Source organism: Rattus rattus, chromosome 14, assembly GCF_011064425.1.
Source record: "Rattus rattus isolate New Zealand chromosome 14, Rrattus_CSIRO_v1, whole genome shotgun sequence".
Taxonomy (NCBI): Eukaryota; Metazoa; Chordata; class Mammalia; order Rodentia; family Muridae; genus Rattus; species Rattus rattus.
The window spans coordinates 20,479,831-20,624,009 of NC_046167.1; the positions used below are offsets into that span (position 1 = coordinate 20,479,831).

The following is a 144,179-nucleotide window of genomic DNA, read 5'->3' on the forward strand; positions in this document are numbered from 1 at the left end:
AATTAAGGCTGATGGTCTGATAGTCTTAAAATTAGCCTTGATGTGTTGGGTCTTCAACTAGAACAAGCTACAGTGATCTGCAGAGGCAGAGCCAGGAGAATGCATGGGGTTTGCTGGCCATCTTTTAGTGTAGCCAAAACAGTGATCTTAAGGTTCAGTGAGAGACTCTGTCTCCAAAAAAACAAAGTGGATAACAGGTGAGGAAGACACACAGGATCAACCTCTAGCCTCCACAAACAAGTACACATACAGACATGCAAAGACAAATACACACACACACACACACACACACACACACACACACACAAACTATACATAAAGAGTAAGTATCACAGAACATATTTAGAAGCAGAAAAAAAACTAACCAACCAAACTAATTTGAATTTATCTTCATTTTCTTCCCTTTATTTAGAAAGACTCTCATTAAATGTCTCGAGAAGACTTCAAACTCACAATATTCTGCTGGTCTTACCTAAGAGTATGTGCATAACTGAACCAAGTTCAAATTAATTTTAGTTGGTCGTAGGTTGAGCATCTGGGTCTCATGTAGCCCAGGATGGCCTCAAATTCACCATGTAGTTGAGGCTATCCTTAAATTCTGACCTTCCATCTTCCCCCTCTCAAGTTCTAAGACAATAGGTATGTGCCACCATGTTGGGCTGCTCCCAATTTAGGTTTCTTCATGGAGGATATTCAAGGGACAGAAAATAAGACTGGAAATCGAAGTCAATGTTGTAATCAACATTACAAATTTCTTTGCTGAGTCATTCAGTTTCATGGTTTTATAAAAGTACCAGTAAGCATGGAGGGATGTGTCAAAAATATGTGAACATTTTTGGTAAAGAATATTTTTAAAAAAGCATATTTCAGATTAGATATAATTTTATGTAATAAAATAAGATTTAATCAGAGATAAAATAGCTGGTGAAGTGATTTGAACATGCTTGGCCCAGGGAGTCGCACTATTATGAGGTGTGGCCTTTTGGAGGAGGTGTGGCCTTGTTAGAGGTGTGGCCTTGGTGAAGGGGTGTGGCCTTGTTGGAGGAGGTGGGGCCTTGTTGGAGGTGGGGCCTTGTTGAGGGAAGCACATCACTTAGGGGATGGAATTTGGGACCCTCCTCCTATCTGCTTGAAGACAGTCTGCTCCTGGCTTCCTCTCAGTTCCTCCATGCTTCTTTTTGTTTGTTTGTTTGTTTGTTTGTTTTTTGTTTTTTTTTTTGTTTTTTTTCCCGGAGCTGGGGACCGAACCCAGGGCCTTGCGCTCGCTAGGCAAGCACTCTACCGCTGAGCTAAATCCCAACCCCCTCTTCCATGCTTCTTGTATGGATGATAATAGACTGAACCTCCGAACCTGTAAGGCAGCCCCAATTAAATGTTGTCCTTATAAGGGTTGCCTTGGTCATGATGTCTGTTCACAGAAGTAAAACCCTAAATAATACAGCTGGATTGTTGTTTGTTTTTTTTAAAAAAAAAAAAAGAAAAGAAAAGAAAAAAGAAAGAAAGAAAGAGAAAAAGGAATGCAAAAGTAGGAAGCTTAAGTACACCATAAAAGGTCACAAAAGGTCTGTAAAAGATAAAACTCAAAGATTCTCCCTGTATCATGAGTAAACATTGTTAAAATTCCTAAGGTCAAAATCCAGGTCACTGACGTAAGTTTGGCATCTGCTTTTTGTTGAAAGCAGTAAGGTTTTCCTAATGTATTTATCTGTTCATGGTACTATTTACAAGAACAGACCTAAAGGACAAAGGTTTTAGGGTTTTTGTAAATATAATTATATATGTTTTGTTCTAGGCTTGTTACGTTTTTATCTATTTGAAAAGTCATACCTTACTAAAAATCAAGATTTGAAAAAATCAAAATCAGATTTGAAAAAATCTGTTAGCTTTTATTTAAACTTTGCTTAAATGCTACCTCCAAAAAGTTAAACTAACATCCTTTGGTTCTTCTGTAAAACTGACAAAACTTCTGAGTGTTCACCAACAAAAGCTTACAAGCCAAGTCCACCGGCAGTGGGAAGGACTCTAAAAAGACTGTCAATTTACTCTCCAAGGTCAGGTCAGACCCAGAGAGAGATGAGACCCTTGTACAATGATCTCATCCTGAGTGAGGTAACACAATCACAAAAGAACATGCATGATATGTACTCACTGATAAGTGGTAATTAGCCCAAAAGCTGAAAATACTCAAGATACAATTATAGACCGCATGAAGCTCAAGAAGAAGGAAGACCAAAGTGAGGATGCTTCGGTCCTTCTTAGAAAGGGAAACAAAATACTCATAGGAGGAGACAAAGTTTGGAGCAGAGACTGAAGGAAAGACCATCCAGAGGCAGCCACACCTGGGGATCCATCCCATATGTAGTCACCAAACCCAGACACTATTGCAGATGCCAAGAAGTGCATACTGACAGGAGCCTGGTATAGCTATCTCCTGAGAGGCTCTGCCAGAGCCTGACAAATATAGAGGTGGATGCTCACAGCCATTGGACTGAGAATAGGGTCCCCAATGGAGGAGTTAGAAAAAGGACTGAAGTAGCTGAAGGGGTTTGCAACCCCACAGGAAGAACAACAATATCAACCAACCAGATACCCTAGAGCTGCCAGGCACTAAACCACCAACCGAAGAGTACACATGGAGGACCTATAGCTCCAGCCGCATATGTAGCAGAGGATGGCCTTGTCAGGCATCAATGAGAGGAGAGGCCCTTGGTCCTGTGAAGGTTCGATGTCCCAGTGCAGGGGAATGCCAAGGCAGGAAGGCAGAAGGGAGTGGGTTGGTGGGTAGAAGCAGGGGGGAGGGGTGATGGGATGGGGGTTTCCGGAGGGGAAATCAGGAATGGGGATAACATTTGAAATATAAATAAGGAAAATATCCAATAAAAAAAAATGATCCCATACCTCCAGCAAGCCATAGTCCCTTCATCTGAGAGGCTAAGGATGCCCTAGATGCTCTCAAACCACCAAAAGCCCTGCAAAGGATAAGGCTGAAGCCAAGGTGCCTGCCACAGATTATCTCTGAGGCTATGCCAGAATTCCTGTGTCTGTGCTAGCTTCTGGTGGCTTGCGGGAAATTCGGAACATCCCTTGGCTTATAGAAGCATTATTCTAATTGTTGTCTTTATCTTATCTTTACACTGGGTTTTCTTGTGTCTGCCTTTGTGCAATCTGAGAGAAAGACAGACAGAGAGACAGAGACACACAGACAGACAGACACACCACAGAGGAATAGATCCCACGTCTAATGCCTTTTTTGAGGGGTTTGATTACCTTAAGAGCCTTTTCTCAAGGTGATGTATTTGGGGTCAGGACTCCCATGCCATCTTGGAGCATCATAAGTAAACCTGTAGAACCCCAATACTTACTTAATTATCCCCATGCCTTACAACTTACAATGCTAAAAATAACTTACTGGCTAGTTTTACTAAAATAATGATCTGTACTGTGATACAGAACCTGCCTTTTGTAATACAAAAAAAAATTGCAGTCCATGGTATTCATTTCAACATTGCAACTGTTGTTATTAGTACTAGTTTAGCTTACACACAAGTCTTAATATTAGGTCAAATGCTACTTGGAATAAATATTTATAAATTCTGGCCGTGTGTGTGTGTGTGTGTGTGTGTGTGTGTGTGTTTGTGTGTGTATCTAGGCTATCCACAGGGAGGTTGTGTCCTGTGGGAACATACTAGTAACTAGTAATTACTAGATTTATATAGTATCTATTCCTTATAGAGAGAGGTAAACACTGTAATACCCAGAGCCTCTGATTCCTAAGCATTGAAAACAGGGTTAATAATACCCAGCTGTCTCCCTCAAGATCACAGAGTCCATGTGAAGCCTCATTAAGATGCATCACTCCACTCCTCCATAGAAGAAAGGAATACGGTGTGTTTGGTGTGTTTGTAGGCACCCATGGCTTCCTATCCTCACCTTTGTCGAAGTTCATTTGAGTTCATCAACAAGTAGATACTTCAGCTGCAGCCAGGGCTGCAGTATAGTGCGTTTTGGGTAGGTATCCTATGAATTTTGAACACAGTATATCACCTTCCATGTTTACGCTGGAGCCTTTACAAGTTTAAACATATTCCGCCTGTCCATTAGCATTTTATCTTTATAAATGTAGATTAAGGAAAGGGGAGATGCGTGTCCGTTTACATGGATGGGACAATGGCCAAGAAGAAGGGGAATGAAGGCCAAAAGTAAAGTTTGAGAAACTGAAGTCTGAAGTGTCCTGAAAATTTCCTAGTCCCACCCAAACACTCCCTAAGTGTAGTGAATCCCACATGTCCCTTCCAATTCCAGGAGTAGGCTTAGCCTCACTCGGGCATTGACCTCCTCAGTTCTCCTGGTTTCTAAGAGCCTGTTGGTGCTTTGCACACTCTTAAGACATGCCCGTGTCTTTCTAAACTCAAAACGAGCTGAGGAACAACAGACACAGTGAACTACAAGTCCTTGCTGGAGCTCTGAGCTAGCTGTGGTGTGCTGGGGGATGTAATGGGAACATTGCTAATGGTGACACCTTGGAGTGGGGGACTTGGGTTCCAGCTAGTGTAATGTCCTTAAAGCACCACCCCAAGAGGCTGAGGCACTGGATGGGTACCAGCCGGACCTTTTCCACCTGTCACTCTCGTACTACAACTTGACGAAGAAGCAGGTTCACAGTTTCATTTGAATTGCCAAAGAGTATTCAGGGTTCACACCACTTCGCTCTAGACAGTCCTGTACCATGCTCCGCTCCCTCATCTGCCAAAGCTCCGTGCTTGCCCAAGACTGCTCGCCAGCATACGCCCCACAAAAGCTAGGTCCTTCACTCACGATATCCTACCACTCACCTGAGCCTGACCCGCCTCTTACTGCCTCGGACTGGGTCCCTTATTAGCAAAACTCTACCCACCTCCAGAACAACTTCCTCCGCTTCCCAATACCTCCTCTCACCTAGTTCTCACCCGCCCGAGTATTCATCCCCAGCACACGCTCCGCCCCTTATTTGCTTTCGCTTGTGTTCTTCACCCTGACCCTCATTGTCCTTCATCAGCAAACGCCCCGGGACTGGTCCGTTCTAGCAATGCCCCATATCACTTGCCACCCCACGCTCTCCCTCCCGGCTGCCCCACACTCAGACTCCCACTCGTTCTCCCGCTCGTTCTCCAGGCCCGCCCATCTCTTATAACCAGTCCACCACCCTCCCTTCACCTCGCTCCTCCCGACGGCGGAGGACCCTCCCTCCAGCCTATTAGACTCGTCGCCTCCATTCCACTTGTCCAATGAGAGTCTCGAGACCGCTCCCCGCCCCGCGCCGTGCGTCAGGTTAAAGGCAGTCTGACCCCAGCCCCACGCTGGTCACATGCCATGTGGCGCTTCAGCGGTCGGCGGGGACTGTGCGCTGTACAGCGACTGAGCTGCGGGTGAGCCACTCCTGGTGACTACAGCGAACAGGCAGGGGCGGGCCGGTAGGAGAGACTTCAGAGTCTCTGCCATCTCTGGGCGTGCGTAACAACCTCTCTGGGCCTCCTTTACCCCCAAACTTCTTGCTGGTGCCTCCAGGATCCCCAAACTTTCTTCTGGGCTCCCCAAACCAAGTATTCCTATGCCCTACTTCTATCACAGGCCCCCTGTAGGGCCTGTAAATAGGTCCTTCTCTCTGTGGCTTGGTACAGCACACTTCCCAAGAAACTGCTGTCCCAGCTACCAGAGTTGGGGGTGACATCAGTACTCCAAAGGGGGGAGCCAGGACCAGGGCATTGAGCTGACCCACTTTCCCTTCTGGATGATGACCCCAGAGAGAGTCCTGAGTGTGGGTTACCAAGGCTGTTTGAAGTAAAGATAGGCTTTGATGCGGATTTTAGCTGTGTAATTAAAAGGCAATTTATGGCTCGTTAAGATTTGCACCGACTCCTTTCTGTTACAAGGCATCGTTTAGGGCTCCATGCTGTTGTGGTAAATTTATGCCTCCTGGACTCGAACATTGTGTGGGGACTCGATTTATGGAAAAAAGAAATAAGGTGCTTTTAAAGAGTGTTTGGCTTTCATGTTCATCCAAGTCCTTATTTCAGAGTGTAGCCGAGCCCCTGTTAGTCTAGATGAAGAAACCTGGGGGTACAGGTTTCTGTGAGATTGTTGGGTAGGAAGTGTTTGAACTTTGTAAACAGCAGTAGTTGTGTATGTAGCGACCCATGAGTGAACTCCTAGCGTTTTGTCATTCAGCCTTATCATGCCTTTCCTCTCAACAATTCAACATCTACATCTAGGATTTTCTGTCTGTGAGGAAAACCAGTTGATTTTAGCATATCTCCCTGATGCTGCCAGTGACCAAATTGGTGGATTTTTTCCCCCTTCTGCCCCTACAACTTTTAAAAGAAATATTTCTGAGATATAAAAAAATTAGAAAAAATTCATAAAACATACAGTTTGAGAAAATAATTATTTTAAGTGAGTTCATTAATGCTAGGCCAGATGGCCCTGACAAGATAACTCTTTATGTGTTTTGCATAGTCATTACCACCCCCCCTTAAATTATCCATTTGCTTTTTTCTTTTTAATATCTGTGTGCAGTCCTACAGTAAGTTTACCTGCTGACTTGATACCCTGGTGAAGGTTAAAAGCTGGACTGGAAACTAGTCTTCTGAAATGTCCAAGATTTTGGAAGATGCAGGGTACAAGTTGTTTTTACTTAGTTGTCGTTATCCTACGGGGTTACCTACATATATCGCAAAGATATGCAGCCAAACAACTTTCCGGGAGACTTGCTAACTTGAGAACTTTCTTTAAACCCAGCAGGGTCCACCACAAAGTGTGGAGAGAGAAGAGTGACCAAGCCTGTGATCGTGCTCTGCAGTATAAAGTGGGGGAAAAAATCCACGGGTTCACCGTCAACCAGGTACCTGCCCTTCTATCCCGCCATGTTCAAGGTTGATAACACATCATTTTTCCTGGCAGGTGAGATCTGTCAGAGTAGAGACTCCAGTTTTGTCCTTGTATTCCCAGGACCTGGTTAGCCTCCTGACACATGGTGGGTACTCCAGACGGGTTATAATGAAATGATACCCAAGCCTTAATTGTACCCTTCAAAGCTTCCATCATTTCAGATATTAGAAAACGACACCCCCACTCTAGTAGGGCCTCAGTAAATATGCTGATGTTTGTACAACTGAGCTTGATCATTGAATGAGATCTATGCAGATGCTATTTGCTGTTCCCTAGGTCTGCTCATTCACACTCTGTGGTCAAGTATGGTTGCCTTAGATGTACATGCGATCTTTTTCTACCTATTTTATCTTGGAGTTGTAAAGAAGCAATCGTAGACCAGTATGTACTTGATTTACATTAAAGATGGGTTTTGTTGGTTCTTTTGATTGTCTTTTTTTTTTTTTAACTTTTAGATTAAAACCTTTACATTACTTTTTATTTAATGTAACTATTGAAAAAAAAAGCAGTATATGTCCGTGAATTCAGGGTTATTTTTTAAATATTTAGCAAGTTCATGGCCAGCCTGTCTTGAACACACACACACACACACACACACACACACACACACACACACACAGAGAGAGAGAGAGAGAGAGAGAGAAAAAATCAACATTTCAAATTTTTTGGTTACAGCCTTGTGTTATGCTTAAGGATTTAACAAATACGTGAGGGAAGGCAGGGCCTTTAAGCTAGCGTCCTTGTGCAGCTGTAGCAGATGACAGACTCTGAGAAGCTTGTAGCAGTAAGCAAGGTCAGAGACCCGGAGCATCAGTTCCGGAGAGATGAGTCACAAAAGCGGGTGAGAGCGTCATGCACGCTCTGAAAGGCTATACGGAGGAATTTAAGTTTATAATATAAGTCGCTGGTACTGAAGACCTTGTTCCGAATGGTACGCTCTTTTCCTGATATTTCAAACTAAAGAGAAGCTTGAAAGAAATGGTAAATCTTGTTTACCCAGATAACCATTGTTAGGTGGGTGTCACATTATCTCCTGGTTTTATGGACATTGATCATCTAAGTAAATCCAGAAACATTAAACCAGCTATACTTACTCAAGTATGAAGCCCCCCTTTTTCAGTCATTTTTGTGTCTAGGTCCCCAAGACTTAGGAGACTTGATTCTAATGGTGCCTCTGCCAGGAACTTCCTGTAGAGATGTGAACAGGTTATGTTCATGGTCTCTAAGAAAAGAGAATGATAACAGTATAGTTATAATATTGTGGATGCCCCGTGAATGAAAGAAAGAGGACTGGCTGACATGAATGCGTGGCAGGACATTGTGTGTGTGTGTCCATCTATGTGTGTCCCTGTAGGTGCCAGAGGTCTTCCTTAGGGGTGTGTCATCCTCAATCACACTACTGTATGTATGTATGTATTTATTTATTTATTTGAAACAGGTTTTCATGTAGTCCTGACTGGACCCCAATGTTCCTTGTAACCAAGTTGAAGGACACCCTTCAACTTCTCTTATCTTCCCACCTCCATCTCCCAGGAGCTGGAATTACCCATGTGCGCTCCCACACTCTGTTTCTTAGGTTGCTGAGATGGGAACTCAGGGCCTCATGCACTGCCCTCTGCCAACTGAGTTGCATCCACAGCCTTGAGATGGGTCTCTCACTAAACCTGGAGTTTACCGAGTCTGTTAGGTTGACTGCTGGCCAGGGAACTGCAGGAGTCTTCCGGTCTCTGCCTCCTTGGTGCTGTGAATATAGACACACCCTATTGTGTCTGGATTTCTGTTGGTCCTGGGGATCCAACTTAGGTCTTCTTATGTGTGCAGCAAACATTTTACTGACTTATCTATCTCCCTAGCCCCCCCCCCCCAGAACCCTTAGTTTATATTAAGGACTCTAGAGACTTCCTCAAGTATAAGGTCATTTCTCCATCTGTCCTTCCTCTGTTCCCTCCCTGGAGAGTAGGGATCATTCTTTTATTTTTTTTTAATGTTATTATTCTTGCATATTTTATGTATTTACATTTCAAATGTTATCCCCTCCCATACCTCTCCCCCCTCCTGCTGCTTCTATGAGGATGCTCCTGCTCCCACCCACCCACTCCCCACCCTGGCATTCCCCTACATTGGGGAAACGAGTCTTCACAAGACCAAGGGCTTTTCCTCCTATTGATGCTGGACAATGCCATTCTCTGCTACATTTGTGGCTGGAGTCATGAATCTCTCCATGTGTACTCATGGATCATTCATTTTTATTGCAGGCATTTATGTCATAGTTCAGTGGAAAGAACATCGACACCAGGTGGATCTTAAGAACATCGACACCAGGTGGATCTTAAGAACGTAGACACCAGGTGGATCTTAAGAACACAGACACCAGGTGGATCTTAAGAACACAGACACCAGGTGGATTTTAAGAACACAGACACCAGGTGGATCTTGGCTCAGTGGTCATTAACTTTGAGGCTTAGCTTTTCTCATGTATAAATGCGGGGCTGGTTGTCAATGCGTTCCTTGCAGTTTGTATGTAACATGCTTGGAAAGTGACTGGTAAACAATTAGTAATTAGACAGGGTATAGCAGTGCACACTTTTAACCCCAGCACTTGGGAGGCAGAGGCAGGTGTAACTCTGTGAGTTTGAAGCCAGCCTCGTCTGCAAAGCAGGTTCCAGGACAGCCAGGGCTAATATACACAAAAATCCTGTCTCAAACAAAATAGTAATTAAGACCCAAATAGCACATACTCTCATTAGCCATTAATTGGGCCTTAATTTCCTTGTCTGTGAGATCAGGAATTTGGATCAGGTGGTCTGTCCCTGTGGGGTTTTCTGGCATCTAGTTTAACACCAAATGGCCAGGTCTTTGTCAGAAAAAATAACTTGGTCAAATACTTGAAAGAGGCCCTAAATTGGATCACCAGAACCCATGTTAGAATAAAACAAAACAAAGAAACAAAAAAATGCCCCTTTCCCCCCAAAACCCAAAGATGATATCATATACTTGTAATCCCCTAAGAGAAGAGGTAGGGACAGGAATTGGTGGGTCCGTGATGCTCACTGCCCTGTCAGCCTGGCTCACTCGGCAAGTCCGAGAGTAGTGAACATGCACACACACAAGAACAGAAGCTGGCACTGCTGGTATGTTGACTGAGGCATGCTGTGTAAGTCCGCTCACACTCTCCTCCTCCCCTCAGGTCACTCCTGTCCCGGAACTGTTCCTGACAGCGGTGAAACTCAGCCATGACAACACAGGAGCCAGATACCTGCACCTGGCAAGGGAAGATAACAATAACTTATTCAGGTGTGTGCTCCTTTTAGGACCTGCATGTTCTTCAGTGTCTCCATCTAACACACCTACCATGCATCCTAAAATGAGAAGGAAAAAAACGTGCCTTGCCAGGCATGGCAGCTCACCAGGAAACCTAGTACTAGAGAGGCTGGAACAGGAGGATTGCTGCAAGTTCCAGGCGGTGTGAGTTCCAGGCCAGAGTAGGCTATAGTGTTAGAATATTTCCACTTCTCCCTTTCTACCCAAAGAGGAAGATTATACGAATTTATCTGAAGTTTCTGTCACATGGATATATTACAATTTTGCGAGAGGACTCAGTGGTTCATACATGGTAGTCAGAACGCATTTTATCAAAAGATTGTGATGCGAGAATGATTGTTTTTAATGGTGCATGGTGACCATGGGTTCAGGGATTCTGTTACAGGAGAGTAGGCTAACCCCTCGTCTCTCATTCATCATCTTTCCTGTCCCTCAGTGTACAGTTCCGCACAACCCCGATGGATAGCACCGGAGTCCCCCATGTTCTCGAGCATACCGTGCTCTGCGGCTCTCAGAAGTACCCATGCAGAGATCCTTTCTTCAAAATGCTCAACAGGTCCCTGTCCACATTTATGAATGCCTTCACAGGTAAGAAGGACGTCCTGAATCAGAACAATGTTTAGGGCGCTGGAGAGATGGTTTAGGGGTTATGAGCACTGACTGCTCTTCTAGGGGTTCTGAGTTCAGTTCCCAGCAACCACATGGTGGCTCACAACCATCTGCAATGGGTTCTGATGTGTCTGAAGACAGTGACAGTGTACTCATATACATAAATCTTTCTTTTAGATCCAATTGATAAGATATAATTGCCCACCTAAACATACAAAGCCCAGTACCATCCATCCCTTAAGAACATTAATAACAACCTTTAAATACATAGAGCAGACTCTTAACATCACCTGCCATGGCTTCTCCCCCTCTCCCTCCTGTCTCTTCATATACATAAATCTTAAACAAGAAAGAAAGAAACAAACATGTTTGGTCCATCAGGCTCCAGTAGATAAATTATTTTATAGGAATAAGAGTGGACTTAATGTTGTAGAGTAGTTTCTTTTAAATTTTATTTATTTTTACATCCCAACTGCAATTTTCCCCTCCTTTTCCCCACTACTCTCCCCTTAACTTTCTCAACCCTCAGCATCTCCTCCTCTGTTTCCCTCCAGAACAAGGCTGGCCTCCATGGATGTCAATCAGCCATGGTATATCATATCACGTAGCAGAGGACTAGGCACCTCCTCTTCTAGTAAGGTTAGAAGAGGCAACCTGGTAGCAGGAGAGGGTCCCAAAAGCAGGCCACAGAGTCAGAGACAGCTCCTGCTCCCACTGTCAGGAGTCCCACAGTAAGACCCAAGCCGCACAACTATATTCTATGCTCGGAAGACCTAGGTCAGTTATCAGTCCTGTACTAGGTGTAAAACATTAGAAGCTGAATTATTTTAGGAAAACCATATCTTGATTAGATTATTAAAATGTAAGTACTAGGGGCTGTCAGGATGGCTCCGTTGACAAAGTGCCTGCCCCACAAGCGTGAGGACTCACATTTGGAATGCTAGCACCCATATGAAAGCCAGGTATACTGGTGTGTATTTATAATCTCAATTCAGGAGAGGTGGAGGCACAAGGATCTTTTGACTTTTCTAGCTAGTCCAAGTCACGGGGCGAGCTCCAGTGTAACAGCCTGTGTCAAAGTAAGGAGAGTAATGGGCAAGAGTATCAGCGTGAACCTGTGGCCTCCATGTTCACACAAGCTCCTGCGGACACGCATCTAAGCATGCAAACACGCACACACTCATACATGTGCACACACATTTAACAAGTAGATAAATGAAACCCAGAGTCTTAGAACGGTGGTGTGGGAGTTTTTTCCCAATAAAGTTCAGAACAATTTTGGGGCTGTCCCTACAGGTTCTACAGTGTCATGGTTGATGTATGTATTGCTTAAATTAAATCAGTCGCTCAACCTTATCAATTAAACAAGTCAAGCAGTCAATCAAATGAAAGCGTAGGGAAGGTGACTGACTAGTTGGCGCTGATGTCTCTTCAGAGAAGACTTTGGGATTTGGGGGAGGCCAAGGCTCAGGGTGCCGAGCAGAGTGGAAATAACGCAAGCATGGCTTCCGCTTCCTGTTTTCATGGGAGGGAAATACTGAAGGATGTCGACCGGTGAGACTTCGATGTAATGAGTTTCCCCGGGCATGACACATTTCAAGATCTCACGCTTCATTTCTCCCCAGCCAGCGATTACACGATGTATCCGTTTTCCACACAAAATCCCAAAGACTTTCAGAACCTCCTCTCGGTGTATTTGGATGCCACTTTCTTCCCGTGCTTGAGGGAACTGGACTTCTGGTATGTAATGATGAGTTATAGGATTGGTGCTTTGGTCGTCTGCTCAGCACCGTGACTTATTTATCCCGTTATCATTTATTCAGGCAGGAAGGATGGCGACTAGAGCATGAGGACCCGAGCGACCCTCAGACGCCCTTGATCTTTAAGGGGGTCGTCTTCAACGAGATGAAAGGGGCATTTGTAAGTGTTCCTCCCCGCTTCTGCTGCACTAAGGTTGTCTTTTAAAGAAATCTGTGTATTTGTATGTCACATGCTCGTTCATGAGTACGGGCTCTAATGTGCCACATGCATAACATGTCACACGCATGTGGCGGTCATGACAAGCTGAGGTGCTGGTGCTTGCCTTCCACTTGGTTTGGAGTGGGTTCTCCTATTTTTCACATGAGGCATTCTGGCCCATGAACCTCTAGAGCATGTCCTTTTTTTCTACCTCCCATCTTGCTATGGGAGCGCTGAGCTTAGGGTGGGTTGCTAACACATCCACCTTTATGTGTGTACTGGAGATTTGAACTCAAATCATCATGCTAATGCTTTAACTACTGAGCCATCCAACTTTGTTAAGTTTTGAAAAGTATGGGTGCTTGCGATATAGGAGACCTGTTGTTAGTTAGTCTCCTGATCTCGCTCCTTAAACTATCTGGAGTCTATACTGTGAGCAGAACCCTTCAACGGTAGAAGGGCCTGGTGTCATTATACATGATCTGGAGTGTGAAGGCCTTCCCTGGTCTTCCCTACTCTACCAGAAGTACATAGATGGTTCGCGTATTTCAGGGCACTCAGATTCTTGTGGTCCCTTTAAATAGCAAGCTTGTTATCCTTTATCCTCCATTTGTATCATTTTGTTCGTGAGACCCCATGATAGTACCATCCTTTGGTCTGTATAGTTAATGGACCAAGGAATTCTTGCTCATCTGTCCTCCTCCCACCATGACGTTCTCTCTGACTTAGCTGGGCAGTAGATGAAAGACAAACTTCTCAGTCAAGAGAGCCAGTCCCCAGCTCCCGTGCACAGATTACGAGTAACTTGGCTGCCAACTTAAACTGCACCTGTGTAGCTGTTGGGTGGCGTTTGATTGACGAGAATTTTCATGAACTTATCTATTTTCAATTTCAAGACAGACAACGAGAGGATATTCTCCCAGCACCTCCAGAACAAGCTTCTTCCTGACCACACATACTCCGTGGTTTCTGGAGGAGACCCACTGTGCATCCCAGAGCTCACGTGGGAGCAGCTGAAACAGTTCCACACTACTCACTATCACCCAAGCAATGCCAGGTAGTGTTGGGTGTAGAGGTTTGGTGGTAGATCGATCAATAGTGGACTTGCTTGCGTTCTTACGTTGAGTGATATGGCGTCTCATTTAGTGAAGAAACATTTGCCGAACAGATCCGTTGCTCTGGGTACAGTTGCATTGTTTTAGTTCATCTACAGATCCTACAGGAGGAATCGCTGTAAATATCAATAGTCATAACTCTCAGTTGGCAGTGTTTAGTGGTTACAGCCTTTAGAGTCACCTCTGCTGGAGTCCCAGGTCCCCATCCTGCTCCGTGTCAAGGCCGTCTTATATATAGATCTTATATATGGTAGTGTCCACTCTGGGACTAATGTTCACCATACTCACGAAGCCTTCTGTTGTCTGTGGCGGAATTGAACTTTATTTTTTGTCGTTAGTTTTTTTTGCTGTGTGTGGGGGCGGGGGCAGGTGTGCGCTCACACACATGCGTGCATATGCGTGTGTTTCTGTTGCTTTGCTTGGTATTGTTTTATTTTTTGAGGCAGGGTCTCACTGCTTAGCTCTGGCTAGTCTCAAGTCTACTATGTAGATCAGGTGGCCTCAAACTCAGAGAAATCCACCTGCTTCTGACTTCTTTAAGTGCTGGGATAAAAGCATGTGCCACCATCCCAGACTAATAATTGGATATCACATGGTAGCTCTGATGGAAAAGGAAGATGGTCTCTGGGATGTGTAGTCTTTTTGTTCTGGATGGTGACTTAAGTGTAGTGTATTAAAAACATGTAATTGTAATTGTAGCCTGAAGTTAAGTTTTACGAAGTTCCTTATTTTGGGCTGTCAATCTTAGTTATATTCTTGCATACATTACGTATCATAGGAACTCATTTGGCTTCTGCAGTGCCAAAATATTAATTTATGTTATATTTAACGATTTAACCAAATCCTCCTGTTCGCCGTGTGTAGTTAAACTGCCTTAAAACACAGAAGTAGTCCTATATGCAGTTCAGGGGAAGATTAGCTTGGCACACCCTGGTACCCTCTGTTATGCAAAAGCTTTGGATGTTATTTGTCCCCATCTCATGCAAATAAAGTGCTGTGTTTCCTGGACTTTGTAGGTTCTTCACTTATGGAAATTTTCCACTGGAAGATCACCTGAAGCAAATTCATGAGGAAGCCCTGAGTAAATTTCAGAAAATGGAGGAGAGCACAGCGGTGCCTGCCCAGAAGTACTGGGACAAGCCTGTGAGTACCCACTCCACCTTTGTCGGCGTTTCAGTCACACCTGTTAAATGTACCACAGACTGGATCATGCAATGATGCTTTGAGAAGTTGCCCTGGGCTGCACAGTAAGCTTTTCAAGACTGAGAGAATGGTTATTGGTGACAGCCAAGTGTTTGACATGTCCAGATAATCTGTGGTTAAGACCTTTACTACTACGTGCTTGCCTGAGGTATCACGTCATTTTGCAGAGGGAATTCCATATAACGTGTGGCCCAGACTCACTAGCTACGGATGCTACCAAGCAAACGACTGTCAGCGTTAGCTTCCTCTTGCCAGAGTAAGTACGTGTTGTAAAATTTATGCTTGTCAGCAGTAAGAAAACATACAGATTAGAAGGCTAGATAATTCTCCAGGGCTTATGTAATGGGCAGGTGGGAGGATTAAAAGAATCAACCGAGTTTTAAGATAAAGAACAAATGCCAAGGTTTTAATAACATCAAAATGGAATAGGGAAATCAATTTTGCCAGCCAATCAGAGAAAAATATTTTTCTATTTTTTTTTATTTTTTTTTAAAATTAATTTATTTATTATATATGAGTACACTGTAGCTGTCTTCAGACACACCAGAAGAGGGCATTGGATCCCATTACAGATAGTTGTGAGCCACCATGTGGTTGCTGGGACTTGAACTCAGGACCTCTGGAAGAACAGTCAGTGTTCTTAACCGCTGAGCCATCTCTCCAGCCCAAAAAGTATTTTTCTTACTGTACACACACACACACACACACACACACGCACACATTCACAGGTGGTCTCTACAGTTCAGTCTGGCTTGGAATTGGCTGTGTAGCCAAGAGTGACCTTGCACCCTGCCTCTACCTCTCAAATGCTGTGATAATAAGTATGTGTCACTACTCCTGGTTTTTAATGCAGTGCTGGGAAATGAACCCAAGCTTTCAAGGCTAAGGCAAGGACCCTACCAACTGACCCACACTCCCTTTCCTACTTAGTATATATTCCTGTTAATTAATTAGTATTAAATGCTTCCAGAAAAGAGACTGGTTTTAATTGTTTAACTTGGGGGTGCCGGGGGCGGCAAGGATCACTGATCCACTTCAGAAATAAACATCCTGTGAATGCTGTTCTCTGGAGAATATGCCACAAACAAGATTCAGGCCCTGAAGAGCATGTAAGAAAGGAAAGACAGGCTCTTCCACCCTGCCCGAGCTCTGGCTGCTACCCATAACTCCACCTTCCTCTATGGTGCGGACATGGTCCTTTTGCAGAACCTACAGTATATCAAATACATGGTAGACCTTGTGATAGCATTTGATGCATAGCTAAATTAATTCTCTGGTTCTGAGCCACCCCACCCCCATCCCATATAGTTAGTAAAATAAAGTACAAATTTAAGAATTTCTGGGAGAAATTAGGTTTGATTGGAGATGCAGGTATTAATTAAAGAGTGGCAGCTGATGCTATGAGCTCTTAGGGCTGTTGAGATGGCTCGTTAGTAAAGGTTGTACAATCTAAGCCTGAGAGCCGTGCTCAGTCCCAGAACGCCGGGTGTGGAGACACAAACTCCCAATATCAGTGCTTGGGTGGAGTGCAAAGATAGACAGATCTTTGGGGCTCTCTTTCCAACCAGCCAAGCAGAATAAGAAACTTCTAGTAAAAAAACAGAGAGCCTGTCTGAGAAGGTAAGGTAGATGTCATCTAAGGACCAATGGATGGGGTAGACTTCTGTTATGTATGCACGTGCACAGCTACAAACGCACATGTTTACACACACGCACACACACACACACACACACACAGTTTTAAAGAAGAAAATACGCCACAACTACTGGGGATGAATCTGGGGGAGATGGGGGTTGGGGAGAGACTGAGAGGTGTGGAGGGAGGAGAAACTGCAGTCAGGATGTAATGTATGAGAAAAGAATAAAAAATTAAAATGTATCTGTATATATGTACTACATATGTGTGTATAACCACCAGGAGGTGTTTTAATGTATCTGTCTTACTGACCATCACTTATGTCTGCTCCCTCAATGCAGTATCACCAACACCTTTGAAGCCTTCACCTTGAACCTTCTGTCTTCCCTCCTGATTTCCGGCCCTAACTCCCCTTTCTACAAAGCTTTGATTGAGTCTGGACTTGGCACAGACTTCTCTCCCGACGTTGGGTAGGTTGGTTGTACTCCTTTGGTTGGATTTGACTGACTTGAACAGTTTGACTTACTGATATGAGTAGGATCCCACATAGGTGATTGACTGGTGAACTGACTGGTTGGGTTTCAATTGACATGATTGATTTAGTTAATTTGATTAATTGAATGATTTTCCCTGGTTGGCCTTGGCATTTTTTTGTCCTCCTGCCTCAGCCTCTTGGATAAGTAGGATTAGAGGCCTGTGTTCTAAGGCCTGGATTTATTGGTCTTTTATATCAATACCACTTACTTTGTGTTTTAAAATTATTAGTTCATGTTCCTTAAAATATTAAGGTGTTCTAAAACAGCGGTTCATTGTTTCCAGAATTATTTTATCATAATGTTAAAGGTTAAGTAGTACTGACTTTTAGAATTATTTAAAAGGGTATGGTTGTACATTTGACTACATTTTGGGAGCAAGCGGTTGAGATTGCTTTAATGTGTTCTCTAGTGGGACGTGATGTAAAAGTCTCCAGTCCTGATGTCAGTAAAGTACATCCCAAATGACAGTGCTTGGCTTCTGATGGTTTGCCCATTTCTGCTTTTTAGATATAACGGCTACACACGGGAGGCTTACTTCAGCGTCGGGCTCCAAGGGATTGCAGAGAAAGATGTCAAGATGGTCAGAGAGCTTGTAGACAGGACAATTGAAGAAGTTATAGAGTACGTGTGTGTGTGTGTGTGTGTGTGTGTGTGTGTGTGTGTGTGCATGCACGCACGCGCATGCGCACATGCACACGTGTCAGAACACCCACTTCCATCCTTCCTCCATGAGCGTTCTGTGGGAAGGAGACTGAGCTATCTCGACTCCTGGTAGCCTCCTCTCGACATCATGGGACGTGTGTTGGTTCAGTTGAGTTCACATGTCCTTGAGCTTTACTCTGGATTTCTTTCTGACACATAGGAATGCAGTGGTATGACATCTCCATGCATTTCCATGATTTGTTCTTATTTTTCTTCCTCATGCTGTCTCCTTCCTCCCCCACGTGCATGAATATGTATATTATATCTCACTTGTTTAATTATCTCATTACTGCCCCTGCAGCTGTGTGCCTCCGAGACCTCTCTCTCTTCCCAGCGTCTCATTTGTTAATTCGTGTGTCTTCTCTTCTTTTAGGAAAGGCTTTGAAGATGATCAGATTGAAGCTCTGCTTCATAAAATCGAAATCCAAATGAAGCATCAGTCGGCCAGTTTTGGCATGGCCCTGACGTCAGTACGTGATCTTGTTGCCACCACGGCTTTCCCTTCTGTTTGATCTTGGTTTTATAACTACTGGTTCTCTATGGTTTTTGTTTGTTTTTTTATTGATGGTGTGTATTGTTCCTTTTTTCTTTTTCTTTCTTTATTTTTTTAGCTTTATTTTAGACAGGGTCCAGCCACGTAGCTGTGGCTGGCTCCAAGCTTAGCTCTCCCTTAGCCTCCTGGACGCCAGGGTTACAGACATGCACCATGATGCTCCCTGTGGTTCTTGACAGCACTAAAGTTATTGGTTAATACTAATAATTGGTTTTCATCTGAGTCTTGAACTTCTACTATCCTGAATCAAATACAAACATACTTCTGGTTGAATTTCATTTTTCTATCATTTTATTTTTTAAAAATATATGTGTATGAGTGAATGCCTTTGAGAATTTATGCTCATTGTGTGCATTCGGAAAGCCCTGGGCCCCAGAAGAGGGTACTGGATACCCTAGGAACCTAGCATGGGTCCTCTGCAAGAGCAGTAGCTCTCCTCACCACTGAGCCGTCTTGTCAGCCCTTTTTGTTGTCGTCTGATTAGCTTGCTTAATTGTCTGACAGTTTTGTTTTCTTTTATTTGCTTGGATGTATATATGTAAGTTGCAGACATATATACACACACACACACATATATATGTGTGTATGTGTATATATATATATATATATATATATATATATATATATATGAAGGTGTGTATGTTTCTGGTGTGTTATCTGGAGACTAGAGGGCACACATATTGCACTTTAGCTGCTGTCCACTATTTATTATTTATTTATTTATTTATTTATTTATTTATTTATTTATTTATTTATTTTTACTTAAGACTGGGTGGCTCACTGGCTTCTCACTTCATAGGCAAGGCTGACTGGACAGTGAGCCACAGGAACCCACCTGTCTCTTGCCTTCCCAGCATGCATCACCATGCTTGGCTTTTTTTCTTCTTTAGGTGGGTTCTGAAGATCAAAGGAAGATGGATGTGTTTGTTTGCAGAGCAAGCATTTCCCCAGCTTAGCTATCTAACCAGCCCTTAACTTGGCTATTTAGGCATATTATGTTTTTATACCGCTAATACACTATATATCATAAACAAAACAGAGTTAGTAGGCCTTTCTCCAAACAAGTAATGACTTAAATTTTGTTGTAAATGGTTACATCTTGGGGCAGGGCAATAATAGGGATTAATTAAACCAGGGGCCTTGATCACACCAGAAAATTGCTGTACAAGCTAAACTATATCTCGAGCCCTTGACCATGAGATTTTAATTAGACATGATAGACTGGCATGCCTTTTATGTGTAGGGTGGGGCAGCCTAGTTTTTCTGAGGTAATAACAGTGCGTTGTGTATTTAAAATTCTTTGTTCTAGTATATAGCTTCTTGCTGGAATCATGATGGGGACCCCGTGGAGCTCCTGCAAATGGGAAGTCAGCTGACTAAGTTTAGGAAGTGCCTTAAGGAAAATCCAAAATTTTTACAAGAAAAAGTAGAGCAGTATTTTAAGGTAAGAAATTTAGAGAATCTGTTGTCTATAACTTAGTAGGTAGATTTCAAAATATTCAACTGTGACATTGAGAATTGTGAAGGCAGTGATCACAATATAAGTAAGTAGGTTCTGTTTATAGATTTTTATATATACATATGTCCGTGTCTTTATAATAAATACAGGTGTTGCACAGCTTAAATCCTTCTTTTGAGATTGCAGTGCAGATTCAGTCCTTAGTTAGAGTAATATGCATCTATAGACTGAATTATGGATGCTTAATTCCCTGCTTTCTAGCAAGCCGTGCTTAGCTGTCAGTTTTCTGGTATACTCTACTTAATTACCCAGTGTCACAGAGACCTATTTTGAAAGCTTTCTTGTAATGATTGCCATTGTTTGGGACAAGGAATATAATAATTTGACCTGTGATTTCTGTGTTCTATATATCCACCCCCTCACATACTTTGATTGATTTAAGTCCAAGCTAGCTTTGAGCTTTCAACCTTCCTGCCTCTGCCTCCTAAGTGTTGGGATTACAGACAAGCACCATCACTTCTAGCTGTTACGTGAGTTCTTACTGGAATCTAATCCACTCCCCTCTCCTTGTAGACTTCCAGTTGAACATTGTGTGCATATGCTGAACTGTTGAAGGAAATAACAGAAGCATTCTAAGAGCACATTCTTTTATATTTGGTCAGTGTCTGTTTTGTCCACGTAACTCATAAACTGATGAATCATTAATTTTGTTCCAGAGGTGGGTGTGGTGGCACATGCCTCTGATCCCAGAGCTAGGGGAGCAGAAGCAGGAAGATCAGGAATCAAAGGTACCCCTGTCTCCATAGTTAGGTTTGAGGCCATCCTGGGCTACCTGAAACCCTGTCTCGAAACAAACAAAATATCATATTGTAGTTCTAGACTTTCAGGAATTCTTAGTGCTAGATAAACATTAATTTTAAGTTTTTGGATCTTTAATGTAATTCAAGATATTAGGTAGTGCAGGTTTTCTTTACAACCAAGATGTGCATTTTGGGAAACACAGGGGTTGCAATAGGCCTGATTGGTTCACATACCAACCAGAGAACAGGTTTGCTTATGAGGGTTTCATATGACCTGTGCGGCCACAGTGGCCAAACAGGCCTAATGAAGTTCTCATCATTAACAGAACGCTAAGCCCAAGTCATGCTGCTCTCGAATGTTTTAATTCGTTCAAATTTAGTGTCACCCAGTCGTGTTTTAATCCGGGTTGTTGTTGCCCTGGTTCCCACAGAACAATCCGCACAGGCTGACTTTATCCATGAAACCAGATGACAGGTATTACGAAAAGCAAACTCAGATGGAGACGGAAAAGCTGGAGCAGAAGGTGAATTCTCTCTCCCAGGCGGACAAAAAGCAGATCTACGAGAAAGGTCAGACCGATTTGGGGTGATGTGACTTTCTAGATTCATGTGTGTGACAGATCCGATCTGTGTGATTGACTTGATGTTCCTTGGGCGTAAACTTGGGACGCTGTGCGAGCTAGGCAAGCGCTGCCCCTCACTCAGCTCTGTCTCCAGCCTGGCACTGCCTTGTGTGCCACCATAGGAGGGAGGCTAAGGTGGCAGGCATGAGAAAGGCTATCGCAGCCCATCCAGAGTCAAGGTCACTTGCCTGTGCTTGGCTAGCTTTCTTCATTTTTACACAGTTCAGAGCCCAGCTCAGGAATGGTGGCACCTACATTCAGGGTAGGTCTTCCTACCTCAGTTAGCTCAATCCGGACAGACAGTCCCCTCACAGACATACCCAAGTCAGCCTGGTCCAAGTATCTCTAGGTTGCATCAAGTTGAGGATTGAAATAGAGCAGTAGCAAAGACGTTAACGACGATGCTCGTCTTATAGAAGGTGTTTTTCCTGTACGCATGCGTGACAGAGCCCCTTTAAAGTAGGTAAGCACAGTGCCGGTACCACAGTGGTTGTTTTAACCACTCTGGGTTTTAAATCGTGTAATTCAGTAGTTGGAAATTCTGTGGGTGAAATAAAGTGCAAACAGAAAATGCCTGGATGTGGGAAAAGGTTTATTAAGGCTAGTCATCAGTGTCTTTAGTGACTGACTTGCATAAAAGACGAAGGTCCTCACCACAAGGGACCTTTTGATTTGAGAAAAGGAAAAAGTAAGATAGCCGAGTGTTTCAGATAATGACTGAATGATAATGACAAGCGAGGAGCAATTGGAGTGCCCAGGAAGCTGCAGAATCTCGCAGTGACATCGGTTTGCGTAGACATGGAGCGGCAGTCCCTTGTCCACCGTGGGGATCAGATCCTCTCAGCTTGTGGCCTCAGTGGCTCCTGGTGCATCTTGGATAATGAAGAATAGCACATTCAGACCCTAAAACCTCCAAACTCCAAACCTGACAGGCAGGTTCCTTTGGGTTTTTTCACTTTCTGTTTCCTTGTCTCTTCTTTTTCTCCACTTCAGGCTTAGAATTGCAGAAGCAGCAAAGTAAGCATCAAGACGCCTCCTGTCTCCCGGCACTAAAAGTCTCTGACATCGAGCCCACCATGCCTTTCACCAAGTTTGACATCGCCCTCTCAGGTCATCATCAAGCCATTCCCACGGGTGCCTGGGTTCTTTGACTGTGTTGAATCGCAATTTGCAAACAGGCAGGGGCAGGTTTTAGATGTTTTCCAGAAAACATCTCAATGAACAGCCTGTTTATATGGCTCTGCTGTTCGTATGCCTTGCAAATTGTTATTGTTTGGTTTGTATGTGCACATATGTATGCATGTGTGTGCCCAGTGCGTGTGCGTGTGTGTGTGTGTGTGTGTGTGTGTGTGTGTGTGTGTGTGTGTGTGTGCCTAGGCCAAAGGCCAATCTTGGTTTAATTCCTCAGGTGCTTTCTACCTGTCCTCACTGGTACTAGGATTTTGCAGTTCAGCCAAGCCGCAGATCCGAGAGAACTACCCTCCTCCATCTCCCAGCTCAGGGATTACCGGCGTGTACCTCCACCACCGGCTCTTTTTTTAAAAAGGAGATTGTAAGGATCCAACTCAGGCCTTTGTTTGCACCAACTGAGCTTTCTCCCGGCCCTTGAGAATTATTTTGAAGAAGAGGATGTGGTAGGGTAAACCTCTGGAGGAGTTAGGCAGTGATGGCAGGGAAAGGGCCTGGGGTGCTGTTGGACTCCTATCTCACTGCTTACAAGACCCCAGGCTAGCTTGTGGCTGGTGGCATGGGAGACAGTTATCTCTAGAATAGCGTGTTCCTGAAAGATGATAGCAGGTGAATGAACTCCTGAGTGGCCATGGATAGTTTTTGATTCAGACCAGTGTTGAGCTTTAATGCGCACTGTGGAGGACGGGATTTGATTCGATATGATTTGATCTTGGAACAACTGAGAGTCTCCTGTGTGCTAGGCAAGCACTTGATGACAACCCCAGCTTAGGTACACTGTTTCCAGTGAGTTATCTCCAATCTGCCTTGCATATTTTAACAGTGAATATCTCACTTGTAATAGGTGTGTAATAGGTTTGTGTAGGCACGTGGGGGGTGTTTCTAGATATTGGGGTTAATGTTTTAATCTATAGATTTTTATTTTTCCATTTTCATATGTTGGCATGGATGTTGTGTATATACATGTATGTGGTTGTGGGAACGTGTGGGAGCATGTGCATGTGGAGGTTGATATTGGGGATCATTCTCCATTGACCTTGTACATTATTTATTAAGGCAGTGTCTTCCAACCTAGAGTTGACTATTAGGGCTACTCTTTCTAGACAGCCTTTTCTGGGGAGTTCCATCTCCAACCTTTATGGCTAAAACTACAGGTGGCTGCTATGCCCATGTGATATTTTACATGGATGTCTCTCCAGAGATCCAAGCTGTGGTCCTCATGCGTGTAAGGCAGGAACCTTACCTACCTAGCAATCACCCCAACCCCTCTTATAATTTATTTAGATGTAAATCTCATTAATTTTCTCTAATTTTCTGTCTCTTTCATAGGGACAATAAATCGATCATCAACAAAAGTTTTCATTCCTCTTTCAGCGTAGGGCACTGTGCTAGGTGGAGAAATGTAAAATAGAACCCCAAAAGCCTACCCCAGAGATGGGGGGACACCCTAAGGTCATGAGGTCCTAGGGACATTGAGGGCTTGTGGAGGACAGGGCATTACACACTACTCAGTGCGGGAGACTACCAGTGTGTAGATTAGATGCTATGATGCAGTCAGATGTTGTGAGCCTGACCATGTTGTGGACCTAACTGTGTTGATGAAGGGAAGCACTCGGTAGAGGGCTCAGTTATGGGTGAAACGGACACTGAGATGCTGCAGAAATCAGCTGGAAGTTCAGAAAAATAGGATCCTTCTCCATCTCAGTGCCTCAGCAAGCAGGGATGACCTAACACTGCAAAGGGTTTCAGTGTCAGACCTGTAGGAAAGTGCAGTGGGAAACCTGTATCTGCTGTAGGAAATAAACAGGGCATTTCTGTGTTCTTCCAAGTCTTAAGCCTTCATCCTTGAAAAGCAGTAGTGTGATTCCTTAAGAATGATTAGGGGCCAGAGGTGTAGTTCAGAAGGGAGAGAACTTGCCTACCATGCACAGAATCTTGAGCCCCCCAGCATCATATTAAAAACCAAGTGAGAGGGCCCCTACCTGTAATCCCAGCAAGGGAGGTCAAGAGTCCAAGGTGATCCTTCACCAAAGCATCTAGTGTGAGAACAGCCTTGGATACATGAAACCCCAGTTTCAAAGACAACAGCAACAAAACCACTGAAATGTGATCAGTTAAAGCAAGAGCACTGCTTTTGTTTTCCAGCCGGAGACGTCCCTGTGCAGTACTGCCCGCAGCCCACCAACGGCATTGTGTATTTCCGAGCCTTTTCCAGTTTAAACACGCTGCCGGAGGAGTTGAGGCCCTTCGTGCCTCTCTTCTGCAGTGTGCTGACCAAGTGAGTGAGTTGTGGAACACAGTAGGTGCACATCCATGCTTGTCATCGTGTGTGTGTGTGTGTGTGTGTGTGTGTGTGTGTGTGTGTGTGTGTGTGTCTGTGTCCTTTGTGTATTTGTGTTATGCCCTGTTACGCCCTTGTGATGGTAGTCATCTCCCAGGGAGTCATTTTGTTTCATAAACTTAGCGTCACAGTATGTACAAGCTATTTGCTCTCTTACAGTCATATTTTCTTATATAAATAATGTTACAATATTAATCTGTGGATGGATTATACTTATGAAGGCATCTGAACAGATAGATTGCCAAAGATCTTGAAGAAAGGGGAATATACCTAGTCAGGAAGTAGGAACAACTCAGTGTAAGGAGTAGCTACAATTTGAGGGATGTCTTTGCAGAGTTTGGTGGACTCCTCTGCTTCTCTCCCGAGCTAACTCTGCAGCGGCTGCTTTCCCCACAGCCCAGGGTGGGTACGGATAGTTTTGGAATCGTGCTTGGAGTTTTCCTTGACAGTGGTAAGCTGAGAGGAAGCAGCTGCCGAGTTCCCCTCCTCTTCTAGTACAATAAAGGGAACCAAGGCTGGGACATGGCCCAGCAGCCCTTGCTGCCACTGCTGAGGACTGGATTGCCGTGGAAAATGTCCCTGATCCTTGGGACATTCTGTCCCCAATCTCAACCTTTTTAGTAACTCCCACTTTTTGCACTTTTAAACCAGTTTTCAGGGCCCCTCTCAGTAGTCCTCTGGGCTCAGATTGATAATGCTTCTTCTAGACACATCAACACGCAGAATTTCTCAGATCCCTCCCACCCCGTTGCCAGATATTGGAGCAAATGAAGTCTGTGTGAACGTGTGTAGGAGGAAGAGAGTACTCAGGAAAGACGTACGAGCTAAAGGCTGGAAAAGCATGCTCAGCCTGTTGTCTTTACTAAGAGACAGTAGCTACTAAAGCGTTTGGCTAGGGTCCTGAGCACTGGACATGAGCTCCAAATGGAGAAACGGATTCGTACTTCTGTGAGAGGGCACGTGAGCTGTGTAGAGGGTTAATGCCAACAAATTCAAAGCTGCGCAGTGTACAGCAGGTACAGAGAGCTGTGGTTATGACTTAGCACACATACGTAACCTGTTGGAGGGTGTGGAAATGGTAGGCACAGCTGGTAGCTCGGGCATTACCTGGGTGGGCTCCCGTAACTCGGCTATCTTCTTGCTCTTCAGGCTGGGTTGTGGCATCCTCAACTACAGAGAGCAAGCTCAACAGATCGAGCTGAATACGGGAGGCATGACCGTCACCCCCCGTGTGCTCCCTGATGACTCGCAGCTGGACACCTACGAGCAGGTAGGCAGCCCATCATGCCCCATCATACTGTAGACAAAGGCTGGTTTCCAGGGTGTCCTCGTTCGTCATGGTACCCTAATTAATTTTTGTCTCGTGTCTTTCTTTGGGGATACAGGGTGTGTTATTTTCATCCCTCTGCCTGGAGCGGAACCTGCCAGACATGATGCATCTGTGGAGCGAAATATTTAACAAGTAACTTTACTCACACCATATATTAATAAATGGGGGTGTGGCATATCTAACTCTGAAATGCTCTGCCAAGTGATTTGTCTCACTTGTCAGATTCTAGTCTCGTTTTACTCGCAATTAATTCCAAAGCACATGGGATCATTTGAAAGATGCTGAGTTCCTCTGTGATAACTCCCCTGGGTGTCGGAGTGGAGCTGGGTCACTCTCTAAGCCTTCCCTCTCCTTTTGTAGCCCATGCTTTGAAGAAGAAGAGCACTTCAAAGTGTTGGTGAGGATGAGCGCTCAGGAGCTCTCCAACGGGATCCCAGACTCCGGGCATCTCTACGCAGCCCTCAGAGCAGGCAAGACACTCACGCCTGCAGGGGACTTGCAGGAGACCTTCAGTGGGATGGATCAGGTGGGCACCAGCAAGGCCACGTGCTGGTCCTAGATGAGCAAGGGTTCCGGGAGTTGGTAATGTTCTCCAGTCATACGTGATTTCACCTCAGAAAGCTAACCTTCTAGAAGCTGCCTTTGGTGGTTTGTGCTTAGATCCTAGTGCCAAAGAGGCCGAGACAGGCAGATCCCTGAGCATTGCTGGCTGGCCAGCCTAACCTGTTTGGGGAGTGCCAGGCCAGTGAGAGACAGTGTCTCTTTAAAAAGGTGGGCGGTTCCTGAGAAATGGAAGCTGAAGATGTCCTCTGGCCTACACACACACACACACACACACACACAGCCTTCATGGAGGAAAGTGTGTTTCCTTTCTTCCTTGTACTTCACAATCCTTCAGCTTCACCCAAGCTGGCAGTTAGCACACATGTACACACAAATCCAAGACACATCCAGTGGCCAGTCACGACCTGTGTTAGGGATGTCTGCTCTTCAGACCTGTCCAGAGAGGGGACAGACAACTGGAAACTATGAAATTACTGCTGACATGAAAATTACAAGGCGCCAAAACGATGTGCCGTGGAGACACACTTTTCTACAACTCTGCCAAACTCCAGAGCATCACAAATCGCACTCTGGCATTAGTTATTCTCCTGCTAGTCTGATAAATGTCGTAACCAAAGGCAATGTAAGGAAGAAGAGACCTTTAGCTCGTTCCCAAGGGATGGAGTCTATCCTGGAGGGAAAGGCATGGCATCATGAGGCAGAAGCAGAGACCGGTGTGTACAAGCTATTGGCTTTCTTATAGTCATATCTGCTTATTGTGACCCCTCTACTTCCTAGGAGCTCCATAGCCTCCCCAGACATCACCCTGACCTTCCGGGGATCAAGTGTTTAAATGAGTCTTAGGGGTGCTTTTCTCATCACAAGCGCCACAGCTGTCCTGTGAAGTCTCTGAACTGTGCAGTGTCTTGACTGTCGGTGTGGTCTGACTATGTCTGCCTCCTATGGTTCAGGTGAAGGTGATGAAGAGAATTGCGGAAATGACAGACATCAAGCCCATCCTGAGAAAACTACCCCGGATCAAGAAGTATCTACTAAACTGTGACAACATGAGGTGGGTGTCCCACCTGTCCCCAAACAGCTGTTAGGAGTCACACCATTTTGTCAAGTGTTATTTTGAGGTATTTTTCATTTGAAGATGAAATTACCTGAATTTATCTTTAAGAGAGAAAGTGTGTATCATTTGGGCGTTAGGTTACAGGATTCACTCTAGACTTTAGTGTGCCGAGAGAATGAAAAGAATTGCATTTTAACTTAGTAAACGTTGTATGAAGTGGAGAAGAAAGCAACTAATTAAGTTCTAGAACTGTGGGCTGGAGAGATGGCTCAGCGGTTAAGAGCACTGACTGCTTGGTTCAAATCCCAGCAACCACATAGTGGCTCACAACCATCTGTAATGGGATCTGATGCCCTCTTCTGGTGTGTCTGAAGACAGCAGTAGTGTAGTTTACTTCCTCCTGGAGGCAGGAGAAAGGGCCACAGGTGGGTACCCTCCTGGCTTGCTCAGCCTGCTGCTTCCTTATGGAACTCAGGACCACCAGCCCAGGATGGCACCACCCACAGTGGGCTGGGCCCTCCCCCATCAGTCACTGATTAAGGGAATGCCCTACAGCAGGATCTTACAACGCATTCTTCTCAGTTGAGGTTCCCTCTCAGAGAACTCTAGCGTGTTCGAGGTGATAGAAAACTAGCCAGGACAACGGAGGTCTTGAAACAGTTTGCACACATTACATTAGCTCTCTGCCCTCAGGCTCAGGCACACATGGAGATGAATTATCAGTAATTTACATGCAGTGCCTTGCTACCGCTAATACTGATTATTAGTGGATTGTGATTAGACAGTGCATAATCAAAGCTTCTGTTTTGCATAGATTACTGGTGCCTTTCTGTGGCAGTAAATAATAAAAAATGGTTTCTTTTATCCTGCACTAGTGCTGGCACTGTAGGGCCACTTGGCATCTGTGGGATATTTTCATCTCAATCAGCAAAGGGTCTCACCCACTAAGCTCCACCCCATCTCACACTGCCGACGGCTACTCTCTGAGCCCGGCAACAATCTCTCTACCCATCTAGTTCCCAAGGTGGGTCGCTGCCAGGCCAGTTTCAGACAGAGACTGCCTATTTCCCAGCTCTCTTAGTGCGGACTCAATTAAGTCGCCACAGGAAGGAACACACCACAACAGTAACCTCTGATCCAATTGATAAGATATAATTTGCCCATCTAGACAGCACAAAATCCTATACACACCCATCCCTTAAAAATAGTCATAACATCCTGTATCTTTGTGCAGAAAAAAACTTAACATCTGCCACCATGTTCTCCCAACTCCTTCTCTCGCTTTGGCTCTTTCTCTCCTTTCTAAAACTTTTCTCCACCCATCCTTCCTTCTTGTCCTATGATAGGCCTCCTTCTATCCTATACCTGCCTTCCTGCATAAAGACATCAACCTACACCTTTCTCCACTAACAGATGCCACAGGGCTGCTAGCTGGCAGGAATGGGGTCAGTGCTCCAGCCCTGGGTTTATGTGGGCCTGACTTGTACTTCCTTCCCCCTCTACCTAGGCCAGCTGAATTCAGTGCTTGCCCTTCTGCCCCAGGCTTCACCATAATTCCCCAGGCCAGCTTGGCCCAGCACTCACTCTCACATCCCAGGCTAACCTTTCCCAGTGTTCATTTTACACTACAGCACTTAACCTGTGCCCTGGGCTTGCTTCCTCCTGTGTTCGACTTCACATCCCAGACTAGCTTAGCCAGCACTCACTATAAAACCAAGACCAGCCTGGGCTACTTCATACCATAGACTGTCCTCTTCCTTCTCCATAAAACTCTTTTTGCAAGTTTCTCACAGGCAGTGAATTGATAATAAACACAAAGAGTAAGTATAGAGCTCATAGACAGTTAGCATGAGTTCAATAGTCACGGCTGTGAATTCAGTGCCCAAATCGGGAAATGTGCACACCATAAAACACTGCAGGATTCTCTGATGGCTGATCTTTGTGATTCTCTCCAGTTTGGAGGAATTTTGTAAAAGGATGTTTTAAAATATTTTCGGTACCTTAAGTTTCTGCTGTATGGGACTGGAGAGATGGCTCAGCAGTTAAGAGCATTTGCTGGCTCCTACAGAGGACTAGAGTTCAGTTCCCAGCACCCACATTGAACATCTCACAACTGCCTGTAACTCCAGCTTCAGAGAATCCACTGTCTTCTCCTGGCCTCCTGGGCAGGTACCTCCACATGTGGCCCACATGTAGACTCGTACACACACACACACACACACACACACACATTGTTTGTAATTCTCTACTTTAGCAGCAAGTATGTAGTTTCAGATTGTTGAATCTTTTAGGGATATTCATGTTTCTTTGTTTTAAATTTTCCACCCTTTATCATAAATCTGAAGGCATTTGTCGACGCTGTTAGCATTCTCTCTCTTCTTTCTTGCCCTTCTGGAAATCGCTGTGTTAACCGCTGTGTCGCAGTGATGTGTGGGTACAGAATGAGAGGGGCTGCACAATTGCCACATCTGCATCCCGTTTCATTTAACGGCTCTTCTGTATTTTATGACAAAGCAATGCTAATGACGTCACATCTTTGTGTCCTTCATACTCGGGTGTGATAAGTTCATAAAATGTAGGGGAGGGGATGGCTAGATGGTTTTACATGCACACGATTCTTCTCCGCAGATGCTCAGTGAATGCCACCCCTCAGCAGATGCCTCAGGCAGAGAAAGAGGTGGAAAACTTCCTTAGAAACGTCGGCCGAAGCAAAAAGGAACGGAAGCCTGTCCGCCCCCATATTGTCGAGGTAATGGAACCCAGGCATACCTCTCACTCTGACACGCGTCCTGATTCTCAGGCAGGCGGTAGATTAGAGGATTGAGTGACTTGCCCAGCATCACCGTACTTCAGTGAGTTCAGACCCTTGCTTTGGTCCCCCATCACACACTCTATGTTTTTGCTCACACGCAGTAGTAAGCTTTTTCCAATAGGGAAGAACAGAGTTTGGCGTGGGACTCGGTACCATTAACAAAGAGCCGGAAGCCTTGGTCTGATGACCTTGTCTCCTGCAGTTTGCTAGGGCCCCGAGTCCCACACAAGTTGGTGAAAGCCTTTCTCTGCGTCTCCTTTGTAGGATTTTATCCTAGCATCCAATGCCTATCAGCAGTGAGGTCACAGCTCCTTTGATCTGCAGACGTTTGTTTAGCTTTTGTTTTTTGAGTCTGAGTCCCTGGGAGCCCCTCTTGTCACAGCAGAAAGCTGTCACTTTGGAGCTCTTGTAGGAATTACTTTAGTGTCATCTGTGCCATGGTTTACACGTCCCTTCTCATTGGCCTTTTCACCACCCTAAGGACGGGAGAGCATACAGAGGTGACCTGCCGCTCTGTAGGACCCTCTGTCTAGAGCCTGTCTTGTCACCCCAACCTCATGCTTTGGAGGACACAGAGAGATGTATCTAGGTCATTGTTTTGTTATTGCTGGTACATTTATTTCTCTCTGTGTTCATATGTGTGTATATGTGTGTATATATGTGTATATGTGTATATATGTGTATGTGAAGGTCAGAGGACAACTTGTGGAATCAGTTATCTGTTTCCACCTTGTGGGTCCAGCCCTATTGAGTGCTGTCACACTGGGCCCGAAAGACACAGTTTTATGACTAGAAAGTACCACGGGGTGGGGGTGGGAGGATGAGGAGAGTGGTTAAAATACCTTAAGTTTGTACACAGGCTGTCTTCATTAACTATTTGAAAAACATGCTTAAGCTTCCATTACAATATGCAGCCAGTCTGCCTTGGCTAACCCGTGTAACTGTAACTTTATAATGTCTGTGTCTTAATAAATATTACAAGGAAGTGTCTCTTCACGCTTGGTTCCTTTTTTATTTTCAGAAACCCACACCCAGTGGCCCCAGTGGAGGTGCCCATGCCGATGGGTCCCAGATCATCAGAAAGTTGATAACAGTAAGTGACCTAGGCTGGGAGGCTTGCCATACACTCAAGCATTCTTCTAGTGGGACCATTCCAGGGCTGAACCACAGCCTTAGACCAGGGGGTGTGCTGTCCCTTGTCATTACCACCCTAAGCCTTCTTTTCTTGAGACAGCCCAGAATGGGGGCCCCATCCTTTCATAAGCCTCTGCTTATTAGGTCAAATGGTCTCATCACCGCTCGGTTTACACAATGTCGCATCTGATGATTACATGGCAGCGGCTGCCTCCAGTCAAACCATCATGTAACATCCCATAACATCCATGCCTCTCTACTCACAGGTTTCCACAGTTGTGATGCTTGACCTGGTCCTTCGCATGGTAGTTTCATGTGTTCATGGAAACTGGTGCACCATCTGAAACGCCTTTAATGTAATAGTAATTTCATTCTATTGCACCTTGCCAAATGGTGGAGTGTTTCTCATTAAAGCTTCCTAGTTTGTGAGGTTCTGCTCTTAGCAGTGGCCTCACTAGTGACTCCCATAGAGAAGTTGATGCCGGGATGCTGCCGCCTGCGTTTACGACCTGAGGGCTACATTGGGTTGAGCGTCCTGGTCTGACCTGTAGCCCTCTCTGCCCCTTAGGACCCCACCTTCAAGCCGTGCCAGATGAAGACACATTTCGTGCTGCCCTTCCCTGTGAATTACGTTGGCGAGTGTGTCAGAACCGTCCCCTATGCCGATCCAGATCATGCCAGGTAGGTGGAGGGCGGGGGGGGTGGGGGGGAGGGTGGGGGAGGAATGCATCCCCCTGTCACAGCTGGACTTGAGTGAAACGGTTGGTCCAGTTTGCTAGAAGGTAGAAAAGGGACAGGTTGGGGAGATGGCTCTGTAAAAATTAAGGATCTTCTGTCTAAAGAATGGCCATGGTAGCTGAACTTTCACTCCAAATGACTGAGCTTACTACTAGCATACACCAATTAAAAGGAAAAGAGTGGAGAGCAATCAGTTGACCACAGAATATCCAATCCTGCACTTACAATATCCAGCCGAAGTGACTGGGTGTGCTACTGCAGAAGCTGTCAGCTAGAGTCCAGGTTCAAAGTCTCAGCCATGTTTCCCCCTTGAGTGAGGGGCTTCTGGCTTCTGGAAATGGCTTGTCTTCCACTGTTCTCAGGGCACAGTGTTTGTCATCACCCTTGGGCCCTTCTCTTTTCTCCTTGTCATGGCACCACGGGGCCAGCCTGCCCCAGAACATAAAGTCTTCAAGGACACTCAAGATAAATACGCTCGAGTCTGAAACAAGGGAGCTCACCCTGTACACAGTCAGCGCTCAGAAAGCACACACAGTACATGACCTGATTCGATTTATAATACAGAGACTAAGAGGGGAAGATACCATTGATTTCTGAAGCGCGTGCACACACACGCACACACACGCACACACACGCACACACACGCACACACACACACACACACACACACACCTACCTTTGTCCCTGCTGTGACAAGACAGTAACAACTTCGGAAGAGAGGTTTATTCTTGTTCACACTTGGAAGCTACATTTTTGCAGGATGAGGAAACCTTGGCAGGAGGATCATGAAACCACACATAGTGAGTCCACAGCCAGGAAGTGGGGAGCAATTGCTGCTGGTGCTCAACTCGCACTCCACTCTGTACACAGTCTGGGACCCAAGTTCATGGGATGGTGCAGCCCACATTCAGTCCTTCCCGTGAGGTTGGCAGTCGCTGTTAGCCACTCAGGACGGATGGTGTGCAGTGTGCGAGAGCTGCAGGGACATTTTGAAAGTGGCAGATAAGAGGCACATAGACAGTGTACCTCAGGGGTCCTGCGGAGAGACAGACCCACAAGGGAGGAGGACAGGCTGTCCTGAAGCCCTGAGGCAGCAGCCGGCTTCATGGATGCATCTCTGAAAGCAAGGTCTGCAAATTAGGGTCCGTTCCAGATGCCTCTGAGGAGTGGTCGGACTCCATGCTCCGCTGCCACCTCAGAAGCTTAGAAAGGCCCTGGGTGATGGAGCGGAAGTCAGTGCTTAGAATAGGGCAACTGTACACGGCCTTACACCTTAGCTGGACTTTCTTTTCCTTTCCAGCTCTGTACCCCACCCCTAGGCTTTGGTTTTCATAGTAGGCTTCCTGTGCGCCATGCTCTTTCTAACTTGGTTTCTCTCTCTTCAGCCTTAAGATCCTTGCCCGTTTAATGACAGCTAAATTCTTGCATACGGAAATTCGAGAAAAGGGGGGTGCTTATGGTGGAGGTGCTAAAGTCACCCACACCGGGATCTTCACGCTCTACTCTTACAGGTGAGTTTCTGAGTTAACATGTGTCCCATGTGAGAGCGCCCACATTCCAGCTGCTGGCTCTGTTCTCTCAGAATGTCAGCACGCTCTGCCAATGTTAGCACAGCAAAGGGTACAGCTGCTCTTTATTTGGCCCCCATCTAGAGCAACTAGCCATAGCCAGCTGTATCTTTCCTGTCTTGCTGCAAGGAACAGACACAGTTGTGTTGTAGTCTTGTCTATATTAGACAAAATTCTAACCTGATAATCAGCCTGCTTTGCTGGAATGCAGTCAGAATGGTTTCTGAACTTACTTCTATGGTGGGAACGAAATTGAGATACAGTTCTGTTGGATTTCATAGAGGGAGACTGTTGCCCTTTTCTGTAAATGGTTAGTTCCTGAGCCACTATTGAATTCTTGTACACCGATGTGTTAAGAGCACCACCTGCCACCAATCTTTCTCCTTGTCCTGACTGTACCATAGAACTGCGCTTTAAACAGGGAGGGTCCCATGGACACATCTTCAGTTCCTTGATCATGAGCCTAAAGAACGAAGAGGAGCTTTGTCTTAGACACAAGAAAGTACTCCAAGCTCCCTGCACCCCCCCACCTCATCCCACCTCCAGCTAACTTCTAGATTATCCTGGGTCCATCTAAGGAAGTAAGGGACTAATTTAATGTGTGTCTTCTCCATGGCCCTTCTTTACTGTCTTAGGGGGTCCTGACACCCCCTCCATCCACTAGACTTCCTTTACAGATGAAGTCACAGTCTAGCAGTGAGGTGAATTGCAGTATTAAATAAATACAGAGAGCGTGTTGTGGGGCTTCCTGAGTCAGATTTAAATTGCTCCAGAGAGCGAGCTCTGTCATTGGGTTATGTAGAGTATAGACTATCAGAGGGGAAAAAAAATAACTGTTAAATCTACATGATTACCATAGATTGTTTCCCCTTATGATATAATGCTTCTGTATTGATTCTATTGGGTTTCCCAGGGATCCAAACTCCATAGAAACACTACAGTCTTTTGGGAAGGCTATAGACTGGGCTAAATCTGGAAAGTTCACACAGCAGGACATTGATGAAGCCAAGCTTTCCGTTTTCTCCGCTGTGGATTCTCCTGTTGCTCCATCGGATAAAGGTACGTTGAGTTCTGGAAACCTGGGTGCATAGTTTCCCCAGGCAGAATTCCATACAGTATTCTAAGTCACCCGTCTCTGTGCTCACATGCATGAAACATGGTAGCCACTATGTTGTTCTGTTTCCTCCCATCTCTCTGTCCTATGTAACGTGATATCTACACCTGAAGGCTGGAACATTGACGTTGCAGCTTCTTGTGGACTGGAGAGATAGCTCCATTACTAAAATTCTTGTTAAGCAAAAGGTCCAACCTTGGTTGAATCCATGTAAAAAGCCAGGCACAGTGGTAGGTGCTTTTTAATCCCAGCCCTGGGATGGTGAGAACAGGCAGAACCTTGAGCTCTGCAGTAGCCAGATGACCCAGCTTGGTGAGCTCCAGGCCAGTGAGGGAGACCTTGTCTCAAAAAACAAGATGGGTGGAGCTAGGTATGTACATGGCTCATCAACTAAGAGTGGCTGTTGCTCTTGTAAATCTGAGTTCGGATCTCAGCACCTGAATCTGGCAGCTAACACCCACTTGTGACTCTAGCTCCAAAGGGATCTGATAGCTAGTTTGGGTGAAGGAACGTATTTTGACACAGCACAAGCCTGGCCACATCCTTAGTCAGTGCTGCTTCAGTTTGATATGGTAACCTCCACACGTGACCTATACTGAGTCTCCATCTGTGCTCTGAAAAAGGGAGCTATAATGAATGGGTCAGGTCCTGTTTTGCAGAGGAGGATGTCAGGTTTGATCTGTCTTGCCCGTGCAGACCTCTAGGTTGAAGAGCATACCCTAAAGTGACAGGAGTGTCCCTGCTGTCCTTTGAGCAGAGGCTCCTATGCAGCCTGCTCCCCAGTCATACCTGTGCTTTAACTTTTAGGAATGGACCACTTCCTGTACGGCCTCTCCGATGAGATGAAGCAGGCATACCGGGAACAGCTCTTTGCTGTCACCCATGACAAGCTGACCTCTGTGAGCCATAAGTGAGTGTGTGCTCTGGCTTCCTGTGTGGGCTGGGGGTAGGGTAACTCAGGATGATGAAGGCTTCCTGTTGACCACTAATGCTTCAAATAGAAAACAGTCCAACGTGCCTTCTCCTTTGCAGATACCTCGGCATCGGGAAGAGCACGCACGGCCTGGCTATTCTGGGACCAGAGAACTCAAAAATCGCCAAAGACCCATCATGGATCATAAGATGAATATCTTTTTTTTTTTTTTTTTTTTTTTTTTTTTTTTTTTTTTTTTTCGAGCTGGGGACCGAACCTAGGGCCTTGGGCTTGCTAGGCAAGCGCTCTACCACTGAGCTAAATCCCCAACCCCTGATGAATATCTTTGAATATATGTAAGAAGTCAGATGCTCTTAAAAACTGAGCCTCTGAGCTAGATTTAATGTAGATGGATCCCAAGAGTTACTGGTTTCTTTGATCCAAAAGCCATTTTCATATGAAAATCCAACCAAAGGTATTTACTGACTGGCAAGTTGGGCAAAAACGCTTAAGGACATACTGTTACCATGAAGAAATTCATTAATCATGCATTAAATGACAACAGTGAGCAAATTAAGCTTCTGAAACATTCTGAAACATTACTAATAAAAATATTTATTTTAAAAATAAAAGCCAACTCCAACCTACCTGGGCTTTAGTCATTATTCCAAACAGTAATTTACTACATTAGAATTAATGTCTAGGCCTTTAAGAAACATGACTTAGCAGCTAAAAAGCACTTGCCGCTCTTGCAGGAGACCAGGTCTGGGTTATTATCTTCCAAATAGCAGCTCACAGCCCTCTGAAACCACAGTTTCCAGGGATCCTATGGGCACTGCCTGCATCTGGCAAACATGCATGGAGGCCAGACATGTGTGTGTGTGGTGTCACACTGCAGGCCTGAAGGAAGCAGGGTGTGAACGCTGAGTCACGCGGAGCTGCCCAGAGAGCCTCCACGAGGGCTTGTTAAGTTAATGTTACCTCAAGCTTTTGCCCTCTGTCTCTACTGAGACAGGAAGAAAACTGAGTGTCTGTTTTATTTATCCTCAAACACAACTGACATTTAGTCATCCCTTTTCTCTGTAAACATTTCCTCGTGTCTGCTGCAAGGATGTTCCAGAGGATGCCTTTAGGCGGAAGTGAGAAGACACTAGTGACAAGAGGCAGGGATGCTTTGACCTACAGACAACTCATCAGGCTGGAGCGTTGTGGGGTGGAGTGGATAGGCTTTTGCCAAGGACCCCATCATTTACCCTAAACAGTGAGTTGAAAAATCTTCCAGAGGGTGAAAAACCCAGCACCCTGGCTGCTTTTGAAGAGGCTGAAACCGGATTGTCCTTCGAAACCTTGGCAGCTTTGTCGTACAACTAAGGCTGAAATTGAGAATCACTAGCTCAGAGCTGTGCTTTTAAAATCCTGTATGTGATCTGATTGGAAAAAAAATCATAAACCTAGCACGGAGTAGAGAAGTAGAGGCGGAAGGATCCCTGTGAGCTCAAGGTTGTCTGGTCTACCAAAACAATGCTAGGCTACCCCTGTAGTAACTAAAATCATAGACTGGGAGTTAATAATCTTCTCTCAGGTATGATCATCGGTGTTAAGGCCAAGTAAGCACCATACTTCGGTCTCAGGCCAGTGTTTGTGTGCGAGATGGTGGTTGGAGGTGCAGATGAGACAGAAAAGATAATCTGCATATATATGCATGTGGAGGCTAGAAGACTCCATCAGACATCACCCACCATGTTTTGTTTTTCCGAAACAGGTTCCCTCACTGGCCTGGAGTCACTAAGCAGACTAGGATGGCTGCCCACACTCGAGAGATCTGCCTGTCTCTGCTAGTGCATGTCCATGAGGTTCCAACTCAGGTTCCCTGACCCATCCCCCTTCCATAGATTTTCAGTATAGCCACATAGGAGTTCCATGCTGACTAAATGACACATAGCTGGTGGCTAACACTGTGCCATCTTTCTCCTCCTCTTATGACTTTGCATTTGCAGGGTCCCTATCTACACCTGTCCCTGGAGCATCTAAGGAGACTTTGCTAACCCCTGTCCACAAAACTGCTGAGGAAACCTTTGGTGGCATGGGAAAAAAATCATCTTGAGGTTTCAGACGCCTAACTTAAAACAATAAACGAGTACCATGGGAGTTGTAACCAAATGTTTAATCCCACAAGATACACACATGGTAAAGCACAAGACAGTAGTACCCGGTACAGTAGAAAACTGACACGTGATCAATCGCGCGAGGCTGGGTTTCATGTCTTAGGGTCTGTTGCGTCAATGGTTATAGCAAGTGATGCTCTCTGATTATTACCGCTGACAATACTCGGCCAACAATTCTTGCATAGAGTGCTGATAAATAACTATGTTACAAAGAGGGGTGGTCCCTGGAGAACATTACAGGCTTCCCTAGGTAAGTGTGCAGGTCAGAGGATGGCATATTTAATCAGATGGCTGATAGTTCTTCGTGGTTTTGCACTGGCTCCAGCTTGCCTGCGTCGGACATGTCATAGCTTGCCTCATACTTTGCCAAGATCTTCATGATCGGCCGCAGTTTCAGCCACCACTGTTGCTTGGGGATACGGTGCCTGTCAGGAAGAAAAGTCAGCTGTCAAATATGTCTGCTGGAAAACAACTGACTACTACAGACCGCCGAGCACTGAATAGTCTCGCCAGAAAACTGGCTTTTGTGGTGCAGTCACCTAAATGTATCTGGTATAAGGTGCCTCTTTTTCATTTCAAGACAAAGTAGCCTAGGGTGGCCTTAAATCGGAAAGAAAATTTTCAGCTGGTGAAGCAACTGCTGGGATGACAGGTATGCACCACCATATCAAGTGTAGTGTATGTGTGTGTGTGTGTGTGTGTGTGTGTGTGTGTGTGTGTGTGTGTGTGTGTGTGTGTGTGTGTGTGTGTGTTTAGCTTCAGAAAAGCTCATGTTACCTAAAGCAGCTCAACAGTGAGTCCCTTGCAGTACCCAGGGTGGTACTGGAGCTCTTTCCCCCAAAGCTCCTATTTCCCCTTCCTCCTAGTGATGAGATTCAGATAAACATCATGGCATCGACTTACTCAAAGTCAGTAGCATTCCTTAGCTCTGCCACTGGTTTAAACAGGAGGTCTCTCTTCTGAATTCCCAGGACACAAATGGAATCATCACTAACAAATTTTTTCCCTGTGAAAGTAAAGAAAGAAATCTAAGAACTAGTCAACATACTGAATAAGCATATAAAACTGTGTAGGAGGGCCAGCACAGTGAAGGGAGAGAGACCATCAGAGAACAATCCCATGCACAGAGGAAAGAACTGCAGCTCTTCAGAGTCCTGAGGGGTCCTAGCTCTGTGCAAAGCCCACTCGGGATGTGGATTATGCCCGAGAAACCACTGTCCCATCTATTGAGGAGACTTTTAACTGACCGGCGTCTTTCCCAGTCTGCCAGCATGTGGTGTAGACAAATTGTAAAGAGGAGGAAAAGCCAGAGCTGGGACTTTGATGAAAATAGTAAAAGGTCAATTGGAACTATTTATATCTCTTTTGTAGGGTGGCCCTTTTGTAAGCCTCCTGGTAGACATCTCACAGGTCGATTCTGAGGAAAACACACCCAGTAGGACTGAGAAAGAAGGCTGAGGCAAGGAGAGGGGACCAAAAAGCCGGGCCCAAATAGCCATTGTGAAGAGGCAGTGCGATAGGCCTCAAGAGGGAATGGTATAAAGAGTTTTGTGCATATTTGTTGTAGTTTCTTGAAGCACGAATGGATTCATTTAGCACTCACTTCTTTCCACAAAGGAAGCTGGAGGTTTGCACAGGAAGGGTCTACCCGAAACCTAAACTGCTGTCTAAGATAGACTGACGGACGTACCCTCTAAGATAGACGGACGGAAGTACCCTCTAAGATAGACGGACGGAAGTACCCTCTAAGATAGACGGACGGACGTACCCGCTAAGATAGACTGACGGACATACCCTCTGAGATAGACTGACGGACGTACCCTCTGAGATAGACTGACGACGACGTACCCTCTAAGATAGACTGACGGACGTACCCTCTAAGATAGACTGACGGACGTAGACTGACGGACGTACCCTCTGAGATAGACTGATGGACGTACCCGCTAAGATAGACTGACGGACATACCCTCTGAGATAGACGGACGGACGTACCCTCTCAGATAGACTGACGGAAGTACCCTGCTTCAATTTCACACTTGACCCTGCTGTCTGACAAAGACAATACCAGTGGGGGAAACAGATGGCAGATGTTTCCCGTCACTGAAACAAATGGCCTGCCCCCCAAAGAACTGCCACATGTGGGAAGTCTGGGTATCAGTCCTGGGCCAGGTGGAGGAAAGGGAAGCAGCGCACCTAAGAGTGAACGCAGGACCTCTGAGACTGGCTCGGCGCCTCAGCCGAGCCTACGGCTGTGGTTGGTATTAAGTGGTAGGTATTGGGTGAGGGAGACCCAGACCCCACAGCACATGCTGAGTCAGCAAAGTTGGAAACACATGAGGGTCAGTTGGTCATCATGCTCCTCATCAAGGTGTTCAGAAGTTCACCATGGCCTTCCCTTCATAGAAAGCTGAGCTAGACTATATATCTGAGGAGGTATTAACTTGTCACGACATTCTAGAAGAAATCATGGGAATGGGCTGTCATCAAATCCTAAGGTTACCTCTGGAGGAGGGAGCAAGAAATATTGAAGAAAGACAATGTTTAAGGTTTGAAGAAGGAAAACAGGACACAGCCCTGCGAAATCAATTGTACATATCCCCTGCCCCTATGTAACTTGCCTACGAATCAAACCAATGAACAAGTGTTAGCCTAAGTGTGAGGGCCTTGAACGAGCTTCGTGACACCACAGAAATAAAAGCTCTATTTTACAGTCTTGCTAATGACAAGCATTATGTGCCAGGCAATCTCCTAGCTAACAAGAATGCTAGCAAACAACTTGTCACCCATCACTAGCAGTAGAAATAAAACAGTTCTATTAATTATGCTTAATTATAACCTCTGGACATCATAAATGGTGGTCAGTATTCAGTCAAGGAGAAAGAGCATGGTATGCCAGACCTCTCAATGGCAGACTTAAAGAAGGAAAAACACCATAGCTCTCAGTGAGGTGCTGAGGTACATTTCCCATCCCCAATCCCCTCCTACCTGTGCCGTGGGAGCCCTTCAGTTTGGCCGAGATCCACTCCATAGCTTTGGCAGATATTTTGGTTCCAAAGTTTCTGTCGAATGGAGAAGGTGCTCCCCCCTGTGGTTGGCAAGTTATATGACATGTAAGTCACATGGCAATCACCTGATACTTTAAAAAAAGAGCCCAATGAAAAAAATACCAAAGCTTAATAAGATGCTGTGGTCTGCAAACCCACAAACATGGTTTGGTTTTGTATATCTAGGTCAGGAGGGAAGCAGGCCTGTAAATCCTGGAGCCTGACCTACATAACCTTGAGGTGTTCTCAACAAGAGAGCTGTTATTCTTTGTGTTGCGGTCTCTATTTGTGTCTCTGTGTGGTACAAGCGTGTGAATGTGTAGATGTGCTCTCCTGTGTATACGCGTGCAAAGGGCAGAGCATCACGTCAGATACTATGGCTTCCTAACACCTGGCTTCAGGCGGGTTCTCTCACAATTAGAAGCTCCCCATTTAGCCCAGGCTGCCTGTCCTGCTAGTTTCCGGGATCTGTCTATGTCACCCCCCAGTAGTGGTATCACAGGCATGGGCGGCCATGCCTGGCTTACTCTGTGGGTTCTGGAGAGTCAAATTCTGATCCTCATTCTTGCAGAGTGAGGGCTGTTTACCCACTGAGCCATCTTCCCAGCCCATTTCTAAGACCAGGGATGAATCACAACTTCTTTTACTGATAAAAATCTGTGGACTCACAAAAATGAGCATATACAGATTTCTACTCACATTAACTTCAGGAATTCATGAGCCCTTCAGATATAAAGTTAGGGCCTCCTAGTTTAAAAGTTCCCTGAAATGGGCATCTTTGCTGACTAGCAAAATAGCTATCAATGAGCTCTAAACTGGATTGAAATTCTTCTAGATTGAGTAGTGTGAGAGAGCAAGTGTGGGTGATTCCACATATCAACCTTGGGCCTCCACATGCATGCACTCGCGCACACACACACACACACACACACACACACACACACACACACACACGCACACATACATCACACAAATACACACAAATGGATGAAGATTAAAAGTTCCCTACACTGCACAAAGGCCAACAAATACACAAAAATGGGGCCACTGTCCCCTGAGCTGACCTCCAGCCTTGTGACCTGGGCGTGCTCCCTTGACAGAAAGGGAGAGTAGAAAGAAAAGCAGGGAAGATATTGAATAGAAATGCCCCTGTTCTGGAGGCAGAGAAGTGGTTTTATTTTCCCAAATGATCTTCATTTGGTGAAAGGGTCAAATGAATACTACTGTCCAGAACTCCACCTTCAAAATTACTAAATGCTGATATTTAACTCGACAAAGGTATCAGAGGTTTTCCAATGACCAGTTTGGGGGTGGAGCTTGTGTCAGACGACTTGGAGAAAACAGGTTATTGTGAAAGCTCATTTGTTGTCTCTTAGCCCAGCCCCCAGACTCACCTCATGATTCCCCTAGACCTCCAGACCAAAGCTATTCAAAGCGACCGGCTGCCTCCCACTCCTACCCCCATGCCTTTCCTGCTGAGGCTGGCTCTAACCCCTTAAACTGTCAGCCAGCATAAATCCTTCTTCCGTTATGTTGCTTTTGGTCAGCTTGTCTGGTCACCGGCAGGAGAAAAGCATCTAAGTACTTCCCATAAACCCCGTGTCACAGACTATAAGGACTCCTGAAGGTGATGACATTCCATACGACTGAAAAGTCTGCACACTTGCAATAGCTTCAGAATTAATCTATGCTCACTTCCCACAGACTGGCACCATTCTGAGGAGGGCCCTGGAACCCCCTCAGAGATCACGGAGACCTTGGCCTACCTGCTGCATGTGGCCTAGCACGTTCTTCCTGCAGTCAAACACTCCTTTCCCTTCCTCTGAGTAGAGCTGGTAGATGAAGTCCGTGGTGTAATTTACACTGCAGTTTTCATTTCTGAAACAGATGTGAAGACGTCAGGTTTACTGGGCTGTGGAGATGGGCCGAGGGCTTTCTGGAGGACAGCTCCAGCCAGCCAGTCCGCCTCAAGGCTTGAGGCGCAAGCGCCACGTGAACTTCCTCATCACTGCTTCTACCCTGACTCTCTACGTTCCCCTTTCCTCATAAAAAGGTCAGGGGGCATGAGGAAATGAGGCGTCTTGAAAATAACCATGAAGTCTACAGACTTATATAGAGCAGAAGTAAAGTGCAGAAGGTTGTCCGTTGCTTAAAGAAGACCTGTGCTTCTTTAGCATCCACAGAATCAGTGGCAAAGGAAAGATCCCACTGGGGTTCAAATTGTATGGCAACTTCTGTTCCAGGAACTTACACCTAAAATGGAAGAATGGGAACCCTTTCGCTTACCTGAGGACAAGGCCCCTCTGGATGCTGGTCTTCATTTTCTCCGTCAAGTGCATGACGTTGGACTAGAAAAGATTGTTTTATTAGTCGGTCAGACAGTACCCTTATTCAGACAGTACCTACGATAACACAACGTATGCTAGAATGCAGCATCTTGTATACACACAGTCAGCAGTTTTTAAACGTCTTGGGGTGGGTGTCACAGTGCACAAGAGTGCAGTAGTTGAGAAAAAGGATGGTAAGATTAGTAAACTAGATAAACACAGAATGCGTAAGAGGTGTGGCTACGCTACTGGGTATATTTATTGGTAAATGAATACTGCCCCACCTCCAACTAGGTTTCCCTTTTTAAAATACTCTACACATTGGCATAATCCACACATTTTGTTTTTAACATTCATGACTGTGATTGTGAGTGCTCACTGTCAACCTGGCACAACCTGTAAACACTAAGGAGAGTCTCTGTGTTATCTAGATTAGGCTGGGTGTGTGGGCATGGGTATGGGGGATTCCCTTGATTATGTTAATTGTGGTGGGAGAAGCACCCATTGTGGGTGGCACCATTCCCTAGGAAGGATATTCTCAACTATAAGCAGGGGATACTAAGCTGAGCACTAACACTCATGCATGTTTTCTCTATGTGGTCTTGACTACATGTGACATGCAGCATCAGGTTCCAGCTGTGCTGACTTCCATTAGACCGTAACCTGGAAATAAGCCCTTTCTCCCTTAAGTTGCTGTGCCCTGGATGTTTGATCATAACAATGGGGAGCAAAAGTAGGACAATGGCAATATTTCAAAAGGCCTGGGGACACTGTCTGAAACACCAGGCCCCATTATATAAGTATCTTTAAGTGATTTATATCAGACACTGGGAAAGCATTTCATATGAAACACAAATACATACACATACATAAACAGAGTGTGTGTGAGTAGATGAGAGAAACTGTGTGTGTGTGTGTGTGTGTGTGTGTGTGTGTGTGTTGACTCCTAAGAGCAATGGCTGGTCTTGCAGAGGACCCAGCTTCTGTTCTCAACACCCATGTGATGGTTTACAACCATCCTTAATTCCAGTTCAAGGATCTGTCACCCTCTTCTGGCCCCTAAGGGTATGCACATATATAGATACTCACAAAATACTCATATATACAAAAGAAAAATAAACAAATCAATCAACACACACACACACACACACACACACACACACACACACACACACACACACACGAAGGGCCCTCAGCCCCACCTAGTCATGGTCACTTATCCAAAGAGCTCCTAAGACTTAAGTACAAGCATCTGGATCTAAAGATGGCAACTGAAAAATGAACAGCTTGCAATGTTCTGTAACACCATCTCCAGCCTTCAAAAACTAATGGGGAGTTGTTAGTAAACACGGTTCTTTATTCAGTACTGCTGAGTGAAGTGCTCTGGGAGCCAAGCGTGCGTGCCATGCATCCATTGACATACCTGCAAATCTCGGATATCAAATTGTTCTTCAAAGATGTAGGCAGCATCGGCTCCCGCTGCAAGTCCCCCCATGTTGGCCAGGTAGCCACAGTATCCGCCCATGGTCTCAATGATGAACACCCGGCGCTTGGTCCCACTGGCTGACTGTTTAATGCGGTCGCACGTCTAGTTACAGACACAGAGATCCATCATTTGAATCCAGGACCTTGGCTAGTGCCACATGTGCACGAGCCCAGGGCCTGTACCCGCCACAAACTGCAGCACATTCCCTCCACCAAACCTGTGTGCGCGTGCGTGGTGCAGAAGCAAGCATTGGCTACAGAGAGGCACGGTGGCAAAACTGCTCAGGTGTAGCCTGTCAGAGTCTCTGCAATTACCAGAGGTGGGGCCCCGGCTAGGCTATTACCCTGGAGACTAGTCACTCAAGTTAGCTCACTACCTGTGCTATTCGACTGTGTCCTTGCTGGGAGGATTTTTGCAAGTCGATATTTAGCTGGTGTGAATTTGTATTTCTATGGAAATGTTGGTTATCCAACTTCCTCTTTGCTACCTTTACTTTTCTGATGTTTCATTGTGAAAACCTCTTTGTGATGTTGGGATGGTTTTGTTTACCTTGGGTATATCCTTGGGTCTTTCATAAAAGATACCTCTGTCCAAAGAGAACAGCTTCTTAGACAAAGGCATACAGAGAGCCACTCTCATACTGAAATGCACTGCCAACCATTCTCCAAAAGGACCCAGGTTCAGGATGGAGGACAGCTGAAAACTGCCCCCACCCCACCCCCATGCCCCCAACCTTCCACCCCCCCCCACACACCTGGCAGCAGTGCACCTACCCATCCTTTCCCCCGACGTCAGTGAAAGCCTTCTTCCTCATTCTTAGCATGTGTTCCATTCCGGGGAAACTGAGGTCCACACATACAGTCCAAACCTGATGGAGCCTTGGCTTCTTCAAAACCCCTCAGCACAGCTTGTAAAGTATGCCTCAAAGCCTTCCTTCCTTCCTATGGGATGCAGAGCCCTGCCCGTCTCCAGCACCCTGTCTGGCTCCCAGCTCCACATGCTGTCCTAGCTCAGAGATCCTGCTCTCTTGAGCCTCCATGGACCCTCACACAGTGGTCTCCAGGCACAGGGAAGAAGACTCAAGAGGTAGGTATTCCATTCATACTCCCTGGCACTCCTCATACATCTTGAGGTGGGAGTATTTTGGATCACCTAAGAGAGTCTTGGGTCATCGTGTCATTGTGAAGTGGGCAAAAGAAGCCAGGGCACGGAAACTCCACAAAGCTACTACATGAAGGAATGGAACAAAAGACTTTTTGCCAGTTGAGAGGAAGCAACAGAGGCTGGGGTCATGGCCTGCCAGGGACAGGTGTGGAGATTAGAAGATTCAGGGACAGCCTCTCTCTTAGAGCTCACACCTTGACTTCAGTTCCCTGACTTCTGCCCCTCACAGCTGTAAGCAAATGGCTGCTAGGTTAATACCAAGGATACAGCCATCTATCACAACTGTAAGAAACTCACTCGGGCTCTTTCCTGCTCTCTTATCTGCAACCTGTGACCCAGTTAGAAAGTCATTTCCTCAGGAAGACACTATGTGACCTCCAGGACTGGACAGTCCCTCTTGTGGGGGCTCTCGTGACTCTGTGTCCTCTCTTCACCCCAGTACGTCTTCCTGTAAAGTGTGCTTATTAGATTTGAATATTTCCTCTCCAGATTAAAGTCCTTGGAGGAGAGGAGCCCTGGGACAGGTACTACAGTACTACACCAAAACCTGTGGGCTTTGGTGGGTGGGAAGCCTTGGTTTCTCTAGGCAGAGATGTAACAAAGGAAGAGGGGGATCCATGTTGTACCAAACATCTCTCTGTGGCACTCAGGTATTGAAAGGGTCACTGTGTGGTCTTTGTTACAGAGCCACGCTACAAGTGAAGGAAGACTGCATTATCAGCACAGAAGGCTATGCTGAGGTGGGGTGCCCGGTTTCGTGAGGGGAGCAAAACCACACAAGTTAATGTCCCACTTTAATCTTTCCCAAATACCCATCCCATTGCTCACTAATCCATAAAACCACGCTGTGGTTGCTTAGTGATTCAAGGATATTACTAAGAAAGAAGCCTTCGGTCCCCAGGACTGTTAATACAGATCTCTAAGCTCTGATCTCAACGGGTTGCTGAAGAGACATAAATGAACTGCTTAGACTAAACCTGATATGGAACAAGAGTCCAGGATAAACAACAGGGGTTTGGAATGGTCTGCTCTTGCCTGGAGCTTACAGACGCTCCTCCTCGATGCTCTCTCATTACCCAGACTGCACCTGAAGATTTCAATCAGCTCCTTCTGAAAATAGTAAGCCATCCTTGCCTTGACTCACTCAATCACTAAAAGTAGTACTGATGTGGAAACAGCCAGAACAGCAAGGCCATCTGCGACATGCGGGTGCCACACGGAGGGGCGTCCCTGACTTCTGGCCAAGAGAGCGACCATTTAGGGCTCATGTGTCGTATGCTACAACAACTGCCTCATAGGCAAGTTCATCGAGCTCCAAGGGCATAGGGCGGTGATTCTCTGGGGGAGGCCTCTGAGAGGAATGCTGCTGGAAGAATTTCAAGCCATGGTTCAATCATCGTGGCCAGACCACTACACACACACACACACACACACACACACACACACACACACGTCTTTGAAAAGACATATGTGAAAGGTGAGATGGTAAGGTGGAGTCTGTCACAGGGCTAGATCTTTTTCTGAGGGATAGTAACAGACTTTATACGAATGAATGTGGGAATAATCATATCGTATGAACAAGACAAGAGGTTCCCTTCTCTCTTTGCCCCTGACCCCGTAACTGGTATCCCTTCAGAGTGCTTGCTGAAGCGCTCGGGTGGGCAGATAGGGAAGGAACTGGGCAGTATAGGCAGAGGGAATCCTGTCCTATTGTGTGCTGCCAGAGACAAGGGACTGATCCTCATTTCCCTGTCAGTGGGGCCAATGTGGTTCCAGCCAGTGTCTCAGCCAGAAGGCTGAAAAACATGTTGGTTCACCTAGGACTTCCACCTGTGCCATCGCCTGTCAACCATGATGTTAGAGGACTGTGTCTGGGCCCTAAGGCATATGGTGACACGGGTTCATTCTATAGGCTTCTTTGGGATTCTATTTAACAGGCAAAAGCATTAAACTCCAGCGAGGGTGATTAGGGGTCAGGGGAGCTTCCACATTGCTTAGGAACTAAACCCACAAACAGGTAACAAGGGACAGACCTAGAGTGTGTTAATCTATTTAATAGTCCCATGATAAGATTTTAATGGAAAATTCGGATGCTTGGTCCAACTGGGCACCTCACCCTTTTTCCTGCCAAGTAATTTAACTTAGAGGGATGAACTTGGGATATAAGGAATCTCTCCAACGTTTAAAACTCACTGTGAACTCTAAAGCAGGAGTTCTCAACATCTCTAACTCCACAATGCTTTAATAGATTTCCTCGTGTTATGGTGACTTAAAATTATTCCCTTACTACCTTATAGCTGTAATTTTGCTACTGTTATGAACGATAACATAAATATCTGATATACAGAATATCTGATACGTGACCCAGCCTGGTTGGGAACCACTGCTCTGCTCTAGCGCCAGCTTAGGTACAAACATCTTAAGTAAGAGGTCAGCTTGTTGCCTTTGGGTGAGGGTGGAAGGAACTGAGCATGGTAAGAAGTCAACTTATATAATGCCTGACCATCATCTGTTCTATTATTAGATAACCACTACCTGCAGCAATGGCCTTTAGGCTAGTAGACATCCACCTGTCTCAGTGCATTCACTTCATTACCTGTGTTACAATGTAGACACCAGTACCACACTGGTCATGCTGGTCCACCTCCCCAGACAGTTTGCAGCGGGTGAAATCACCTTCCTCTCAGAGAGTGACTTTGTCTCCTGGAAAGCCTCTCATCTCTCCAGGATGTCACTGTAAGCCTCAGGCTTACAGCACTTGCGTTAACCACACTTAGTCAGTGGATTCTTACACCTACTTACAGGAGGGTAGCTTGGTCCGATCCTTGGTGCACACTCCTGACACTTGCTCTCTAGCCCCCCCTTCCCCCACATCACCACTCTAACAATGGGACTTGGGACAGAAGCAGCTGACCTTAAGAGATGTGATGTCCTCAGCTCTCCTGTTCAGATGGTACAGAAACGCTATGGAGAGAAACCTGCATGGAGCATTTTATGGTGAGTTAGAAAAAGATAAGGATTCTCACCATGAGAAACTAGGAAACGCTATCCTATCACCGAAGGTATGGCCAAGCGGTAAAGATGGGTTTTGGCTTATTCCCTCTGAAAAAAGACATGAAAGGGTGTCTTTTTCAGCTTAGAAGCTGTCTGACCTTAACAGTTAAGGTCAGACAGGTGAAGGTTAAAGACTACGAGTTGAGAGTTTGAGCTGTCAGGAGGGCTAAGCGCAGAAGAAAAACCCCATTCGGGCAAAGATAGAATTGAAGCAGAAGATCTCTTACCTGGACAACCACATTCAGGCTAGTATCAGAACCAATACTTATGTCTGTGCCTGGGACATCATTGCTAATGGTGGCAGCCAAGACACATATTGGGATGCAAAACTCATCATGACTGTTTCGAGCCTCAGAGAGCAGCACGGCACTGTGAAAACCCTGAAGCAACAGGGCCATGGCAGTTAGCAGGGTACTGGTACATCACCTGCCAAATCACTGAGCGTGGGCAGTACCTCCAGGGATGTGACAGGGAGGGGACCAAGTAACCAGCAGGAAGTTGGTCCACATGGGTGAGCAGAGCCCATGAGAGTCTAGAATTGGCATCTGAGCAGGTGCAGGGCATGCGCCATGTATTCCCAGGTCACTGGCTGCATCCCTCAGCCTTGTCCTTCTTGTCCCGCAGGAAGAAGACACAAGTGGCAAGTCAAGGCGGTGCAAAGCAGGCAGCAAAGCAGGCAGCAGGCCGAGGGGACAGAATGCATTGTGGGTTAGTCATTAGACGGAGATGCTGCTCCTTGCTCAGCATCACAGAGGAGGTGGGGAAAGAAAATGAAGTTGGGGCTTTTCAGCGCAAAGCCCATCCCAATAATTCTTTAGGTGGAGGTGAAGAGTGGGGAGGAGTCCAGGGATAGCAAGGGTAACATCAAATGACTGGTATCACCAATGCACGTGGTTCACTACACCACCGCCAACGGCTGACAGGAAAAGAGACATGCACTTGACATTACCTGTAGGCCCACCCCAGGACCCACATCGGTGTCTGTGTGGTCCCCTGCTCCCTGCTAGAAATTGGCCATGCTTATATGGAGCAAGATAAATTGTTTGGAGCCTCAGGCACTGCTTCAAAATGATAAGTTAAAAATGTCTGACTCTGAGGTAAAGAAGGCTACCAGTTGGTCTACAGAGGTTTCCGATAACCGCCTCAGACAGTAAAAGCCGGGTTAGTGGGAACAGTTCCTGAATCCAGGCAGGTCTCAACAGAGTATATAGGGAACTTTTAGACCCTCGTGGATGGCAAGTCTGACTTATTTATTTTTCTGATAATCATTAGTACAGTTTGCTGCAGAATTGTTGCTGCGATAAACGATGCACGTTCTATGCCATCTTCCTTCAACCCAATCATCCTGAGATTCAAAACCTGTGTGCTCCAAGGATTCTGGACAGTGGGTCATGGACCTGGGGTACGTTAGTCCTTGGTATGGTCAGTCAATAGGTCAGACAGGGCAACCAACACTGGCCAGTGGCAGGGTTTCTTTCCTTCCCAACACAACCAGACCTCCGCCTCCACTCACAGTTGGCTGCTCTCCCTGTGCTTCGGCCATTTTGGGCTAAGGTTATAATTGTTAAAATTGACTGCATTCAAAATGACACCTAATAGGAAAAGCTCTGGGTACGCCCACTGGTCAGTGCGCCAACCATTTACTAGGCTCCTCAGAACTTTCCAGGAAAATCCTTTTATTTGCCGAGGGCCATCTTTGCTAGGTATTCATTAGGAATAAATTGTACAGAAAGGAGCGGTGTCTTTGAGAGGCCTCCCACTGGAAGTCAGAGCGGGGGTAGGGAGCATGCTTGACAGACCTGAGCCTTTGGGGTGGGCTGGGGACTGGTTAATGCCTTAGCTTCATTCTGACATTGCTGGTAATGGCTATATTGTTGCAAAAGTTTTCTCCCCTCTCTAACCAACTGAAAGTAATGCTCCTGGAGGGAAACCCTACCCAAGAAAAGTAGCAAATTCTGAAGAAACCATCCAGAAAGTCTTACTTCTAGATCCTGTAGGAGGCACCAGCAACTTTGAAAACATCAATAAAGCCACCTTAGACATTTTGAATGACCACGCTGCAACAAGGGATGGTATGCAGTTCTCGGGACCTACAGTCAACGTTGTATACCCTAGTGTTCACAACTTGCGACACCCTCAGAGCTGTAGTCATGTCATGGCCCTGGTGGTCAGAGGCAGCTCTCAGTTAGTGTGCCTTGGTTGTGTTTTTTTGACTAGAACAAAGCTTGATACTGATGGTAAGGAATAAAACCAAGTCCCACTGGAAAGCACACCAGACTTCAGATGTGCCTGTTTTGACCTGCGTGGCCCAGAGAACTCATCCGTTACCTTGCAGATGCTGAGACGCTGTCAAGGGACGCACCTATGCCTGAGGATCAGTGCCGGTGAGGAGGAAACGATTTGTAAAGGCAATGGCCAACACCCAAGGGCTATGGTGTTTGATCGGACTGGAGAAGCTCAAGTTTTCTCACCTCAGCACAGCAGACATCCTGACGCTGAGCCGTCCCCGTGGCAGGGACTGTCCCCATCACTGTAAAGCAGTGAACAGCATTCCTGATATCCACCCATAACACGTGAAGGACTCCTCTCTCCTACCTCTGGTGACGCAAAAGGTCCTTCCTCATCGCAGCTGTCTGTGAGATGCATAATCAGGGAAAGCTGAGAACTGCCTGACCTGCCCCAAACCCAAGGGAACAGTTGGTTCTGGGAGACAGCCATAGACTGTGGGCATTGATGTCATCCAGAGCCCGGTAAGAGGCTATTGTCCTCTACCAACATATATGAGTGAAGATCCAGGTATCTTACTGGATACCTGTTCTTTCCGAGTGACACAGTAAGGTTAGGCAGCACTAGCAACTCCCTGCCAGCTCTCCACCAGGGCCTTCCTAGGTCTAGCAGCCGGAGGTGATGGGTGCTTTGGGGAGAGGCTCCTTAGGTCCTCTTTCCCTAGACACAGTGACAGACTTCTTTCACCCTGTAGTCGGCCTAGCGAATTCAGGTCCAACCTCGAACTATTAGAATTGACACTTTTCCTTCATGCCTTTTTCACGTTCTAGTCATTTTACCCTTGGGGACGCACGAAGGGACTCTGAGCTGTGTTCTCATCCTCACACAGCTATTGACTCCAAAGCAAGCAACGGCAACCTTCACCAAGGTTATCCCTAGGGGTCCGGCTTCAGACACCCACCTTGAGATCAAAGAACCACTGAGAAGACCAAACTCCCTGGTGTCAGAGCAGCAAACAACAACAACAACAACAACAACAACAACAAGACACATGTGCATGCCGACTTACCCCACATGAGCTAGCCTGAAGTCCTCAGGAATGGCCACCTACCTACCATTCAGCTTGCATTCTCGCATGCTACCACTGGCTTTGAGAAACTCAAATGAATAAGAAAAAGAGATTAAAGAAGAAAAAAAAAAAAAAAAACAACAGCAAGAAATCCCTCTAATGGAAATCCCTCTAATGGGAGTAACAGGAAGAGGGCGTAGATGACCTTTCCCCTCCTCTCTATTTTGAGCTTCAAGTTTTCAACAATATGTATATATTGTATATTCAAATCTGGGACAAAGCAACCACCAGTGTGAGAGTGAAGAATCATAAATTCTAATTATGGGGACATTGTAATCAAAGAGAGGATCTTCCCCTCACGTCTGAAGGTGCACACTGAATATCCACCAGGAGATAAATTACCCACCTTGGCTGGCATTTACAGAGGCTCCCACCAAACTGCAGGTGACAGTATACAAGTGACAGTATACAAGTGACAGTATACAAGTGACAGTATACAGGTATATCCAGCTACTCAATGTTCTCAAAGGACGATGTTGTCATCTACAAAGTTTACACTCAAAGCCACAGAACATAGTTTCAAAACTGACTTGCAAAAATGAGTCTCGTGTTATTTTAAATGAGTTTACGTTTGTTTTGTTTGTTTGTTTGTTTGTTTGTTTGCTGACTAGGCCATATTGACAGCTGCTCTAGGGCACATGCTGTCCCAAGGACTACTGCTCAGATGCACCTGCAAGTAGGCTTCTGCTTAGGTGTCAAAGAGCTTGTGAAAAAGGCACTCTATAAATCATCCCATGTAAACTGTAGACTGCGATTCAGTATCTGCGGTGCACAGAGCCCGGATCCCAATCCATTTTGTGACAGACATCCTTCTTTCCATTCACAAAGGACGGTAGATTCACCAAGTGCCCGAATCCATCAACCACAAGGGCAGAAGCAATAATGACAGTCACCAGACAGCACATGCAACAGACAAGAGGCGTTAGTGATCAGGAATAGCCAAAGCAAACACCAGGCACTTGGCTTCAGGAAGCAGAGGCAAGAAAAGTTCCGCCATTCAGGAAAGCAAGAAATCAGCGCTAAGCGTTACTTACCACTGTAAGCTTTATCATTTAAAAGCGTGGGGGCTTTTATTTACCAGTACTAGAAATGAGTTTGCTGTCAGGAGCCTAAGAGAAAACAAAATCCTAACCAAATTATGTTTAAGAATTAGGTCTCCTGGGGAAAACAACTTGAGTTCCTGAAAAATTTTAGATTTCTGACTTAGTGATCTTAAACTCCCATAGGAATTAAGAAGTATAATTTAAAAATGTAACACTAAAACGTATGTGTATATTTTGTTACTTTTTTTTGCAAAAAGAAAAATAAGAGAGTATCAATATTCATGACACAATTTAAGACCTCCGATTTATAAAATAACGGTTACAACCTTAGCTAAAAACCCTGTGAAATGACCATAGTTGGTTCACGGAATGACATTATGAAATATTTGGTTAATTTTCTATATTTACATATCAAGTAGACAATGTTGGACACAGGATTTAAGTGTAACAAGAGGCTATAGGCAGAAAGAAAGTTATGTTCAGCCAAATCCCTACATTGAGTATCTGATCAGAAAACATGGTGGTCCCGCTCTGCTTGAGCTTGCACGGGCTGTCACTCCACAAGTCTTGGTGATGCAGTCAAGTCGTGCTAGCAGCAACACAAAAGGAACCATGAGAAAAAACAGGGGGTGTGGGGGCAATTAGATGAAGCATTTTCAGGATCCAAAAGGAACTTTGAAAATGTGCTTTCTTGAAACAAAAATACTTAGGGTGTCCGACTAGTAAAAGGCTATTTCTAGTGCACTGGTAGATAAAAGGGTCCTGGCCTCGGGTTAGCATCAGCGGCACCTGCTTTGCTGGTACATCCGCACTTACGTCTGTGATAGTGTTCAGAGCCGTGTCTGCCCCGATGCTGAAATCGGAACCTGGCACATTGTTGGAGACAGTAGCAGGAACCATAACCATAGGGACACAGAACGCCTCATGTTTGTCCCGGGCAGCTGCCAGCTCTAGGAGTCCCAGGTAGGCCTGTCAGATTAAGTCTGTGTGATTGCAGGGCCAAGGGAGGTAGAGGGGGGCGTGGATAGCATGTGGTCGGGAGCGAGCAAGCCCAGGGGTTACACAGTGCACAGGGTACACAGTGAGGAAACCAGGTACCACTAGAAGAACCAACACAGAAGAGTTACAAGCACAGACAAGGACAAGCAGTTTCCTGGGCATAAAGGGGAGAAGGGGTATTAGCATACAGTACTAAGACTAACTCTCTCATCACTTTGAGTCTGGTTATGTGAAGTTCCGATCTTCCTTTAGGTAAATTATTTACGATTTCTATGGCATTCATCCCCATCAAATAGGATGTAAATAAGGACTACAGGTTTTCAAAACAAATCTGAAGAGAAACATTAACCATATAATCTTCCTTTCTAAATCAACTGTGTATTTCAAATAGCAAATATGGAATATCTACAGATTGATAATGAATCTGAAAACATCAAAAGATGTTTCAGCAGAATGGGAAAGCTCCGTTAATTTACTCTATCAGAACTGGGCTAGCCTTGGGCTGCATCTCATTTCCCTACTATTCTGTATTTCAGGGCAACAGGGTTGCTATTAAAACCCCAGTTCCCAAGGAATAGCCATTAAGATGGGGTAAATGTGACACAAACATAGGGCTACCGATCACACCCCCAAAGCCAACAAGCAGGGAAGGAAGCAGAGACACAATAATGTACCTCGAATCCGCCAATGATCAGAAGGGCATTGATATTTTTCGAGTGCATCTGTTCTGCGATCTTCTCCAAGTACTTTCCGGGTAGGGTGCTGAAGACAGACAGACAGACGAAGAGGTAAGAGTACACCCACCAGCTGCCAAGCTTCTTGGAAATCATTCTTTCCACTGCCGGGGTCTCTTCTCCCACCTTCCACCCCTGTCTGAATTCTGTGGTGTGAAAGGTACAGTGGGCAATGGAGGACTCTCCCGCACCTCCATGGTTGACAGCACCAGGACAGTAGAATCCTGGAGAATGATCTCTTAAGGCAGGAGTGGCAAGGTATCAGGTCCCAAAAGAGCATCTTTTTCAAAAGCAGGAGGTCTAGGGACTTAGCTTAATGGTCGCCTAGGTGCAATCCATACCGCTGCAATAAATAAATGAGTAGGCAGGCAGATAGAAAGAGTGCCATTCCAGAAGAATTATCTGGCAGTGTACGCCTGAAATCCCAACATTCTAGGTGGAGGTAGGAGGTTTCCTGAGTTCAAGACCAGCCTGGGCTGCAAGGAACATAGTGAATTCCAGAACAGACTGAATTACATAATGCTCTTTCTCAAAAAGGTAAAAAAGAATTGTACTGGCTCATGAGAAAAAAGAAAATATGCATATAGCTTACAGGTATTAAGAGTTAAGTGTTGGGCTAGAGAGATGGCTCAGCAGTTAAGAGCACCGACTGCTCTTCCAGAGGTCCTGAGTTCAATTCCCAGCAACCACATGGTCGCTCACAACCATCTATAACAGGATCAGATGTCCCCTTCTGGTGTGTCTGAAGACAGCTGCAGTGTACTCATATATATATATTTATATATATATATATATATATATGTATATATGTATATGTATATGTATATATAATCACATATATATATAAATCATATATATATATGTATATATATAAAAATCTTTAAAAATATGAGTTATAAAAAAAAAGTGATTGGCTCATTTACCATTTAAAAAAAAAAGAGTTAAGTGTTTACCCTTGGAAATTTCCATTTTCCAAATTACATACCTTTGCATATATGCACGTGTATATGCCTGTGTATGTATATATTTTATATATAATGTATTTAATATATATTTAAGTATATACAAGTAATATATATTTAATAATATATAATAATATGTAAATTATATATAATATACTACACACACACACACACACACACATATATATATATATATATATATATATATATATATATATATATACCCTTCGTATAGAGAGATATCCATTTATTTTTCTTTAAAACCACATCCACCCACATTCCGCCTCTATACTGTCACCTACTTCAAATGAGAGCCAGTCAACAGGGACATTACCAAGCAACGGAAACTTGTTTATGCCCCATTCTAATGTTTTATCCGACAACCACCCCTAAAACTTCCTTTCATGTATAAAGAAAACACTATATACTTATACTGTTGGTAGACACATGTAAGTTGTAAGATGAAGCTATTCCAATATGGAAAACTGTAGGGAGTGAACATGGCAAACAGGCAAATCTGACAGCTTCAGCGAGCATCTCAAGCTGTCAGCTCATCTCCACCCTGCTCAAGAGCGATGCCCAGGTTGCCTTCCATAAGCACACCGGGGCCGCAGCTGGACAGCCTCTGTGCCAAGGCCTAGGGAGCCTGTCTGCACAACCCCCAGTCTACCGAGGCTTTGCCATACAACGTGCCAACACCATGGCACAGAGACGCGATCCAGAAGGCTGTGGAAGCCACCTGGGGAATCCCCCCCTGTCTAGCTGACACTAGAAGCCCTGATATTGAAGCAAGCAGAAAAGTTGACTTGATTCTTCTCAGACATTAGCCATAGGGACGTAAGAGCCCCAAACCTAAAAATTGCTTCTCTTCCGTATGACAGATGAAGGTACAGTAGTAGCTGGTATGAATACTTGCATCCTGGAAATCACCAATGATAACACGGGGCTGGATCTGATATAAAACACTTTCTTAAAAATGTCTCAATCCCAAGTACTTCCTCCATGGCTTCAGATACATATGTAGCAGAGGATGGCCTTATCTGACATCGATGGGAGGGGAGTCCCTTGGTCCCAGGGAGGTTTGATGCCCCAGCATAAGGGGATGCAGGCGTGGTGGGGTGGGAGAGTGTGAGTGGATGGGGGAGCACTCATACAGGCAAAGGGGAGTGGGGAGGGCAGATGTGGGATGGAGGGTTGGTGGAGGGGGTAACTTGGAAGTGGGATAGCATTTGAGATGTGAACGAATGGAATGAATAATAAAAAAAGAAATTTTAAATTACCGTTTCGTCCCAAGAATGGACCCTCCTTGTCCCGTCCAACCTCCGACATCTCCCCAGCCGATTTCTTTGATCTAGTATTCAAACACAGAGTCAGACAGCTGAGGGGAGGAAGAAAGGCAGACTTGGAAGGCTCTGACAACAGCTTAGGGTTCTGTACGCTCACAGGCTGAGTTCCCACAGAGATAGGGAAGGCGGCAGGTCGGTTTCCAGAACTGCAGGGCTGACTCAGTCAAGGCCTGCCATGCCCTTCTAAGGTTAAACAAAATGCCGAGCTTCAGTGAGAGGCTCCTTCCCTGCCTGTGGGGACCATTCACACCCTAACCCGAGGCGCGTGTCCTGAGTGGACACCTTAGCTGGCCAGAATCTGTCACTGGTAAAGGGGGAAATAAAGAATACCAAATTGGCAAAGATTAAAGCACTTTACCAAAGAAGAAAGGGAGAGATAAAATACAGCTTGGGTAAACAGATGAAGTTTAGTCAACTGGGGGCGATTCCCAGGTTAGGTGAGGCGGGGGCTAAGTTAAGACTCTGGGTCTTCGGGGTTGGGGATTTAGCTCAGTGGTAGAGCGCTTGCCTAGCAAGCACAAGGCCCTGGGTTCGGTCCCCATCTCTGAAAAAAAAAAAGACTCTGGGTCTTCAAGCTTCCAGTCATGTGGTTTTTGGTGAACTTCTTACTATTAATGGATCCTGGTGGGATCTTTAGAAAGTTACAGACAGGGCTGGAGAGATGGCTCAGTGGTTAAGAGCACCGACTGCTCTTCCAGAGGTCCTGAGTTCAAATCCCAGCAACCACATGGTGGCTCACAACCATCTGTAATGGGATCCGATGTCCTCTTCTGGTGTGTCTGAAGACAGTTACAGTGTACTCATATACAAAATAAATAAATAAATCTTTTTTTAAAAAAAAAAAGAAAGTTACAGACATCCCCCAACTTGGCATCTCTAGCTTCAACTCCTCAGGTTCCTGGAGAACCAGCACAGGCTCTACCTTCTTGACTCTCTAAATCCCATTTCTCCCCTTTCACTCGGCCAGCTGAAACACAACAGACTGTGCCAAGCTTTGCCTCATCCGCACATCCGTCCTGAACAAAGTGCATTGTGAGAGACTTCAAAATGGAGTCTGATCCTTGAAGGCATCTCTGTCTGCCACAGTTGCCTCTGACACTTCTTGCAGTAACTGTATAATGTCTTTACAGTCCACCTAGTCCGCTAGCTTCCTGCCTTCGCCAGGCATTGGAAAGAAGATGTACCAGCACGTACAACCCCCCTCCTAAGAGCCTTCCACCTTACTTAGGCAGAAAACCAAATTCCTACGGATACCTGGCTCTTGCTTTCTTCTCCCCTTCTGCTTCCTTTCTCTCTCCCTCCCTAACCCGGCCCTTATATTATTCTAAAACAGGGGCAGATCCAACCCCGGGGTCTTTGTATCACATCATCGGCCTGGAGTGAGCCAATATCCCTCTTGGTTCCCACTTATCCATTAGTGGGAGATCGGCTTCCCATGAGCAGCTGATGCATGAAACTCATGCAGAGCGCTGGGGGCCTGTGGCCTCTTGTAAATATCGATCCAGCTTACTTCCCTCTCTTCTAAGCCAGCGATATGGCTTACTAGTGTAGTCTTACTGTCGTTGCCTCCAAAACATAGAGTCTGCAGAGGTGGGGGTTTAGACCGTCTCGCTCAAACGTGTAATTCCACAGGGTTACAAACCAACCGAGGTATCGACCAGATGCAGTACAAACCACAGCATTTCTGGGTTCAGAGTAGAGACATGCTTCACCATCCTGCTTCAAGTCCTCCATCATGAGAACTGTAGCAGGTGAGTCAATGTTTCTACTCCTTATTTCTCTCATAAGAAAAATGGTAGTAAGACCTTAGACATAGTATAATGTCGAAGGGATTAATACATGCGAACCACATGCTACAAAAGGGAAACAGTGACTGTTCCAGACCTTTGTTGGCCAACCGTTATTCTCCCAATGCTGAGGATAAAACCCTTATATGCTGGGAAAGTATTCTACTGCTGAGCTAGAAACCCAGCATTTTTATTCTTAAGAATTAGAATTATTATTTTTTTAAGGTTTTATTTCATGGAGTTCCGGTGTGTGCTGGTTTGGATGACACGCCAGTGGTTATCAGACCTTGACACAATAGGCTGTGAGGTGGGCATCATTGGATTACTGTGCCTTGGGGCCTGTTGAGAAAAATCTGAAAATACATGACACCCTGAGCTTTATGGAAAGGCTTAGAGTTTAACTTAGGGCAGGGATCCTAAGTGAAAGGTAACCCTTAACCCTCAAATTGGTAATAGGTATAACTACAGCACCAAGAATCCTGATGCTGCGGGGAGGCTGGCCTCCCCAAACGCAATGACATTTTAACTCCCCTGGGGACTCCCGGGAGACTCACTTGGCCATTGGCGAGGCCATCAAAGCCGTCATAGATTGCGAACATCTTGTGGCCCTCTGCAATCCCAACCCGAACAGCGGAGCGCACGGCTGCATTCATTCCGGCGGCAGGTGCCCCTACATTGATGATGGCTACATTGCAATTGCTCTGAAAAGAGAACACGGTAGGGCCAAGTCATCAGACGGGTGCAAGTCCCCACCTGTCGCACATCTATAAGGGGTCATACTATGCCATGTTTTGTAGGAGGTGACCGTGTCAGGATTAAGATCGCAATGGAGAGGTGAAGGTAAGTTTCCAGGGACCCGCACTAGAGGGTTGGTGCGGGGTGGTAGAAAGGATTCCTAGGCCACTCCGGAGACTGGATCATGAATGGGAGCTGGCTACCTACCTTGGGGATCTTGTCATCAGGCTCCTTAATGGCAAGACGCTTGTAGGTGTTCAGGTTGCCCTCAAAACTCCTAAAGAAAAAAGTGACATTGGAGTTTTAATTATGTATGGGTTTGTGAGGTGTCTGTGGGGGCCAGAAGAGGGCACCTGATTCCCCTGGAGCTGGAGTTACGAGCAATTAGGAGCTAAGGCATGTGGGTTCTGGGAACCGAACTTGAGTTGGGCTTGTTGTAACTGCAAAGCTTCAGCCCCGGACTCTTAAATTTTTAGATTATGACTAAGTCTCAATGACCAAACAAGGACGTACATTTCTACTAAGAGTTTCATTCATGATAACTCACCTTCCTCGGAGTTTTACGGCTTCATCAAATCTCCTTTCATCCATTGCTTTCTGTACATCCTGGGTCTTAAAAAAAAAAAAAGAAAAAAGAAAAGAAAAAAATGAATCAAGCCTTCAATGCTCTCTGGGTGGACTTCACAGTTGACCCCATTGCATTGCTCGTGGACCTCAAGCTGACAGCTGACTCGGCTGTGAGGTCAGAGCCCCAAGGAAAGGGAGGTGAAACCTGCTGCTCGTGGATGGTCACAAGATCATAAAGATGATTTCCCCAAAGACAGAGCTCGTGGAAATGTGTCTCTTAAGAAAGTATCTGATTATTCCACAGCCTAGCGCAGACGAGGATAAAGAACAACACAGGTAGCTAGCTCACCACGGAAGACCGCAGAACTCGAGTATGCTTCATGATGGCTGAGAGCAACCGAGGGATTAAGGCAGCCTCAAGACACAGAGCTCAGGGCTGGACATCCTGACCAGCCTCAGTGGACTGCTGGTTCTTAGCAAGAGGCTCTCTGTGGTGGCTGCTTATTAACAAAACCGCCATGATGGTTTGAATACCCACGCAAGATAACAACAAGACAAACTGTTTCACCCGGACAAATCTACTTGTCCGAAGTGAACTCACGAAGCTGCATAGAAAAGTACCGTGCGTGGTTGGGGGTCCTAACCGTTTCAGGCCTATCACCTCTCATGCAGTTTCAGACACTTCTCTTGCTCTTCTATCCCCAGGGATACACAGGAACACACATCCATCTTTGCACGCACAGACACTTGTAGCCACACATATGTACATAAACTGTCCGCGCTCCTACTGGCTTCTGGGAATTAAGTTAGGGCTATTTTCAGCAAGTTCCTTGACACACACACATCCTCTCCCTCTCCCTCTCCCTCTCCCTCTCCCTCTCTCTCTCTCTCTGGGTGTGTGGTGTGTTATAAAGAAAATACATGACAGGGTCATTCAGAAGCCTAAATAAATAATGCAACATTTCATGAAAAAATAACTGGGGGAAATGAAAGATAGTAGCAGTTTCTAAAGAAGCAAGCCTCATCAACTAGAAAACTGAGTTGAAAAAATAGAACCATTTTTCTTTCAGCTCTCAGTAGACACGTCGGTGGGATTCCGTTCCCTAGTGTACCCTTACAGATCAGACTGTCTCCAGGGACAGAAGGATAGAAGGTAACACCGGAGGACCGTAGGCATGTAGCGCCTACAGCACCAGTTAGTTCCAGGCAGGGCCATTTTCCTGCACTGGGTCTCACTGCTCCTGGTGTACAGGAGCTACAAGGGCCATCGGTGACTGTGGGTGGAGGTCACAGTCAGCGACTCTTAAGGGTTTTCCAGGTCTTAGTGGAGAAGGCTCATGACCAACAGGCAAGCCACAGAGAAGCTTTTACACACCGTCCAAGGATGCAGGAAGCCTGCAGCCATCACCCAGTGGGTATCCTTCTGCCCTCCTAAAGGCCATTTTAACCCAGTGCTCACTGAATCTGAAGCCAACCACGCAGATAGGAGCACCCTATCTACAGGTGGCCCAGTGTCTGTGCGGACCCAGCGCCTGAGCACCTGAGCTCACCATTTGCACGCACTCCATCAGAGGCAGGCGTACAGCTTGATTTCCTCTCAGTGACACGACACAGGCTGGGGTCTCGGGGGTAGCTTCCAGCAAGGCAAGGACAGCTTCCACTCCCATACGGCTGGCCTGCAGATGACAATTGCAACCACTAAGAGATAGCTGACCCCTCATTCTATGCACAAGAGACACCGTGTGCATACCCAGAGGCCACCCCAGGGTTCACACTCTGCCTCCTTTCTTGGGCTGTAAAACGAGGATTTAATCAGGGGCTACCCTGCTTCTGCCATGATTATCTCTACTCATCTCTGTAACAGTAAGGCCATAATTCTAATAAGAAACGCTAGGCAATGTGGGAATGTAGGGTTTCGACTCAGGATGCCTGATGTCCTCTTAAGTTACGTTCTGGAAGCTTGCACTCGGGATACCACATTCCTACCTCCTGGGTTTTACTCTCTTAGCACCCCCGTCTTCCCCATCTGTAAGCAAACTGACCTCCCACATCGGCTGGGACCTCAGCCCGGGAAATCATTCTACGTCAGTAAGTCTCAAAGGACGTTTAAATAAGGGTATGGGCCACTAGCGTCTCCAGGGATGAGCCTGCTGGTCAGCCTCTGAGATAAACTAGCGCTTCAGAACGTCTCTTGAAGAGGCCTCATAAGAACATCTAGCAGTATCAGTCTCCACTTACCAAAATCCTGTCAAATGCAGAAGGGGTCCCTCCTCGCTGGACATGTCCAAGAATGGTGACCCGGGTGTCAAAGCCCAAATTCTTCACCACAAGCTGTGGGGAAAATGTCCGTCAGAAAATACACAACTGAACAGACCACAGTAAGGCTATACCGGCCTCATAAGGTACCAGCACTGAGCAAGGGTCCTCTACTCTGTCTTCAGAATTATAAACGTTAAAACTGATCATCGTTTCATTTCTCTTGTGGGAACAGCTGCCTATAGTCCTAAAATCTATTTTTCCAAATAATGCTTTCATAGTTGAGTAAAAGCTTTTTTAATATTGTTGCTGTTTGTTTTGATTTGGTTTTGGTTACTGAAAACAGTATATATAGGCCAGGTTGGTCTTGAAGTTACGATCCTCCTGCCTCAGCATCCTGAGAGTTTGAAAGTTACAGACAGGAAGCACCACACTTGGACTACTAAAGTTAACATCTTTACCTTCTGACAAGCAGATAAAAGTAAATAACACCGACTTCGCTACAAAAATGCTATCTCAGGTAGTTGTTTTTAAAGTATTATTTATGTTATGATTATCTCCCTTCATGATGTACAACTCTGCTGGGAAGGGAAGAACCCAGAAAATCCAGCCCCATGCCACCAGCAATACTGGCTGGTGATCTACAGAGTCTATGAATCTCCTTGGGACTAACAGATCCCCTGCATATATAATAAGGCCACCTATATCCATCCGTGCGCATTTCATGTTGCTGGAGTTCATCTTAATTTTATGTTACTGAGAAAGACAACCTCTGCCCTGCTTTTCTAAATAGATGTCAGTATATGCTGTTTAATATCTTTTTCACCAGCCCCAGTTGATGATTTAATGCTAAGGTGCAGATCTGGTACTGGAGTCATTACAAAATGAGCTTGGCTCATTAAATAACTGTAACTTAACAATGGTAAAGAAATCAGCTTGTAGGGCTATGGGTGTGACTCGATGGTAAAGCACTTGCCAGGCACTTGAGATCCTGGGTTTCTAGTCCTTGGCACTGCCAAAGACAAGGAGCAAGGCATCGCATGGTGGTTGCACCTTTAATTCTAACAAGAGGATGGCCAATTCGAGGCTGGCACAGGCTCCTTAGCAGGAAGAAAAAAAAAATAATGAAAGTTAAAAAATAAACCTTGTAAAACCAGATTAGTAATGCCTGTGGGCCCTGACTCAGGGCTGGAACCACGTAGCCTAGCTGTTGCTTTGTGGCCTCCTTAGTCCTTCTGCGATCCTGGTGAACAAGGCAAAGTCCTGTAGAGACTGGTAAGCACAGGTTGGAAAGAGTAGCAGGGAATTAGCCTGCCAGACCCTGCCCTACCTCAGGGGCCGTGAGGAGGCCGTGACTCATAGCCAAGTAGGCAGTTTTATTGGTGAGAATGTCATCAATTGATGCTTATTGGGCATGGCCTTGTCTATTGTTCCAAACAGAGAGGCCCTCAGAATGTGCTGTCTGTGCCAAGTAGTCAAGATTCCTTACCTTCTGTGCAAAGCTTGCCTAACAGATGGTCCTTTCTAACACAAGAACATCATTATCTACCCAACCGTCTCACGTCTACAGTTAGTGACAGTGCTATAAATGACCACTGAAGGCGAGGCTTAAGAAGAAACGCTGCCCGTCCAGACGTTCTTAAGCTTCACATCTCCAGTGCTTTGAAAGTTGAGTCCATATTCTAAATCTAATCCCCGTCAGTCATGCTGACTGACAACTCCTATGCCCATCTAGGCTTACCTCCTTGATTTTCTCAGAGGTGATTGGCTTATTTTGGGTGTCGATTGCTCCTTCGGACACAATGATGATATTCAGCCTTTTCTTTCGGGCACGGTTCTAAGGAGACAGAAAATCAAGACTCCTAAAACTTTTAGTAGGTTTCTAATGACAACAATTCCGGGGAAATGTGGCCTAAGTGGAGATGGCCTCTTTCCAGATAGAAATCATTGCCTAACTTGGGAATATTTCTCAGTAACCCCAAAGGTAGGTGAAAGGTGCCTTTGCAAGATCTGAGGGGGGTTGTAGACGAGGTGACATTACAAGCGTACACAAGAATTTGGCTCCAGTTAGCCTGGGTTAAAGTATGGTGTGTAGACATGCTGATTATAGTGAGCCCCACAACAGCAGGCAAACCGAGGCTGGACTCCCCCAGTTTAGCCTACCCCAAAGCATGTTTTCTGTTCCCTTTATGCTAGAGCTCTTTCCAGTCTCTGCATGGACTTCCCTAGACTCACTCACATGAGGTCAACAACTCACCCCCATCACATGTGGGAATACTGCATACACGCCTGGGTAGCAGATAGGTAGGTAATGGATAAGAAATTGAGAAAGGGTACAAGAAAGGCCCATGCATTGAGGGATTTTTTTCCCCAGCCTATAGAACCATTGGGTGAGGATATGAGGTGGAGCCTAGCGAGAGAAGACAAGTTACCTGGCAAAGGGTCCTTTGGGAGTGGATATTATGACCCCATCCCCACTCTTCATTCCCCCATGGTTTTTTTTTTTTTTTTTTTTCTGGCCACCATGAGGTAAATAATCCTCCTCTGCCTTGTAAGCCCTGTCATGACTCATGGTGTCATCAAGGGTTCAACCAACCATGAGCCAAGACCTCCAAGATCATGAGCTAAAATAAAGGTTTCCTTGGCCTTAGTTCAGCGGTTTACCGCAGTGACAGAAATCTAACAGACATACTGCCCATGCGAAGGGTCTGAGATGAACACAGTTACCTCTATTTGCCAGTTCATATTCTGGTGCCCTGTGTCATGTGCTTAGACCCTGGTACACACTGCCTTATATAAACTCAAGCAGTCACTCAAGGATATGACGAGTCTAAGAGTGCCTGGCCACTATATCATGCTGTAGGTTAGCTCAGTGGATTTTCTTTCTATAAAAATCACAAACAGACTATGGTCCCTTAGAAAAAGGTCGGTGTGATGGCCTGAATAATAATGGCCCCCATAGACTAATGTGTTTGAATTCTGGGCCCCTAGGGAGTGGCGTTATTATGAGGTGTGGCCTTGTTGCAGGAAGTGCGTCACTGTAGGGGTGGGCTCTGAGGTCTTACATAGGCTCATGCTACGTCCAGTGTGGTACAGTCTCTTCTGCTGCCTGGGGATCAAGATGTAGAACTCTCAGCTTCTTCTCTGCCTGAACACTGCCATGTTTTCTCGCCGTGATGTTAATGGGCTAAACTTCTGAAACTGTAAGCCAGCCCCAACTAATTTTTCTCTTTGTATGGGTTGCCATGATATGGGATCTCTTCGCAGCAATAGAAATCCCTAAGACAGCCAGCGTCATGTGTGTGGGGCCCCAGCCATGCCTGAAGGTGGGGCAAGAAGTAGAATGTTGACATGGATCAGAGGCACACAGATAATCAGGGTCACAAAGATTTGTTCTTGTCTATGACAGCTATGAAATGCGCCACACTTTGAAAAATGTGTACAATGTGAAGAATGAAGAATTTGAAGAATAACAAACACTTTCTTACAAGCGTAAAGGTATGTGAAGTACTGGGTAGATTGCCTTAGCGTTCCTTGAGAGAGTACTAGAAAGACAAGAGTCCACAAAGATGGGACGGCTAAGTAGGTATGCCACAGCCATGATGCACACGATCCCAAAGTTGTTAAAAGACAGTGGAATCTGTGGCCTAGGGAAACAGCTTTGGTTGCTTGTAAAGTACTTGCCCTTTCAAACACAAGAACCTGAATTTCCAGAACTATGCTTTTAAAGAAGGATGGAGGGGCATGATGGACAAGCTTGTCGCACTAAAGCTGGGATAGTCGACAAGAGGTGGTTCCCAATTAAGACAGTGTCTCCGAAGAAGAAAAAGGGTAGACAATGCCTAAAGAACAACACCCCAAGGCATTTTCTTTTTTTTTTTTTGTTCTTTTTTTTCGGAGCTGGGGACCGAACCCAGGGCCTTGCGCTTCCTAGGCAAGCGCTCTACCACTGAGCTAAATCCCCAACCCCCCCAAGGCATTTTCTTGATTGCTACTTGAGGTGGGACGGCTGTGCCCACTGTGGGCAGTGACACCCCTGCACAGGTAGGTTGGCATAAGGAAGTAAGTAAGCAGCATCCCTCAGTGGTTCCTGCCTTGGGCTACTGTCCTATGTTCGCAAGATGACAGACTACAAGCTAAAATAAACCCTTCTCTCCCAAGATCATTTTGGTCCAGTGTTTTATTACACCAACAGAGAAACAAACTATGATTCCTTTGCATGTGTACAAATACATGTATGCATACAAACAATGGAATTCTCAGGGCATTTAAGAAGGAAGAGAGATACTATGGCCCTACCACTTACTGAGTGCCTCCAAGTTCAGGGTCTAGACTGAATTAATTGATCCACTGACCTTCATAAAATCACTAATTTTCCCGTGTAAGAGAGGACATAAAAAGGTAACATTCTGTGGTCAAAGTCATTCTCATAGCAGTACAGCCAATGTCTAAGCCAATGAATTCTGTACCCTTGCAAGAGATATTTTTTTCCGTAAGCTAGTTAACCCTTCAAAATATTGGGGAAACTTCTTACAGCATTGTATTGGTGGCCAGGAAAAAGTAAAAAGACAGATACAAAGAGAGCAAAAGGTTCGGCCCTAATTCAGCCAAAACCTGGGGGATGGGAAGGTATGGATCCTGGTCTTGTCATACCAGAAAGCACAGTGTACACGGTCTAGACTCTAAGGAGGTTCTTTAGATTACATGAAGAAGTAGCCTTTAATGTAAAATGAGTATCTAGACATTGAACGACCGTTTTGAACAAACTGACTGTGCACTTCCTGTCAGCCAAGCCCAACAGTTATCCTTATCCCTGAATCACTCTCCATGGATGTGTGGCCTGTGACAGTGTCACTGTGCAATCAGGCTGCAGGCAAGAGAGCATTAGACTTGACGTCTAAGGAAGATGAGACCACAGAGGTGATGAGACCACAGAGGTGACGTCCTGTGTGGTGGTAATCTAGTCCCCTGGGTCATACTCAAGCGCCAGGAAATGGGAATACTACAGCTCAAGGGACCAGGTGTGGACAATCTGTCTTAATTGGACACCTGAGGATATTGCTAATGTCCCACAGGTCAGGACCAAAGCAAAGGAAACTCCCTCCCAGAGGGAGGGTCGTTTTGATCATCCACTAGTAGCACTAGCTTATTAGTTAAGACATCAGGCCTCCAAAAGAAGCTTGGTTTTTCTCACTATGACATAGCTTTAACCGTTCACATAGGTTTCTGTTTTGGCAAAACCTATTTGACTCATGACTTGGATGCTTTTTAAGACTGACTCAAAAGCAACATTTTATTACCCACACACACGCAGCCGCTTCTACACACTGGTTCGGGGCTCGCTGGCTCTAAATAAAATTGGTCTGTGATATAATGGTTACATAACTTTCTTGTAGCTCAGTTATAAAGATCGCTTCAAAAATAAGGGAGAGAAAAGTCACCTACTTATGAAGATCGTTAGCCCTGATAGCTAAGCACGGTCTTAAAGAAGTCAATCCACACTGCCTTCCGACTTCATAGGGGAATATCGGCCCCACCCTAAAAAGCAACTAGGCTGTCAAAGACAACATACAACAAACTCCTGACCAAAAAAGGGAGGAGCATGGATCAAAATAATTAGAGCACAGAAGAGCCTAAACTCCCCACACAATGTAGAAAGGGATGTCACAATACCTCACCCCTTATTTGGATGGTAGGGGAGATAAGATTTAAAAGGAGAGGTCGACACATGCCTGTCTGAGTTCAGTGATGACTCGAATAGCACCCGAGAGTTTCCTCTGTGATCCTGATGTTGGGTAGCCACCATGATCTCATCTTGTGACACTCAAGCCACTTAGAAGCAGAACTACTGCTTTGGATGGGAGGAATCAGTGGTGCCAGTTGTTTCTCCATGGCAACGTCAGCCTATGCAAGCAGATCCTTGGCAACGGGCTTGACCTCATTTGGTTTTTGTTTTGTTTTGTTTTGTTTTTTTACGAGCAAGGTTTTGAGTATTTAAAGGAGCCATCCAGCTTGGCCACCCCAAAAGACCTCGTGCATCCTTACTCTAGCAGCATAGCCCAGACTCCCAGGTACCTTGGAGAGTTTGAGGCACATTTCTTCCTCCCAACCATCCTCTGGCGGAGACTCCGGAAGGAACACCCAGTCGGCACCGCAAGCCAAGGCGCTCACCAAGGCCAAGTAACTGTGGGGACAAAAAATAATTAATACACTGGGAGGAAGGAGCCTGCTTGCAAGGCTAGTTAGTGTACCACTTATGCTCACAGACAACCTTGGGCAGCCATGCCCCTTGATATCCCCTGGGGGTTCTGGTTCCTTTGAGACTGCCCCCTGTTTCTAAGACTGCCCCCTGTTGCAATGAGTGGCGCAGAGCACTCATGTAGACGCCGCTAAGGTTCATTCCTACCAGGATGGTGTCGGCAGATACCTACCCACAGTGTCTCCCCATCACCTCCAGGACGAAGGTTCTCTGGTGGCTGGGAAGGGGTAAAGGGCACGTGTTAGCATTCACAGCAGAAAAAGCATACTTAGAGAAGAAAGCTTGCTCCTCAGCTGTCTGGCTGACACCAAGCTGTCAAAAGCTGACTCATTTTCTACAAAAAGCAAACTCTACTCAGTGCAAGTGCTTCAGACCTAAGGAGTAATGGGGCTTCAATAGTGACTACATTTTGAGGGGGGAGGCGGGGGGTGCTTTTTGAAACATGCTCTCATATGCCCCTCGGCTGACCTTGAACTGTGTGGCCAAGCGGAGGTGACCTTGAACTTCCGATCCTTCTGCCTCTGCATCCAAGTTGCTAGGACTACAAGCATACGCTACCACCTCCAGTTTATGGGGTGCTGGAAATTGAGCCTGGGCTTCCTGCGTGCGAGGCAAGCACTATACAGCTAAACCACATCCTCCGTACTGCTTCAAGTTGCGATTCATCATTTCCGAAGACCACGCAATACTTTTAAGATGGCTTCCTATGCTTTTTTCTAACAAGCATCTACTCTGAACTAAGTTGGATACTTCTGAAAGCTATGGGTTAGCTGGGATCATAGCCGAGATCTGAGAACTTGGGAGGCCATGAAGTTGGGAGTCTAAAAACGGCCAATCTCATCTACAGAGGGGAAAACAAAGCCCCAAGCTGGTTATATCCAAGTAAGCCCAGGATTGTGAATGCCACAAATCAGCTCCACCAGCACACAATGGCTGCCTGTCCTTGCTGTTGAAAGATCCAATTCCTCTGAGCTGTCCTTCCAGTCCTGAAGAGGTGATGTGATTTTCCCAGCGTCACAGAGTTCAATGGGCAGAGGCAGCTAAGAACCAGACATGACACACAAAAGGGGCCAGCCTCCCTCAATAACACTTGTTCCGGATGCTCCAAGCTTCGAGCCATCCCCTCACACAATGAAAGGCGCCTGTCTGGCTTACTATTTCGTTTGATTTTCAGGGAAAGATTTATGGGAATTCCGTGGTTCTCTAGAAAGCTGCTAGTCAGTCATGCCTCCTTGTAAGCCTAGATCACTGCAGATAAACTGTTAAATGTTCTATTCAAAATCTGGCTCATCGGTACCTTGGAACCTCAACGGTGATGAGGATGTCTCGCTCCACTAACAAGTGTGCCACTCACTAAGAGAGTCTCTCTCTCTCTCTCTCTCTCTCTCTCTCTCTCTCTCTCTGTTATTCTGAAACAAGATGGTCTTGTGGGGGGAAGGGGCTTTGGATAATTATTCTGTTTCCTTGTGTTTTCTAGTTTTTTCTCCCAATAAGCATATTTAGAATCATACAAATATGGGATCTGCTGAACGCTTTCAGAACCAGAAGTAATAGCCCGCTGGTTGGTTTCCCTAAGTCCTTTTACCTCTGGGCAGTGGTCATGATGGCGTCAACAACTTCAATAATTCGGTGCAGAGCTGAATCTGTACCGATGGTCATGTCTGTGCCACAGAAGTCATTGTCAATGGAGCCCACCATGCCCACCACGTTGAGGTAGGAGTGCTTCTTCACTGTATCCGAATCGATCTCACCTGTGTTAGAGATAAGAAACTCACCTCAGATCCAGCAAGAGCTACCATAGTCTCCTGGTGCTCCACCAGACGTGAAAGACAGTGGCCAGGGTATAGAAGTCAAGTACCCCGAGTTCTGTTTTTTTGATTAATTTCCCCAGAACGCTTCACAGCCTGAAATCAGCATACTGAAGGAAAGGCAAGCCGTGTGAAGACAGAAAGAACTAGACAGGACAGAAATTGGCACTGGACAAGTTAGCAAGAACATTAGATTATGAAGATACAAATGTTGCAACTTAGGATACAAACTTAAACACGTTTCATAGCAATGGCTGTGGACAATAATGAGGACACTTATTAATTTCTGAAATAAGTACCACAGAAACTTCTGATCACCTTCCTAGAGATGTCTTAAGGATGCCCACTCACGAAACTAGTTAGTAAGTGTGCTGTTAGCTCTCAGGATAAACATACCTGGTCAGGTGGTTCTACATAGATGAAATTAGAGTAGTGTGTGGGTGGGGGCGTGTTTCCTCTAAGTCTTTACTCATGGTCACCAATGGGCTGGTGTTAGATCAGGTATTAGAACAAACAGATGGAGTGAGGCTTCTCGGCTCCATTTCCTGAATAGACTTTTGAAGTTTGCTTAAAATGAAACTTGAGGACATACACTTTATCTCATTTCCGATTTTCATGAAATTGCCAGACTCTTGCTGGTTACATTTGATATGCAATTGGGATTACAATAATAAGAACTTTTATAGAGTCCTCAGACATCCTAAATAATATCAAAAGAAATTTAAAATTAAGAGGGGGGGAGCAGATCAGCATCTTTAAATTGAACTCTTGTAACATAGAGATTTAGAGACATCCCAGTGTATCAACAGAAATACAACGTGATGGCTGGAAATGTGGATGCTGGCGTCCAAGGGCCAGTGTGCACACAGACAATGGTTACAGCTGCTTGGCTTCCCTTATGACCCTTTGATAGGGGTGTATATGATTACTGTCATGAGAGTCCACAGACCTCCCTAGGAAAAGGGGCGCGTAGGACCTAGCACACAATAGGGCTTACTGTCATTGCTGTTCTTATCTGGGATGCAGATTTAAACTCTGTGATTGTGCCAAATCCCAAGGGGCAAAATGACAGCCACAATTTGCCTATGGCTAAAAACGAAGCTGGGACTTCATTTGTGTGGTGGTACACCCTTTGAACCCAGGCTGGCAGGGGCAGGTGCAGGGAGATCTATAAGTTCAAATGCCAGCCTGGTCTAGGTAGTGAGACCACATCTCAAAAACAAAAATAAGAAAGATGGCTCCGAAGTCGGTATGTTCAGGCTGGAGAGATGGCTCAGTGGTTAAGAGCACTGACTGCTCTTCCAGAGGTCCTGAGTTCAATTCCAAGCAACCACATGGTGGCTCGCAACCATCTGTAATAAGATCTGATGCCTTCTTCTGGTGTGTTGGAAGATAGCTACATTGTACTTATATATAAAATAAATAAATACATCTTTAAAAAAGTATATATGTTCACATCAGTTTCCCTCTCTCCCCCTTAAAGAACGCACAGTGTACTATTCCCACACTTTTAAAAACAAAAAAACAAAAAACACCGACAGGGAAACCTGAAGCAGGCTTCTCAGAGAAAAGCACTAACTTGGGAAATGGAAAGAGAAACATACCATTCTTAGCCAGTTCTTCCAGAAGTCCGTTCCATTCCTTCCGGAAGAGGTTGGCTCCCGTGAGACTTCCGTCCCCACCGATCACACACAGGTTGGTTATGCCCAAGCGTACCAGGTTACAGGCGGCTTTCAGACGCCCTTCACGGCTGCGGAAGGCTTGGCAACGCGCACTGCCGATGATGGTCCCACCCTGGAAAGGACATAGCATGCAGGCAGTAAATCAGATGGATCGGCACGGGCAGTGATCCACGAGACTTGCAGGACTTTCCAAAGGGTTTCTTCATTTTCATCTCGGCCATCAGTCTACTTCAAAGTCTGAGTTTCCTACTTTTAGTGGAAGTCCCTAAAGGAACACACTAACACCAGCCTGAAGCTCGTGGAAGGTGAATGTTAGCCTTCTGCTGAACGGACAGAGTCAAGTATCTATGGGGTCACTGCAGCCTCCCAGCTTCTTGGGGTCAAAGCGATGAACTGGCACTCCACTGGGCATCAGCCATGACCTGTAGAGCAAACTGGTCCTGCCTCCTGATGATGACCTCGCTCTCTTATGAGTCAGATCATTGAACCACAGGAATCTGAAAGGTGTGTAGTTTCAGTGGCTTCACTTAAAGTATAGCCCCAATGTGGTTGTCCCCATGAAGGGTCAGGACTATATCCAAGAGTGAGAGTTCACCTATGCTTCTCTCAGTAAAACTGCCACCCCTTCCCCAAAAGCTTCCCACCCCTTCCCCAAAAGTTATGATTTTAGAATAAGGTTTCTTTAAAAAAAAAATGAATCAATTTAGAAAAGTTGAGTCCACCCCTTAGACAACTGCTTCTGACTAGTGAGGTTTCCAGGCTGAACCACGCTGCAGGCAGAGTTTCAATGCAGATGGCTCAACTAAAAACCCATTATCCTTCTCGCATGTTAGAATGAATTTGTATGTCTATAGCTCATTTATACAGCCATAGAAATTTACAATTTTACCTGAAAATTACTGCCAGGTTGTTGAGTGAAACTTACTAATGTTAGTTAGAAATTACTAATAGAGCTGGAATCAATTCACCACCTATACCAATCTTGGGTTAAGTGTGATGGGAAACACACAGTTGGACATCACAGAGGCAGGCCAGGGGTGGCACATGCCAAGTCCAGAGCAGAGCTGAGCCTGTCCTCTGAACCTTCTGATGAAGATCAGTCAGAAGGACGGACTACTTGTTACAACCGGAAGTCAAAGGGAACCATGGGGTCACCAGGGCTGAACAGATATGGCGGCCAAAGCCAGGGAATGAAACTATGAGCAAGCAACTTACAGATGCCATTCACAGATTTACACACACACACACACACACACACACACACACACACACACACAATCTTTTAACCACAACAGTGTTTTCTGTTTTCCTATCTCAATCACAACAGCAGAATGGGGATGTTCTGTGTTGATAATGCGCTTGTCTTGAGAGCATTACTCCGCCTAACTATGAATGTGCCAAAATGTCCTCCACTCTCTAGGCACGCAGCAAAACTAAGAAATCCCAGGTGCAGTGTCTGAGTCTTTGATATTTGTTAAGGAACACACATGCCTTTAGCACCTTCAGAGCGAATTTTCAATTTTACTTATATTGAAAAGTACTCAGGATGAGTCAAAGATTAATCTTAGGTTTTAAAGGCTCTTCTTTCCTTTCTACAACTTCTCTTTACTTCTCAACTAATTAGGAACCTTCATTAAGGTTCTAGGGATATTAGAGGCAGAAGTTTCCCCAGACAGATTTCTTTAAAATTCAAAGCAAGCAACTGGGTTTTTTTTTTTGCCTCCAGTGACAATTACCTCTTCCTTGTGCACAACACAGAAATTAGCTGTGTCTGCTTCAAGCGAGAACAGGGCTGAAGTGTCCCAGTTAAATCCACAGCCCCAGGGGCTGCCAGGCAGAATATTTCCCAGGCTGTGTTTTACTCTGTGCCAAGGGATATGTAAAAACCCAGTGGGCACAGAGATTGACCGATGAGCACACAGTACCAGCAAACCGAATTAACCTTTGCACTCTTCTGCTCTGGAGGAAAGAGTCTGCCACAAGTACCACAGTGAACAGTAGCTGAGGCTTGCAGAGGCACCCAAGCTTGTACTGCAAAGACGCTTCCTGAGTTAAGGTCGGGTTGATATTTTTAAGACTTAATAAAAGGGCCCGAAAGATGACTCAGTGGTGAAGACTGCTTGCTCTATAATCATGGGGACCAGATCCTCAGATTCTAGCTACCAAATACCAAGCCATGCATTGCACAAATGGTTGTAACTGCAGCCCCGAGGGACCCAACATCATCTTCTAGACTTTCCGTGCACAGGCATACACGTATGCTTACACAGGCACTCAACATACACACATAAAGTAAAAATTTAATTAAATGGCACATATTGTAGATTGAATGCAAAGCGTACCCCACAGGCAGCTGACTTTGAAGCCTTGGTCCTCAAGCAGTGGTGCTATTTAAGAAAACTGTAGCTGCTTTGAGACTAGGTGAATTCCAAGTGGTTTGCTGGGGTTGGCCCTTGAAGGTGACAACCATCTCAACTTCTGGCCCCAGTCCTCTGCTTCTGATCTGCCAGGGCACGGAGAAGCCACTCAACAGTCTCTCTTTGTCCCAAGCTTGACCGCAAGCCACCGTGGCCTGGACTGCACAGTCTCTCAAGCCACCTTGCTCTCCTGACTTGAAGGACTCTATCTACTGAACCACGAGCCAATGTAACCCTCCTTTGGTTTCCTTCAGTCAGATATTTGTCCCAGAGACAAGGAAAAATAAGGAACAGGATAAGAAGTGAGTGTTCTCTGGCCTTATAACCATCTTAAAACAATAAACTAATTACAGTTTATCATTAGCTACCAGGGATGGGAACACGTGCTAGAGCTTACTCAAGCATCCAGTGTTGTAAACGGAAGCAGAGACTTTAAAATAGAGAAACAACAGCAAGGCACCTACCACTTGTAGAATGCTGGAGACACACTCCCACTTGGCTTCCACAATATTGGAGCCTCCATCCACCATGCCTTGGTAACCCTGGATGAGAAAAAATAAACATCTATTTAAAAAGAGGCTGGGCTTTAACTGATCAACAAAGCCACGAATTATACAACAGAAACACAAGTGACAATGAACCTAGTTTTTAAACTGTTAGAAGACAGTGCAACGTAAGTACTGGATAAGAGTATTTAACTATAGTAATCAATCAACCAATCAGTCAATCAAAATCAAAAACCTCTAAGTTAATTTCTATAATGAACATAGGAAGATAAGGGAATGAACAGATAGAAGTCTCAGTGCACTCTGGGTCCATGTGTCAGGTCCTACTTCCCACTGTGATGAAAGGTGGAGTATCTTCTAGGGTGGAGTATCTTCTAGGGTGGAGTATCTTCATCCAAACTCTCAGGCTGCTGAGCCGGAGAGAGAACAGCGAAGGCTACAGCTAGGGTAGCATCATAACTCAGGAGCTCTCCCAGAAGAGCAGGACACAGAGTTGCACTCACTGAAGGGCTGGGCTACAATGTAACACGAAGACCTGCCAAGCTCCCACACAAAGGCTCATTGAGATAAGGTCTGCACTCAGTGGTAGGGTAACTAAAAGGCCCAAAGAGAATGTGGTCCCAACGTGCACTTTGGAGAAGAGGACCAGCCGGAGGTTCCAAAGCAACCAGAGATTGTTTCGGGGCTAGAGCAGGTACCCCTTTCCTGGCATCAATGTCCTGCAGCATCCACACTGGCAGAACTGTTCCCCACTAGGCCATCACAGACCGTTTGACCACTTAACTATGCTACACATATGTTCCCTTTCCTCTTAGTCTTTTAACTTAAATGTTGGGCTCTGTTTGTTGGTGCTCACGCACCCCAGACTAGGCCTGAATTTACTGCAAAGCTGAAGATGACCTTGAACTACCTCCCGTGCAGTAGAGTTACAGGTGTACACTGCACCCGCACGCCCCGCTTTATTTGGTGCTAGGGATTAAAGCCAAGACTTCCTGTGTGCCAGGCAAGTATTCTACCAGCCATTCTATACACATAACCAGCCCAAAACACAGACTCGATACTCTAAAAATTGATTTACTTATTTTTTTTTACAAAGGGTTGTGCTACTTAGAAAACAAGATATAGACAGCCTAGATATGTTCGGCAAAGGAATAAATTCAAAGGAAATTTCAAAAAAGAAACGAGAAAAGAATGGCTTCCCTACTATTGCCTTTAAAGCTTCCGCCCCACTGCACCCATGGGAGCTTACTAGGAAATGACTCGGGTTTTTACTGCGAAGTCATTGTGCTCACATCATATCAGAGAGAGAGAGAGAGAGAGAGAGAGACAGAGAGAGAGACAGAGAGAGAGAGAGAGAGCTGCCACCTGCAGCTTTAAGCTGCCTTTGACTAAAAGGAAGAGATTACCAAATTGAGAGAACTAATTTTACCCTTTTCATTCTCATGCAGAAAGTGAGATCTTTTTTTTTCCTATTGAGGCAGAAGGCTAAACACTTAATGTAGCCAAAACATTTTCTAAAATTCCATTTTATACTCTTGCCTTCAAAGCCAGTTTTATGACTCACCTAGGAAAGCAAACCTCTGAGCCTTTTAAAATTCACATTCAGTTTTTAACGGAAGAAAGATTACTACCAGCTTTGTTAATACCTAGTCAGAGGCTATGGGACCTGGGCTGGTTCTATCACATCCATCCTCCAGCAGAAGTTCTCCTGTCAGGCAGTTCACTCCCAGGAAAATGTAGGCCACAGGCTCTGAAGTATTCTGAGCAGCACCAGGTTGGGCATCCGTGGCTCCCCACTGATTCTGCTAGTATTTAAGGGTCCTTGTGACTACTCTGCTGAGTCACGTGTTGACTCCGCTAGAAACAAAGTAAGACCCAGCCCACTCACAGAGGGTTTTCAAAGTGATCTCTCTTTTTTACTTTTTAAAAATTAAAAGACCATATGGAAGATTACCATCTCATATTAAATCGGGCCTTTCATAATTTTCCTTTTTCCCGACCTCTCTACAACCCTTCCTTCCTACTGCTCTCTCTCTAATTCATAGCGTGTGTGTGTGCATATATACACACATTATACACATATATACACATTATATAGACACAATTCTATATATACATATGAGTACATACTCCTAAATATATATTTCAATAGACATGCTAACATAAAAGAGAGAAACTAATAAGACCTCAACCGTACACAAAGAACTATAAGCTACTAAGAAATAGTGAGGTTTTTTAAGACCTAGTCTGCCCCAAATTGGTTATCCAAAACCATGCGGTCAGCCCTGAAGTCAAGCAAACACTGGGCCAGCTTTCTAGTCTCACCCTCTTTTATTTCCAAGACAAGATCTCACTCTGCACCCCAGACTTGTCACGGCCAAGCTAGCCTTGGATTCATGGGAATCTTCCTGCTTCAGTTTCCTGACGGAATTACGTACATGAATCACCACATGGGTTACCATTGGTTTTTCAAGTTCTGGATCTTGGCTTGGTTTTACCCACGCAGAACCTGAGTAGACAGTGTTCCCTTCTCGACCTGGAGGGCTCTGATCACCTCTCTCCCGAGGGCACTGAACTAAAGTAAAATACTTCACAGCCACCCACTTAAAAAAAAAAAATGTACTCAGTGGCTTAATTATTTCGTGGAAAATTCCTATAAGGAAAGAAGCCATAGAGTCTGTCCTTGGTAAAGCTGGGTCAGCTCTAAAATAGATCAGAGCATGGCATGACATTGTATGGTCCTTTACTTGGAGCTTGAGCAAACCACTAACACACTAACTTCATTTATTTCGGCCTTTGGCGTTATTAGATTTCCTTAAGCCAAAGCAAACAATTTCAATTGCAGGAAAGCTGTGAACCTAACAGCCACAGCAGGAAGGAGGTGAATCAGCCTTCTACCATGATCACAGTCAAATCTACACGGCTGATCCGGACACCAACATCCTCAATGGGAACTCACTCAGCTTCACTGAGAGTGACAGTGGAGGTGGCCAAATCAGGGAGAGAGTCCAATTTGACAATGTTAAGTGTGTCTGGACGGTCTGAAAGCAAAGCCAGCACTGATGGCCGTAGGCCTATCAGTCAGGTATGAGGTCAGAAATGGCACAGGGCGTATGAAGTTAGTATAAGAGCATTCAAGGAATGAATGAATGAATGAATGAATGAATGAATGAATGAAGAGGGGAGGGGAGGGAGGGGAGGGGAGGGAGGGGAGGGGAGGGGGGAGGGGAAGGGGATGGGAGGGGAGAGGAGAGGGGAGGGATGGGAGGGGAGAGGAGGGGAGAGGGAGGGGAGGGGAGGGGAGAGGGAGGAGGGGAGGGAGAGGATGGGAGGGGGAGGAGAGGGGGGAGGAGGGGAGGGGAGAGGAGGGAGGGGAGGGGAGGGGAAGGGAGGGGAGGGGATGGGAGGGGAGAGGAGGGGAGAGGAGAGGAGGGGAGGGGACGGGAGGGGAGGGGAGGGGAGGGGAGAGGAGAGGAGAGGAGAGGAGAGGAGAGGAGGGGGGAGGAGGGGAGAGGGGAGGAGAGGGGAGAGGAGAGGAGAGGAGAGGGGACGGGAGGGGAGGGGAGGGGAGAGGAGAGGAGAGGAAAGGAAAGGAAAGGAAAGGTCACTTGCCCCTGAGGCTATTAGCAACACTCCAGACACATCCTAGCCAGTGTTCCAGTGGAAAGGGCAGACATTAATTATATGAATTGGCCTTTGGTGAATCAGTGAAAGTTAGCCAGTGTAGCTAAGAGTCATGCATGTTAGTGCAAGGGCTGGACCTGACAGGGTATGTGCAGCTGAATAGCCTCTCAGGAGGCAGCATATGGGGCTGCAATACAGCTCCACCCTCAAGCACCACTGCTATTAGTTTTAGGCAGATGTAGAGGTTAAGTAGCTTAGGTATTAAGGATGCTCCAATGTACAAATAGTTAAGTTAAAAAGCCCAGAGGCGTGCTTGAATGAGTTGTGGGTAACAGTGCTTCAAGGTCGAAGCACTGACAGGGGCAGTGGAAGCCAGCACTGAGAACAGGAGTGGCATTTGAGAGATGCTTTCAAAAGTCAGCCCGGACACGGTGATGTGTTTTCAATTCAAGGAATCCTACCCACTGGCTTTGTCCGTGCATGTCAAGAGCACGAGAATCACCCAGATTGCAGCCCAATGTCACCTCTGTGCTCATTTCTCCAGGTGTGGGTCCACCATCTTACCCAGGCTGACAGGAGGAGTAGACTTCAGAATAAAAAGAGCAGAGGCTAGAACGGGGTTTTGTGGATTTTTCTGTCACAAGCTTAGCATTCCTTACTTGAAAGGCCAGGAGTTGGGAGTTCATTTTACAGGAGAATGAGAGATCCAGTGAAGTGAGGGCTGGGGAGGAATCTGCATTAGAAAGGGGAAAAAATGGTGCCAATCTACAGTTAAGGATTCTTCTTTCCCTTCATTTCTTTGACGTTCATCTTTCTGTTTTATTTATTCACTTGGGGACAGTCTCATGCAGCCCCGATTAGGCTCAAACTTAGAGGTTGCCCTTAAAACGCCTGCTCTTCCTGCCTGCACCTCCAGCGAGCTTCCAAGTTTACACTGTCGGGGATCAAAGGCGAAGCAGCAAGCAGGCTAAGAGAGCACTCTCCCACCTGCGCCACACTCCCCAGCCTTCCTCAGGATATTAACTCAGGCAGGCTATGGTGCTCAGGGCCTGAAACAAGAGAAGCTGAAGTGGCAGGCTAATCGTTTACATTCAAGACGAAAAGCCCGGCTGGTAGAAACCAGAAATAGACACGTCAACTGAGAGACAAGGACAAGCAGAGACCCTCAGGCCACTGGAGCCACAGGGAAGATGACGTCGGTTCCATTTTGGTCAGTCTGTGAGGCATGGCAGTGTCAGAATTTGGGATTAAAATTTAGGATAGCAATAAGATTAACGGGACTTGGTTTCGGGGTGGGCAATGAGTTGAGCTTGGGGAGTAACTATAAATGAGTGCTAATACACAATATCGAACTGCTGTCTTTCATGTAATGATACAAGCCACTTAGGTTACCTTTTTTGTAAAGTCTCTAAGAATGCTTCTTTGAAAATCTGCAGAAAACCTTCCACAACAGGCCATGAAACCCACACAATAAACTAAAAGGAATGAGAGTCCCGTCTTCTTCAGCTAGGTTAGTTTCATTTTTCCTATCCTGGGTTAGACCCAGGCAGCCTGCTCTGGACATGGTCTTTCCTGAATGTATTGGTCTTGTCTTACCACTGCTGCCATGGCCTTCTGTGGGCTATTAAGCCATAAAACAAAAAAACAAAAAACTTAAGAGCAACCAAACAGGGGGGGAAGAAAGTAATAAAGAACCAGCTCACTGCATAAGAAAAACTGGGTTAACCCACCAACCCATCCCATCTCTCCTGGAATGGAGCCCAAGGGCTCCACACGCACCACACGTACGCCTGACCCAGATCCACAGGCCTGCAAAACAGCAGCCAGATGGAGCAGCTCAGCCAAGCAGGTGCCAGGCCTTTGCGGGAAATACCAGACTTTTCAGGTTCATCATACATTTTCCATGCACTTTCAGAAGAAGAGAAGAAGGGGTGGGGGTGGCTAGGAGGAGCATGAGGATAAGCATAGAGAGAAACAGGAGAGGAAGGAGAGGAACAGAGAAAGGGGGGGGGGAGTGAGGGGGGGGGGGGGGTGAGGGAACCGGGAGAAGAACCCATTGTTTCATTAATACTAACTAATCTGTTTAACGGTTCCAATCTTCTGGCAACCTTGGCAGTTCTAGGCAAACAGAAACTAGAGCATGCATTGTTGTCTTTTATCAAAAAGAAAAGGAAGGCCAGGGATATGTTTGGTAGGGCAAGGTATGGTGTGGTGGAAGGGGGTGCCTCAGCGGGTCCCTCTGAGGTACCAGCCACACTACAGGTGTAGTACGGAATAGAGTTTATTTAGGACATGGGGAGGGAAGTCGAGAGGGTAGTAGAGACAGAGAAAGGCAGAGAGAGTGTGTAGAGGAGTAAAAGGCTGACCATGAACACATGGAGAGAGAGGGGACAGGAGAATGGGGAGAGCAGGGGCATTGGGGGAACAGGAGAAGAGGATAAGAGAGCAAGAGGGGGCAAGCATCCTCTTTTATAGTGAGTCAGGCATTCCTGGCTGTCGCCATATAACTGTAGGGCAGAGCCTAGAAGAAATGCTAACATACATGAAACAACGTGTTGGGATGAATCACTAAATGATGCTTCAAACCATAATCCCAGCACCTTTCTAAATTCAAATCAAATAGGTTGAGAACAGTAGTCCCTTGTGAGAGGGACTATGCCTCCCAGGAACGCAGCCACCTCGAAACGATCTTGACCGTTAGAACTATTGGGAGGAGGTGCCTCTGGCCTCGACTGGGTAGAGGCAGAATGCTCCTTCACGCCCTGCAGTGCCCAGTACTTCCAGTGCCCACCCTTGAATGATCTTTCCCATCCCAACTTCCACACAGTGCTGCGAGAGGTTAGGAAAGAAGCCTCAGTCTTGGGGACAGCTCATGAGTCCCAGGTCAGGGAGTTCATCACTTCAGTCACATGCCTCAAGTCTGTGTCTGGCTGCAGACCAATGGAGTCAAAGGCAAGTGTGTCTTCTTGCCCTGCAACCAGCCGGCAGCCAGCCCCTTCAGAGGTAGTGCTCGAAACTATTCCACATGTTTTCTCCCAGTGAGGGGGTGAGACAGAAGGGCTTCGTTTTCTTCCTTCCCTTTCTTTTCTCTTTCCTCCCCTTACCTCCCCACCACCCCATTCTTTTTCTGAGGTTTGGAGGCAAGAACTTATCCGAGGCTGGCCTGGAACTCACTAGGTAACCAAGGATGCCTTTGAACTCCTGAAGCTTCCCTGCCTTCATCATATCCAGCCCAGATATGACGCCCCTGGGTCAAATGAGGTCACAGGATCAAAGGGTTAATGCACTCCTTCCCAGGCACTGTCTGGGCTGCTTGCTGTGGATCCAGTGTCCTACCTAATCCCTGGAAGCGCTGTGCTAGGACTCTAAAGGTTTGGATGTTCAAAGGCAGTGTGGATGTGACCGCACATGTGACTCTGGGTGACCAGGAGCTCAGTGGAGGCCATCCCTGCAGGTGTCGGCTTCTGTACAGAAAGGTACAGCCCCTCACACCAGGTAAGTTGAGTCAAGATAGTTTTCAGCCTCATTCCAGGTCACCAGGGCTTTGCTGTCAACAAGTGGGTAAAAGCTAACAGATGTGGGGGTTCTTTTTCGTGTTCTAAAATTATTGAAGCACAAGTTTTACATCTACAGTGGACTGCTTACTGCTACTCAAGGAAAGAATCTTATGAGTGTGCCAAGTCCTACAGCGCCATCGCCCTCCCTCTCAAAACGAGGCTTCCAGAGTCTTAGACTGAACATTTGCTCATTTCCCCAGCTCAGTCAGAGCAGTCTGAAGAGTGTGTAAGGCAATCTAATAAACCCTGTCTTATAGCCGTACATTGTTGGTTCTGTTTCTCTAAGGAACTCGGAAAACAATAGTGCAGGGGATAAATCCAGTTAACCTCAAAAGAAAGATCAAATATCTTCCGCTGTAGGCTGACAAGATGTTCTTTCTTTCAAGTCTTTAATTTGTGAAATGTGCAGAGTCTGGTTAGACACTGGTCTGGAGTTTATTTAAATATCACCAGAACTCAGACAGATAAGGCGGGATATGACAGAACAAAGTACAGACACAGGACATAAGAACTACCCATGCAGGGCATCTGAGGGAGCATTGAGAGCTTACCAGACAGTAAAGTTAGACCCTCACACAGACATAGCTTGTGGTCTCTTCCCCAACTAACACTCAAAGACAGAGCTGACTTTTAAATGGACCAGTGCGCTTCCCAACATTGCTAGAACTGACACGTGGGGCCCATTGGTTCTTCAAGGTTGAGGGCTGTCTTGTCCACTTTAAAAGGTGTTAGGCAGGGTTCCACTGTCACCTTCTGGGTGCCAGGTACAATCATCTCTCTAACAATGAGATTATCAAAACTGTCTTCAAGCGATGGCAAACGTCCTTCAGTACAAGTCAGAAGTAACTAGGTAAATTTGGGGGGTGGGGTGGGGATCTGTTATAGGGCTGAGTTCCTTCTGGCCTCGCAAAGGACTGAACAATAACTTGGAGAATGCCAACTGTTTAGGGGAGCATTTGGTTTAACTGTGAAGTAACAGAAATATCTGACTTCCTTCCCTCACACACCCTACTGAGCCCACAGCAAGATCAAAGCAGTGACTCATGTGCAACTTTCTACTCTCCTCTAGGTGCTCAGCAGCTTATAGCCAAGAGCAGAGGACACTAGGGCTGTGGCCTGTGTAAAGAAAATCACATGGGCTCCTGGGAGAACCTTCTGTAGACTCTAAGTCCCTAGTAAATTTGAAAGTGCTGCTAATTTTAACAAGAAACCTCATCTGGCACTGCTCCAACCCCATAGAGCTGGTGAAAGCCACATTACTTATTAAGAACTGCTCTCGGGCCACAATGCACAGTTTTATCTCAAGGCTCAAGGCAGGAGAGAGAGGCACAGAGAGAGAGAGAGAGAGAGAGAGAGAGAGAGAGAGAGAGAGAGAGAGAGAGAGAGAGAGAGAGAGGAGAGGAGAGGAGAGGAGAGGAGAGGAGAGGAGAGGAGAGGAGAGGAGAGGAGAGGACAGGAGAGGAGAGGAGAGGAGAGAAGCGGAGAGTGTTAGGGGAGGTGGGAGAGCTCTGAAACAGAAGCAGAAGGAACAATGTAAAGGCCCCAAATGAAACGGGGCTGACACTTGGGTCCAGATAACTTGTGTAGCAAGTTCTTACCACACAGAGCCATCTCCTAAGCCTTGAACTGATCTGTTTAAAAAACAATTCTTTTCCATTTTGAGCTCCATTTGACAAATACAAAATTTACAAATATAAAATGGTGTTCCTTATAAGTTCTGGAAATAAAGAGGCTCGGTACATGGTGGTTCCTTCTGGTCCTCGTGCTATAGATTTCCTAAGCTGCCAGGACCTGAAGCACCGGAGACAAAGAGCAGTTTGAGTGTGGTTAGTTATTGTTACTGAGTTTCAGTTTGTGTCAGTACTGGTGATGACGGGTTTCATTGTGGCATTTTCATACATGTTTCTCCTCATTCATTCCCCTCCTCTCGCTCCTGTCCCCCACCCCAACATCTTTCTGCTGTCCTCATGTCATAGGTATTTTATCACCTTCTCTCCTGGTCCTGTTCTATGCCTTTAGATGTCTTCTTGCTGTCACACTCTACTTTCTAGTTTCATCTCTCTCTCTCTCTCTCTCTCTCTCTCTCTCTCTCTCTCTCTCACACACACACACACACACACACAGGCACAATGAAAATCTAAGATCTGCCAGAGAACAAATGTATTCATCTTTCTGAGGCTAGCATTTAACATGGTGATTTCCACTTGTATACACTTCCAGGCAAACTCATGATGTTTTATATTTGTGCAGCAATAAAATTCCATTTAACCCAGATTCTTCACCGTGAAGCCAAGACATGACCAGGCGCTGGGGTGTGGTGTCGGCTTCACATTCATGATGGAAAGCTCAAAAGGGATGGCTTTCTATTTCTGGTCCTATTCTTTGAGATCAGCTCACACGTTGACATCCTCACAATCATTGACCCAGCAATCAAGACCAGGAAGTGGATACCAGTATGACTTTTGAGCTGTCTTATCTCAGTTTCCTTCTCACTCCTGGTGCTCAGCCAAGGGAGGCAGTAAGAGAGAGAGACGGGTGAGCTCAGGGCTGTGAGCAAGTGGGTGGGGCAAATTCCCCAGTGAGAGACAACACAAATGGGAAGCACTGACCTCGTATATAAAGTACACTTTGGCCCCCGTGTATATTCCCATGCGCACCACAGCACGGACAGCAGCATTCATGCCTGTGGAAGGAACAGAATTAGTTGTCAGTAGACAGCGTGAGGCTGGTTCACCAAAACCTTGGTTAACTGCGTGTGCTTCTGTTTCCTTGTGGGCTGTGACTGTGACACATCTACCTCAAGGATTAGTACAGGGAATACAAACAACTGGAAACCAGGGAACCCAGCATATTGGGGTTCATCTAAGCGTGGGGCTCACACTGGAAAAAGAGCCTGGGATATTTTTAGTTCAGAGTATCACTCATCAACTTTCTGTGGCTTTTCCTTTTTTGAGACTAGCTCGAGGCTGACTAAAGCTTCCAGCTCCTTAGCCTCCTGGGTGCTAGGATGGCAGTGTGTGTTCTGAAGCACAGAATGCTGGGCAACTCCAGACAAACACTAAGGAAAACGGGTGGCAGGTTTTGAGGGCCAAACTCAAAGAAATTAATACGGAAGGCAGCATTGGGTCTGTGACTTGAGGAGAAGCTGAATAATTATTTTATCCCTAGATATTGGTGTAATAAAAAAAAAAGTCTTTATTATAAAACAAATCATGGCATTTTTTTCATTAGAAGAGGAACTAAGACAAGTCAACCCCCCCTTTTTTTATTTAACGATTTATTTATTTATTTTATGTATATGAGCACACTATAGCTATCTTCAGACATACCAGACCCCATTTCAGATGGTTGTGAGCCACCATGTGGTTGCTGGGAATTGAACTCAGGACCTCTGGAAGAGCAGTTGGTGCGCTTAACTGCTGAGCCATCTCTCCAGCCCGGACAAGCCAACCTCTACACATCCTTAAGAGAGACCAGGGGCATTTTGTACACTTAAAGAGCAGCAGCGAACCATGTGTTACAATGGAAGGCTTCTGACTCGATTTACTTTCCACGGGGGCAGGAGTTTTTTGAAACTGAAAACTGGCTTGAGTAGCCTGCCACTGGTGTAACAGTTGAAGGCCCTTGCATCATCTTAGCTCGGAGTCAAAGGTCCAGCAAGAGAGAAGGAACAAGGTAGAAGAGCCATGCCCGGCAAGGATGGAGCCTTCAGCCTCAGAGTGGAAAGCAAACGGGCTCTCAGCCAAGTCCCTCTGAGGCCACCGTTCTCTCCAATTCTCCCACCCTGTGTCTTGAAATTTGGGGAGACAGCTATCAGACAGACATGCTACACTACAGAAAGGCGACAAAGGGACGGTTTAACTGAATAAGTGCACACACGAAACGGGAGCCGGGGCAAAAGCTCCGTCCATAGAGTGGTTGCTGCACAAGATGGCGGCCTGAGTTCTGAGCGCTACGGTCCATGTAAAGAGCGAGCACCACAGTGCGCCTGTAGTGCTGAGGACGAGGTGAAGACAGGAGGGTTACTGGGACTTGGTAGCTAGCTACTCTGTCCGCTTCAGTGAGATGGGGATTCATTAGCAAACCCTGCCTCAAAAAATAAGGCGGAGGGACATTAGGGGAGTCACCAGACCTCTGGCCTCCACAGTAAATGGGTGCGCGCACACGCACGTGCACACGCACGACACACGCGCACAAGCGCGCGCACACACACGCGCACACACACACACACTTCCCTCTCCTTCACTTCTGCAAATCACTTAGAAATATGTGCAACCCTTTATCATGTAAACCCGCAGCCTCAATTTTGCCTTCCACCGAAATCCTATTTTGGAAGCTGAGTAGTTGTCCTCTCTGGCATAAGATACCATGTATCACCCAGCAGTGGTGGCACATTCCTTTACTCCCGGCCCTCAGAAGGCACAGACAGGTGGATCTCTCTGTAAGTTCCAGGTCAACCTGGTCTACAGAGTGAGTTCCAGGACAGCGAAGGCTACATAGAGAAACCCTGTCTTGGAAAAAAAGAAGATATCCTGTATTATTGATTTTGGCTTCTAATCACACATAAGGAGACAGCCGTGAAGGCACCCACCCCTTAAAATATTTGCTAAGGCGCTCAACTGCTGTGTCCTACAGAGTCTCGTCCTTGTTCTTGGACTTAGCAATGTTTGAAGAGTTTTTGGCCAAGAGAGTGACTTTTTTTCTAGATGTATATATACATGTGCCAAGCTCCTACTCTGCAAGGGTCCAAGGGAAGGGAACCCAAACTGGGGCGTGTGGGGGGAGGGTGAGGGGGTCCTGGCCACACCCTGAGGATTCTCCTGCTATTTGATGTCAGGGAGACAACCCTCTGACATCTGCCTGCCTGCTTCGCCCCGATACGGATACCAAGCCCTGAGACCCATTTCACTCGGCTTGGGATGACATCTTTCCCTGACCCTTCCATGCTCTTCCCCTGCAGCCCTCCTTTAACTTCCTAGTTCTGCTTCTCCAGTCCTCTACCCACCTCAGACAGAACTACCTGCCCCTCTGTAGCCATAGATGTCTCCTAATGATATAGGCATCTTTCCAAGGGAAAAGTGAGCTCAAAATCTCTCTCTCTCTCTCTCTCTCTCTCTCTCTCTCTCTCTCTCTCTCTCTCTCTCTCTCTCTCTCTTTCTCTCTCTCTCTCTCTCTCTCTCTCGATGGCTCCTGCAGGATGGCTGTGGTTCTTCTAGGGCTTTCTACGCCAGCAGTAATCGCCTAATAGACCACTAGGTGCCTGAGCTATAGGAACCCTTGTAAATGGGTGATACAGTGCCCTGGGCAATGATACCCTGGACTCTTTCGCTCCTTCCTTGAAGACTTCATTTCCACAAGATTTTTTTTTTTTTCAGAAATACATTTGCTTGAAAACCCTTGGGGGTTTGAAAAATGTGTTCCAAAAAGAGGCAGAAGGAAGAAGATGGCTGAAAGCCGAGAGTAAAAAGGAAAGGAGGAAGCTGGGTGTGATGGAGAAGACGACTCCATTCCTTCTAGACTCCAGCGGGTGGGGTGGGGTGAGGGTGGGGTAGGAGCAGAAGGGATCTTCTGCAACCACTTCACACAGGAGATTTCCCTGATGGCCTCCAAACTCAGCAGGAAAGAGCATGCTTACACTCAAGCAGGTGACCTCAGGCCCAAGGCAGGCTTCCTAAGGCCGGGGCCTACATATGCTGTATCCCTCGGGGGCTTCTCTAGTAGAGCTGAGAGTTTGTGTTTCTCCCTAGTTCTTGACTGTCTCCAGAATCCTTTGAGGGGCACAACCACCATCCTGGTCATTTGGGTGAGATTCTCTCAATGCCTCTAAAGGCAGCCCATTACCCCGAACCCCCACCCCCAAATCGTGAAAGGGTCCAGCCGGGGCTGAAACCTCCCGGGGAAGCCTGGGGCTCTATAAGGATAACAACATCAATCAAATGGGAAGTTGTGATTTCAGTTCCCTGTACTTTAACCAGGAAGCTTCCGGTTTGTTTTCGTACTTCAGAATCACCAAAGGCACAAGTTTCACAGAAGAAAGCCTACTCGGGCCAGAGTCCTGTCTAACTGCTAATGAGATTCTAGGCCCCGCTTTGGAAGGGATACAGTCAGTGGGGCAGCAGGCTGCATCGGAGTGGCTCCCTTGGGTAGAAAGCAGAATGATATGAACCCCAGGAAGGCTAGGAGAAGGACGGACAGAGATCAAAGAGCAAAGAAGGAAACCAATGTGTAGACAGGCATCCTTATAATCTGGGTTTTATAGTCTTCTGGGTAAACATCTGTGTTCAGTCATTTGGCTTACGGCTGTCCTCGTCCTCGGCCACCTGGTCATTTGGGACAAAGAGCAGATTCAAGGGCTTCTACTCACACTCAACCTACTGTTTTTCCAGAACATAGTCTTCATTCACTCATTTGTTTAGGTTTTATACTCTGAACAGGGAGTCAAAACAACCTTCCAAGGGGGAAAACGTCATCTTCCTCCTAAGCAATAAACATGGAGTTTCGAAAGAAATCTAAATCCCAATCCAGGGCTCCTAGGCTTGGAACCCTCTCGGCAGGAATAAAGATAATCTGAGGAGACATCAGTGCCCCTCCCTTTGTCTTTCAGATTATTCAAACAATGGACCCTAAGGAATTGGAATTTCCCCTGGAATCTCTTGCTTAAGGAGAAAGGCTGGGCTGGAGAGAGGGCTCAGTGCTTAAGAGCACTGACTGCTCTTCCACAGGTCCGGAGTTCAATTCCCAATAACCACATGGTGGCTCACAGCCATCTGTCATGGGATCTGATGTCCTCTTCTGGTGTGTCTGAAGTCAGCTACAGTGTACTGAGAACATAAAAGAATGAATGAATGAATGAATGAATGAATGAATGGAGAAAGGCTTGGTGTCAGTGTTTTCTCTCAGAAAGATCTGCACATACTTCTGCTAACTCGTCAGAACACATTGCAGGTAGCAGGGTATGGCGTCACCGCGGCACTTGGAAGGCATGAGACAGTGTCTGTGAGTTCAAGGCCAGCCTATGGACAAATAAGTTCCAGGACAGCAAGAGCCGTTATACAGAGAAGTCTGTCTCTCAGAAAAACCAGAAAGAAAAAGTGCAGGAGGGACTGTAGCCTACACAGAGGTTAAGTCATCACCAAGGGGCATGACCACACTAGACCCAGACTGCTTAATTTGGCTTATTTCTTATTTTCAATTTAAGCCTAAACCTGGAAGGAAGTCAGACTTGGGGCAGGGCGGGACAGGGTGGGGCGGTCGATGAACTTCGTTTCTCCTCACAGGTGTGGTCACTTGGAATAAATCTCCTTCATCTGCTTTTCACTATTTGTGTGTTTAATTGGCTTAATGAGGTCTGGGGGCAAGAGCCCAGTGTGGCACTGCCCCTAACTACACTAGCAACAAGTATAATCTTATAGAACTAAAACTAAATGAACGTGGAGACAACAATGATGCTGTTAGGTGGGAGGGGTGTGTGTGTGTGTGTGTGTGTGTGTGTGTGTCTGTGCATGTGTGTATGTGTATATATGTGTGTATATCTCTGTGCATGTATATGTGTGTTTAAGTGTGTGTGTATGTGTTATGTGTATGTCTGTGCGTATGTGTTTATGTGTATATATGTGTTTATGTGTGTATGTCTGTGGGTGTATGTGCATCTGTGTTTGTGTGTGCATCTGTGCACATCTATGTGTACGTGTGTGTGTGTGTGTGTGTCTGTGCATGTGCTTATGTGTATATACGTGTACGTGTGTGTATGTCTGTGGGTGTATGTGCATCTGTGTTTGTGTGTGCATCTGTGCACATCTATGTGTACGTGTGTGTGTGTGTGTGTGTGTGTGTGTGTGTGTACCTGAAGAGAGATGTGATGGAAAGGGGTAGACTCAGTATCAAACAGCTTCTCCCTGAAGCACAGAGAGAAGAAGCAAGAGCAGCCTCACTCCTTTCCTTGAGGCAGAGTCTTTCATTCAAAGGCCACGAAAAGGTAGATACCTCAAGTAAATCTCTTCTCAGGCAAATGTCCCATGGCAAAGGCTTCCTTTGATATTCTGCTCTGACCACACATATGCTGTGAGGCATGTGAAAGGAACAGCTTGAGGTGAAAGGGCTAATGACCCACCTCATCCAACCCTACTCGTGACCTACAGATACCTTGGGCCCACAAAGCAGTACACGTACTATATACCAACTAATAAAACTAACGGAGGACAAGAAAAACATTGTCTAATAAAATCCTACAATAATTTGAGCTCATCTTTTTGGGATGGGAAGAAAAATCTCAACCTCCTCACTTAACCGGTTGGCCGTGCGAGTGTATCCCACAGTTCTTACAGTCATTCATTTAGTGACCTCCATTATTTAACTTCCTTTTGGAAGGAGACCGTCAAGGCGGCTCAAAGGGGTTACTAGCTTGTCAAAGGCACAGTTGTGAGGAGCTGGAGGGATAACAGAGGCTAAGAGCCTCTTCTACAGAAGAGTTTGGCTCCGAGCACCCATATATTGTGGCCCACAACCACCTCCTCCAGCTCTCGGCATCCTACACCCTCTTCTGGTGTCTGCAGCAACCCACACACCTATGGCAGTCATTCACATAGACACACATACACATAAAGCAGAAAGGTCTTTATAATAGGTGGACATAAAACATGCCCTACATTATTCTTGCTACTGTAGTTACTCATTAAGTTCTGTCTCTATATGACTATGGCATTGATATGGACGGGGCGTGTATGGAGGAAAAGAATTCAGGAAAAGCCTGGCTCCCTCGTGGTTATCAAACTGCGAGTCACCCTGACCCCAGGTCCAAAAGTCAACATCAGTTCCATAAGCATGTTTTCATCTGCCCGGCCATCACATGCACCTCCCCTGTATGTAAATTGAAAGTCTATTCTTCGCCAAGGACTACTGGGTGACTTCAATGACATAACGGGGAGATCCTGGCCCTCCGGAGCTTAGTACAGTCAAGAGAGGACAAACAGCAGTAGTGTAAGCATGTCAATCAAGCCCACGGATGGGGTTTGGGAATTCAGCTCAGTAGGAAGAAGAAAATCTGGAGACCCTGGGTTTGGCCTGCAACAGGAGTAAATGAAGGAAGGAAGAGATGAGAAGACCATTCATTCTGTTGATAAAGGACAGACCCAACAGCATACATCTGCAAACCCAGCCATTGGAGGAGGAACCCATGAAAAAAGGCAGAGCCCGGGGGCTTATAGGTCAGTCAGTCTTGCTAACACAGTGAGCTCCAGGTTCATTTAACATACAAGTGTCTTATAAAATAGAGTGGAGAAGTGACTGGGAAGGATCTCCCATGTCCACTTCCACACAAGCATGAGCATACACAAAGACAAAGATATATAGATATACAAACACACACTGACACACACATCCTTGCTGCATGAATGAATAAATAAATACATAAAAATTAATAATAAATACTATCAAAACAGCATAACTGCTAAGAAGAAAAATGACCAGCAGAGTGGTACAGGAGACTGGGAGCATTGAGGATTTGGGAAGCACTATCGTGGTTAACCAAGAGCTTCTCTGGAGAAGTGAGCAGCGGTGTTTGAGAGAGAAACTAAAGTGGAAGAAGTTAGCCAGACAGACAGATGGAAAACACTGGAGGTCCTGAGGGTTCATAGTGTGAGGTATCCCACCGTCCACAGCAGACAGAGAGCAACCACTCTCAAATGATCCCTGCTTATACTCAGAACTTCCATTCAAGCATGTAGAGTTCTTTTTAAAAAGTAAACTATTTTCTAATTTTATATATCTATGTGTGTGTGTATTTTTTGATAAATGTTCCTCCCTCGTTATATTCTTGTCCTCTTCCCCCTCTCACCAAATCCCTTCTTCCCAAATCCCCTCCCTTCCTGTGTGTATTTATACGTGTGACCTGATAAATGCAACTAGAGATTTCTGCAGGACCATGGGTGGGTGGGTATTTGACTGGTTAAGGTTCGAGTGTCAGTGGCTATATCACTGAGGAATATGATTCCCCCTTGCACAACTTTACTACCTATAACTCCTATGAGAGAGTCGGGGTCTTATCAACAGCTCCTCCATCAATGGTGGGATGCAGATGGGCCCACCCTTGTGCCGGAGTTGTGCTGTTAGCCCCTAATACTGTGGGTGCATGTACAACAGCCGTGTCCTGACTGTTTACAGAGTCAGTTTACAGCATTCTTCCCCACCTCCTCCTGTCTTTACATTCTCTCCTTTTCCTTGAGGAATAGAAGACCCATTTTATTGAGAATCTTTTATTGAGAATTTTTTATAATGGTGATAACACACCATTATAACTCTCTAACCATACTGCCCATCAAGGGTAGCCTCTGGACACGTGTGTCTTGCCCAGACTTAAATGGTCTACTATTAATGACACTGCACACTGATTCCAGTCTTAATGTGAGAAAGAAAACATCAATAAGCAGTGCAGTAAGAATATTATAAAATACACACACACGCGCACACACACACATACACACACACACAAACATGCACACACAATTTCACTTTACCTCCATTACTTTCATTACTGTGGCTACCATGTCACTTATAATTACCTGTATAAATACAAAAATACAGGCTACAATGCAAACCTTAATGTGGTTGGGCAGAGGTGCTCTTGAATCTATTATATTCAACAACATATAAGGTATTGTACATAGCTTGTCCATATATTGGTACTTATTAAACACTGGTGAATGCTGACAGGACCTCCTTCCTAAGGAATTTTTCAGTGACTTGTTTTTCTCTTTCTGCCTGTTTGTATGTTTGTTGCTATTGTAAGGACCTCTGAAAAGGCTGTATTTTCTCACCAGCCTTCCTATACCTACTTCTCTCATGTACCGTCATTATTGTCTCAGCAGATGAGTTCTTGACTGTCCTGTACCCCCACCTACTCAAAGGCCCTTCTGTCCCTTCCTAGGCTCTGTGTCAACGGTAGCATCCTGTCAGTCCCATGCCCCACCCCACCTCCTCAAGCCTCTATCAGTAACTTCCTGTTTCTTCTGAGTCACTAAACTCCACTTCTCTGCCTCTCCGTTCCACAAAGTGACCTCTACCAGAGGCAGCCAGTAGACTCAGCATGGCTTCCCCAGGTCACACCAGGTAAATCCAAAGTCTCTACACTTGGCCTACTCTGGCTCGAACCTCACCCAGGACCACTTCCGCCCATCCCCCATGAGACCTGTGGCTCCCTGGCCTTGGGCTACTTCCTGCAGCTCATTCCAGGCATTTCAAGGTTCTGATGGCCTCTGTAAAAGAGTAGCTTGCCCCACTCCTGACCCCTGGTACAAGGTCCTTCTTAGTATCCCTCTGAGATACACAGTCCTTTGCTTCATGTTATAACAGTGACATCAAGAGGACTCCAGGGTTCTACCTAAGGGTTCACACATTCCACAAACTGTTCCAGGGTGGAATGGTGATACAAGAGCATAAACGATCTCAATAACAGTAAACCAGAATGAAAAAATACAAGACGGAATGCCTGCCTGGGACGACTACACGCCCACCCCTTTCAATAGTTTCTAATCAGAAAACTAACATGGTCACACAGTTAGACAATAGACATTATAGTATAGAGTCCTCTCGGTCAAGATCCTAGCCAAGTTCACAAAACTGTTAACAGTGGGCAGCCAGGTTGATGTATTAGGGAAGCCTCCCGGGGGGGGAGCCTGGGCTTGCAGACGCCCCGTGGATTCCTGAATCTTGTCTGTGGTCCATAACCCACCTGAGGATGGACTGATTAGCAGGGAACTCCAAGTACACATGGCCAGCCTTTCCCAGATGTACCCTGTCATCATGTGAACCTTCACAGCATCTTTTGGGCCCTCCTGGGATAGCGCTGTTAGGGGTCCAGAACAGACTGGCCTTTCCTCCTTGACACTGTATCCTACTTTGCCTGAAGATGTTAGGTGATAGGGGGATTGGTGGCTACAGGCTGCTGGTGGGGAAAGGAAATGGAGAAAGGCAGAGATGGGGCACTCTGTCTGCTTCACCTTGAAATCAAGAAAACCCTGTTGCTATGCTAGTACACAGAAGACTGGGCCTATAAATAAGTCGTAGTCTAGGGAGACTGTTCTGCTCTGTTTTAAAGCTTCATTCAGCTAGACGGGCACAATTGCTATAATTCCAAGCAAAATACAAGGTGTCGAAGCCCTACAAATGCACAGGCTTCCGGGCGGAATCCAGCCTCCATGGAGAGACTTGGTAACCAGTCAAAAGACCAGTCAAAGCTTGTTGAAGAGTTTAACTCAAAAAGTGACTCAGCTGCTTGCTGAGTTCAGCCATCTGCTCTCCATCCCTGAGTACTCTGTTTAGCGCAATCATGTAATGATTATGATTGTGAATGCGGCTTTGTAGTGAATGCAGCTTTGCAGTCCGACATCTGTCTTCAACCTCATCCTCTTATCTCTAATTCTGATGGCTTTTGATAGCAAATCAATAGATCAAAACTTAAACTGTCCCTAATAAAAGTCTTCGAGTTCCCACCAATGGAAGTCATGCCTCAGGGTTTTATCTTACTTACTCTGAAAAGGCAACAAATTATCTAGCTTCCACGGTCATAGGACCACATGCCACAAAAAGATACTTGTCCTCCGAGAAAAAACATGCACCAAGGTTTGTTTGCACCAGCCCAATTGTAAAGCACTTGCCTGACTTGTGCAAAACTCCGGGTTTCATCCTCAGAACTAGGAACTAAACACTATGCTGTCAGACAAAGCCCCTACTCTCTGATGGAGTTTTGCCTTATATTTTTGCTCAAATAATATTTTAACTTGGAAAAATCCACTCTCAGACAGGCAGAATGTTTGGATAGTAAGCATATGTGCTTGGGTACTTTGCTTACACAAATTATGCACGCATATGCATGCATAGACAGACAGACAGACAGACAGACACACACACACACAGAGAGAGAGAGAGAGAGAGAGAGAGAGCGCAATAGAGGTCACATGTCTATTGTTCAGAAGGTCCTTTCGCATATACTGGTGTCTCATAAAATCACAGTTATTGGTAATGACAACTAGGGCTGTTGTGTGAGTATTCAATGAACACAGACTTGCTTGCTTTGATAATTCTCCAGGAATCCATTTCAAGACCCTTTCAGAAACCAAATTAAGGAGTCTGAAGTCCATCTATAAAAATGACAGAAGACGCCAGGTGGTCGTGGTCCCAGCACTCAGGAGGCAGGGCCAGGCAGATGGATTCTCTGTGAATTCAAGGCCAGTCTGGTCTAGAGTGAGTTCTAGGACAGCCAAGGATACACAGAGAGACCATGTCTGGGAAAACAAACAAAAATGACAAAAGTGTTTATGCAACCTTGCACATCCTCCCATGTGCCTTGAAGCATCTCTGAATTATTCACCACAGCTAGCACACTGCAAATGGCAAGCACACGGTGGTTATATGCTGTATTCATCAGGGGAAAATGATAGCAAAACGGGGTCGGTATTTTAGTACATGCTACATTTAGAAATATATACTCAACCAATGCCTGTCATCATTAGCAAATGAGAAATCTACACATACACAAGCCAGAGTGAATGTGCAAAATAGAGGAACCAACTGGGCACCTGGGTCAAGTCTATAGGCATCTCCTGCTTCTAACTGCACTTTTAAAGGTCTTTAGTATTGCTAGTGGTTGGTACCTAACTGCTTAAAGGCCAAAGGAGTAATTTTGATTGGTGAGGGCTTTATTCACCTGAAAGCGGTACAAGTATTCTCCCTGTGGCTTCTCATTGGTAATTCCAGGTGGGAGACAGTCAACAAATATCACAATGCCTGCTCTCTGCCATACCAGCAGACAGCTGCACTGAGGACTCTACAGTCAATAGCACATTGTATTTGTACCCCAGTCAACAGCACATTGTAACTGGATCCAGACTACAGCCACAAGGTCTGGCCCTGACACTCAGTTCTTGGGAACTTCAGAAAACAGTTCATCTTAAACTTCACTGACTCATGCACCAGGTGGGGATAATTCGGCACCCAGACTACTTCAGCCTACCCTACAACAAATAGTCTTTAATGTATTTCCACAGAGCCCAGTGAGATTGATGTAGAATCTAAGTAGGTGTTTTGTATTAATGTTGGTGTCTCTGGAAGACAGCTGAGCCCACCCATGGATTCTGACTAAACTGAATGCCACCATACACCAGATCTGGTGAGGCCACAATGTAATTTTTTTAAATTATCACATTAATTATTGATTTATTTGTGTGTAGGGAGGGGCTATGAACATGCCATGGTTTGCAAAAGTCAGTTTCCCCTTCCACCATGTGAAACTTAGAGACTGAACTCATCACGCTTATCAGCAAACACAATCTCCCCACTAAGCCATCTCAGAAACATGCCACAGTGTATCCAAAAGCGCTAATTATTTTTGTACAGGACTCAGTACTGCCTGCAGATGGGTACTTAGTCATAATAAACTTGCCTATCTAGCAATGCGAGATTAATGGTGAATTTTCAGTTTTAATTTATAATGGTACAATATAAATTTCTTTGGAACATGGAAGTCTCCTGTTGCTTTCATATTGGGTATTAGGTTACATGGTTTAAGTTACCTCACTGTTGCTATTACTTCAAAGAAAGAGAAGGGCATTTATCTGCTGTGCTAACAAAGCGCGGTTTTACAGAGAGAGACCCACACGATTCAGTTAAAAGAGAATTTGGGGGATGAGATTTCATAAAGTATCATTTAAGTCCTGCTACCTCGAGGTATGAACCTCATGGCCTTCCTAAGTCACTTATCTCTGTCAATCTCTCTCCTTACCTCTTAAATGAAGAACTCCGGATGTATCCTGGAGTCACTTAATTAGGCACAGAGATGAGAACTGTAAGGCTTTGGCGTATAAGATGTCTAGAATACGTACTGCACTAGCCGTGGCCATTTCAGTATAATATTATACTATCATCCTGTCCGTGTCAGATTTGAATTTGCTGCACCCACACCTCTGGCTATGACCAAACTCCTTTCTCAGGAAAATTCAGGTACTGATGCAGTCAAGAGGAAAAGGGGGAAAGCAAGAGGGGGCAACGGACATCTTTCATCCCAGGAATAACACTGTTCAGTCTAGGTGCTCTGCGCGTATGTCTCGAGGGAGAATTTTCCAGAATAAAAAAGAAATGCAGGCCCAGTATGAGTACCACGATAAAACCTGACCATTTACTCAAGTTCTTAGAAAGTCCAGGCTTGAGCCAGTTGTGAGCGTGCTCTGCCCGAGCTCAGGTGTAACAAGGGATAGTAGACAATATCACCTGTTAAGCTGAGAGCAACCTTCTTTCATGGACCTGGTACACTACTATCCCAGCGATGTTCAAATGTAATTTTTGTTCTCAGAGACTCCTTTGCCACAGTAGAGGCCAAGTGGATTTAAAATCCAGATCCACCCAGTTCTCAAAAATCCAAGATAAGAAGAAAAGGAATCAAAACAAAACAAAACAAAACAAAACGGAGTTTCTCTCAAATCCCCTAGAATCTCGCAGAGTTGCCCACGGGCTAGATATTTCAGGAACATTTTTGGACAGGGATTTGAAAATGACAAACCGTCAATATTGGTTGGCTAACTGCCCCAGGATGTTAATTCTGAAATAAAACCTTTATTGCTTAAGCTTGCAGTCCCAGTTGCCATAAGCGTCTACCTATAGTGGGAGTGTCTTCTTATCTTGCCTTAGCAGGGTTCTGTGTAAGCATGCTATTTTCCAGCCTCCGGTGTATCACAGCATGCTCTGTTTCTGGGAAATCAGCCCTACCTGAGGAAACATTTATACAGAATCTCCTTACTAAAATCCTAGTATTACTCCAACCCGGCTTTCTGGGGAGGAAGGCGGGACTAGTGGCCTATGGTGACTAATGTTGCCATTGGCTCCTTTAAGATAATGGGAGGGAGAACACTGGGGACCCCTCACTGGGCAGACCCAGCTTCCGGTGTTTGTGAGCAAGTTGCCCTGAGCCCCGGAGGCTACACTAATGTGAGTGAGCCGGTGTGGAAGACCTAGACCTGGAGCACACGGGAGGCGACGGGCCGGGCATCACGTAGGCTCCCACGCGGGGCGGGGCGGTGCCCTAAGCAGCTCCCCAACCTGCCGCACTGGCGCCAGCTCCGCCCCGCTCAAGGTCGAAGGGAAGGTCACCGGTGTGGTGGGCGGAAGGCAAGGACACCGGGCGCCAACCCTAAGCCTCCCCTCTAGTGCTGGCTTAGAACGAGGGGAAAATGAAACATGGCATTTGGAGTCATCTAGGGCAATGGAAAGAACTGAAATCAAAAGCAAAACCTGGCTGACAGAATTGTCTGCAACTGGCGCAAGCTCAAGGCTTGAAAATGTAGGTCTCGCTTCTAGTGACTGTCCCCATCAAGAAATTAGCACGAACTAGGAAAGCCCACACTGTTCGAGAACCCCAGCGCCCCCACGTGTACCCTGGCTGGGAAATGGTATAGTCACCCCATTGCTCTTATATTTTAAGTATGCTCTTAGTTTATCAAATCCAAGCGTCCAGAATTTGAGTTCTTTCAGCTCTGAAATCAACCCGGTCATTGGGAGAAAAGGGAAGCCTGGAGCTGGTACTCAAGTGAGGGCTGATGACGTCCTGGAGTCCCTGCTTCCTGGTCTTTCCCGTCCCGGGGAACCTGGCCCGGAGGGCCTAGTGACCCATTTTAGTTTTCAGTTTTGTCACCACAGGAAGGCGACGGGAGAAAATCTTTTAAAGGATCTCCCTAGTGAAAACACGAGACGCTGCCTGGTAGCCAATGCCACACCCGGAGGATCCCCTGCGTCCCCCCCCCAGCTGCGCATCCCGCAATGCAGCAGCAGAGAATGCTGCCACCACCGCGTGGGAGACAGGACTGGACCGGAGGCGCTGTGGGGACCCCGTTGTTTTTCCTACGAGTCCCAGGGATTAGGGTGGGGCGGGAGCTGTGGCATCCTTATCGTCGCCCTGTACTTAATTCCAGGAAAAAACGCCAGACTCTATCATATGACCCAGACACTAGAGGACCCCATTGGCTACCTCAATTAATATATTTGGGGATGGAAAACTGGTTCATCGTGAGAATGAAGGATCCTATAAAGGATATCCTTTATCCTTTGCACCTCACCACGCAATGGGGCTCTATGGTCGCTCCTCAAACACCCTAGCCGTTCCTAGCTTAGGGCTTTTCCTACTCCCGAGCCACCGGTTCTCCTCGGCTCTCACAGGTCATTTTCACCAAGCCCTTTCCGCATACTTTGTCCCAGATCCACCTCACTCAACGTTTTCCTCAGCTCTCCTTCTCTTCCCACCCAGGTTATCCTCCACTGAATCCTCGCCTCCCGCCCGGACCCCGGGACCATGAGAGAGCCAGGTAAGCGCGCACCTTGGGCATCCCGCCGCTGGTCAGGACACCGATGGCTTTGCCATCCCCAGAGAGGTGCTCCAGGTACTTCGGAAAGGAGGTGCTGGACGTCGAAGAGTCCTGGTCACTCATCTTAAGGAGGTCGTGAGATGCCGGACGCTACCGTACTCAGCAAGCACTGAAGCCTTGTCCCACGCGCGCCAGCCTTGGAACCGCTGCCCCGCCTACACCCGCAGGAGCCGCCCACGCCTCGCCCGAGCGCCAATGGGCTGTGGCGATAGGCGGGACTCATGCAAGGGCGGGGTCTGTCGTGTCTAGGATTCTGGCACACAACAGGAGGGGGTGATCAGGTTAGTGTGCAACCGCGTAGTGTTAGGGATGCGTCGCTGTAGATCCTGAGAGGTGGAGTCGGGTGTGAGGTGCCATCTCAAGTGGGGGATGGAGGAATCATCGCCTGGTAGAGAGCCCATAAGTGGACGGCAGCTCAGCTGCGGGGATGATTCCGCAAGTGGGAGCAGAGCCTGCCAGCCCACCACGTGAGCGCAGAGGCTCGTGGGGCGCCCATCACCCCACCTGCTCTAGCTGTTAGGGTGGCGGTTGAGGGAGCCCAGAGGTCTGTGCAGTAGCAGAAGCACGCGCCTCACTTCCGGCAGTGTTCTTTCCTGGCCTGGCAGTCAAAACAGTAGGGCGCTTCAGCATTTTTGTTCTATGTCCGGGAGCCACGGAATCCTCCAGGTTTCACCTCCACTCTGAAATCAAGAAAGATGTGAGTAGATCAAGTTGTGTCACTGACTGTGGAAAGGGATTCGGTGTAGAATTCTTAGACACACCCTCAGCAAGCAGGCCTGAGTACTAGATAATCCAAAAGAAATGGGAGATGGTGCAACAAAATAGGCTTGTCAGGGACCCCTCAGGTTCTACTAGAAACTACCAAAGAAAAGTATCCAATCTGGGGTTGATTTTTGGTTATTTTGGAGATACACCTCCTGAGGGTCTCTGTGCTGTCTTGGAGCTTAATCTCTAAAAGCACGGAGATCCCTTCTAAAAGCAGCAGTCACCCTGTGAATAAGACATCAAAAGCAACCAAACAGGATGGCTCACAGAAGGAGCGGGGCGGGGCGGGGCGGCAGCGCTGAATGAGCCTCCTTCCTGTGCAAATGATACATGTTGAATACATAGAAAAATGGGAGACAAAATATCAAACTAAGTAAAAGACAATACACGGAATGTAATTATTACTATTAGGACAACCGGAGGAAAAAAGAGGGAGCCACACAGACTGTATCTTCCAATTTATTCTTTAAGCTTCAAACATAGAGTTAAAAAAACAAAACAAAGCAAAACAAAAAAACCTGCTGTAGATAAGGATGGATGATGTCTGCTCTCTGCCTTCTTGAATCAGGTGAGCAGTGCCTCAATTCCCATGATCAACAGAAGTTGGCTGTCTTCAGGCCCCTTCCTACCACCTCCCAACTTTTGGGAAAACAGCCAGGAAAACAGGTTCTCTACATTTTAATGTCCAGCACTAAATTGGAGAACGTCTGATCTAATGGCTTGGTAATTGATTTTTCCTGAGCATCATAAAAGGGAAGAGTAGAACATCACTGGGTATCTTGAAATTGGCTTGAGATGCCCTTGTTCTTCCAAAAGCAGTGTACATCATCTATCTACTGGAAGTAGGGGGTGTCCGATTCAAAGCACCACTGCCCACAGAGGTTTCTGTAGCTCAAAGCCCAGGGTGAAGCTCAGGGAATCTTAAATCGTGCCTTTCTGAGGCAAACAACACTCTAAAAAGGAAGATGGACTGTGAACTTCCTCTGAGCCAAATGTCCTTTCTGTTCTGAAATAATTGATACTTTTTAACTTCAGAGCCTGAGCACTGGTCACTTACTATCTGTCACAAATCTGCAACTTGGAAGGTGTCCTCTATATGCTAACAGTTCTAATAGGATGTGCCAGCTAAAGTATGACAGAATACAAACTGGGATTTTTTTTTTTTTAAAGGCTGCTATAGTTAGGACTATTAAAAGAAAAGAAAAGAAAAAAACACAGTTTGAGAAGAGCTGTTCTAGGTTTATCGCAAGTAAACAGCTAATGCTAACCTGGCACTTAACCATGATCTAGATCTCCCTGGGTGGTGTAGGAATTCCCCAGCCAGCAAGTTGATAATAACCACAGATACATCCTAAATTCCGAGATGCTGAAATGGAAAATACTTCACTTGGAAGGTTAGATAGACAAAATTAATTAATTAATTAATTAATAATAAAAATCAATAGTAACAGGAGGAAGCCTTATCTTGAGGCACGCAGGACCAGCTGGGCTGCCCATGACTGCAGGCAGGACCTCAGGAGACAGCTTCCTTTGGGTGCTATAGTCCTCTCCTCATGTTTAGGGTATTGGCTCCTCATACCTGCAGGGACCATGCCTAAGCTCAACTCTTTTTTTTTTTTTTTAATTCATCTATTCACTTTACATCCTGCCCGCTGCCCCCCTCTGTGGCCACTCCCTCCCACAATCCTTCCCATCCCATCCCTTCTCTGAAAGAGTGGAGGCTCCCCAGGGGAACCCCCCCTCCCACCCTGCCACATCCAAATCTCTGCAGAGCGAGGTGCCTCATCTCCCACTGAGGCCAGACAAAGCTAGAAGAACATCTCCCACAGTCAGGCAGGAACTAAGCTCAAGGTTTTATACACTGTGCACAAATTCTTCTATAGTCTTCCTCCTCTCCCTCCTGGTGCCTCCGTTATTCCTGATGTACAGATCAAAGCCTTGGGGTACAGATCAAAGCCTTGGGGAGGTGGGTCAGATAACTGGAAAGTCTGACATCCGACATCATAGGGACATTCTTCTGGAGTGTTCTGGGATGCTCATCATCTTGCTCTTGGGGCTGTAGAACCATTACTGCCCCAGTCCAAGCATCAGCTTCCTTTCTGGTCCCTGTACTCTGCCCTTCCTCCACCTTCCTCCTGTGTATCTTCAACACAGATATCAACATGTATATTAAAATGTAATGTAGGGATTAAAGTGAGAGCTCAGTAAAGTGTTTGCTTGGCAAACATGAGGACTTGAGTTCTATCCCCAGCACCCATATAAAAAGGCTGGGCATAGTGGCACAAGCTTGTAATACCAGCTCTGGGGGACTAAAATGGACCCAGGACCAGCCAGTCTAGCCAATTGGGTGAGTTTTAAACCAGAGAACAACCCAGGGAATGACACAACAGAGATAGCCTTCACACAAATGAACATACACATATATGAACACATGTACACATACACAGGCAAGATTTTTTTTTAAATATAAATTCAGGGCCTTGTCCCTGATCCAGTGACACCTGTTCACTCAGAGTAAAAGTTTTCTCTCCCACTTGGAATACATCCAACGTCCTCATCCACTGCCCCCTTGGCTGGCTTGGTTATTCTTGTCTAACAACATCAGCCGTTGCTCTTTCCTGAGCTCCATCCAGACAACAGATTCTCAGCCTCTGCACCTGCTCATTCCTGTCTCTAAAGCTCTTCTCCTGGTATCTGCCTCCTTTCCTTGGGGTCTTAATCAAGGTCAACTTCATTATGAGGTCTTCCAGGATAGCCTTTTGGAAACTGTGGCTTCTATCAGGCTGCCTCTCCATTTCCTCCAAAGGACCAGTTAGCAAGTCACGTCCACCCCCTGTTCATTGCTTCTGTTTACTTTGGATTTTGACAGGATCAATCTCTTCACTGGACTCCAGATACTACGAACAGAAAGAACTCTGTTATTCATGGCTGCTGCCCAGGATGACCCTGCATGGCCCAGACAGTCAATGAGTACATGTTGAATTAATGAATGAATGAATGAATGAGCACACCCATCTCTCACAGAAGGAAAGAGAGATGATTCCCCACCTATAAATGCTACAGTTGTCATGGCATATGCCTGGCACAGACACACATTTTCGAAATATTTGGCTCTATTTGGGCCTCAGACAACCACATTGCAGAGGGTCTTTATGTGGTATTAGAGATAGTCCACACATTTAGGGGTACTTCTGGCTTTCTTTCTTTCTTTGTATGGGTTTTTTTGTTTTGTTTTTTCCTTTTCTTCTGTCCTTTGATAGCGTTTCCTATTCTTAGAATCCTCCACTTCTATTTTTATGATACCATATCCTCTTTCTTGGGAATCCCTTCTGGTTAAAAAAAAAATCGATGTAAGACGGAATGAAGACAAGGAAGGCAGGGTCCGCCAAGCTGCCCCTCTCTACTGTCCATCCTCCCTTCCTCTTATTTGAGTTACCCTGTACACTCCCAATGAGATACACCAAACACGGGTAAACAGCACAAGCCTTTCAAAAGGCCCTCGTTGCTAAGGAGAGCTCCCAGTGCTGCCCCCACCACCAGTGGACCAGAGTTCCTAGGAATCAGACTTTGCCTCCACCCTGTCTAGCCTGGTTCCTCCTCTTCCACCATCTGGTGGACTTGAGACTCCTCTGTAGCTGAAGCCACACAGGCCCCCTCCCTGGCATCATGCCTTCCCTCCTCCTCATGTCCTTGTCCTCTTCCTTCAGATTTGGAGACATTTAGGAAGAAAGACAACCATGTGCTAGTCTAGAAAGTGTCTCCTTCAGCCCACGCCTTCCCATCCCATTCCCTTTCAGATCCCGTATTTTTTCACTTAGTGTTTAAGCTTTCTGTGTGTCAGGGTGTTTCACAAGTGTTAGATACAGAGCCACTGAAACACCATCCAGACATGGGAGTGAAGGGAAAGCGAGGCATCACATTAGTTCTGCAAACTCTGTGAGAGTTCTATCTGTTCCCCTGGTAGCAAAAGAGATCATTTCTCAAACTTTCATTAACTTGAGACTTGAAAACAGAGGGCAAGCTATTTCGGAATAAGGAAAAGACCAATAGCAGGTAGGAGGGGTGGGACAGGAGAAGGTGAGTATTACATGAGGCTGGGGATGTAGTTTGGATGTGGCATGTATCTGTAATTCTAGAATTCATGAAGAAGAGACAAAGTCAGGAGAAGGCACCTAAAGCTTGAGGGTCAGCTAACCTGGAGTACACAGCATACCAGTAGAAACAAGAGATATCCTGCTTTAACAAGGTGGAATACTGGAAGTTGTGCTCTGACCTTGATATGAGAGGAGAGGGCACACACACACACACACACACACACACACAAATTTCAAGAAAATACATTCATAAATTCATACATTCATTATGTGTATGCTTGAGAGTGTCACAATGAAATTTATTTTGTGCAATAAACACTTAAAAAAAGAGAAAGGTGATTTTTTTTGACAGTGTGGCAGTGAGATCAAATGTGTCCTCCCCTCAGCTGTGAAACTCTGCAAATGAGTGTGCCTTTTTATGTGCAAACACAGACCTGGGGCATTGTTGCTTACAAGCATAAGCTTGTAGCTACGAGCTCTCTTAACTTCTTTTTTTACAGGGAACTGTTGTACAATGTGGATGGAAATGGAAATTAGTACAGTCATTATGGAAAACAGTCTGGAGGTTCCCCAAATAATAAAACCGAAGTCCCATGTGAGCCAGAAATCTCATTACTGGCTCACGGCAGAAAGAAATGAGATCAGTATGTAAAAGACACATCTTTCCTTCTTGTTCATGGAAGGAACAGTCATAAAAGCCAAAACAAAGGGCAGCCTAGGTGTCCTTCAGTAGATGAGTGGATGGAGAAAATGCCACTATAGCAGACACACACACACACACACACACACACACACACACACACACACACGCTCAGTGGAATGCTAGTCAGCCCTAATAATGAAGAAAATTCTGTCAATCATGGCAGCATTGTTAGACTGCTAAGTGAAACAAGACAGTACAAGAGAAAACATTGCATGATCTTATTTATTCAAAGAAACTAAAACAACAACAACAACAACAACAACAACAAAATAGGAATAGACCATGGAATAATGATGGTGTTGGGGGCTGGAGGAGACTGGAGAAGTCTGGATCGAAGATTTCAGAGATTGATTTAAATGACAGGAATGTCATTCCAGAGGCATATCCATTGCCTGTAGAACTCAGTGATCCTTGTCACAGCGGGGATCTGAAGTATCCCCACACGCTCCTGTTTTGAACATCCAGCCCCCAGCCTTTGGCTCTATTTTGAAGCCTTTCGAGCTTTTAGGATATGGAGTTTGATGGCAAAAGCAGACCCTTAGGGGAAGCCTTGAAAGATAAAAACCAACCCAGGTTCTGGCCTACTTCTCTGCATCCTGAAGCTGCTCTGACAGACGACCCTCTTTGCCCTGATTGATAGAACCCTCTGAAAATGGGTTGCTATTTTACCATATTAACAACAAGGCAGTTAAGCCACTAATGTCCCATGCACCTGCAAATCTCGTGATAACTGTTAACTGTTCTCACTGCAGAGCAGTACTCAAGGAAGAGGACGGATATGAAAATCACTTTATTCAATTTTACAATCCTGGACCAGGACATCACAAAACTCATCTTGACTTGTCAATTAAATTTCTATGTTTTAAATTAGCTTGCAAAATAACTTGTTCCCTGATGACATTTTCATACAGAGCTTGTTTTGTCTGATCCTCTCCCTTCTCAGAATCTTCTAGAAAGTAGCCATTGTGTTTTATTTATAACCACTACTATTAAAAAGTTGCAAATAAATAAAAACATCAAGCCCCCAAATTGACCAGAATCAAAGTCTATACATGAGTTTAATGAACTCATGTATTATGAGAATTGGCATTCAAAACAGAAACTGAAACCTCTCTTTCATTCTTTTCAGTTTCAGTACTAAATACATCTTAGTAAATGTTTCTTTGTTCACTAATAGAACTAGCATTGCTCTTGGCAAATTAATAGAGATATTTGAAGCAGAAGCTACAACAAAAGTCCTTTTCAATCTGCAGGAATGTATACACCTGGAGTCACACTCCTCTTACCAGTGTACCTGGGTCCAGTTGGAGTTTTTAGCATGTTTGAATCTGAGCTTTCAGAGATTTTTCGAGAAGCCATAGACCCTTCACCTCAAAGACCCTATTCACTTGCCCACTGATGGTGCAGAGGCTGGTAGATAAGAAAGGAGAAATTAAGACTGGACAGAGCAAAGGCCCAGCCTGAGGTCCCATGTCAGGGGAGGACATCTCAGTTCACTGTGGGTGGTCAGGATGCCCTTGTAGGATCAGAGCTGGAGGACTATGAACCAAGTGATGGTGAGAATTTGTTGCAAAGACAAAACAAGCTGTCCAATAGGTTAAGAAAACAGGGGCCCATCCCCCATACACACATGCCCCACCCCTCAAGCTTTCCATCCCCAGTGAGCACTATTACTTCAGAGCTCCATACCCTCACAGCTGAGCTGCTGCTACAATGTATCAAATGCAAATCACTTCCCTCACTTAATCTATTCTGAGATCGTTCTGATTTCTCCTCCACCTGTCTACCTATCATAAAACCTACAACCTTTCTGGGAACTACTTCTCTCTTATAGTCTAAGGTCATGAGGAAATGGCCTGGCTGATCTGGTCATTTGGGAGATGAATCATCCCCTCTGACCTGGCCACGGATGGACACTGCAGATGGCATTATATACTGGCTTCCTGCCAGCCCCACTCAGAGCTGATGGGAAAGTTTCTGGGCTTATTTGCATATCAGGGAAAATTTGCATACTGTAGCCCAGAGAAGCAGTGGGAAAAGAGGGAAAATATAGAAAATATAGGAAGATGGGCAGAGTAAGCAAATACACAGCATTCCTTGATTTTGCTTCCCAGTCAAGTTCCCATACTATTTTTGTGTTTCTAATAATAGAAATATTTTGAAGTTAATTCTTCTTCCTTCTATATAGCTTCACTCAACGCTCCTAAAATCCACCTCTTCACGTTCCACTTCTCTGGACCGTCTCCCTGACAGGATATCAGTTGACTTTCTGAATGACTAAACATGAAAAAGTTTGAAAACAAACTACTCACTCCTACTCTTTTACTCAGCTTTTCAGCATGGCCCTATGCATTCTTAATACCCTCCTCTTCAATCTCTCTCTCTCTCTCTCTCTCTCTCTCTCTCTCTCTCTCTCTCTCTCTCTCTCTCACACACACACACACACACACACACACACACACACACACAAATGAAACAGTTATTTGATACATTCTATTTTTACTACTCTACATTCCTGACTCTAATTCCCCACTTTTCAGAGATTTTCTAGAAGAAAATCCACTTAGGAAACACTCGGGGCCAGTAGCTCGGCCTTCTGTATTTCATCTCTCAGTGGGCTTCCTAAGCAGGCTTTTTCCCCAGAGCTTTCAGGATGTAAACACTCCCTGAGTGACTGCAGCTTGACAGCTTAATTGCTAAGAGGTCAGCCTTAGGACGGTAGAGAGCCGTAGATGTAGCTTACTCCGAACAGAGGGCTTGGCTCCCATGCAGGAAGTTCTGGGATTGGCCTCCAGCATTGACTAAAGCTAGGAGCAGCACGTACACCTGCATCGTGACGTGACACGTAGAAGGCCTAGAAGATGGAAGCAGGAAGGTCAGAAGCTCAGGGTCATCATTAGCTACATAAATTCAAGGCTAGCCTGGGCTACATGAGGTCCCATCTCAAAACAAAACACAACACAGAGTGCTTGACTGTTGCCGCTCAATTTCTCCCAGCCCTGTCGTGTGAGGTCCTCAGCACCTGTTGTCTCTTCTGCCTGTATGGTTGGTTCCAGATCTCAATAAACCCATCCTGGGTTCGGTCCCCAATTCCGAAAAAAAAGAAAAAAAAAATCAAAAGTACTCAATAAGCCCATCAATCCTGCACAGTTCCACAGAGGGCAGACATCGCACAAGAGACCTATTGCCATTTAGACTTGCTCACAGAAGGCTGCCACAGAGAGCCATCCTTGTCCACTTCCATGCACTTCTGACATGTCTGGAGAAAGAATGTCAAGCAATCACTCTTGCCTGCACTGTAGGGCCAACTCCTGGAACACACAGAAACCACCTTGAGCTATTCTCAAATGAGATTCCTCTCCTCTCCTCTCCTCTCCTCTCCTCTCCTCCTCTCCTCTCCTCTCCTCTCCTCCTCCTCTCCTCTCCCTCTCTCCCTCTCCTCTCCCTCTCCTCTCCTCTTTTTTCAACCAAAGGCTTTTGGAATTCTTTTCCTGAGAGGTGGCGCCTCCTTTCTGCAAACATCTTGACATCTGCTGTCTGTGTCTTACTCAGATGTCATCACTTTGAGCCCTACTGAAGCTGCTGCTTAAGGCCCGGTCTCCTTCTCGACTCTGGTAAGCTTATAGCACTTCACACAGCTGGCATGAAGGACTCACAAATGGCTGGGTGTTTAGCCACCACACAACAGAAATGAAAGGTTCCCCAGGTCCTGGTGTGAGCTTCACATTGAGTCACATGCAAGAACATCAGAATTCCCTGTGTTTCCAATATTATCTTGTGTTAGTTTTTTTTTATTGTTGTTTGTTTGCTTGTTTTTGTTTTTGTTTTGTTTTGTTTTTTAACTAACCAAAGCTTGGTGGAACCTGTACCTGCTTTTATCACCAAAAATTAAAAATTCAGAGCCTTTTCTTCTACAAAGTTTGGGTTTTGCTTTTTTTTTTTGTTTTTCCTGTAGTTCTTCACCACCATCAAGATCATCATTTTCACCATCATCACCAACACCATCTTGTTAAGTGAGATAGAAGATTAAGCAACCTTGCAGCTACGGGTGATGAGGAATGCTTGTTTGAGACAAAGAGTCTTGGGCAACAGAGACTAACCTTGAACAGTGAGTCCTTCTGTCTCCACCTTCCAAAGGCTGGGGTTATGGACATTCGCCACCACAACTAGCTTCTGTCCTGGTGGGGACTGAAAGCAGGGCTTCGGGCATGCCAGATAAGCACTCTACCAGCCGAGCTGCATCCTTAGCTCATTTCCCTCCTCGGGAAAAGGAGAATTAGCCTCTCCCAGAAATGAGTCCCTTTACTGATCATCCGAATCAGAGTGGCCAGCGCTGATAACCATACGCCGACAAATAACCAAATTATAATTCTCCTCTGAGAGCAGTGTATTCGTTTCAGTTGCCCTCTTACTGAGTGGGCTGTCTCTAGTGTATGCCTTCGGCTTTCTGAGCTCATCCCACGTTCCATGTGCTGATCCTCCATCAGATGCATAGCTGCCAGGGTTTTCCTCTCATTCTCCTGCCTGGACTTTGGCTCCATTCGATCCTTCGCCATGCAGAAGCCTCATAAATGTCACGCAACCCCACGTATCAGCTCCTGATCCCCTTTCCTTACTTATGAGGGCTTTTCAGAAACGCCTCGCCCAATGCCATGTCTTGAAGCATCTTTCCCTGATTCCCTTCTAATATCTCCCCTGCCCAGTGTCTGAGCCACAACATTGCCATTGCCAGCTCCTTTTCCCCATGACTCAGAATTTGAGCATCTTCTTGGCAGACGAACCGTGTAGTGGAAGCCAGCTCCGCAGAGGCACGGTCTGTCTGTTGCTGGCTGCCTCTGGGCCTGGCTTCCTGTAGAAGGTGGGTGGAAGCACAAGGCAGTAGGTACTGCTCTTGTGTAGGTTTGTCATGGCTCTTCCTGGTTTTCAACTTGACTATATGAGAATCCAGACTCAGGGGGCTCACCTGGGATCCACATCTTGAGACTGGAAGACACAGTTTCTGACCTGGATCTTGGCATGGAGAGGTTGAGGCAAAGTAGCTATGTAAAGCTTAGAACCAGTCAAGGTAGTACATGCCTTTAATCCCAGGAGACTGAGGCAAGGAGATCTCTGAATTCAAGGTCAGCCCGGGACAAAGCAAGTCAAAGATGCAGGTGTGGTGGCACACACCTTTAATCTAGGCCACACCTACTGCTGGAGGCCAACAGAAGGACTTTGGAAGAAGGAAGAGTCTCCTTGCCTGCTTGCTTTTACTTGCCAGCGCTTCTGCAGAAGAACCAGCTGAAACAACTAGCCTCGTGGGACTGAGCAACTTGGCTTTCCCATTCACAGCTGATCATTGTTGGGTTAGTTAGACTACATGTCACAATAAATTCCCTCAATATAGAGAGACGTTCCATAAGTTCTGTGACTCTAGAGAACCCTGACTAAGACAAAGCTCTTTCCTTTTTTTTCTTTAACTTGTGTATCTCTGTGTGTGTGTGTGTGTGTGTGTGTGTGTGTGTGCGTGTGTGTGTGTGTGTGTGCTTGTTTGCATGTGTGCGTGTACACGAGTGTGAAGGCAAGAGCATTATCATTTCACACCACTATCAACTTAGTCTTTGAGGCTGGAGCTCTTACTAAAGCTGGGCTGGATGGCCAGCCAGGCCCAGGGATCCCCTTAGACTATTCTGTGCTGGAATTACAAGCATGCAGTAATTGTGCCTATCTGCTTTGTTTCTGGCTTTTGGTTGTTGTTGTTGTTGAGATGTGGTAATTTTATGCAGCCAAGGGCTAGCCTGGACTTTATTACCCTCCTGTCCAGGTGCTGAGATTAGAGGTATACACCCCTGCACACAGTCTGACGTCAATTTTTTTAACAGTATGAAAACTATGAGTGAGGGTGAAAGACTTAGCACTTTAGTGTTAGGACTGGGGTTTAGTCTCAGAAGACAAAGAGGTCAGTTTATATACTTCCTTTTGCTTCCTTAGATGAGAGGTCAAAGCCTGTTCTACCTATGGTGGCGAGTTAGACTACATTAGTCAGCTCAGGCTTCCATAACAAAATACCACAGGCTGAGTGTCTTAAACAGCAGACAGTTTTCTTTTTTTTAAATAATAAAATATACTTTTTTAAATAATTTTTTAAGATTTATTTATTTATTATAGATGAGTACACTGTAGCTGTCTTCAGACGCACCAGAAGAGAGCATCAGATCCCATTACAGATGGCTGTGAGCCACCATGTGGTTGCTGGGATTCTGAACTCAGGACCTCTGGAAGAGCAATCAGTGCTCTTAACCGCTGAGCCATCTCTCCAGCCCAAAATATACTTTTAATTGTATAGAATTACATCCCTTTCCTTGTTCCCATTCCTCTCTCCAATCCCTCGCCAGCTATCTTCCTTTGAACTCCTCCCATCTCCCCTGACTTTCAAATTGATAGTCTCTCTTCGATTGTTATTGTTACATTACATATATGTGTGTGTGTGTGTGTGTGTGTGTGTGTGTGTTGAATACAAACTGCTGAATCTATTTCTGTGGGTAGTATTTATGCAGTCCCAAAGTTGACTAATTTGCATTGGAGAACCAGTAAGGGGGCTCACCCCTAGAGAGGCTAATTCACTTCCCAGAGTCCTTAGTTACCTGTATCTCTTTGTCTAGGGGTGGGACGGTGACATTTCCCCACTTCCACATTTGTGCCTGGGTCCTGTGCCGGCTAGTTTTATGTCAGTTGACACATGGTTGACACACGCTATAGTCATCTGGAGAAGCGAATCTGGACTGAGACAATTCCTCCACAGGATGGAGCTGTGGGTAAGCTTGTGAAGCATTTTCTTTCTTTTTTTATTTTTTAAATTTTATTTACTTATTTTAAGTGAGAACACTGTCCTATCTTCAGACACACTTGTAGAGCACATCAGATCTCATTACAGATGGTTGTGAGCCACCATGTGGTTGCTGGGATTTGAACTCAGGACCTCTGGAAGCGCAGTCAGTGCTCTTAACCCCTGAGCCATCTCTTTAGCCCCGTGGAGCATTTTCTTAACTAGTGATCATGGGTGGTTCCACCCCTGGGCTGGGTGTCCTAGGGTCTGTAAGAAAAGAGGCTGAGCAAGACTCAAGAAGCAAGCCACTAAGTAGGACGCCTCCCTGACCTCTGCATCAGCTCCTGCCTCCAGGTCTCTTTGCTCTCTGAGTTCCTGTCCTGACTTCCTTCAGTGGTAAACAGTGATGTGTAAGCATAAGTCAAATGAACCCTTTGCTCCCCAAGTTGCTTTTGGTCGTGGTGTTTCATCACAGCAACAGTGATTCTACCTAGGATAGATGTCATTGACGTTGACATTGTTCCAGTCTTGCTTATGCAGCTCTTTCTAGAAGAGCCTTTCTCTCAACAGCCTTTCTGGTTTCCTGGCTCTTAATATCTTTTGCCCTCTGATGCTCCCTGTGCTGTAGATGTAGGAGTTGTAATGTAGATGTATCCATAGAGACTCGGCTCCCCAAGGTCTGTTGATCTCTACACAGTGTCCAGCTGTTTATGTAGCAGATAGTGATTTCTCACACTTCAGAGCATGGCCTGTGGGCTCAGATCCCACTCTCTCTTCCTGGATTGCATGTCTGTCTATCTGTCTGTCTCACCCTCCTCTCTCTCTCTCTCTCTCTCTCTCTCTGTCTCTCTCTCTCTGTCTCTCTCTCTCTCTCTCTCACACACACACACACACACACACACACACAGAGAGAGAGAGAGAGAGAGAGAGAGAGAGAGAGAGAGAGAGAGAGAGAGAGTTACCACCACTCAGATCAGGATACCGTCCCTGTGACATCATTTAAGCTTAGTTACCCCCTTAAAATCTTAGCTCCTACCCTAGTGTTTGGTGCTTTAATGTGAACTTGAGGAGTCGAGGACACACACAGCCAACTACATAGCAATGATCAACTGTGTATTCTGTGTGACTTACAGTGTTTCTAACAGATCCACAGATAATGAGGCACAGGTACCGGGAGACATGGACAACATGAAATTCCATATGCTAGCAGGCTATTGGGGCCAGGAGTCATTGGAAAGCCTTGGGCGATTCCAGCAGGGTTCTAGCTGCAAAGGGAACATTGAGAAGGCTGAGCTCATGCGCAGCATAAGGCTGGGGTAGAAGGGGTTTCTATAAACAAGGCCCTGTGCTGTAGTTTATTTTTGGTGCTGTGATAGTGTTAATTGTCAACTTGACAGGTGCGCTAGTATGTGTGTGCGTGCATGTGTGTGTGTGTTTGTGTGTAGCTTTACTGTGAGAATATATGCAAATGTGAGTATGCTTATGGATATACATGTATGTATGCACATATTGTGTATTTATGTGCACATGTGTATCTGTATACATGTGGTTGTGACATAGTATGACAGACTGTGTAATATGCATGTTTTCATGTTTGTGTGTGCATGTATGTAAATGTGTACATATATATGAATGTATGTATGTGTATATTTGTCCATGAGTGTCTGTCTGCTTGTGAAATGGGAGTGTGTGCAAATAGGTGTGCATGTGTGACTCCTTGCATGTGAGTTTTTCTATAATTGTGTGTGATTATGTATGTGGGTTTGCATAGGCATATGCATAATTATGTGTGACTTTCATGTGTGACTAGTGTTTGTATGCATCTATTCTCATGTGCCTTTGAATATATGTGTTAATGTATAGCTAAGTGAGTATTTTCAGAGTTTATATGTGCATGTATGTGATTATATATACATGTGTGTGCATTTGTGTATATTGCACATATGATTACATTTTAAAATATGCACAAGTATGTGTGCATCTAAGTGTCAATGTATTTCTGTGAGACTATTTAAATGTGCTTGTGAGCAAGTGCACCTGTTCATATGCTTTGTTTTGTATATCAAGAAGTATGTGTGCAGTATGTGCATATATCTGTGAGCGCATAAATTTGTATGGGTAAAATGCATTTGATCACATATTTAACATATATGCAATTTGGATACATGAATGTATATGCATTTGTAAGTGTGTACATGTATGTACTTGCATGTGTATATATGCTTTTGTGCATGTGATTGAATCCATGTATGTGCCCATTTGAAAGTGTGAATTAGTTTTGGTGTGCATTTGAGCATATTTGTATGTGTGTGTGTTTGTGTTTTTACATGAGTGTGTTGACTGGTATGTTTGTGTGACTGTGCATGAGTGAGAATATGAGGGTGTTTAAGCTGGTGATTGTGCATGTGCTTGTGTGTGTGTATGTATATGTGTGTTGGCATGTGTGTATGTGTTCATGTGGATGAATTTGTGTTAATGTGTGTGCTTCTGTGTGTGTGTATTTGTATATTCACATGTGTCTGCTTATGTGTTTACATAGGCATGTGAGTAAAATATAGATCTTTACATGTGTGTTTACATGTATGTGTCTTTGCTTTTGTGTATAGATGCATATGATTATGTGTGTGTGTGCGCACACAAATATGCTTTCATTTGTGTGTGTGCTAGTATGTCTGTATATATGCTTATGTTTGCATTACATGTGTATACATGCATGTGTGTGAGTGCCTATACCATATATGTGTAGTGTGTGTATCCATGTGTGTGTATGTGACTGTGTGTGTATGACTGTGTGTGTGAATGTGTGTGTAAGTGTGTGTGTGTGTATGTGACTGTGTGTATGTGTGTGTGTGTGTGTGTGTGTGTGTGCTTGAGATAAGGTATGAGGGTATGTGTGTCACCACCTGTGTCTTCTCACATCCAACATTCACAGATTCACGTGCAGAATAGAAAAGTGTAACAATGAGATAATTCCAGGCACAATTTGATGAGTTCCTTGGAAACACTAAGGTGATTGGAAACACGATTAGAACTGATGCAAACCTAGCAAATGCCAATATTCAGAGTAATCAACAACTTCCGTATGCCAGCAGCAGTCAGGTAGAACAAGGGGGTTCCATTCACGGTGGTACTGGTCTTGGCAGAGAGGCCCATGGATACCTCTAGCATGGACATCCATCTGCTGGGACCTGGCTGTCACATTTTCCTGTGACATTTGAGGTTCAGACCATCCATCACTCCTTTCCTGGGGCCTCACACTGGTTCCTGAGCCAGGCAAGAACCCACTCTCCCTTTGCGATATTTCCTCACATGACCTCTGAAGCTGGCTCAGACACCCTCATTCTTCAAGTGCCCTTGCTGGATCGCTGCTCTGAGAAGGCCTTGTTCTCTCCTCACTGACCTGCCATGCCTTGCTTAGGGCTGATTCAACTTGGCCTCCTGGCTGAGGCTGCTTCAGCTTTGGCTTCAACATTTGAACTCATTCAGAGAGCATCCTTTTAAACTTTATTCTCACAGTTTTAGTTTTTTTAAAGTCAGAAAACAACAACAAAAAATCAGGGAGGTATATAAAATGGACGAACTGGAATCAGAGGCAAGCAGAAGGGAAGGTTAGAGAAGCAAACAGAATATTCATGTTTAATCACAGAATAATGTCTGTAGGCTTCCTGTGGGTGAGCCCAGAAGCCCAGTCTTGAAAAGAAAGAAGAAAGAAAGAGGTGAAAGGAAAGACGGAAGGAGGGAGAGAAAGACAGAGGGGGAAGGGTGGAGATATGATAATAGAACTGTTAATAACCCACTTTTTTTTTTTTTTTTTATTAACTTGAGTATTTCTTTTTACATTTTTGAATGTTATTCCCTTTCCGGTTTCGGGCAAACATCCCCTAATCCTCCCCCCCCCTTCTGTATGGGTGTTCCCCTCCCCATCCTCCCCCCATTGCCGCCCTCCCCCCAACAATCACGTTCACTGGGGGTTCAGTCTTAACAGGACCCAGGGCTTCCCCTTCCACTGGTGCTCTTACTAGGATATTCATTGCTACCTATGAGATCAGAGTCCAGGGTCAGTCCATGTATAGTCTTTGGGTAGTGGCTTAGTCCCTGGAAGCTCTGGTTGGTTGGCATTGTTGTTCATAAGGGGTCTCGAGCTCCTTCAAGCTCTTTGAGTTTTTTCTCTGATTCCTTCAACGGGGGTCCTGTTCTCAGTTCAGTGGTTTGCTGCTGGCATTCACCTCTGTATTTGCTGTATTCTGGCTGTGTCTCTCAGGAGCGATCTACATCCGGCTCCTGTCGGCCTGCACTTCTTTGCTTCATCCATCTTGTCTAATTGGATGGCTGTATATGCATGGGCCACATGTGGAGCAGGCTCTGAATGAATAACCCACTTTTTTTTAAAAAAAGATTTATTTGTTTTATTAAGTACACTGTAGCTGTCTTCAGACACACCAGAAGAGGGCATCAGATCCCATTACAGATGGTTGTGAGCCACCATGTTGTTGCTGGGAATTGAACTCAGGACCTCAGGAAGAGCAGTCAGTGCTCTTAACTGCTGAGCCATCTCTCCAGCCCCAATCCCCGATTTTTTTTTTTTTTTTTTTTGGAGCTGGGAACCGAACCCAGGGCCTTGTGCTTGCTAGACAAACGCTCTACCACTGAGCCAAATCCCCAACCCCCCGATTTTTTGTTTAATGGATTTTATAGCTTTTTTTTTTTTTTCTGAGGATTGAACTTTGAACTTACAGAAAGAATCAAATAGCATATCTTCTCAGCTACAGGATTCAACACATGAGCATGAAAACCCCAAACCAATGTACATGTACTGGGGCCAGTCTGGGATGCGTGGACTCAGTGCAGAGGATGCTGGATGAACAACAGAGAGGGTTGTTCCTGCCCAAGTGCCCAATGTGGAATGGGAACAGGGAGGGAAAGGAGAAGAAGAAAGGAAAGAGGCAGACAGGGTCAGGCAGAAGAAGAGAGGGAGAACGGAAGGGGAGGGGGTGGAGAGGAATTGTCTAAAGAACCAGGGATGGTTGCCTTGAGGGGAGAACCCATTCCTTCAAAGCTCATGGAGAACAGGTTGCTCCTTTTATAGAAGGAGAAAGTCCTCTGCCTGGTCTATTTCTTAAAATGAAGAGTAATATAAGAGAGCTTGTTTTTCTGCCTTTGTAGCCAAATCCTGGTGTCATTCTGGGCATGATTTCAATTTTCTGAGTGCTGGGCCCTCACATCTCTTTCTATGAAACCCGTTTCTGGAACCTTTCCTGAGGAGCCTAGCTGCACATAGTGTTTATGAATTCCTGAGATTCTCAATCAAAAGAAATTAGTCTCCACTGGTTTTCAATGCTTATTTCTAGTTATTCTTCTTAGCTCTTAAACTCACTTGCTTCTGGAACCTGTGTCCTCCTTTAAATGTCACGTGAGTGTCATAAAGTACCCAGAAGTGCGCATGTGTCTGTGTGCACACAACACATTTGGAGCTCGGGCAAACCTATTGGTGTCACTTGCTTTTACTTGGAGGTACGGGCTATTTTAATTCTTAGCTTGCATCTCCCATTGGCGACTTGAGCATCTCAGTCATGCACTAGTCTGTATTTTCTAGAAAACAGGATGATCTAATGCTTTTAAACTGTTCCCAAGGTCCTGACCCTCTCTCTCCAAATTGCATCTTGTATCTTTGATTCAGCATCTTTATATGCAGAAGTCACTAGAGTCTGCTCAAGTCTAAATGTCTCTGTATGAAGGAGCAGTGACAGAAGAGGTGATGAGGTTATATGGGAGTGTGCCAGAGGGGTCCCACTGATCCCGTGGGGACTAGAGCTAGTTTCCTAGTAACGGTGGCCTAAGAGACAGATAAGAATTCAAAATAAAGGCCTTATCTTTGGAAGCATTAAGAAAATGCAATCCGTGTGAGAAGAATATGTTCTACCAGGAATCGACCAGGGAAAGTATGGACAAACAAGGAGAGAGGCAAAGGGAGGAGAGGGAGAGGAAGAGGGAGGGGTTAAGTGAGGGACAGAGGGAGAAAGAAGGACAAACAGACTTAGACACACACACACACACACACACACACACACACACACACACACACGGCGGGGGAGGGAGGATTAGTACTCAGCAGGTGGAGAGAACAACAGAGAGAAAACAGGCAGACAGCACTGGGAAGACTTCTTCTCTAACTCAAGTCGCCTGCTGGCAGTCCCAAGGAGGCTAGGGCGCAGTCCCTGCCCTAATTCTCCAGGAAGGAGAGTTTAGATGCTGCTATCCTAGGCATCCACTTCCACCCTGAATGCTAACTTTTGTTTTCGGAGAGCTCAGACACCAAGTGCTCTTTTGTGGACACCTTGGTTCTTAACAGGACACGATCAGAGCCATCTTGGTATGACGGCCAGCAGGAATAGACCAGTTTCTGCGGCTGGACTTCCCTTTGCCTGGATCAGTAGCTTAGTCATCCTGGTGGGGCCCTGGACTTCCTTGTATGGTCAGACAAGGAGAGCTAGGAGGACCTGACCCTGGGGCTCCTGCAGTATCTGTCTGGGTTGCTTTGGGCAGATTCCAAAGAGCAGATGGGCTGGGGAGGAAGGGAGAACGGCTCTTAAAATAGCCTCAGGCTGCTTTCCTTTCCTTAAAAAAAGAGAGAGAGAGAGGGAGAGAGAGAGAGCTATAAGCTCCATGGGGCCTTGGAAGAGTTAGTGCTGGCCGGAAGCACCCTAGTAGGCTGGGCACACACTCTGTTTCATAGCCTGTGAGCGATGGTTATTGCTTAAGAAAAAAACAATAAAACACTACATATCTGAATATAGTACATTTAGTAATTATTGCTAGGTGAAACTTAGTTTACTTATGTATGCATCAAATCAAATTGATTCCTGTGAGTTGTTATTGTTATTATTATTTTATTATTATTATTATTATTATTATTATTATTATTATTATTATTATTGTTCAGTTTAGGCATCATCCGTTTATTGTAAAAGGGAGGCATGGAAATTCTTTACATGATGAAATAGTTCAGAACAGCAGTGGAATGGGCAGCTCCATGTGACATCATTTTAACGGTGATTTCAGTCGACATACTTTCCAAGAATGTCACCATCTCTAAATAAGAAGCAATCCTTGCCGTCTAGCACGACTTTGATGACTCCATATTCTGGGAGAACTTTATCTCTCTCCAACTTTCACACTGACAGGCTGAATCTCTCCGCCCTTTCCCACCTGATCCCACAGCCACGACCGTTGCTTCCAATGGTTTTCCTTGAGACTTTTCTGGAAGCATAATGCCACCTTCCGTTACAGATTCAGCCGCACTCCTCTCAACCAATACTCTGACAAAGAGTGGAAGAAACTTCCTAAAAGTTTGTCCACCGCAGCTCCGGACTCGGCACTTGTTGAAGTTCTGGAGATCGAACCCAGGGCCTCACACTTTCATGGGTGTGTATGTTCATGTGTCTGCAGCGGTACATATATGTATGTGCAGGGGCTTGTGCAGAGAGGGGTTAGAGGACACCCTCAGACTTTGCTGGTCAGGAGCTGTTCCCCTTGCTCTCTCAGAGAGCATCTTTCAGCTGGGTTAGAACTTTACAAGTCAATGAGGCTGCCCAGCCAACCAGCCTCAAGGATTCACCTATAGCTGCCTGCCAAGCCCTGAGCTTACAAGCACCCAGCTTCCCACACACACACACCCCACCTCCCACACCCTTTTCTCATTTATTTTTCTATACTAGAAAGGACTCTGATATACAGTGGGGAGGGGAGAAGACAAGACACATCCTTTCTTTGTTTGTTTTTGTTTTGTTTGACTTTTGTTTTCTTTTTGTCTTTTGAGACTGGGTTTCTCTGCATAGCCCCCAAGTCCTGGATCTCTCTTTGGACTCCTCGGACTCGGAGATCCGACTACCTCTGCCTCTGGTATTCTGGCTTTAAAGGTGTATGCCACCACGTCGGACTACACACTTTAGAGAAATAGGAGGGCCAGAGGCTGAGCCTCAAAAGGAGGGGTGGGGTGTTATTTAAGGCTTAAAAGATTCATGTTTCGAAAACTCTAGAAGAAGGCAGAGCCACGTTTTTTTTCAATAGGGGGCGGGTCTCTCCTCTCACGTGACCTTCCTCATGCAGATCAGAGTACTGCAGGGGTTGGAAGGCAGATAGATTCACTTTTGTGGGTTATAAGTCAATTTTTCCAGCCCCATATGTGCCTCAGGCTTCTCTGTCTCTGGCGCCAAGTTGAATCCTTCTGAGGGAAAAAAAAACCCTCCTAAGTCAGAGATACACCATGATGTCAGTCACTCTGAGTAGACGTCAATATTCTTGAGGCAGTTCAGTCGGATCGGAGGTTTTGCTCAACTGGTCAGTCTTAGAGTTTTCACAGTAGAGAGGCTTTCCAAAAAGGGAAAGAAAAATCTCTGTGAATAATAGTTATTGATAACCACACTGATTGAGACAGTTAAAAAGCATTAAAGCAACAAGGCTCACCCAGTGTCCCAGAGTTTCCCCTTGGACACCTTAAGTCTAAGTCTCCCTAGTTTTAGAGGACTATGTGAGAACTGAATTGTCTAAGATCTGCATCTGTCTGATGACTTATCTGTTACAGGCCCATTTCTCCTCCAATCTGGGCCAGGGTGTGAGGCAGCAATCCCCGTGAAGAACCAGCCTGCCTTCATTTCAGGATTAAAAGCCATCGTAAAGACCAACTAGCTTCGTTAGTGTTGTGTTTTTAAAAAGATAAAGAGAAGAGGAATATGTTTTGGTGGATGTGTGGTGAGGTATGGGGGAAGGGGGTGCCTCTACCGGCCCATGCTGAGGCATCCCTTTCTCCTGAGGGACCAGCCACAGGACGGACGGTATAGTATAGAATTGAGTTTATTCAGTGTTGGTATTCTGTCTAAGCTCCACCCCGACAGCTACTTGGCAGCAGCCAGGTACGCTCCGCCCCACAGTTGCCTAGCAACAGCCAGCCATGCCTGACTATATATGGGGCTGCTTGCCCACTCTTCTCCCTCTTACTTCTCCCTCTTGCTCTTTGTTCTTCTCTTCTTGTCCCCCTCTCCCTTCCCACCACGTGCTCATGTCAAGCCTCCTTTCCTCTCCTCTCCTCTTCCTCTCTCATTAAATCTCTCCATGTGGAACCATGTTGGCTTGGTGTGCTTTGAAACGGTGCAGGCTGATATTCAAACGACAACTTTCAGGGCAGGGGGAGGGGAGTTGAGAAGGTAGTAGGGACAGAAAAAGGCAGACAAAGAGAGCAGAGAAGAGGAGTTGAGAAGTAGAGACTGGCCCTAAGCATGTGGAAAGAGAGGGGGAGGGGAATGGGAAGAAAATGGGAGCAAGAGGGAAAAGAGCAAGAGAAAGCTGCTTTCACCCCCTTTCATAGTGAGTCAGGCACACCTGGCTTTTGCCAGGTACCTGTGGTGCCGATATTAGACAAAATGCTAACAATTACTATTTATGAATAAGCCTCTCTTTCTCAAGGATTGGGCTATGCCCCACCTGTAACCTTAACTATAAAAGTTTATAACCAAAAAGTTATATGGACAACTCTGACTACCTTGTTACATTGTTATGACTACCTCGTCCTGCCCACCTTGTTTCAGGAGGGACTAACTTGTTAATGCTTGTGTTCTGCATTTGTAACCTTGCTTATTTTGTCCACTCCACCCCTATTTGAAACCTCCCCACCCCCACCCAAGAGGTATAAAAGTCTTGTCTTCCTCACTTTCAATCCTGACTTCTCAAACTCCACTTCAGGAGAGCCTGTGAACACATTTTTTTTTTTTTTTTTTTTTTAAAAAACATGCTTTAATTAATTGCTGGCTGTCTTGTTTCTATTCCTGCACAAACATCATGACCAAGAAGCAAGTTGGGGAGAAAAGGGTTTATTCAGCTTACACTTCCACGTTGCTGTTCATCACCACAGGAAATCAGGACTGGAATTCAAGCAAGTTAGGAAGCAGGAGCTGATGCAGAGGCCATGGAGGGATGTTACTTACTGGCTTAGTTTCCCTGGCTTGCTCAGCTTGCTCTCTTATAGAACCCAAGACCACCAGCCCAGGGATAGCATCACCCACAATGGGCTGCCCCACCCCCATCACTAATTGAGAAAATGCCTTACAGCTGAGTCTCATAAAGGCATTTCCAAAACTGAGGCTCCTTTTTCTGTGATAACTCCAGATTGTGTCAAGCTGCCACACAAAACTAACCAGTACACTGGCTTTTCATTAATTTGCCCATAATGATTAGGGTTGGTGGTCTTTCTCCTATCTTTCAGATTAACCCCTTCACCCCCATTCCTACTGTCATTAGAATGAGAAGAAGGGTAGCCTTCCTGTCCCACTGATTGGACGGCCTAAAGGGAACTAAGAGGTGTGTCTCTTCTGAACCTGAATAAGTGTATGCACAGCTATACACAACACTGGATGATTATACAGATGTTCTGAGGTCATGTAGCAAATGAGACCGGTTACCTCCAGGCTAAACAAGTTTCAGTAGGAGCAGAATAAGCTTCTGAGTTCAGAGTAACCCTGAGACTAGCATTACAAGGGTCAGAAAAGGGGGAACTAGCAAGAGGGGAATTTGCAGTGACAAAACAGGAGATATTTCCAATCACCTTCTTCCAAGGTAACTGCAGCATCTGGGCATGAACAAACAGAGAGGTTGGAGGACTTTAGCTATTGGAAGTTCTGCTCCTCAACCAATGTGTTAAGGAATGCTGCCTTTTAAACAGATCCAGCAACCTTGTGTCAGACTGGGTGTGCTTTAGGAGGAGGTGCATTCTAGGAAGCATTTTAAAAAAAAAAAGGTCAGGGGAGGGAGGGACCTCCATAGTCGAGGAGTCTAATTAACCTAGCCCGAGGGGTTGGAAAATACCAGCAACTGTGGGAGCGTTTTAAAATTGTGTGTGTGTGTGTGTGTGTGTGTGTGTGTGTGTGTAAAAACAGTATTTTTTTTTCTGAAAGGCTTGTAATATATCTTCGTTCTGCACAAAACAGTCTAGTACCGTATCATACTATAGAGCTATTTCAGTTAGCAAATCTGTCTGTTGATAAATCTGAGCCCATTTATCCTGGTATAGCAATTTAGCATTATAGGTAGCCATCTTGTCCTTTATGCCAGGCACTTTCCTTCTAGCTTACCATCTCAACTGTTAGGGGCCAAGGAATGACACACCCTCTTCTATAACTACTTCCAGCTAAAACTAGGGTGTCATCGTCAGGGCCTGGGGAAGGTTGAAAGGTGAGTCAAAGGCTGGGGAATGGGGCTTTCCTCAAAAGCATCCGGTTAGCTGACCCTGCTGAGAGGCAGGACTATTTTATGTCAGCTCAGCAGTTTGCAGTCCACAGGTGATCCCTGGATGGCGTCTGTCAGCCAAAGGAAAATTTGCTGAGATAATACAGACTAGGGGTGGAAGTTAAAGTTTAGGGACTTAAAGGAAAACCTTACCTTTGGAACTTTCAGGCCTATATTTATAATAACTAGGGGGTAGGAAGAGTCTCAAGGCCAGGGTTGAGATCCCGTTCTTAGGAGTAGACAGGTGAAGAAACTTAGGCTGTACTTATTTGGAGTTCATTTGCAGAGCAGGTGGATCCAAGTTTATAATTCCCCTGACTCCTTGAAGTTTACATGAATTTTTAGTTTTCAGAAAGAGAAAGTTTTAGGTATATTAGCATTGATCTGTACTGAAAACCACATTGTAACATAGCTGGAGTGGATTCATGCCTTCAAGTCCTAGCAAAAAATAGGACTTTTAACTTTGAATTAAAAAGCATGAATTTTTTTCCTCTGTCCAGAGAGCTAAATATATGTTTTTAGATCACTGAGATATATTTTAACGTCTATAATTAAAAGACGACCATAGAAAATTTAAAATCTTAAACTTGTGACTGAATAGTAAGAACTCCATTGATTAATGTTAAAACTCTGAACTTTTACTGGAAGAGCTTGAAGGGGCTTGAGACCCCATATGAACAACAATGCCAAGCAACCAGAGCTTCCAGGGACTAAGCCACTACCCAAAGACTATACATGGACTGACCCTGGACTCTGACCTCATAGGTAGCAATGAATAACCTAGTAAGAGCACCAGTGGAAGGGGAAGCCCTTGGTCCTGCCAAGACTGAACCCCCAGTGAACGTGATTGTTGGGGGGAGGGCAGTAATGGGGGGAGGATGGGGAGGGGAACACCCATATAGAAGGGGAGGGGGAGGGGTTAGGGGGATGTTGGTTCCGGAAACCGGGAAAGGGAATAACAATCAAAATGTAAATAAGAAATACTCAAGTTAATAAAGATAAAACAAAACAAAACAAAACAAAAACAAACAAACAAACAAACCCCCAAAACTCTGAACCTTTAAAATCTTAGTATAACAATAGCATAGCAGGGGTTGGGCGGGGGGATAGAAAACTGTAGGCTTAGATTTTCAAAATCTACTTTAACAAGGGCTCTCAAATACTTCAACTCTCCTTCTAGCCCATCATGTAAGATGATGTCATTACGCAGCAAGGCGGGTCCAGGATGAGGCGTAGCCTACCATTGGATGAGAAAGAAGGGTAGGCGGGAAACATCTAGGAAGGAGGGAGGAGGAAGAAGAGTGAGGGAAATCAAGACAGAGACAACAGAGCAAGATCCAGATCCAGGTGGACTAGGTCAATTTTATCTGGTCTGGGTGGGCGGTTTAAATCTTTATTAGTTGGCAGTGAATTTAATGTGTGGATGTATTGTGGATTGGGAATTTAACATGTAAATCTGATTGTTGGGTTACAATTTGTTGAGTCTTGATTTTACCGGGAGGATGGCTGGAACCAGAGAGTTCCTGGTTGGCCAGGGCCAGCCAGGGTGACAAACAATGGGAGCAGAGAGACTGCTGGGGCTAGAAGAAAGCAAGGCTAACATGGCGTGGTGCCACACTGAAACCAGCCACCGCTGAGATAAATTGTTAGTTCTATATGGCCTTATGGTGTCCGAACTAACTCCAGGGAGCGACTGCCCGGGTCTGAGAGTACCAGGCGTCCAGTGTGGAACAGTGATGCACTGGAACTGGTTGCGCCTAATTTTTAATCTTACTGCAATACCACTGTCCAGAGGTAGGGGTGAAACGATGGTAAATAAGACAAGGGGATATGGACCTGTTTAGAAGTAGTTCTTTGAGGGTGATTCCAATCTCCTTTTGTTAGGATACCAGCAGTCCAGTTCAAAACTGTCACCCAACCCAAATCAGTAATGATCCAGCAGAAACCACCAGGCCTCCGGCGAGTCAGCATGAATCAATAGGGGTGACCAGGACCAGCTGAAATGCCCATTCTCTGCCATGCCTCTCTCAATGAAGATCATCAAAGATGAGAGACCAATGAAAAGTTGCACAGCTAGCTATGAAAGTGGCCTGTCATTGGCTGTTGAGTTCTACTATATTCTCTCCAAACATCACGTGTCTTCTTACAGGTCTTACCTCAGCAAAACATCATGTGAGTCTGCATCACATGACTCAACCAGAAATTTTCTCTTCAGAAAACAGTTCCCATTTTTAGGTATATTAAATAATTTTCTTATACCATTAGAACTTATTTAAGTCTTCATATACTCAGACAATTATATAGCTTAGAATACTTTTTTAAAACCTAAGAACTTACACGGACTTTGAGCCTTTTTCTTTCTAGCTAATTATTTATCAGACACAGGGGTACTTATTACTGAGAACAGTCACTGCAAAGTGTGCTCCCTTAGTGGAAAATTACGCCTGAAACCTATTTGTCTTTAAATATAAGGTCTGTTAGCAAGGCAAATCTGTTTGCCTTTTCTTAACAAGAGACCTAGGAGTTTTAGATGAACTAAAATGGTGGTTGCCACCTTGGGGGAAGGAGCTGGTTGCCTGCTGCTGCCAATCAGACAAAACTACATTTTGCCTTGTCAATGCCATCAGAGATAAATTATAGGAGGAAGTATAATCCAAATGGTCTGTGTATCAAATAAAATGACATAGACCAATCCATTATCTAGATAATCATCCCAGGCTCCTATAGACTCCATGGCTTTGTTTTGGGGATAGAGGTACCAGGTAAGCTTCAGTCTTTAGCCACTATGCCTAGAAGATGGGAGGCTTTCCCATGGAGGAGGACCACAAGGGAACTGGCCTCACTTTGTCTAGGCAAAGTAGGGTAATCATTTCTCCAGTGTCCTGCTTGTCCAGTTCGGACTGGGTCCTGGCAGCAGGCAAGGCATTGGGGTAGTCTTGCCCAGTGGTTAGCACTACCACAATCAAGGTGGAGTCGCAGTCATGCCCCATTATATTTTTGGAGACATTGGTTGGGGGGGGGAGGTCACTGTAGGAGCTGGTGTCTCTGTCTGACATAGTAAGCATATATTTTTTAAATATCATACTGTAGGATGATGTCATTATGCAAGGCAGGTCCAGGATAAGGCAAAGCCTATCATTGGATGAGAAGGAAGGGTAGGTGGGGAAAAACTCTAGGAAGGAGAGACAAAAAGGAGAAGTGAGGGAATCAAGATGGAGACGATGGAGCGAGATGATCCAGATCCAGGTAGACGAGGTCAGTTTTTATCTTGTCTAGGTGGGTGCTTTATACCTTTCTTAATTGGCAGTGGATTTATTGTGGATTGGGAATTTAACATGTAAATCTGATTGTTGGGTTACAATTTGTTGAGTCTTGATTTTACCAGGTAGTTGGGAGTTTTTACTTTAACTACCAGGGGGCTGTTGTTGGGAGTGTGGGCAGAGTCAATGGCAGGGAGCCGCGATAGGTCAGCTGCGGCTGGACTTCTAGTACCATGATTTTGCTGGGTAGCAGGAACCAGAGAGTTCACGGCTAACAGAGAGCCACCAGGAGAGATACTAATCTGAGGTAAATTAGCACTAGTTCCAATGGCCCATTGTAACCGGAACTAATGGCACTGGTTCTGCCATTTTTTTTTTTTTTTTAATTTTTACTGCAACTCCATACTCAGCAGATCTTTGACAATTCGAGGCCCATTTTCTATTAGGTATAGTCAAGATAAACAGCTCTTGCTTGTCCTTTTAGTTACTTGCTTTAGGCTACACCTTGAAAATATATGCATGAGGCCCAATAAAGCTTTGTTTTCTATAATTAATGACACTAATATTTCACACGACTGCAAGTATAGTTCTGATCATGTTAAAGCTTAATTATCTTTAACAGGTTATAGTAAAAATAACAACTTCTGAATTGAAACTCTTTTCATGAATGCAGTCCATAGAGAGATTGGCAATTCTATTTTCCTACTTCTTATATAGTGTGCCATTATAGAATATAACAGCTTCATGAATAATTCAGCTTACCAAAATAGCTACAGCTTAACAATATTAGCAAAAACAAGGAGGTTGGACATACATTCTTAAATCAGTCTCTGTTGGCCTGAATAGACCTCAGGTAAGGAGAGACCCTTTTGTCACACTGCTTAGCTCATTGTCTTGCTGTATCATAAGATAGGAACACCTCAGTCTCTGGTGTTTAACAGTCAGTGCTTATAGCCATGGTCCCAATTTTTAGCCTTTTATTTATCTTTTTTTTTCAAGATCACAAATTAATAAATGCATCATAGTAAAGTATTTTATAAATTTAAAATGTCCTATAGCATCATAAACTAGACCCAAAAGGACATGCATGGTATATACTCACTGATAAGTGGATATTAGCCAAAAAAAAGTACAGAATACCCCGGACACAATCCACAGAAGAAGGTTAACAAGCAGAAGGGCCCAAGTGGGGATGCTTCAGTCCCACTAGGGAGGGAGAAGGAAGTCATCATTGGAAGCAGAGGGAAGGAGGGACCTGAGTGGGAGGGGGGAGGGGAAGGGGAAAGGGAAAGGGGAGCATGATCGTGTATGGGGAGTTGGACAACAGGAGAGAAGCCCCGAGGGCCAGCAGAATGAGTGGAAATATGCAACCTGGGGAGTGGGGGGGGGCTCTAGAAAGTACCAGAGACCTGGGAGGTGAGAAACACTCAGGACTCAAAGGGACCTTAGATGAAATGCTCAACAGTGGGGAGAGGGGAACTCATAGAGTTCAAGTGGAGGGATGGGGTTTCCAACCCACAGTCAACATTTCTGTCCCAGAATTGTTTCTGTCGAAAAGAACTTCCGGGACAAGAATGCAGAAGAAACCAAGGGAAAGGTGGTTCAGTGACTGACCCAACTTGGGATTCATCTCAAGGGGAGACTCCAAGGCCTGACACGATGACTGATGCTATGATGTGCTTACAGACAGGAGCCTAGCATGGCTGCTCTCTGAGAGGCCCAACAAGCCTCTGACTGATACACATGCAGATACTTACACCCAACCATCGGACTGAAGTCGGGCACCCCTGTGGTTGAATTAGGGACAGGCTGAATTAGGGACAACCCTGAGAGATTTGAGGTCCCAAGGAGTGGGATGCCTGTAGGGTTTGGGTATCCTTGTGGAGACAGTGGGGAGGAGAAATGGGATGAGGAATTGTGGGAGGGCAGACCAGGAAGGGGGTAACGACTGGACTGTAAAAAAATAAAGGTAATTTGAAAAAAAGGGGAAAACATAAATAAAAGATATTCCTTAAAAATAATTTTTATTCTCATTTCTTCCTATAAAACTCCAAAATTTTCTTTAAAAACTTTAAAGTCCCTCAATTGTGTGCTCCTGCAATAATTAAAATAAAGTTTTTGATTTTCTTTTTAATTAAGAGTGAAGACACAGGGCACAAGCTATCTGTACCAGGCAAAACAGAGCTCCAGCATTGCAAACAATTCAATGTCTCTAAAACCAATACCACCCGAGTGACTCTTACACTACAAAGTTTGACTGCCAGCAGTGTACGTTCTTGTATATGAATTCCTGGAGGCGAAGCTTTAATACCTCATTAAACAAACTTTACTTTTCAATCCTATCTTTCGTAAATCTTGCTTTCAAGACAGGACAGAGATTATCATAAAAAATCCATTCCAATTCAAAGTATCTTGTAGTCCTGTTCTTTACTCTCCCTGGTTGGCCATACCCTGTGGTTACCCTTAATTAAGATGGTGGTGAAGTCCAAGGACATCTTTCCTCTACAGCCCTAGGAAAGATGGATGCCAGCCTCATGGTTGCCTAGGGATGGCAACAGGTCATGTATTGTTTATATCCCCAAATGGAATCATGCCACATGATTTCTTTAAGATTTAACATCAACCCATGCTACAAGTTTTAAGTTATCTTTTTTTTTGTTACAGTTGTTACACATTTTTAACCATACCCAATCAACTTACAAGCCAATAACACCTTTACTGTTTTGCTTTGCTCTCTTCTCTCCCTGTCTCGGTACCTGACCCCAGACGCAGAAACTTTAAAAGCAAGTCTGGGTCTGAGAGAGGGAGAGACGTAACTTCAGAGCCAGTTTTTCAATAAAGGAGAACAGAATAAGACGACTTTAACATTATCCATACCCAAGTGGTGTTTGGACCTCTGTTACATTAGATCCAATGGCCAGAAAGCTCTGAGATAAATTCAGAGTTTGAATGTCTGGTGGTAGGAGAAAACAGCCCAGTAAACTCATGCATGCATGACCAGGCAGAAACAAACTTGCAGTGGCCATATATTCTGTATCCAACACAGGAAGACGAAGCTTTCCTTTCCTTCCCCACTGTTGTAACTTCCGGGGTGGGGGCGCCTTGGTAACTGCTGCAGGTGAATTCAATGCTCTGAGGGCTACCGTGCTTGCCTGCATAGTAGAGCCACTGTGGTAATGTCAGGCTGTGGGGCATAACACTGGAGTCGGAGCTCCAGCTGCACACCCGGGGCAGCATTCTGCACCCTCTGTGCACAGACCAGCCCCATCCCAAGTCCCAGTAGCCCTGCAGTTTCTGGAGTGACCTCTGGGACATTTTATCTGTCCTGTTTTTTATAAATCCAGTTGGCCCGAGCTAGAACATATAATGACAGGTAGAGCCATAGGACAAGAAATAGTCAAAACATGAGACAACATTTAACCATTGGAGTCCTCTGCTTCAGAGGTCCACTAGTCTTCTTTTTTTCTTTTAAGATTTATTTATTATATATACAATGTTCTCCATGCATATAGGCTTGCACTCCAGAAGAGGGCATCAGATCATATTACAAATGGTTATGAGCCACCATGTGGTTGCTGGGAATTGAACTCAGGACCTGTGGAAGAGCAGTGATCTTAACCTCTGAGCCATCTCTCCAGCCCCCCTCCCCCCTTTTTTTTTTCAATTCTAAAAATCTTCTGGATAGCTCATCTTAGCCTCTGAGCCATCCCTGCAACTCCCCACCAAGAGAACTTTTCTTTTATATCCTTTTGGTCCAACCCAGATGCTAGGAACCCATCAGAGGCTGTGCCTCTTTGAGCACATGCTGGGCCCTTTCAAACCCTCAGCTTAGATCACAGTGTTGTGGAGTGCCCCTGTGGTTAGCTTATGCTGTGGAACCTTGGGGCTCCAAGGCAGGCCAGGAGAGAGAAACTGGTGGCTCTGGCTCAACTCCTAATTAACCCTTGCACCACAGGACATCTCTCTTTGCCCATGAACGAGGGTGTGAAGACCTTGTCTGATCCTGCTAGATTGGGTACTTGATAACTAGAATCCAGAAACCAGGTAGGAAAGTGCATAGGAAGCCAAAAAGCTTCATGACTTACCAAAGTGCTTGCTCTCTCCTATTCAAGCATGGGCACCCATTGCAGGGGGAGCCCAGATCTTCTTATTAATATTCCGAAGTGTGCACTCCTAGGGCAGCCGATACAGTCCCGGAGTGCAGAGCATCTGGGGGTCTTTCTTATCTTGCTGCAGGACTCCAAATGTTAATTCTGAGAATTTTTTTTTTCACAAAAGAAAAACCAGTTCCAAAAATTTTGTGCCAAGCTCTCATTAAGTACTGACTAGAAAAATAGACTCTAGTCAGGTTCACCCCTGGGTTCCTAGAGAGTGGTGATGAGACATGTGTTATAAGATTTTTTAAAAGGACAAAATCAAGTGGCCACCATATTTTCCATGTGGCTTTGTTATTTTCCAAGAACTACAACTCCCAGCATTCTAGGAAGTTACCTTGTCCTTGGCCAGGTGGGGCTTACAGATTTAAGTTTGGGACTTACATTGCTCTGTTGTCCTGTACTTCCCTCTGAAGTAAATTGAATCAGGAGGAGTTGCTGTCAATCATCTCAGTTGGGGTGATGGATGTGAAGGACAGATTCCTGGAGGGCAGTTAGAGCCCAGGGTTTATGAGGAAAAAGAGAGAGGTTGTCTGTGTCTTCCAGTTAGACAGATCTGAAGTAGAAAACAGAACAGATCAGAAAAGGGTGAGCCTTCCTCTAAGTCCCTGTCTCTTGCTGTGTGAGGGAGTGGTGCTTCTGGCAATGGAAAGACTGAGGCTGGGACCGGAGTCTGATTGGAACATGGTGTGTTCTCCAGCAGGGAAGTCAGGAGTGGAAAAGGAAGGGCAAGAGCTTTGGGGATACTGGGTATCTCCACCAGGGAGCATAGCAATAGTTACGAGTGGAGGAGGTGCTGCTGCAGGGGGTTTACATCCAGAAGGTGAAGCGGGTAAAGCTGGAATATGTATAGGGTGCAGAGGTAGACGGAGTGTGTTGGAACAGGATAGAGGGGCCTGAGGTTGGGAGGAGGAGGAAGAAGAGGAGGGGGAGGAGGGGGAGGGGAGGAGGAGGAGGAGGAGGAGGAGGAAGAGGAGGAAGAAGAGGAGGGGGAGGAGGAGGAGGGAGGGGGGGAGGAAGAGGAGGAGGAGGAGGAAGGGGAGGAGGAGGAGGAGGAGGAAAAAAAGAGCAGGAGAAGCAGGAAGAACAAGAGGAGGAGGAAGAGGAAGAGGAAGAGGAGGGTGAATTAGTAATAGGTAAGCTGTAGGCAGAGTAAGGGAACCCAGTAGAGGATCTTTAGCCTCAGAAGGGAACAAGACAGGAAGTGGGAGGCTGGTGACAGGGTGATTTTTAGAGACCAGAACAGCAATCTCTAGAGGTGCAACCCTTAAGCCAAAGGGGATGAGCTTTGAACACGGGGCAACCACTGATCAATAAGAAGGGAACTGATCAGAATGCCATGGGGTCCCTGCGACCTTGAGACAAACTGCTTTTGCAATAGCTGGGTCTAGGTAACCAGCATTTGGCCATCTCACTTCATAAGACAGACAGCCGATCTCTCACAGACAGTGCACAGCATTCGTTTTGAGAGCACACTCCCATTTTACTGCCCAAACAAACCCTTGGGAGAAGTTCTTTGGCATACCTTGAATGGGTAAGAGAGTGATCCCAGTGCTAGGAGGACACTTAGGTGACTCGACAGAGGATTAATATGACCCATTCATTAGCACTGGCAATGAAGAGGAAAGAGAATAAAGCCCCATGTAAGAACTGCCACAGCTCCCCTGGTGTGGGAGCTAGTGAGAACCCAAGGCTGGGGAAGGGGGGTCAGAACTGGTTGGTATGACTGCAGATTTCCCATCTTGGACAGCAAAGAAGATGTTCTTGTAAACAACAAGAGAGGATGCCACTCAGTAATCAAATAAGGCAAAAACAAAGCCAACGGCAGACGGTGGCACAGAGAGGGTTTTCACCTTGTGGCAGAATAAATGAAACAAAACAAACCCAAAGGGCTAGAGGAAGAGAAGCACCGACATCCATCCCTAGCACAACATTGAGATGCTCAGAGGATTCCCGTCTCATCAGTAAGTGTACCTTAAAAACTAGTCTGATGCGAGGGGCCCCTTTTCTCTCCCACTGTGTACTCCACCCTCTTGAGGGTCACAAGGTGGCTACTTTGGAGATAATGGGTCTTGCACACCATCTTGTAGTCACTTATACCAATATCAGACCAACTTATATTGATAAATAGACACTGTTGGGTCATTGATAGGGATACTCTTATGCCTGGCCAAGAGCTGGGTGCGGACATTATCAGAGCCTGGGGGAGCTGATTACTGCAGAGTCATACACTGGGGCTAGGACCTGGGGCACTTGGTGTTAAGATGGTCCTGGAGGTTAAACTCAGGGGTGAGGGTGAAGGATGGAGGGAGTAGGCTGTTGGGATCGGGGGTTAAAAGGGTTTTGGAGTCCAGATTCAGGTCCTCATGCCTGTGTAGTACTTTACCAATCGCAGTCCCATCACCCCCCCCCTCCATGTTCATATTACGGAAACCACTGGGATCCTATTCACCCCCTCCTGGCTTTACTCCTTCGCCAGATGATTTGGGCTTTTGAAAACACGAACCCAGAAATTTGAAATACATGTCTTGTGTGAGTGTCATCGTGTTTTGTGCCTCGAGAAAACAAAATCCCGGCCTAACTAATTTGGGCTTATTAAATTCTGCAGCATCTGTCTGTTCAACCGCAGGCCTCATGGAAGTTTCAGAGCCCCCGGAGGTCTCCGTGTGCTGGGGGTACTCAGTGCTCCTCATAGAGGACAAGACTATAGGTTTTTCCTTGAGTCTAGGTAAACTATATAACATCAAACTACTGTTTAGATTTAGTCCAAAAATATTAAAAACCAGCCCCTTTAAATTCATTTATATTCCTCTTTACTGCCTTCTAAGTCCTTGCGACTCAGAACACGTTCTGTGGTCTGCAGTCAGCAGTTCCTTGTTGGTGTTAAATTAAGTCCCAACCCCAAACTCTGCTCTCTGTCTTTAAACAGAATTATATTAGCAGAATATATGTATGTATGTATGTATAGTAATACTTGAGAAGCACTCCACCTCTCCATATGATTGACTTTTTGTCGTCTTTAGGTAAGTACACGTAGTGACTGCTTAAAACCTTCACTCTGTCTGTTCTCTTAACAGACATAGGCCCTTGCATTCTTCGATACCACCACACGATGGCCCCAGACTCCTGCTAATCGCATAAACTGGCCTAGTTCTTTAAGCGTTCCTTAAAGCGCCGGGTCTCAGGTTAAAAGAATTGAAACCGGGAAAGGGAATAACACTCGAAATGTATATAAGAAATACTCAAGTTAATAAAAAAAAAAGAATATAAAAAAAAAAAGAATTGAAGAGGGGTTGGGGATTTGGCTCAGTGGTAGAGCGCTTACCTAGGAAGCGCAAGGTCCTGGGTTCGGTCCCCAGCTCCGGAAAAAAAAAAAAAAAAAAAAAAAAATTGAAGAGAGTGAGGCAGGAGCATGTGAGGCTAATTTCTTCCCCAAGCCCCATCATTTCCCACACCTGTATGTGTTTACGGGTCTCTGTAAGTAATTTGACTTTTATCTATTTCAATACAATGTATTTTTTTTGCACGTGTAAGGTGTACTAAAAAGGGGTCTAACTAAATTATTACTCTAACCAGTTATGGCTTAAGCTCGGGGTAGGTAGCTCAGGGGCAGAGTGCATGTGTTCACTACCCAACAAGAAAAACACAAGAGCATCAAAATAAAAATTGTATTTATTTATTTATACAATTTTTCTATTAATTCTTTATGAGTTTCCCATCAGTACCACTTATCTCCCCATCTGCTCACATCCACCCTTGAGGCCCTTCACCAAAATAACACACAACAGCAGCAGCAGCAGCAACAACAACAACAACAACAACAACAACACAAAGCATAGAAAACATCTCATCATGGAAGCTATAGTACAGTACAGTGTGTCCCACAGCCTATCTATCCCTCTATTCACACAACTTCACGTGCAAATGTTCATTGGTCTATGGCTTCTATGACACCATCAATATTGGATCCTCACGGGGACTCCTGGTTATCCCGTTGTTGCTCTGTGTCATGGAGATTCTGTGGCCTTGAACAGCAGGACTGGCTCCTTCATGTATCCCAACCATTCGAAGATGATATAGGGTTTGGGGTGAATCAATTCGAAGCCCTGGATTTGGGCCTGGCTGGTAGCTTAGCTGGTTGACTTGTAGGCTCTCTGTTATCCGAACCACCAAGGTGAGCACTCCACTAGGCCACTCAGTGCTGCCATCTGCTGGAGGTCAGCTCTTATGCCCTCATTGCCCACTCAACTGCACCCACACCTCCAGCGCCAGCTCCATTTTGCTGCCCGATCAAGAGAGGTGGTCCACTCTCGCAAGTGCTGCAGATTGTGATGGACTGGGCCATCTCTCCCACTGTCACGACCTCGGGGATGGCTCACCTGTGCCTTTGCCATCAGGGCCAGCTCCACTGTTTGGCCCAGGCGAGGTACAGGGTTCACTCTCTAGACTGCTACAGCCAGTGAGGGGCAGGGGTCTTCTCTCATGACCCCAGATATAGCTCTCCTAGCTGCTGTAGGCGGTCAGGGGGGAGGGGAAAGCATGCCCCCCTGCGCTATGCCATCTCACACCAGACAAGTGGCGTGGCCAGCTCTCCAGTGCTCTTGCTCTTGAGGCCAGCTTACTTGAGCCCCCTCTAGCGGCGCCAGCTCTACTTTGCTACTCAGACAAGGTCAGGGCCTGCTCTCCGAGTGCTGCTGGCAGAGAGGGTCAGGGTCAGCTTACCCGCTCTCATGATCCCTAGGGCCAGTTCTCCTTACTCTGCAGGAGGTAAGGTGCACAGTGGGGCGGGGGAAAGGGAGGCATCCCCCCTACCTCACCGCACTCTCCTCACTTCAGGGTAGGTGGGCAGCGGGGCTACATCTCTCATACTCTTACCCTCGGGGCTGGCTCGCCTCTGCGTTCCACCACCAGGGTCAGTCCAGCCGTCCTGTGGGGGCAAGGTGCAGCAAGCAGGTGTCTAAGGCCCACCCGTGCTGGATGCTGGAGGTCAGGTCTATGGTGGCAGGACACAGGTCTCTGCTTCCTTCCCCTCTCTCTCTGAGTTGGCGGGATTAGATTTGGTTTGATTTGATTTTCATGAGTCTTAGCCATAAGATAGCTTTGGCCATTAAGGCAGCCGTCAAGGTAGGATGAACGCAGGTCTACCATCTGCTCTGTCTGTGACTGACGTAAGAACACCACCACTAAGTAGTGTCTCTTTGCCCATTGCCAGGGGTACTTTGTTTTGGTTTGTTTATTTTTGTTTTGTGAGGGGTCAGAGAATCACGTAGCTCAGGCTTATCCTCAACCTTACTGTGTAATTGAAGATGAGTTTGATTTTCTGTTTGCTGCTTCAGCTTCTCCCATGTAGGGATGACATGGGTTTGCCACCACGACTGGTACATTTGGTGTTGGGGATCGATGGGAATGCGGAGCCTGGTGCATGCCAGGCAAGCGCTGGATACCAAGTGAGCAGCATCCCCAGGGCCTGGACTCGGAATTTCAGAGTAAATCTCTTTTAAAACCTAAAACTCTCTCCTTCATATTTCGAAGCCCAAGGTGTCATTGATACAGGTTAAAATGGTTCAGTTGCATAACCTACAAATTGAACTCTGACATAACCACAGAAAATGAGATTTAAACCACACTAAGAAACAAATGTAATGGCTCTAAAATGTTCCCTATGCACATGACTGGTTTCTCAGTAGAAACATCTGCCTCTTGCCTGTACAGATGTGTTTTCATTTTCTAGAATCTTATAACTCTCTTTTGATGTTGGCAGCTTTTCTTACTCAGCATTAAGGCATTGAGATTCACCTTTAGAATTGTGGTAGTTTGAATAGATTTCCTCCATAGATTATAGTTTTTTTTGTTTGTTTTTTGTTTTTTTTTTTGTTTGTTTTTTTTAAAAGACACTGTCACTGTCTTCAGATACACTAGAAGAGGGCATTGGATCCCATTTCAGATGGTTGTGAGCCACCATGTGTTGCTGGGATTTGAACTCAGGACCTCTGGAAGAGCAGTGAGCGCTCTTAACAGCTGAGCTATCTCTCCAGCCCGATATATGTGTTTTTATGCTTGGCTCATAGGAAGTGGCACTGGTAGGAGATGTGGTCTTGTTGGAGGACGTATGTCACCATGGAGATAGGCTTTGAGGTCTTCTATGCTCAAGCTCCACCTATTGTGGAATCCAGTTTCCTCCTTGCTCCTTTGGACTAAGATGTAGAGCTCTCAGCTCCTTCTCCCGAACCACGTCTTTCTGCGTGCCGCCATGCTTCCTGCTATGATGATAGTGGACGGAACCTCAGAAACTGTACACCAACTCCAATGAACTATTTTCTTAAGAGTTACCTTGGTCACAGTGTCTCTTCACAGAAATGGAAACCCTAACTATGACAAGCACTTACCAAATAGTTCATACTTGTGGCTTTTCCTTCTCCTTGGAGGTCATTGGCCATAGGCTCGTGAGGACAAAGGGAGCAGAAGCAGCTAGCAGGGTGATGACAGCTGTGAGTGTGGCAGAAGAACTTACAGACACTGCTGCAGTGAGACGAATCTACTTTATTGCTCTAGGGATATAAGGGCTTTCAGGGGTATGGTTGGGAAGGGTTAAATGGACATCACATCACTCGGGGAAGCCAGAGCAGGACTGTGTGCTGAGTTATGCAGTTCTTGCCGAGAGCTTCACACGAGGTCATACTTCAGATAAGATCAGGAATTTGTACCAAGCGCTCTTCAGATAAAGTTATGCAGAGAGAGGGAAAGCCTGCTGAGCAGAGAAGTCCGCCATTCCCTGAGCTCAGAGAGCCACCCAGATACGGGGAGACCATGACCTTAATAGAAAGGTTCTTCAACATGTACTTTCTAATGTCTGAGCAGCCTTTTACTGGCAGATATATCTTTTTTTCTTTTTTCTTTTTCTTTGGAGCTGGGGACGGAACCCAGGGCCTTGCGCTTGCTAAGCAAGCGCTCTACCACTGAGCTAAATCCCCAACCCTCTGGCAGATATATCTTAATGTGTTTATTCATTTGTTGATAGACACTTAAGTGTTCTTCAATGTTAGTTGTTGTATATCAAGCTGTAAAGAATGTCAATTTACATGATATTTTTAAAAAAGATTTATTTATTATAAATAAGTACACTGTAGCTGTCTTCAGACACACCAGAAGAGGGCATCAGATCTCATTACAGATGGTCGTGAGCCACCATGTGGTTGCTGGGAATTGAACTCAGGACCTCTGGAAGAGCAGTCAGTGCTCTTAACTACTAAGCCATCTCCTCAGCCCTACATGATTTAATATTGGATGATGGTATGGTTCCTTCTGGAAAAATACCTGTGAAGGAAATGGCAGGGATAGAAGGAATATATTTAATTTTCAGAAGAAAGTAATAGAGACTTTAAAATATTTGTACTACTGTACATTTCTAACAGAAATTGATTGGAATTCCATTCTGTGATAGGCATTTACCAACTGACTTTAAACTGTACCTTCTTACTCACTGACAATTCTTCACTTGTAGCACCTAGGGAGAGAGGGTGCCTCAGTAGAGGAACTGTCTCCATCAGATTGGCCTGTGAGGCATTTCCTCAGTTGATAATGTGGGAGGGTCCAGTCCACTATGGGCGATACCATGTCTAGGCCTGAACTGAACAAGAAAGTGAGCTTGGGAATTAGGCAGGAAGCAACATTTGTTGGCGATTTCTGTCTTCAGTTCTTGCCTCGAGTTCCGTCTTGGTTCTTTTTTTTTTTTTTTCTTTTTTTCTTTTTTTCGGAGCTGGGGACCGAACCCAGGGCCTTGCTAGGGCCTTGCTCTTGCTAGGCAAGCGCTCTACCACTGAGCTAAATCCCCAACCCCATTTTTTTTTCTTTTTCGGAGCTGGGGACCGAACCGAGGGCCTTGTGCTTGCTGGGCAAGCGCTCTACCACTGAGCTAAACCCCCAACCCCCGGTCTTGGTTCTTGATGATGGACTACAACCTGAGAGAGGATAAATGTTTTCCTCCACAAATTGTTTTTTGTTTTGTTTTGTTTTTGTTTTTATTTATTTATTTTTGTTTGTTTTTGGTCGTGGTGGTTGATATAGCAATAGAAACTGAAGTAGAACATGGACTCATGATATTCAGTGCCTTTTCGTGTACTTGTTTGTTATCAGTAGAGCTGGTTGTGGGACCACATATGCGCGATCCTAGTCCCCAAGAGACTGAGGCAGGAGGATCTCGAGTTTGAAACCAAGGAGAACTACTTAGAAAGGCTCTGCCTCTGAAAAATAACAACAAACAAAACCAAGGAAGGAAGCAAGCAAACAGGTGTGTGTGGCACCTGCCTCTCACTTTTAGTGGAAACCGTTCAAATCGTTTGCCTATATTTAGGTTGAATTCTTTTTTATTAATGAGTCATGTGTTTACATTGTAATTATGGACTTTTGCCAGATATATGTTTTACTAACAATTTCTTCTAGATTTTTGATAGGGAATTAAGAGAAAACTTGAGCTGGTTATGGACACACTCTCATGGAAACCAGCCACTCTCTGGAAACCCTTGGGCCAGCCACATTCCTTGAAAGGTGGAGGCAGCAGATGATGAGTTCAAAGACAGTCTCAGCTACACAGTGAATTCAATGCTAGTCTGGGTTATATGAAACTCTGTCTTAAGGTGCCAAACAGAGCAATAGAAACAAAACTCAGGGGAATATCACTATCCTGGGTTATTTTAAGAACAGACAATAGCTTAATAATACATATTGTGTTTACTGAGTTTGTTGGTGGAAGAGTCCTCCACTCTTGTGTGTGTCTGACATCTCTCTCTCTCTCTCTCTCTCTCTCTCTCTCTCTCTCTGTGTGTGTGTGTGTGTGTGCGTGCGCGCACACACACACACACACACACACATATGTACATGGAAGTGAAGGACAAAGGACAACCTTGAGTGCCATTCCTCAGGCAACATTCACCTCAGTTTGAACCACTCTCTCATTGTGCTGAAGCTCACCCATAAGCTACCTGTTCCATCTCCTCCAGTATTGAGATTATAACTGTGTGTTATGCCCATCTTTTTAAAGGTAGGTTCTGGGGATTAGACTTCAGTCCTCACTCTTACGAAGATATCTGTCAACTGACTAAGCCACTTCCACACTGAATCGTTTTTTTGCGTGTGTGTGTGCTTTTTTTAATCGTCTTGTAGGATAGGGTGCCTATCCTCAAGGATAAAGTTATTTTGCATGCATGTACACACACACACACACACACACACACTTATAGTCTATGTATGTAGTGACTATATAATCTAAGTTTGTGTGTAGTTATACACCATGATGAGAGTATAATAAAGGAATCAATTAACGAATCATTTCTGTGAAGGTTTCTCTGTCATTGGCAAATGGTTGAATATCTGTACAAAACGCTTTTCACCAGTAGAAAGTAACGTACACAACCTTGACTACTTTATTAAAGTAAATGCATTGTTTCATAATAAATGGGAACGTTTTTCTCCAGGATATCAAGCTCCCAATTTGCTGAAAACTAACGACAGTTCTGAAGTGGATCATTATCTGGCACAGATGGTGCTGGGCCATTAGGACAGGAGTGGTCGTCTATCACGGCGTAGGTTGACGCTGTCTTTTATAATGCTAGCAATAACGTTCCTGAATGGTCACATTATACATCTGGCCAGCCAGTATGTAAAGATAATCACGAACTCTTAGATGTTTTATAATCATGATTAACCCACATGACATTGAGTTAGGGGTGATTAAACAGTGATGTTCCTGAGGACTATTGGTATAAATATGTGTGCATGAAGTCGTGTTGTGTGTGTGTGTGTGTGTGTGTGTGTGTGTGTGTGTGTGTGTAAGAGAGAGAAGAGGACAGTGGGAGAGAGGGAGTGGGGAAGAGAGAGAGAGAGAGAGAGAGAGAGAGAGAGAGAGAGAGAGAGAGAGAGAGAGAAAAAACTAATGTCACAAACCATGTATGCTGTGGATCTTCTTAAAGCCAGATCCATGTTCAATTTCTTTTCTATGTAGGAAGTGACTTCTTAGTCAGAGTGAGCCTTATATCCTACCACCTTTGCCAGGGGGAGATGAAAACAAACTCACTAAAGGGGACACAGAGGCAGCATTTATAGAAAGAAGTCTAAAATTTCCTAGAACATGCAGAAGAGGACCACGGTTCACCACAGATTTTACTCGAACTAGTTTCTAAGCAAAGGATAAACAGGAACCAAACCTTGAGAAGAAAAGCAGGCACCTCAGAGCAGATAGGAATTCATCTAGAGCAGAAAACAGTTAAGTTGCACAGGCGCAGCACAGCCTAGAACTCAGGTCTTGTCCAGGTTATCACTAACCGTTTATCGAGGAGTAAGCACACAGAACTGGCATGCAGTCAACGGTTTCTCAGCTTCGAAAATTCACTGAGTATTTAGTTGTTTCTCTGGTGGAAGTTTTGTTGGTTTGTTTCTTTTTGTTTTCCATGAAGGTCCATTTAATGAATTGCTTTCTGTGTAGCAACTGAGCATTACCTGGTGGCGGTGACTAATCTGATTTCAAAGAACATAGTGCCAGGTTAGAAGTTCCCCTTAAGGCAGCAATGGGGAGGGTTGGGAGGGGAACACCCATAAGGAAGGGAGGGGAGGGGATGTTTGCCCGAAACCGGAAAAGGGAATAACACTAAATGTATATAAGAAATACCAAGTTAATAATAATAATAAAAAAAAAAAGAAGTTCCCTTAAAAGTCTAGTTCTTAAGGACGATGTCTGAGTTAGGTTCAGCAGTTAACTTGACAGCCTAGAGTCATCTAAGGAACATTTGACTGGGGGATTGTCCAGATGGAATTGGCCTGTGGCCATGTCTATGAGGAACTGTCTGCCTTGTCACCGCTATGGGAGGGTTCAGCCCACTGTGGGCAGCAAGGTCACTACGAGGTGGGATTTTGCTATTTAAGACAACTATCTGATGAGCCAGTAAGCATTATTCCTCCATGGTTTCTACTCCACGTTCCCGCCTCAACTTCCTATCTGACCACCCTAAGAGATGGATTGGGACTTTGAAGAGTAAGATTAAGTGAGCCCCTTCCTAACCACGTCGGTTCAGTCAGAACATTTTATCACAAGAAGAGCACAAACCAGAACTGAGGATGGTTTCTGATTAATGGTGCGCTGGTGTGTCACGCAATTTTTTCATAATCATTATTTTTTCATAATCATTATTGCGTAGGCCAAAGTGTTCCTCTGGATCTAATGAAGACAGTGTTTGCTTTGGAGAGGCAGGAATTCATCATGACTCTAAGCTGTTTGAATAAACTCTTTAAGAACACTCTGAATCACGATGAATATCTTTTGTTGCTAAGTGTTCCCTCAGGCTATGTAGTCTCTATATTTGTAAACAACTTAGCCTATTAATTACTAATGTAGAAATGAGGGAAATATGTTTGAAGATTTATGGGAAGGGGGCAGTGAGCAGGATCTAAAGTGCATAAGTCAAAAAATACATTATAAATAAAATTACAAAAAAGGGTTTATGGAAGACAGACTTGATTAAAATTTTTAATAAAAAAGCCCAAAAGTCTTATTTTAATAAAGTTACTAAAGGCATGACTGACCTTCAGTTTTACCAGGAAGAACACTAGAAAATTTGCTCTTTATTAATTGTTGAGTCATTTTACTCTTTTCTTTTTTTTAAGAAAGAAGTTGAGAACAGCAGTAAGGTAAGAACATCAGTATTTGAGGCTCACGTTATCAAGTGGTGGCTATTTTATGCTATTTTTTTACATGTGTGTGTGTTGGTGGTATGCATGCATGTGTGTATATCTGTTTAAATGCACATGGGTGCATATGTATGTACCGTCGGTCATTAGGGAGGACTTCCTGGTTCCTCCTCGCTCGGCTCTCCCTCAGACTCAATGGCCCCTCGGATCACCGCCACTCCCGAGGCGGTGGTAGTGGTGGGTGATGTCGAGAACCCCTTCCGGACGCCTGTGAGGCCCGCCCCTTCTGTCTGGCTCGCCTGCTTTCTTGCAGGCTGCTGCCCTATGCATGCATATTCATGAAGGGCAGACGTTCATATCCAGAGTTTTTCTCTGTTACTATCCATGGTAAATATCGAGGCAAGTTATCTCTCTTGAATAGAGATTTCTGATTTGAATAATCTATCTAGCTATCTCTGCCTGGTATCAGGATTACAGGGGGCCGCCATGCCTAGCAGCGCGCACGTGTTTGTGTGAGTGTATGTGTGTGTGTGTGTGTGTGTGTGTGTGTGTGCGTGTGTGCATGTGTGTGTGTGTGTGTGTGTGTGTGTGTGTGTGTGTGTGTGTGTGTGTGTGCATGCTGGGGGATCTGAACTTTGACCCTCACGCTTGTGTCGAAAATATTTTACCCATTGAGCCATTTTCCAAGGCCCTCTGTAGCTACTTTTAATCACTGTAAGGAAATGAAATGTTGAACTAAAATGATTAGAGAGTAATTATCTAAAATACCTTTCCTTAAATGTCGGAGGAACGTAGCCAAGCAGGACCAGCAGCAACGCTGGCACATGTGCCACGGATGCTTCCTCCCGAGCCAACCTTGAATCTGCCGGCAAGGCTAGAGACCGCTGACGCAGATGCAGGATCAGGCGAAGGAGCAAGTCAATGAGAGAGAGACAGCACCTCATCTGGCTTCTTGAGTGTCAGTGAGAAGCTG

General features: G+C 45.5%; 2 protein-coding genes and 1 pseudogene across 3 annotated transcripts; 1 reads left to right on the top strand and 2 right to left on the bottom strand.

The window, feature by feature from the left end:
• The first annotated feature begins 5,327 nt into the window (after positions 1 to 5,327).
• Pitrm1 (pitrilysin metallopeptidase 1) lies at positions 5,328 to 36,417 on the top strand. Its single transcript, XM_032884843.1, has 27 exons — positions 5,328 to 5,405; positions 6,778 to 6,877; positions 10,112 to 10,218; positions 10,682 to 10,833; positions 12,480 to 12,594; positions 12,678 to 12,774; positions 13,710 to 13,870; positions 14,945 to 15,071; positions 15,299 to 15,387; positions 17,109 to 17,237; positions 17,811 to 17,924; positions 18,379 to 18,475; positions 19,868 to 20,002; positions 21,249 to 21,387; positions 22,434 to 22,550; positions 24,774 to 24,906; positions 26,119 to 26,239; positions 26,355 to 26,431; positions 26,660 to 26,825; positions 27,814 to 27,914; positions 30,546 to 30,666; positions 31,751 to 31,822; positions 32,432 to 32,544; positions 33,987 to 34,112; positions 35,083 to 35,228; positions 36,091 to 36,193; positions 36,316 to 36,417. The coding sequence occupies exons 1-27, from the start codon at positions 5,350 to 5,352 to the stop codon at positions 36,407 to 36,409; spliced, it is 3,108 nt and encodes a 1,035-aa protein (XP_032740734.1). The 5' UTR covers positions 5,328 to 5,349; the 3' UTR covers positions 36,410 to 36,417.
• A 1,924-nt stretch (positions 36,418 to 38,341) lies between these two features.
• Pfkp (phosphofructokinase, platelet) lies at positions 38,342 to 100,625 on the bottom strand. 2 transcript variants are annotated; one of them, XM_032884845.1, is made up of 23 exons: positions 100,428 to 100,625; positions 96,391 to 96,400; positions 85,683 to 85,756; positions 75,851 to 75,928; positions 72,892 to 73,081; positions 71,065 to 71,230; positions 69,652 to 69,696; positions 69,296 to 69,404; positions 64,962 to 65,057; positions 63,203 to 63,295; positions 62,515 to 62,640; positions 60,945 to 61,009; positions 60,605 to 60,674; positions 60,217 to 60,363; positions 57,810 to 57,880; positions 55,508 to 55,595; positions 49,664 to 49,816; positions 45,156 to 45,320; positions 43,692 to 43,753; positions 43,172 to 43,283; positions 41,347 to 41,446; positions 39,265 to 39,367; positions 38,342 to 38,786 (listed from the first exon to the last, which is right to left on the bottom strand). In XM_032884845.1, exons 1-23 carry the CDS (start codon positions 100,536 to 100,538, stop codon positions 38,645 to 38,647), a joined length of 2,376 nt encoding a protein of 791 aa, XP_032740736.1. In that variant the 5' UTR covers positions 100,539 to 100,625; the 3' UTR covers positions 38,342 to 38,644. The 2 variants fall into 2 exon arrangements, with proteins under 2 accessions (XP_032740736.1, XP_032740735.1); XM_032884844.1 differs by lacking the exon at positions 49,664 to 49,816 and adding an exon at positions 54,651 to 54,803 and having other exon boundaries at positions 100,428 to 100,623.
• A 19,272-nt stretch (positions 100,626 to 119,897) lies between these two features.
• Positions 119,898 to 137,967, bottom strand: LOC116883956 (annotated as a pseudogene).
• Between the last annotated feature and the right edge of the window lie 6,212 nt (positions 137,968 to 144,179).

Coding starts and splice junctions, on each gene's coding strand:
- Pfkp (XM_032884845.1), bottom strand. CDS start 100,538: ATGAGTGACCAGGACTCTTCGACGTCCAGCACCTCCTTTCCGAAGTAC. Junction 73,082..75,850: donor TCTCCAGCATTCTACAAGTG/GTAGGTGCCTTG, acceptor TGTCCTTTCCAG/GGTGGGACCATCATCGGCAG. Junction 61,010..62,514: donor TGATGGAGTGCGTGCAAATG/GTGAGCTCAGGT, acceptor TTTTTTTTTAAG/ACCCAGGATGTACAGAAAGC.
- Pitrm1 (XM_032884843.1), top strand. CDS start 5,350: ATGTGGCGCTTCAGCGGTCGGCGGGGACTGTGCGCTGTACAGCGACTG. Junction 21,388..22,433: donor AAAGCAGATCTACGAGAAAG/GTCAGACCGATT, acceptor TCTCCACTTCAG/GCTTAGAATTGCAGAAGCAG. Junction 30,667..31,750: donor TCCGCCCCCATATTGTCGAG/GTAATGGAACCC, acceptor TTTTATTTTCAG/AAACCCACACCCAGTGGCCC.